At 42.0% G+C, this 144,179-nt stretch overlaps 1 protein-coding gene across 3 annotated transcripts; it reads right to left on the reverse strand.

The window, feature by feature from the left end:
* Positions 1-25,110: 25,110 nt before the first annotated feature.
* Positions 25,111-91,485, reverse strand: LHX2 (LIM homeobox 2). Of its 3 annotated transcripts, XR_011023183.1 has the most exons (6): positions 83,168-84,082; positions 81,275-81,477; positions 79,452-79,831; positions 38,265-38,470; positions 27,884-27,979; positions 27,604-27,687 (listed from the first exon to the last, which is right to left on the reverse strand). XR_011023183.1 is itself a non-coding variant. In XM_068248141.1 (5 exons), the coding sequence occupies exons 2-5, from the start codon at positions 81,472-81,474 to the stop codon at positions 27,400-27,402; spliced, it is 1,074 nt and encodes a 357-aa protein (XP_068104242.1). In that variant the 5' UTR covers positions 81,475-81,477; positions 91,409-91,485; the 3' UTR covers positions 25,111-27,399. The 3 variants fall into 3 exon arrangements, 2 of the variants coding, with proteins under 2 accessions (XP_068104242.1, XP_068104241.1); XM_068248141.1 differs by lacking the exons at positions 27,884-27,979; positions 83,168-84,082 and adding an exon at positions 91,409-91,485 and having other exon boundaries at positions 25,111-27,687; XM_068248140.1 differs by lacking the exon at positions 27,884-27,979 and having other exon boundaries at positions 25,111-27,687.
* Between the last annotated feature and the right edge of the window lie 52,694 nt (positions 91,486-144,179).

The following is a 144,179-nucleotide window of genomic DNA, read 5'->3' on the forward strand; positions in this document are numbered from 1 at the left end:
GCACCCCCCTCTCTCGTATGGTCGCCCTTTTCAGGCTGTCCTCTGAGGAGCTCACAATCTAATCGTACGATAGTCATGTCATAGTAATGTCCAACCAAATTATTATTGTGTATTTATATAGCACTGATATATTGTATAGAGTACAGAGTTTCATAGCGGTTAACTCCGTCCACATCCTGATGACTCCTTTTCCCCCCAATTCCCCCAAAATTTGCAGCCCCATGCCATCAACCATCCTATCAAAAAACTGGTTGTTGGGTGGGGGGGTCGTTGTCTGTAAAAAAATCATCTCCGGGTGTCAAATTCCCTAGATACGCCACTGGTGAGAGGGATATAGAGGCTGCCATATTTTTTCCTTTTAAACAATACTAGTTTCCTGGCTGTCCTGCTGATCCTGTCTCTAATAGTTTTAGCCATAGACCCTGAACAAGCATGCAGCAGATCAGGTGTTTTTGTCATTATTGTCAGATCTGACAAGTTGAGCTGCATGCTTGTTTCTGGTGTTATTCAGACACTATTGCAGCCAAATAGATCAGCAGGGCTGCCAGGCAACTGGTATTGCTTAAAAGTAAATAAATATGTCAGCCTCCATATTCTGCTCATTTGGATTGACCTTCAAGGTTTACCCTATGGCAAACCTCGGGTTACGAAAATACATACTTACCTAAGAATAGGGAAGCCTCTGGGTCCTATAGTCCCCTGTTGCAGAGAGTGGAGCCCCCAAAGAATTCTAACAAGGGTTTTTTCGGAATGAAGAATGGAGCTGCGCTATTCTTCCGGCACAAGCATAGCTATACTGTGCACAAGTGGCTCTACGCTACTGCACACCAGTGACTCTGTGCTACTGGGCAGACATGGCCATGCTTGTGCGGGTGCAGCACAGCCACACTCATGCCAGAAGAGGAGTGCAGGCTCAATGTTCCGGATGCTCCCAGTGGTGAGGACAGGCCAAGACTCCACAGTATCCAGAGGCTTCCCTCTTCTTTGGTGTGTTATCGGTTTGCCTCAGGAATGGATCTCTTTACAGCAAAACTGTACTGTATATAACTTGAGTAAAATTAATTCATTGTTTACAACATTAATTCAAAATGAATTGTTTTCCAATTGTAAAATCTTTTCTCACCCTGATTTTAATTCTAAAATGTATCAGTGATGCCAGCATCTTTACAGCTGGCAAGGTGAATCAGTGTGATTTTTTTCCCCCCTCTGTGTAGCGAGCTGGAACATCGCCTGGTCTAACAGAGTGCTCTGGGGCAAGAGGCTGCATGACATCATAGTCTAGGCTAAACATCACTAGGAGGGCATGATTACATACCAATATACTGTATATATATATATATATATATATATATATATATATATATATATATATTTATATATACATATATGTTATGGCCAGAACCCGAAGTGTGGCCACTTCGGGTTCTGGCCGGTCAATGTGCGAAGTGGCCGCTGCGCTGCGGCCAATGTTAGAAATGGAATGATTCCTGTTAAGATTAATGTATTTTCTGGCCGTCTAACATTGGCCGCAGCGCAGCGGCCACTTCGCACATTGACTGGCCAGAACCCGAAGTGGCCGGCCAGAACGCAAAGTGGCCACACTTCAGGTTCTGGCCGTAACATATACAGTATATGAAGCATTTCTAATGCTATAACCAAGATAATAAAGGTAAAAATGCATATTGTGAATAATCTATTACACTCTACTACACTTTATTTCACTCTGCTCTCTAATCATTACAATTCCTCTTTACGTATTGGGCAAGCTTATCTCACACAGTATAGGGTACCCTAGAGAGGTCCTGGACTTTTCCTCATACTGGAGTCCACATACCTGTGAAGGCCCTTTTTCACTAGCAATCGCGAAAGGAAAACACAAACGCAAGCATTTGCGATTTTTCATCAATTTTGTCACGCAATTGCGAATTTGCATTTATCTTTTAACATGAAGCACAGTCGCAGGTAAAATTGCTCCAAAAAGCGATTGCGATTTACAGAAAATCGAATGGCAATAGTGGAAAATACTTTTCACGATTCCTATGTTAAAGTAGCAACCCTAGTCATTTAAAAATCTATAGCGTTTTGCGATTTGAAGCAAATCACTCTCAGTGGAAAATGGCCCTTAGAGTGGTCTTGTATTAAACTTACATCTCAGCACCTGAATTAAACTGTGATTTTTTTTCCTAAATTTATCTGGAGCGCAACTGTAAACTGCAATATATCAAAGATTTTTTTTCAGTTCTGTTTCTGATGATCTGTTGATGTTGATGCCTCTACGAGGAAAATGATCTCAGTCTTGATTGTCCCATAAAATCATCACAAAAAGGTTAGCTGGCTCCTTGATTTATTGATCACATAACCTTCACAAACCCATTTGCAGGAAAGATCATATATTCATCAATAGGGAAATACATTAAGTGAAGGGTAATATAAATACCAGCAATCATGCAGGCAATTCTTCATACACGATGTCTGTGTGCTTCTAGCGAGAGAGAATTTAGATGTTTGCTGTAAATTCAGATGGGTTAAATATTTACAGTGTGGAAAGCTAGTATTTCTCTAATTGCTGTCTGCCAGTATTTAATTATTTCACAATTAAGCTTCGGGTACAAACATTGCTGTGGAGGTCACTTGTTAAAGGTGTCACATATTTTATGACAGACACTTTTTGTGTGTATTTTATTTCTGTAACCTGCGATGTACTTATTCTATAGAGATAAAGTTGAAGAGCAGCCTCTTGTGGCAGACTTTGGAACTATAACCTGAACACTTAGCCTTTTCCCTTTTGTATTCAAGTCCTCCTTATATTTTATTAATCACTGAAGTGTCTTAAAGCATCCTCTTTGTTGTAGCTATATTATTATTTTTTTTAACACAGAATACATCTGCTTGCTCTTTTGTGGATACCAAACGTAGACAGACTGTGTGTCTAGCAAGATGCTAAGAGGAAGATGATGTGAAGACTTATGATGTGAAATGCAGTTCTTTTCTTACAGGTAAAGCATTGCTGCCTGGCTGAGAACTAAAAGACCTTTAAAAAATAATGTAATGGTTTATCACATACCTCCTATTATCTGTGCCAAAAGGATAGACATGTTATCCTTTCTCACTGATATACACCAGACCGTGTTCATAATATTATGGGCCAGCATGGGATATATTGTTGCCAGTGTGCTAAAAGTCCAATTATAGGCCTACTTCTAAATATGCTATCTAATAACTTAAAGGACAACTGTAGTGATAAGAATATAGAGACTGCCATATTTATTTCTTTTTAAACAACACCAGTTGCCTGGCAGCTCTGCTGGTCTATTTGGCTGCAGTAGTGTCTGAATCACACCAGAAACAAGCATGAAGCTAATCCAGTCAGATTTGACAATAATGTCGGAAACACTTGATCTGCTGCATGCTTGCTCAGGGTCTATTGCTCAAAGTGTTACAGGCAGAGGATCAGTAGTATTGCCAGGCAACTGGCATTGCTTATAAGGAAATAAATATGGCAGCCTCCATATCCCTCTCACTTCAGTTGTTCTTTAAGGTGTGTACACATACCCCCCCAAAAAATGGTGATTAGCACCCGTCTGATGTTATGGAGGGTGGAGGAGGGATGATGGATGTTGGCTAAATTGATCCAATTATCCAATTCTCTTAGCATGTACACAGGCTAGATTCTCACCCAGCTGCCTTGGTCAAGAACCAGCTAGCATGTAGTCAAGGCGATGGCATGTAAGAGCATGTCCAAGCATTTTAGTAGCTTCCTGTTAAAGAAAGTGCCAAATTCTTGTGATATTTTTGAGATGGATGTGGCAGGAGTTTGGTAATGTGTTAATATCTGGTTCAAATGAAAGCTCAGAGTCCAGAGATACCCCCAGACAACGACCTTTAGAAGCTGAGGTAATTGGGGTGTTTTCTACATTCGTAGTAACTATGGGTGGGGTAGCAGAGTGAGAAGGTGGAAATATTACAATAATATATGAATCTAGAGACAGTGGATAGACAGTCAAGTACTTGAGATAATAGTGTAGAGAGCTCAGGAGTTAGGAAATAGATTTGGGTGTCATGAGAATAGAGGTGATACTGAATATCAAAAGAGCTTATTATTTGTCCCAGAGCATGAGTGTAAATGAAGAAGAGACGAGATGACCAAGGAGAGAGCAATGTGGTACATCAACAGAGAGCAGGAAAGGAGTTAGTATTGGAGCAGAAAACAGTGAAAGGACATCCAGACAAGTAGGAACAAATCCATGAATGAGCTAGGTCCTTAATTGCTGGCAGGGGTGCAGCTAGGGTTTTTGTGGCCCCAAGCGGCCTGCAGGAAGTGGCCCCATCCTGCGCCGCACGAAGCGCGCAGCGGCAAAAAATGGGCGTGGCTATTCTGTACGAAAGGGGGCGTGGCCATGACATGTGAGTTGAGCGGTTTGGGGTGTTGGCTTGGGGGGTGTTAGCGCGCTGCACCGAAAAATGGGTGTGGCCATGACATTGTATGGGTGGAGCGTAACCGGAACCCCAAAGCAGCAAATATAGCCAACTATGACCATTAAATAATAAATGCAGCAACAGTTACCCCAGACACCAGAAAATAAACGCAATTCGGCCCACATTTCAGCAGAAAACAAACGCAATTCGAGAGACATTTTAGCAGAAAACAAACGTCATTTGTCCCATATTTCAGCAGATAATAAACGCAGTTTGAGCCACGTTTCATCAGATAATAAACGCAATTTGGGCCACATTTCATCAGATAATAAACGCAGTTTGGGCCACATTTCATCAGAAAATAAACGCAGTTTGGGCCACATTTCATCAGATAATAAACGCAGTTTGGGCCACATTTCATCAGACAATAAACGCAGTTTGGGCCACATTTCATCAGACAATAAACGCAGTTTGGGCCACATTTCATCAGATAATAAACGCAGTTTGGGCCACATTTCATCAGACAATAAACGCAGTTTGGGCCACATTTCATCACATAATAAATGCAGTTTGAGCCACATTTCAGAAAAAAAAAAGAATTTACTCACCTGAAAGAAGTCTTCTCTTCCGGCCGGCTTCTGGCGCGCAACTAGCAGCTCCCCCAGAGATCTTGCTCCTCCTCCTCCTCCTGCAGTCTCGCGCTGACCCGCGCTGGCAGTCAGGCAGAACAGGGCTACGGGAAGATGGTGCCCGAAGCCCTGTACTGGAGACACAAATAGTCTCCAGAGCAGGGCTTCGGCAGCAGCCATCTTCCCGTAGCCCTGCTCTGTGAACTGGCTTGTGCAGCGTCAGTGCGGGGGCCTGCGGGCAACAGTGTGACGTCACGATGACGTCACGGAGCCTCCGAGGCCCCTAAAAACGTGAGGCCCCAAGCGGCCACTTGGTCTGCTTGGTGCCTGGCGGCGCCCCTGATTGCTGGTGATGAAATGCCTGGAGAAGCAGATAGCAGAAGATCAACTATGTCAAAAGCAGAGGTAAGGTCAAGGGGATTTAGTACAGAAAATTGGCCTTTGGAATTTTCAACCAGGAGAGGAGATCACTTGCAACTTTAGGGGGGGATGGTTTCTGTGAAATGGTTAGGGAAAGCCAGACTGGAGAGGAGGATCTAGCAAGAAGTTACTGGAGAGAAAGTGTGACAGTTCAGAATAGATGTACCATTCCGGCAGTTTAGAAGCAAAGGGAGAAGTGAGACTGGATTGTAGCTAGAGGGGGCTGTAGGGTAAAAAGTAGTGTTGATCGAACACCCAGATATTCGGGCTCGGCCGAACATGGTCCAGATGTTCGGGATATTTGGCCCGAACACAGAGCCTAATTGAAGTCAATGGGGACCCGATCATGCCTGCTTTGCAGGCCTGAAAAAAAACTTGCAAAATGAGGGAAACTTCTGCAAAATGGGTTGGAAATAGTGTGGGGGGGCATTTACACATACATCTTAGGCTCAGAATAAAAGTAGGGACTCATGTTTGCAGAGCAGTGCGCTAATTATACTTGACTGCCAATAAAACAAATAAAAGTACCAAACAAAAGGCATACGTGTATGGGGAAAAACTGCACACTGGCAACAATAAGCAAGAGTAAAATGCAATAAAGTGTTTTTTTTTATGGGCACAACTGTTCCCAGCTGGCACTGAAAGTACTGTTTTTTTTTTTCAACAATAAGCAACAGTAAAATTCAATAAACTGTGTTTTTTTATGGGCACAACTGTTCCCAGCTGGCACTGAAACTGGGACCAAATATGATGGGCACAGTGGCTGCTGGCAGTGCCTGCTGGCAGTGGTGAGGCAGGTGCACTGTGGCTGGCAACAAAAAAGATGGGCACTGTGGCTGCTGGCAGTGCCTGCTGGCAGTGGTGAGGAAGGTGCACTGTGGCTGGCCTGGCAACAAAAACAATGGGCACAGTGGCTGCTGGCAGTGCCTGCTGGCAGTGGTGAGGCAGGGGCACTGTGGCTGCTGCCAATGCCTGGCAGTGGTGAGGCAGGGGCTCTGTGGCTGCTGCTGGCAGTGGGTGAGGCTGGGACACTCTGGCTGCTGCTGGCAGTGGTGGTGAGGCTGGGACACTGTGGCTGGCCTGGCTGGCATTGCTGGCACCTAACCGCTAGCTCTGTCTCCTACCTACCCCAAGCTAAATCCCCATGTGAATGGCGGAGCCAGCGCACGTTCAGGTATTTATATACCCGAACCACGTGGCCCGTCCGGCCAATCACAGCTATGGTCACAGCCAGCTAGGCTGTGTGACCATAGCTGTTGAAAAAGCATTGTCGTCGCTTATTGGCTGCCTGCAAGGGCACCAATAAGCGAGGGGAGGAGACCGAACAGCGCGGCCGAGTACCATGCGGTGCTCGGCTGTGCTAGACCCGAACCCGAACACACCAATGTTCGGGAAATAACGAACAGTGCCGAGCACTGTTCGATCAACACTAGTAAAAACACTAGTAAAAAGAAGGTTTCTTGATTAGTGATGTTATGGCATGCAGATTGGGACAGACTCCGTCTGGCATTAGAGAAGTAAATCAGAGATGACAACAGAAACATACTGTACATCTATGGAACTGGATTTGTACTGGCCATGTCTGGGTAATGTACAGTAAGTGGAGAGGCAGGGTGTGTTGTAATGGTATAGAGTTTAGAGGTAATCCCAGGCAAACAGTAAAGTACCAAAGACGCTATATCTGTGTATTAGGGAGAGATGCATGATTATTGGTGCAATTGCGTTTCACTCCCGACAGTTCACATCACAATCTCAGCAAGTGGAAAAAAGAAGATTTTTGCAAGTTCAAACACAATTGCAATTGCGCTTGCAAGTGGAAAAGGGGCCAAAACCACTACGGAAAACAGCGGTCTCATGATCACACTGTACATCTTAAAGTGAAATTATATGCAGACTTTTAAACATTGATAGCTATTATTATTGCAATGTAATGTTCTTATTAACCTTAACCTTGAGGACCGCGTGCATTAGATTCTACGCCGCACTTGTGGCTGTTCTAGCCTGATGCAGCGTAAAATCTACGCCGGCCCGCCGTTTCCGCTCTTGACGCGATCGTGTGCACCTGGAGGGGGAGATTAAGCTGTCATATGAAAGCTGACACCTCCCCTGAGTGATCAGCAGCCATCGTGTATGGCTGCTGATCACGTGATCACTACGATCGCCAGCGGATCATAGTGATCACTTCGACAGCTTTGGCGGCAGGGGGGAAAGAAGAGGATCCACTCACCCCCCTGCCGTTCCCGTGACGATCGGCACTCCCCACCGCTCTTGCCGGGATCTCTGCTCGTTGTGACGTAAGTCCCTGGCTGCGGCTTCATGACGTCATCAAGCCGCGACCAGGGACTTAGTGTCAGAACGAGTGGGGATGTCGGAGAGAATGGTGGTGTCCGCAGCGGCTCATCGCTGGAGCCTGGAAGGTGAGTGATGGCTGCTGCTGAAAGGGGGGACACTTGGCCACACAGGGGTGGCACACACCAGCAACCCTTACAGGATACGGCTGCCTGACCCCCAAAATGCGCCCCCCCCCTCCAATGCAAAAGTGCCTGGGCCTTAAGGGGGGTTAGGCGGCTGGTCCTGAAAGGGTTAAGTTAAATTCATGTTAGTACAGAAACCAAGGCAAGTATTACATTTTCAGCTGTTTCTGTGTGTACACGTTGTTTTAGGGAGGGCAGAGCACACGTACAAGGTGTTAAAGATGAACTGTAGTTAAAATAATATAATGAATAAAATTATTTATTTACAATATTAATTTATAAATTGCAAGTCAATTAGGCCCATTTCAAAAACTGGCGCTAGAAGCGGCAACAGCCGCAGCTCCACTGCTGTGCACTCAGTGCCTAACACGGAGGCAGCCCAGGGAAGCAGATTCCAGGGATTTTATTACAACAACAAATGACATTTGTAAAGCCCTTTTCTCCCGTAGGACTCAAAGCGCATAAGCATGGCTCAGACCAATAATTGGTTCATTGGTAAGTCATGGAACAGAGGAAGAATTCTATAACTCTGGAAATGCCAGGCTAGACAGGTGGCTTTTCAGTCTTGATTAGAATAACTCCAGGGATGGGGCTGCCTTTACTGGGTATGGTAGGGAGTTCCAAAGAGTAGGGGCAGCATGACAGAAAGCTCTGTCTCCAAAGGTTTTTAGGTGCACTCTGGGAGTGACCAAGTTTATAGAACCTGCTGATCTGAGGTTGTGAGAGGTGTGGTGAAGCTTCAGCAAGTCCTTCATGTATCCAGGGCCCAGATTGTCTAGGGATTTGAAAGTCAGCAGTCCAATCCTGAGGAGTATTCTCCATTCTACTGGTAGCCAGTGCAGTGAGCGAAGGATCGGTGTAATGTGACAGTGGCGAGGCTGGTTTGTTAGCAATCTGGCAGCAGCATTCTGCACTAATTGTAGGTGGAGCAGGTCCTTTTGGGGGAGGCCTGCATAAAGGGTATTGCAGTAGCCCAGCCGTGATGTGATGAAGGCGTGAACTAGGGTGTTAGTTAGGATTTAGGGCTCGTTTCCACTGTTGCGACGCGATTTCGCCGGCATTCCGACGCTTGTAAAAACGCATGCGGATGCGTTTCCGCATGCGTTTTTACCCGCGATTTTGCGTGCGATTTCGCATGGCAGGGTGCCATGCGAAATTAACCATGACACTGCCAGGGCAAAATAACATTGAAAAAGGTGCGAAATCGCGGGTAAAAACGCATGTAACAAACGCATGCGTTTTTACTATTAAATACATTAGCGGCGATTCGCACGGATTCCCGACGCAGGCGAATTCGGTGGGTCCCGTCGTGCAGATTTGGCCCGCCGCCAAATCGCTCCCGCACGCCGCACATGTGGAAACAGCCCCGGCCACTTCAGTGTAACAAGCGAATCCGCATCTCGTCGCCGCATGCGGATTCGCTATGGTGGAAACGAGCCCTGTGTCAGTTTGCCCATTATAAAAGCTTTTCTCCCCCTGATTTACATTCTGACATTTAAACAGGTGGTGACATCTTTAGTCCTCACAACTGCGGGTGTGCAGAAAGTTTGATTCAGGGAATTCTGTAGCCAGTGAAAATAATGCCTGGTTTCTTGATATGATCTGCGTGGAGACTTTTGTATAACTAAACAACCTAGGCTAAGAAGCACTGGGAGGGCAGGGCTACATACCTATATACAGCAATATATAGATATAGGAAGTCATTCTGATGCTGAAACCTGGAGAATTACTGTCAAAGATGGTATCGTATCGTGAATAATTTACTGCATTCTGCTATATGTCACTACAGTGCCTCTGTTTTCAGGTTTCAATTACAGGTTTGCCATTAGTCTTTACAATATGTATAGCCCAAGTGAAAGCATTTTCTCCCTTTCATAGCACAATAGTTGGTATAGCATATCAGGTAGCCAAATGTGGATATAGTGGATCAGGAAGACAAAGTGCAAGAAACATTTCCCAGCAACAGAATTCTCTCTCCCCGGGTCTTCTTTAACCATTTAAGTACCAGCGGTCTCTGCCCCTTTAAGGACTAGAGACCGCTGGTACAATACCGACGGAATCCCGAGAAATCGCCGCGCATACCCGCTGCAACTGCCATCACCGCCGCACGCCGGGATCCTCCTGACATAGACTCTGCCGTCTCTATGACAGCAAAGTCATGTGAGCCGGTCAGAAGCCGCTTTCATTGGCTTCTGACTGTCTATCAATATAAGCCAATGAAAGTGGCTTACATTGATAGACACAGCTAGGAGCCAATGAAATCTGCTCCTGACCAGCTCACATGGCTCTGCTGTCATAGAGACAGGCAGAGACAGTGAGCTGCATCGAGAGACGTCGGGTTTGAGCGGTGCGATCGGCGGGGAGCGACGGAAATGGCAGATGCGCGCTGCGGGCAGTGATTGAAATCTACGCCCTGCCAGCCAGGAGCCCACCAATACAGGGCATAGATTTCAATCGCCGTGGTCCTAAAGTAGTTAAATATGGGTACGGACTTATTTTCTTGCTTCAATAAATAGTCCATTTCCCACTGTAAAGTGCAACTACAGTTTACATTTTGCCACTTTACATTTTTGCCACTTTAACAGATTAGCCACACTATTGTAGGTTCTAGATATTTAGGTCGAAAAAAAAACAAAGTCTTGTAAAAGTAATACCTTTTAATGGCTAACTGATAAAGTTAAATGATTGCAAGCATTGTGGGATTTAGTCCCCTTCTTTGGGCATATTTCCAGATGTTAGCTGAAGTAAAACACTGATGCAGGTAAATAGTAAACACGAAGATGACAGTTGTGTTGGTACTGTTTAGCAGTTAGATGTCAGGTGATCACAGCAGGCTGGAGCCAGTGAGCTCATTAAGTGCCTGAAAGGGCTAACAGGTTTAGTTTCACTTTCTTCTGGGTGCCTTACTAGTGTGAAGCACAGTGAGCTCTCAAGTCTGCAAGAGACTGCTCTTTCATCTCAGACTGCAGGAGATATGACTGGTTTGTGTTAGGGAGCTTCTGTCTGCAAGTTACACTGATTGTAACTGTATTTATCTAACAACAAAGCTTTCTGATTCATCTGGATATTATATCATGCAATATGGAAAATTCCAAAACATGTGAATGTGACCAGAGAGAACTGGGAATTTTTTACACAAATTACATTTTTGGGGCAAAGGCAGGTAGGATAACTATACAGGTAATGAGGAGTTGGGAGACAGATTTTTAATTGTATGTTGTGCCAGAATGTAGTTCTGCTTTAAAAACTGCTCTGTGAGTTGTTCAAACAGAAATATTCATGAGGAAATCTTACCTATGATATTTATACAGAGCAACTTATGCCTTTCAGAATGCTGTGGTGTAGACACTGTGCATATTGCTGCAAATGAGAGATTTAGGTGATCATGAACTCCACATTTAATATGTCTTGCTCTAGCCTGGAGCAATTAATGGCCTTCTATCTGTGACACAGCATACAAGAAAGCAAAAAAGGTAATGATGCTCATGGTATTTATTTTACACAATTACTTCTTAAAATATAGCTCAATCCAAGGAAATCATCTTATTTTTAGGCTGCATGCTCCATTTAAACAGAACGCTAGCAGGGACAGATCGGTGACTAGAATACTAAGTCGCATCTATACCCCATTCGCGTAACTCAAAATAACACATCTGCTTGTTTTGTTTCTGCTTCTAATCCTCTCTGGGACTGTTTGTCGTCTGTTGGGGAATGGCAGCGACTGTTTGGTATCTCGGGGCTACAGCAAAGCAAAGAGCCACAAAAATAACAACCAGGAATATTTGTGAACTAACCTGAAAAGAAAAAATGAAAACCGAAAGCCCCTTTATAAGTGTCACCTCTCTGCTTGCTTTGATTATTATTTTTTTTTAGATATCAGAAACTGAAGCAAGCCTCTGATAAGAGCATCAAGGCTGAATACACGCAGCAGATGTGTGTAATTACCCGCTTGCACTGGTGAAAGCCACACGCTAACGTCAGAGCTTTGAAAATACTTACCTCAGAATTTGGTAGTGTTTTTTTACCCCTTTTTTTTTTATCTCTCCTCATATTTTTATTTTTACCAGAGGCAACAAAGGGATCATGGCATTTTGATGAGTATCACTACTTTTGCTAAGGAAAAAAAATAACATTCTTTTATCAAATCATCTTTATATAGTTTAAAGCCCTGGTCCAGACTGTAGTTTTTTTTTAATTATATTTAATAATCATATTTAAAATCTGCTCTGCACAAAGCTTTGTGCATTGCAAATAAACCAACCTATTTTATTATTCCTCAAGTGCTTTCTATTAAAGTAGTGATGAGCTGAAATTTTGTATTTGCGTAATTAATTGTCATTCATAATTTTTTGAAAATGTGTAATTCATTCCAATGTAATTTGTAATTTTGTGTTGTAATTTTGCGTTACTCGTAATGTTTGTGTTTTACATGAAAATTTGTCATGACAATAATCAGAATTACAAAAATGACCACAATTATGAAAATGTTGACGCGAGAATAATCGTATATAGTCAAACACGATATTGGATCACGAGGTCAGGAGGCAATGTAATCAGCTCCTGACTGGCTCATACAAACTGCAGGGCGAGTGGCCTTTAGCATCGGGAGAGCGGGGCAATCGGCGGTAGCGGCGGTAGCATTGAAATCTATGCCCTGGCAGGGATAACAGGTCCCAAACAGGGCATAGATTTCAACCAACATCGTTCGGAAGAAGTTAAAGTGAACCTCCGGACTAAAAATCTACTCAGCAGAACTGAAAAGGCTTGGTGTTTCTTTAACAGTTTCACAGCATCAGAACTTTTTTTTCTTACCAAAGCATCATTTGTAGCTGAATTTTTAACTAAGCTCCACCCATCAAAGAAAAAAAAGCCCGGACTTTTTTCCCCTGATGCTGTGCAGAGCATGATGGGATTTCCTATGTTGTTGTTCACGTTCCCTAGCAACTGGGAGAGGTGCTCAGGACACAGAACAGTTGGAACTGTGTCTCATGCTCCCTGTCACCTTTCAACCAAAAAGATGGATGCCATCATGAAATCAAACATTTGTCTGTTCTTTTAAAACAGTGTGGGTAAGAGATTATATTACCTATCTATTTTAATTAACATAACTAATGTAACTTAATGACAGTATGTTTGTTTAGGCTGGAGTTCCTCCTTAAGGTAATGGTGACTATTTATATACATGATAAAAACCATCATCCCGGTCAAGGCAGGTACTTTTGTCTTTTATCCCCCTATTTTTACTTTTCTTCTTATATCTTTTGCACCGTGGGTTGTACATTCATCCATATTTTTAAGGAAACGCATACAGAGAAGACATATATCTTTAAATTACCAGAAAGACCCCAAAACCTTGTGTGGCCATAGAAAAGGGATCTATACATACCCTAATATGTAAACATATCAAAGTGTGTTTGAAGTATATACATTTTATGGCAATATATTTTGCTGTGATAGCAGAACTATGCACATAGTAGAGACTGCGGCTCCACACTAAACTCAGCTTGTTATCTGAAACAGTTAAATGTCAATTTCTTATCAGCCTAATCCATCTTGACAGGTTTTAAGTCAACAGAAATGGCCATAAAAAAATAAGCAACTATTTACTTAGGACCTGGACACTAAATAGTCACTTTTGTGCATTTAGCCTTCTGTCTTATATGATTTTTTTTCTTGGGCAAAGTGTAATTCACATGTGTAATTCAAATGTGAAAGAAGAGATGGAGACAATGTAATTTAGGGGAACATAGCGACAGTATGTTTCTTTTAAATCATTTCAGACAATTGCAGAGCTTCGCCAGAAAGATAACACTAGCTTAGGGAGTTAAATAAGTGGCTGAGAAGTTGGTGCAGAAAGGATGAGTTTAGGTTCTTGGAAAACTGGGCAAACTTCTCAGTTGGCTTCAGATTCTACAGTAGGCAAGAATGGAAGATCCCCAGCACCATGTCAGTAGTATATAGCTCTTTTATTGAGCTATATACTACTCTCTAGTGATGCTCATCCGAGCTCGGATATCCGAGATACTCGGATATCCTAGCTCTTTTTTCACTATCCGAGCTCGAATACCGAACTCGAATAGTATTAGTTATCCGGGCTGTGCTATCCGAGCGCACTCGGATAGCAATCAGCTATCCGGAGATATCCTAGCTATCCGAGCTCGGATAGCATCACGTCACCTCGAGTCCTCACAAGCGAATCAGAGGGCTCCCAGCTCTCTGACTGCAGCCAATCACAGAGGTCGGAGCCTGGCCAAGCCCCCCTCTATAAATAGCGGACGCCATGTTGCCTCACTCGTCCTGCTTGCGACTTACTGATTGACTGTACTGAGAGATTGCTCCAGTGCTTTTTGTCTGTGCAAGTGCATTTATTGTTCAATACACCTAGCGTTTTTACACTCCAACACTTGATATTCACCTGTATTGCTTTGTATTGTAGATAGATTGTATAGAGATGTCGCGAACCTTCGATTTTCGGTTCGCGAACCCGATTCGCGAACCTTCGTGGAAGGTTCGGTTCGCGGAAAAGTTCGCGAACCGCAAAAGACTTTAATGGGGATTCGAACTTTGAAAAATAGAAAAAATTATGCTGGCCACAAAAGTAATGGAAAAGATGTTTCAAGGTGTCTAACACCTGAGATCTTTCAGTGACTACAAGAGGGGGGGAAAAAAATTCAAAAATACCTTATAGTTTTTGAGAAAATCAATTTTAAAGTAACTCCTTCTGACCGTGGGAAAATTAAGCGCCCGCCGACTTTAGCAGTTAATAGCAAAGCCGCTTTAAAAGCTAGAAACCCCAAACTTGCAGAAAATGTCTCTCGCTACATGATAGCCTCCGGCGATCGGAGATCAGGAGATCCCATTCAAAGAACGGGATCTCCTGGAGGGCTTCCCCCATCGCCATGGCAACGGGCGGGATGACGTCACCGACGTCATCGACGTCGTGACGTTCAGGGGACTCCGATCCATCCCACAGCGCTGCCTGGCACTGAGTCTGGGGGGGCGACTGTGGCGCGACGGATAGCGGCGGATCGGCGGGTAGCGGCGGCGATCGGATTGCACATGCAGCTAGCAAAGTGCTAGCTGTGTGTAGCAAAAAAAATTATGCAAATCGGCCCAGGGGGGCCTGAGCGGTGCATTCCGGCAGCATAGCCCGTGCTCAGCACGGGCTTACCGCCAGGGAGGTTAAATATTGTTTCCTGCTATCTTTTTAACATATCCTGCAAATTTGGTGTTGCTAGGATGTAAGGAGCCTTTGCTATTAACTGCTAAAGTCGGCGGGTGATGATAACCAACCAGAATTATAGGGGTGCAAAAGTGCTGAATTCTGCCATAGGCTTCCATTAGGCTCCCTATTTCACTTTCAAAAATCTCAAATATTTTCAAACGGCAATTGCTCAGCAGTGGCAAATTTTCTAGCATTGTAGGAACTGTTAGGGGGATCATAACTGGTGAGTTTTGGGCCCCTAGGCCGAAGAGGTCATAGCTTAGGGTCACAAAAACCTGTTTATTTGGGCAATTTCAATGGTGGCAATTCTGACGTACATAAATCGCAGCCATGGCCGTTAGCAACGTCTGAATCTCACGAAATGTCTCATGCAGGTAGAAGACATATTGTTAGACTTGGACTCCAAAGATGGGTTCCCTACATCTCTGCAAACCAGAGTTACAGGGGTCCAAAATTGGTAAAATCCCCCATAGGCTTTCATTGGGCCTCCTATTTACAGTTTCCAAAATCTCACACCATTTCAAAAGGCAATGGCTCAGTAGTGGCAAATTTTCTACCATTGTACGGACCCTTAGGGGGATTATGACTGGTGAGTTTCGGGCCCCTAGGCCGAAGAGGTCATAGCCTAGGGTCACAAAAACCTGTTTATTTGGGCAATTTCAATGGTGGCAATTCTGACGTACATAAATCGCAGCCATGGCCGTTAGCAACGTCTGAATCTCACGAAATGTCTCATGCAGGTAGAAGACATATTGTTAGACTTGGACTCCAAAGATGGGTTCCATACATCTCTGCAAACCAGAGTTACAGGGGTGCAAAAGTAGTAAAATACCCTATAGGCTTTCATTGGCTCCCTATTTCACTTTCCAAAATCTCACATCTTTTCAAAGGGCAATTGGTCAGCAGTGGCAAATTTTCTAGCATTGTAGGAACTGTTAGGGGGATCATAACTGGTGAGTTTCGGGCCCCTAGGCCGAAGAGGTCATAGCCTAGGGTCACAAAAACCTGTTTATTTGGGCAATTTCAATGGTGGCAGTTCCTGACGTACATAAATCGCAGCCATGGCCGTTAGCAACATCTGAATCTCACGAAATGTCTCATGCAGGTAGAAGACATATTCTGCTCTCTGTAATCTAGTCACACCTGTTCTATTGTTTAGCTAGATTCTTCTATTGTTTAGTTAGTACTGTAGTACTGCAGTCAGTGCTAGTAGATGTAAGAGTAGTAGTACTACTGGGTTAGCTTTCTACAGAACTGCTGTGCTCTGAGCAGTGCCAGTGTGACAGTTAGTGTGCACTAGTGTCTTCTCCTCTGCTGTCTGACTGGCACTTGGCACGTGCCACATCCGGCATGCTCCTGGCACACGTTACACCTGCTGCTGCTGCTGCATTGCCCTGCTCCTGCTGCCTGTGCAGCTCCCACCGCCAGGGTGCCACAGGCCACTGAAACCACCTATATTTAACCCAAAACACAATTGCTGCGTAATTTTTTGGGGGTGTCTGGAGTGAAAACTGTCATGTCCCAGTTGTGCGGTTGGACTTTGGACACAATGTGGGCTGCACGACTGCTGTCTGGAACCTAGGCCTGATGTTAATTTACAACTATTTTTTTTTTGGGGGGGGGGGGATTTTAAGTCCCCACATCATCAATGAGTGTTCCCCTTTACAAATAATGATGCTTCATGCCTCATATACCCTAAAAACTTTTTTTAAAGCAATTTAAAGGCCACTTCCGGTTTTTCTATCCGGATATCCGAATTTGCCCAGATAGCCCGGATACTGTGGTCGGATATCTGATTTGCATTCGGATCGGAAAATTTTGAACTCAGATATCTGACCCGGATCGGATATCTGGGTATCCGGATCCGAATCGGATCCGGATTTTGAAAAGGGGTATCCGAGCATCACTGCTACTCTCTTTTTATTTTTAATAATAATAATCTGAACATTTTTTAAGTGTTTTTCTCCTGTTAGACGCAAAGTGCTCAAGAGCTGCAGCCACTAAGGGCCCTTTCACACTTAAAGCGGATCCGAGATGAAAAACTAACTATAACAAGTAACTTGTCTATATATCTTATCTAAAGTTTAGATAGTTTACACAGCATATCTAGCTGCAAACAGCTTTAATAGAATAAGAATATTTCTTCCTGTGATACAATGACAACAGCCATGTTGTTTGTAAACATTACACAGAAGCAGGCTTATCTGCATCTTGAGCAAAAAAACCTAAGCCCCCCTCCTCCTCCTCCTCCCTCCTCCTCTCTGCTTCTGAAATCTCTGGCTAGTAATACCTCCCCCTCCTCCTGCCCAGACTGAGCTCCCATGAGCCCTTGCTACTGTCTGAAAGTGCCTTGGCTCTCTGAAAACCTGTGGGAGTGGTTTATTTAGTTTATAGGGAATTAGAGCATTAAAACAAAAAAGTATTTGGCTTGAGGAATGCCCTATAAACAATAGGAAAGGAACACAATTATGCAATGAGTAAAAGTTCATCTCGGATCCACTTTAATCAGTTGCTCTAAATTATAGCTGAAAGAAAACTGATTTTCAAAGTAATGCCCATGTTTTCCTGTGGCACCTTTTACACTTAACGCGTTTTAACTGAAATCTTCTTCCCAAATGCACTGCTATGGAAAAAACACGCACTAATGCACACTAACGCATACTAACGCACACTAACTGATTAAGTGTAAACGGGGCCTTTAAGGGCGCACTCAAGGGGCCACCCTGCAGTGGTAGGAAGTCTTGCCTGAGGACTTCTTACTGAATAGGTACTGACCCTAGCCAGGATTTGAGCCTTGATCTCCCATGTCAAAGACAGTGCCCTTAACCAGTAAACTCTCCAGCCACTGTGTTTTAATACAATAAAATAGCTATATACTACTGATGTGGTGCTTGGGATCTTTTATTTTTGCATGCTTTTGACTCTGTGGGGCTTCGGAGTCATTTCCACTCTAGCACACATCTGTCCCTATGTGGGTGCTTGTCCACCTGATTTTAAGACCCTATGGTAGGAACAGTCAGCACCTTAATGGGGAGGGTGCAGCTCTGCTGGGAGAGAATGGTTAGAAGGTTGGAGGAGATTTTAAACTAGGACCTGAGTGGAGGAGGGAGGGTTTAGAAAGTATGTGGGAACTAGCCAGAGTAGATAGACAATGGAAATTTGGGATTATAGAGGTTGGAGAAGGGGGTATGGGGAGCTCAAAGAGTAAGGAGGTGACTAAACATAAGCAGGTGGTTGAACCTTCTACTTCTCCAGGAAGAGCTACTACAAAAAAAACTCCCTACCCACTGGCCTTTAACTGCTTAAATTAAAAAAAAAGATGCTCTAAGACTTTTGACCAATAGTGTATGCATGTGTGTCTATAGATACAGCATCAGTTGCCATAAACTGATGTATAAAACATGACAAAAATGACTGGAGGGTAGACAGATCCGGAACTCCAAAGACCAAAAAAAAACTTAAGGGGATGAAACCAGGAGCCAATAGTGTATTATGTTATAAGGAATGAAAGGAAAGCAAAGAAAGGAACACTACTCACACTTCTAGTTGCAGTGTCAATGCTTGTAGAGGAAAACCCACCAACGCTCAGGCAGGTGAGGGTGCTCACTGGCTTGTGAGGGTCCTCATTGATAGCGCTCCTGGTGATTATGTAGGACCCCTAAACAGGGGAACTAAACAAAAAAGAACAACCCCTTAAAATAGGTGTAAAACAGTAGTGCTGGTGGCTGGGGGGGTCCAATAATAAAGTCAATTAGACAGAGTAATTAAAGGGAGTCTGAAGTTAAAACAAACAAACAAACAAAAAACAGATACCTAAGGAGAAGGCAGGCTCTTGGTCCTATAGAGCATTTTCCTTCCTCCTGTGGTCCCCGCGTCCTGTCACTGGCTAGCCTGTTAGCAGTCTCCCACCGATTATTATTATTATTATTATTATTTAGTATTTATATAGCGCCGACATATTACGCAGCGCTGTACAGCGTATATATATATTGTCTTGTCACTAACTGTCCCTCAAAGGAGCTCACAATCTAATCCCTACCATTGCCATATGTCTATATTATGTAGTGTAAGTACTGTAGTCTAGGGCCAATTTTTTAGGGGGAGACAATTAACTTATCCGTATGTTTTTGGAATGTGGGAGGAAACCGGAGTGCCCGGAGGAAACCCACGCAGACACGGAGAGAACATACAAACTCTTTGCAGATAGTGCCCTGGCTGGGATTCGAACCAGGGACCCAGCGCTGCAAGGCGAGAGAGCTAACCACTACGCCACCGTGCTGCCCATAATGGGTGGGATACTGCTCTCTCTTCCTCTACGAGAGGCGTCAGCAGTCTTCAGGAGCCCAAGTGCTCCCAAAGACGGGCCCCTCCATACCGAGCATGCCGAAGCCTCTTGCAGCGGAAAAGAGAGCAGTCTCTGACCCATGAGTTGGAGACTGCTAACCGGGGTGCCAGCGGTGGAACGTGGGGACTGTAGGAGGAACAGGAAGGCTCTATAGGACCCAGAGCCTTCCCTCACCTTAGTTGAGTATCTGGGGATTTTTTTTAACGTCAGACTCACTTTATATGAGGAGAGGTAGTAATAAACGTACCTCTCCTGTAGATAAAATAGTCAATACAGCTCAGTGTATCCTCATAAGATTTATTGCCCAGAATTAGGTTTTAGACAGGTCAGACAGATTAGGTCTGTAAAAACCACAATAGTGCCCTGGGCTGCAGTGAAAAGACTTGACAGCCTACAAATGTGCCCGAGTTTCTGTTACTGCAGTCCAGAGCACTATTATTGTGTTTTTTACAGACCTGAGGAAGCGGGTTATACCCACAAAACGAGTTGTATTGGCTATTTAATACAGAGTAGAGGTAAGTTTATAACTACCTCTCTTCATTTATTTAATGACACCGCCTTATTGATTTTATTATTGGGCACCTCCACCTGCCAGTATAACAAAAATGAGCATCTGTCACAATGAAGGCTGAGAGCTGGAACATCTGTCAAGCATTTTTTTTATTGCTGTCTGTGTCACTATTAGAGATAACTCCTCCCTAGTTTAAGCAGTGCCACTAGTTGCTGGGAATGAGTGAATATCTACAACTCAAGACAACTCAAGAAACCTGATTGGTAGTGTATGAGAGAAAATAGATCTCTGTCACATTTTGTTATGTTCCTGTTGGAAATATTGCCTCACTTCCTCTAATCCTGACATCCAACCTCTTCAACTATGAGCCAGAGGGGGCAGGGTCCTCTTCTCCTTCTGCGTAACAGCTTCCTGCACACAGCTACGTAATTACGGTATGTGTGGAGATTTTCCATCTGTACCTCTTATTATTGTACAGCATTGAATGAGGCTGGTTTCACACCAGGACGTTGCGTTTTAGGGGACGTTATGGTCGCATAACGTGCCCCTAACGCAACGCCTGGTGCTCCCTGCTTTGGACGTCAGAGTGAGCCGCATTGTGCAGCTCACTCTGGCGTCCGTGATGCCGTGATGCGTACTCTTGTGTGCATGTGGCATCACGTGGTCCCGCCGGCCAATCGCTGCACAGAGCGGCCGCTCCAGGAAGTAAACACTGCACGTCACTGAGTGCAGTGAACATTAATTAGCCATGTGCCTGGCCGCTCTCCGCTCCTCCCCAACGTTACTGAGCATGTGCAAGCAGTCTAACGCGGCTCTGCCGCTTAGAAAGTACTGCATGCAGTACGTTGTCTGGTGGCACAGCGTTACTATGTAACGCAACGTGGGCACTGTGAACAGCCCATTGATTTTTCATTGCTGTGCGGTGGGGTGCGTTACAGGCTGCTCTAACGTGCGCCTGTAACGTCCCACTGTGAAACCAGCCTAACACTGTATGTTGGCGCTTTATAAATATAAAATTCCAGTCAACAGGAAATATGTGGAAATCTCTTCACTGGGATGAAATGACAGTTATGAAATTTGTGCAGAATGTCTAATGCTCCTCCAAGCTATCCAGAGATAAAATTAATATGTTAATTCAATAATCAATGTACGCGTATGCAAGTAGCAATATAGTAGAAAAATGCATATTTAAATAGGCATATTTTTCTGAAACAGACAGTCCACGCTGGTCAATTGTGCTAAGTATTGCCTTAGAACTCCTCTTTTTTCATCATGTCAATTATCTTGTACTATATAACCCCTGCATAGAGAATTTTAAATTCCAGGCAGCATGGTGGGATAGTGGGCAGCACTCTTGCCTTGCTGCACTGGGTCCCAGGGGCGTAACAATAGACCCTGCAAGGGATGCAGCCACAGGAGGCCCTGTGGGACGAGAATTTCTTTTCCCTGTCCTGAGAGATTGACAAATAAGGGCAAGGAGAGAAAAACTTTCTGCTCTCTGCACAATCGTTCTAATGACTGCATCTGATAAGGAATCATACAAAGTTTTGTAGACAAAGATTTGTAGACAGTCCCTATTCACTGTGCAGAGGGATGGGGCCCCAACCAAAGTTTTGCAGGGGAGCCCAGTGATTTCTAGTTACGCCCCTGCTGGGTCTCCAGTTTGAATCCCAGCCAGGGCTGTATCTGCATGGAGTTTATATTACTGGGTTTCCTCCGGGCACCCCAGTTTCCTCTCACATCCCAAAACATACAGATACATTAACTGGCTTCCTTCAAATTTGGCCTTGATGGGCCTATGACTTTGGAAGGGATTAGATTGTGAGCTCCTCTGAGGGACAGTTAGTGACAAAAATATATGTACTATGTAAAGCACTGCGGAGGATGTTGGTGCTATATTAATAATGATTACCTGTTGTTTGTGCTTGTTTCAGGACCAAATAAACTAAAAATAAATAATGAAAAATAAAAATTGCACGCTGCAGGACAAAACTTATTAGCGACACGTAAGGAGATGAATACATTTCTTTAGTTGTCATACACTGGGCTCCATTAATTAGGCATTGTAATTTAACCACTCATTAAAAGTATAACAATTTTATCATCATTTACAACATTTTTAAGAAAATCATAACTGTTAGGATTTTACAATGGCGCTAACACCTTCTAGGGGAAGTGTGAACATTCCAGAAGATGTGCTACCTATAATTTCTCAATTACTGAGAACATTTAACATTGTGAGTTTTTACTGGATTGATTAGCCCATAAGAAATAATTTACCTGCACGATGTGTATGTAATTTAAAGGGAAAAAAAAGTTTTGGACTAAAACTTGTTTGGCAAGAAAATACATTTATGTGATGTTTATCATCAATATTTCTGAACGCAGTGGAAAGAGAGTCAGGAAAAACAGGGCTGTTTTGGAACTTTACAATCTCATTTCCTTGGGGAATGGTCACATTTTCTACTACCTCAATCCTTGTTTCTATACCACTGCATTAACCCTATAGTCACCAGAATGCTTGTTTGAAAGGCCCAAGAATGTTATTGATGCATTCTTTTCAAATGAATGTTTATGAATCACAGGCAAATCAAGTGATATTATTAAGAGAAAAACAGAAATGATTCCAGATGGATAGCGTACTGGTAAGGCTGATGTAGGATTTAAGCTTTTAACCAGGGCTCCAATCCCAGCTCAAGCAAGTACTTAAAACAGTAAGGAGTCTTAGGGCAAGGCTCCCTAATAATCCTGGTCACCTGTGTAGCGCACCCTAAGTGGCTGCAGCCCTGAAGCGCTTTGAGTCCACCAGGAGGAAAGAGGGATAATAATGTTCTGTATCTTGTCATTTGCTCACAACTTTGTCCATTGTGATCCTAGATGAAAAAAAAAGTTTTTTTCCTGGGTAAATAAAAACAAAAGCTGAATTGTTAAAATAGTTTTCTCTAGTTAAAAGAATGGACTGTTAAAATAGTTTTCCCTACTCGCTAATCATCGACAGAGGAAAATCCATAATTGCACAGTCTTGGAGGCAATGCTCTTGTCACATAGTATTAAAACATTGGTAGATGTTACAAAAGTTGTCATACCAAAATGGAATAAAAGCCCATGAAGACTGATAACCCCATGACAAGTGGGCAGAAAACATGCAGGCCCTGCCTTGCTGATTTCATCAGTGTTCAACACTGGGAGTTTTGCCCAAAAATAGGGTACCACTCCCAAAGCAGCCATGCTTACATGCACCAGGCTCCTAAAGTAAATCTGAGGTGAGAGTGATATGGTGGCTGTCATATTTATTTCCTTTTAAACAATACCAGTGGCCTGGCAGCCCTGCAGTAGTAACTGAAGTACACCAGAAACAAGCATGCAACTAATTTTGTCAGTTCTGACAGTATTTTTTAGAAACACCTGATCTACTGCATAGTTGTTCAGGATCTATGGCTCAAAGTATTAGAAGCAGAGGATCAGCAAGATAGCCATGCAACTGGTATCGCTTAAAAGGAAATAAATATGGCAGCCTCCATATAACTCTCACCTGGGGCTCACTTCAAAATCTGCCCCTCCTGTGCACAAAAAGGAGAAACAATAAGGAATGTGGCCAACTAGAACTTTAAAAAGTACGGAATTAGTTTAGAGAATCCCCATAGAATTAAATCCCAGTTAGGTTTATTATTTTCCCTGTCAATTTTGCAATATTATTATGTTATTCCGAATTTTTTACTGCATCCGATTCAGTATTTGTATAGTTAAAAAGCTACAGCCCGTTTTTTCAGCTTTTGGTAAAATAATTACAATGGCTATTTACTAATTAGTAGACGTACTGTAAGTAAAATAGGGCCAAAACATGAAAAGTTCACTCATGGAAGAAAAAAGAAGTCATGGCCAATAAGAATGTCTATCAAAAACAATAAGCCCAATGAAACTAATGTAAAGAAAACAGGGGATATTATATACAGCAAAAAAGGATATTATTTGCTGTGGGCAACAACTTCATATCTTTCATTGCTTTAATTTGAAATTAATTAACCAGAAGAGAGTTTGTAATAGATTATTATAAACTCAACAAAATAAATAATTATTTCCCCTTATTATGTTATGTATAGGATGATACAGATTGAGAGTACTACATTATCTGCTTTCCATTGGGGTGAAACCAAGGCTGCAACACATAACAAACATACTGGGAAGTGCTGAGAGATCCCCAAACTTCACTCCTATGTTTGCAAACTGATACCTTTGAATGCTATTGGTCTGATAAAGCTCCAGTTTCTATATGGAAATGTGTGATATCACATTGAGTCTCATGATGATGCTAGGCCCAGGTTGGCACAATCAACAGGAGATCTCATACAGTGTAGTCATGTTTCAGCGACTGTCCATAGTGCCAAGCTAATGATGGCTTCCATCCCAGACCAGCCTATACTGGCAATCTGACACAGCGGAAATGCCAACATAAGATAGAATCTTGAGCCAGCATGATAATGTGCATTAGCATGAGCAAATGTGGCATGAATCTATGGCACTCATGCTACGAAGAGAACATTTCACTCTACCAGTTTTCACTTCAAATACCCAGTTAAGTTCCACAGAAATAAAAAAATAAACTATGGTAAATGTGGTGATGTAAAGTGAAAACTGCTAAAATGAACATTTTTCTTTTTGTAACATAAGGTCCTATGACTGCCCATAGCGGATTATGAAAGAAATGCTTTGCAGCTAACCTGACAGATTTTTCTTCTGAGAAAAACGTGCTGACATTGTATGATAAACTGCCCAGCCACCAGAAACATGGAGAGGTGAACTAGCATATCCTTATTGTTGTCAAAACGAAGGCTACAAATTATTATTCATTGCCAGAAATTACTAGGTAGACAGACTGATCATCTTTACATATCTGGAAGCCTATACTTTATATGTTGTAATTATTCTCAATGCAATGCATCCCTAAGTGTTTTCTGTTTTGTCTTGTCGTGACAGAAATGGCATGTTTGCTTTAAGCTTAAAGAATACCAGGAAATCCATATATGGGCGTCAACAAAATATGCATGTAGACATTATCATTCAATTCATGTACAACAATTACTTATGTCACGGCCAAAATTTATTCTTCATATCAAGAACACTAACGTTTCTGTATTAAACAAGAACAAAAAGGAAAACGTTCATTCTATCTTTAAAATTAAGCATTGTTGAGGTAAATGTATCCATCCAAAAGATGCAACAACATCTCAGAACTGTTCTGACCTTATCCAACATTACAAACAGGTAAAAAAAAATGTCACAATATGCTAAACCAGCTGTACTCGTATACTGGATTCTCCCGATGTTGATCTAGATCTCCCACAAGGGCAGGTGATTAATGATGGGGATAATATTTCAACATAAACAAGAGAGCCAGATCAGAGTACCGCTAAGAAATGGAATGGGCCCAACACAAAATAAAATAAGCAGCTTTTGTTTATTAGTATAATCATTTTCCTGCTTTATACTTTTTTAGAGACCAAACAAAACTTTACAAAAAAAAAAAATTACACACAGGCCATACATTTATACAAGGTTGGTTGCTTTTGATTGGTTTTACCAATGTTATTAATAAACACTTGCTAAGTATGAGTTTAGTTATAAAGGGCGTCATTTCTAAATACTTCTGATGACTCGCAGAGTCAGAATTGCCCAATTTGCCCTGAAACATATTCCAAAGTGTCTCAGGCATTTTGTGGCACTGAGCAAAATATGTCAAAAACTAAGGGTGCTAAAATGTGCCTTTCTGAATTTCCTCATCTGTATAAAGGGGAGCTTTATTATATACAGTTATTGTTTGTATTTGTTATTATGCAAATTGTGTGGTCATGGAGATTGTGGCTGGTGCAAAGTGGTAAAATACGTTTTTGAAATGGCCCTTAAAAATCGAGTGTAGTTTTTGTGTTCCAATGTAATTCTCATAATTGCATGGACATTTATCTTCACTATTCCTGTGGTATATTCTGTATATTTAGGTTAATTTAATCAGTGTGGGATTCCTCTAGCTCAACATATCACGGCCTCCTATGTGCTCTCATTAAAAAACAGGGTTTACAAGAATGACTTGTTTACATTTTTTTAGAACTAGTTCAAATAAATTAGGAATAAGTCTGAACTAACCAATGGGTCCAGCTCTGGTTTGCCAAGACTGTGCAGCCTATGAGTTAATTATGAACCTGCTTAAGCTCATGGGTATTTTCTGTAAACTTGTTATGGTGTTCATCTCAAATTCTCATGTTTGAAAGCCTATAGAGCCTAATACTGATTCCTGGCAGTTGATGTTATTGAGTTTAATGACTGTAGAAAGTCTTGTTTTACACCAGATGTAAACAAAGTTTTCACAGTGAACAGTTTAAGTTTATGATATTCAGAGCAAATTAAGAAGAGTTCTAGCCATAAGTAATCCTTGTTACTTTCACTGGGCCTTTAGTATTGAAATATAAACATTGAAAAGGTAATCTGCCAATGTACATCATATTTAATACTTCTATCCAACTAGCCAATTTCCTTATTTTGGAATATAAAACATTTGCTGAACCATAAGTAGACAAGGTCAGATCAGTCTCAACATCCTACAACCTAAACAATGGACATACTGCAGCTCCACCCAATCTGTTCATATTTAGACAAAATCACACCTGCTTCTGGTAAGCACAACCACTTGTGAGTTAGAATCTTGGTATTGCCTGCCAAAATATGTACAGCTGGGATGAAGACATGGCTTAGGACATCAATGGCTAGCATTGTCCATCATTGTAGAAAGAGGCTATGTATCACACACGATAATTTGAAGAGCCCTATGGGTAATATCTTTCTTCTAGGTTAAGGATAAGCCTGATAAACCTTTCTGGATGCAATTACCAGTGCAAATGTTGTGACTGACAGAAACCACAATATTATCTATTAATGCTTACATTTTACATTATTCGCTCCAAACAAAATGTAGCCAAAAATTCCTAAAACAAAGAACCTTTTAGGACTATTTGAAAAGTAACAAACTCGTAACAATTTTGTTCTGGTCATAAATATACAGAGAGAAAATGTATGTTGATAAGACAGTATATATAAGGCACGTAACAGTCTTTGAGAATACAGAAGATTCAGCCAACTTAAATTAATGGTTCTTTCCCTTATTTAGTCCACAGAACTGTACAGTTACACAAATGATGTGTTGCAGATACATCTTTCAAGCAATCCTTCCGTTTTTCGAGACACCAACACAATTTATCTCTCCTCTGAGAACGTTCCCCAAAAAATGTATTTTCTTCATTGAACAAAGTTTTTATTAAAATACACTTGGAAATTGACTAAAAATAATTTCTTTTTTGTCTTTTTTTTTGTAAAGGAACTTTTGGGAGCTATCAGAAGAGATTTGTGAGTGTTGTTTGTGGAGGGCTTCGAGATTCGTGTACGTCCAAGCTGCCAGGCACCGAAGTCAGTACAGAGGTCACAGTTGGCATGGTTGGGTTAGTCAAGTCTGTTAGCGTAGTTGGGGTAGTGGAGGGGCTCATAGAGGCATTAGAAATTTCAGAAGCTGGTCCTGACGGAGTCCCAGCTTGAAGTGTGGAATCTGATGTTTTGTCTACTCCATTGTTTTCTTGTCTCAGAAGGTTCCGTCTGAATTTGGCTCGTGCATTTTGGAACCATACCTGAAACAAGTGAACAAGAAATATGATTACTCAGTGCTGAACCATTTTTATAATACAGTCCTTCTAAAGAGTACCTTTTTTTAGTATTATGCACTTGAATAGAATAACTTAAAAACGAAGCGTATACTTAAACACCTTATATTGTTGAGTATATCCAGACAAATCAAGTAAGCATTCAAATATATTTTTATTTTACCTTTTTCCCTTTCATTTTCTGTCCTGTGAGAGCTGTACTGGGATCATCAAGGGTCTATTCCTGCCAGTTCAAATTTCTATCGCCTGACAAAGTTGTCTGTAGATACACACAGACAGTAAGTTATTTGAAAGAAGGCATCCCCAGATCCCTCTAGATGTGCATGCCACTGAGGCTAGCCCACCACTGGCTAGTTGGTGGAGTTCAGATGGGAACATGCACAGCTAACATCATGCCAAGGATACCTTCTTTCATAGCATTCATTTTTACTTTATTGGTAACTTGACATAAACAAACCATTATGCCAGGCCAGGAATCCTAACAGATTCCCCACTATCTCATTTAAAACCATTTGGGGAATAACCAAAACCCATCACCATTTGGGGAATAACCAAAAACCAACAGATGAAGAAGGAGATGAAGGATAAAGCATGAAGAACCTGCACTCCAAGACAGAATGATCTCAAAGTAGCGGACAGTGGGTTAAGTTCAAATACTTGGCTGGGTAGCAATGCAATCCTTGCTTACCAGTCACGTCAGGGAAAGCAGCTGTGGTAGGGTAGCGCAATTACATCTGGAAAGAGTACATGTGCATCTGACTGCCAGTCAGAAGTTACATGCAGTGTCCATCAACTGCCCACTAACTGCACCACTGGCAAAAAGTGCCATCAGTGTTTGACACAAAGGCCACCACTGAGCTGAATAATTATGTATATTACCGGCAGATCAACAGTTAAAAGTGATGTTATCACATTGTAATTGTTCAGTTTATCCATTAATACCTAATGCTCTTGCAAGGAATTTTAAGGGCTCCTATATTAGCTTATGACATGTGAGTGATGTTTTTTTTTATAATACCAATTGAAATGAGAAACTTAAAAAATCTCTATTTAATTTATTTATGTAACTACTTCAGTGTTACATGGTATCACATTATGTTACATTGCTCAATTGGCATGATGCAAATTCTTCCAAAATTATGCAATTTTTATGCACATATATGCAGTTTGAAAATGGACCAATCAATTTAAACCCAAGTTTAAATTGATTAGTCCATTTGCATACAAATTTGCATCAACTCAGAAGAATTTGCATATCTGTGATCATCTCTACTGCTGAATAGATGCAAATATATGTCTAACCATCCCATAGTACTGAAAGTAAAGATAATGCATCCTCATGCCATTGCTGTAGTACTCATCAGAGCATCTTGAGTAGTATTAAGAAATAGTTCTCTTTCTACTGAAGCTCATTACAAACCCTATAAGACATACTTGACGTAAGTTAAAGGCTTGTTTGATAGAGAGATGAAATGAGTCTTTCTCGCTCTGCTATTTTATCCTAACATTTGTTTGCTATATATTTTACTGCAAAATGCATCTCCTACTAGGTGTGCAGCATATCCATATTGTACCAGAATGACTTTTGTTCCTATTATGTAAACTGTATGTCTAGATTGTTTGTATCACTTTAATTTGGCAATGCCCTGAAAGACGTTAGAGGTAAATAGCAAGATTGATAGCAAGATAGATAAACAATTAGATAGATAGATGCATTTGTAAGACACAATGTTTTGGTTTGCATGTAAACATCAAAGACAGAAAAAAACCTGCTACAGTTTGTAGAGTATAAGCTGATTTAAACTCGCTGCATGTTTAGAGCATTTTCACATTATTCTTCCTTGTTCTCACCAGCCTGTTTTGCTCTAACAGATGTATAGCAAGTGTACAGACACTTTCAGTGTGCTGCTTAGTGGAGCAAAGTCACATGATTCAGGCACAGAGTCTGAGGAGGGTGTATTAGGCAAAAGCTTACTCTTTTTTTCTTTTAAATTAGCCAGTAAATGGCATCATTGTGGTTTAAAATGTTCTGCCTTTACCGATGGCTAACACGGCACAATACTCTACAGCTGTGATTGTTCAGGCGCATAACTGTGAAACTGCATCTCCAGTTACCAGAGCCAACAATAGGTCATGTTGTAAATGCAAAAGAAGAAGACACTGTCATACTGACTCAAGGCTCTAGCAGTAGATTACATGTGCTGATTGAAACATGTTGGAAGCAATACATTACATTCCACACTTGAAATGTAGAAATGTCAACACTGTGTACACATGGAATATACAAATATTATGTAGGGTCTTGCAATTCATCAGCAACTAAAGGGATGCAGGCTGGCTAAAACTATATAAGTGTATACTGCTTTTTTTTTTTAAAAAAAAAAATTAAAAGCAAAATTAGCCCAAAACGAATAGTTTAGATTGGTGTGTGTGTGAATTCCAAAAGGTATCATTTAATATTTCTAGACAAGGATGGTGTTCCATAGAAATAAATTGGGTAACTTCATAGGGTCCCAATCTCCTAACGTGCCCCCACATCATGGATTGTGGCGTTCTAAATGGTAAGGGGCTCCTGATAAATTTTGCCCAGTGCAAGATTTTACCTAAAACCGTTCCTGTTCCTAGAAATATGCTTACAGGCCTCATGGCATCCCCCCCCCAAAAAAAAGGCAGGGCCAGGCCGAGGCATAGGCTGGAGAGGCTCCAGCCTCAGGGCGCAGTGTAGGAGGGGGCGCAAAATTCATTCAGCTGTCATTCCTAATTGTGTTTGAAGCAGAAATAAATAATAAAAGGGGATACATGGCAGCTACTGCAAGCCAGATAACTAGATATTAAGGTGTTGGGGAGGTTGTGGGCCCTTTGGCGCCTCTTAGTCTAATAGCAATGAGTGTGTGACAGCTGGGGTGGGAGGGATGGAGGGGCGAACTTTGGTGTCTCAGCCTTGGGTGCTGGAGGACCTTGTCCCGGCTCTAGGTACACTAACTATGTTCTGCTAAATTGGCAGAAACTAGCAGCTAGGAAAATGAAAACAGTTTAAGATAAAAGTGGGAGCTTTTGGGCTAAATATAGGCTAAAGGACCACCATTCCCAAAAATGTGTATGCATGTTTAAAATGTACATCTCTTCCAGAGTAAAATGCTCTATATTTTTTGACAAATTTAACCTACTTCATCTCCTCATAGGGAATTCTCAGTGTTTCCTTTATTTTCAAAAGCACTTACCATATTTTTCAGGATATAAGAAGCACTTCCCCCCCCCCCTCCCCCAAATGGGAGAAAAAGTCACTGCATCCTATATTCCAAATACAGGGGTTTTATCGCGTCATCAGAAGAATAGGGCACTAGGGAAACAGTGAGAGCTAGGAGAGGTGTTTGATCGATGTGGGCTCCGATGGATTAGGTAAGCCATGCTGCCACTTCTTTCATATATTCAGGGAGAGCGGAGAAGGGCAAGGGGTGGAGGGAGAGGAGGAGATAAGGGGGCACAGGAGGATACATGAAATACAAGGGGCACACAATAATTGGGGGAAAACATCCAAAAGATGCTTCTGGACCACAGACGCACCATTTTTAGTATATTATTTTCACTGGTATTTACTCTCTAAACCTAGGTGCATCTTATAGTTCGGAGTGTCATATATACCGTAAAATATAGTACTGAATTGCTCCGTCCAGCCTCCAAAATAGTGTGAATAGCAAGTAGTGACACCAGCATTTTTCTGTAGGTCCATTTCATGAAGTGCTTTTGTAAAGAATAAAGGAAATACCGAGGATATCCCATGCGGAGATAGACTAATCCAAAATCTGTCAGATATGACAGATTTTTACTACCTTCTATAAGTGACAGTAACATAGGAAAAAAAGTAATTTATAGTGCACTTTACACTGGGAAATATGTACATCATTTATGTATGTGTACACAAGTATTTTTCAAATTTTACAACGTTTTAATGATAGTGGTCCTTTAAGAGGAAAGCTTAGCATTGGCATAGGTAGAGTATCAAGAGAAGGACAAGTCAAGTGTGGGAACAGGAATAGAAGTATTGAGTTTGCATAAGTAATACTGGTGAAAACTCATATGGTGACACCCATAAACCAAAACACATCTACCCATATGCCTTATGGGTATATAAGATATCACTTTGAAGTGGCAACATTTCTTTATTATTGTATTACATGAAATGGAACAGGAAGTTATGCCACCATTCCGCACAGAAATAAAACTGTGCTCACCTTTCAGAGACCTCAGACAGACAAAGGCAAGAGCCAAGGGGGTGGGGCCAAATAAAACAACACAAATCAAGATTAATTACTTCCGTACCAGCAGTCTCTGCCCCCTTAAGGACCAGAGACTGCTGGCACGGTAAATCGGTACTTACCAACGAATTGCCGCAATCATCCACTGTCACGCCATTCTGTCCCCGCTGCAGGTCCCTCTCTCTGCCGTCCCTGGCTCCTGATGCTGTCAATCAATGTAAGACAATGGGATTGGCTTACTGTGATGACAGGGTCAGTAGCCAATGAAATCGGCTCCTGACCGGCTCACAGGGCTTTGCTGTCATATAGACAGCAGAGCGAGTGATCTGCTGCGGGGAGACAGCAGCGTGAACGGCAGGAGCGGCGGATCTGTGTGACAACGAGTTTTGAAATCTATGTCCTGTCAGATCCGCACAGTCATTTGCAGGACGTAAATTTCAACTGCGTTGCTCCAGAACCGGTTAACACTGGCACTGCGACTGGGGTTAATGTTTGTGTATCTCCCTACTAGCGATGGTCAGTGAGATGCTTATATTTAAATCTTGCAAGCAAAATTTAAGCTAATTTGACGCAGTTTGGAACTGGGACAGCCAAATATAATAGGAAGTTAATTTAATTGATGCATATATACAATTTGTTTTTCATTTGCGTGCAAGCTTGAATTATTAACATCTCAAACACTATATCTAGTCACTGCAGTCCAACAAGTTCAAAAGAAGCCATACTATCATTCTTGCTAACAAAATCTGTCCATAACTGAAAGGGAACCTGAAGTGAGAGGGATATAGAAGCAGCCATATTTATTTCCTTTTAAACAATACTAGTTTCCTGGCAGTCTTGCTGATCTGTCTGGTCAGTAGTGTCTAAATCGGAGTTCCCCAACCCTGTCCTCAAGGCCCACCAACAGTACATGTTTTGCAGAAAACCACACACAATCACAGGTGGGGTAATTAGTGTCTCAACAGAGCTGATTAACTACCTCTGTGGATTTCCACAAAACATGCACTGTTGGTGGGCCTTGAGGACAGGGTTGGGGAACACTGGAAATCACACACCTGAAACAAGTATGCAGCAAGCAAATCTTTTCAGATTTTTGTCATAAATACTGATGATCACAATGCACTCATTATCATGACATTTCTCATAATTTTAGTGATTGTGATCATAAGAAAATTTTAATTGTGAAAAATTACAAAATAATTCCCGCTATTTCGACTACATAAACATTTTGTAACCATAATTATGATTATTTTGTGACAAAAATGTTCATAATTGCAATTCATTTTTGCATAAAACACGAAAAATTAGATTTTGTGTTACTCACAAATTTGTAATTTTGGGTAATTTTCTTAATTACACTAAACTATGAGTAACATGAAATTCAACAAGAAATTACAATTGAACATGGAATTTCAACACTAAATTATGAATTACTTTGAAATTAATAATTTTTCAAAAATTACGAAGTACAATTTTGTGTCGTAATTGCAAATTACACTGCAAAATTACCCAAATGCGAAATTTCAGCTCATTACTTGTCAGGAACATCAAATCTGCATGCTTGTTCAGGGCCTATGTCTAAAGTTATTAGAGGATCAGCAGGACAGCCAGGCAACTGGTATTGTTTAAAAGGAAATAAACATGGTTGCCTCCATATCCCTCTTAGTTCAAGTTCCCTTTAATCATACATTCCAGCTGAGCCTTGGGCTCCCTTGATGAATGGATGAATTGTGAATTAATCGGTTTACAGATTTAAATAAAATTACGTAACATTCATGATATCCCACAATAGATCTGCACTGAATGCTAACAATTGTGTTTCTGCATTGTGTCCTGATTTGACATGGCTCTCACATGAGCCAACACAGGACAAAGCTGCAATGCTGGAGTATGCTACAAAAGGAGCCCACAACGTAAATGACAGCAGAATGACAGCTTACCCTGCTTCTCAGTTTCTGTACGTTTCTTAATTGAAATTTGCTAAGCAGGTAAACCAAATAATCAACCTTCTATTTAGTATTAATTACCTAACTTGCCGTACCATGTTTACTCTTGAAATTACAGCTGTGCCCAAAACGAGATGTTCAAATGTTCCCTATTATCAAAGTATACCTATAATATTAGCTTTATGTCTGCAGACTACAGCCATGCTTATGGAATTCTGTTCTATGGCCCTCTGGGTACAAAAGTACAGAATTTGATACACACAGCAGAGTCTTTACTTTGTCTGTGGCAGGATCAGAATATGAAAACATTTCAAACTCTACAGGAGCATTAAAGTGTGCCCGTAGGGGGAAAAAGTGTCCCAAAGGACTACTCACCTCAATAGAGGGAAGCCTTTGGATCCTCCATAGCCTTATCCTGTCCTCCTCCGCTGGGTCGTTCCACTGTTGTCCCCTCCACAAAACCAGTGTCCGTGGTACCGTGCTACTTCGCATGCATGAGCTGCTGACAAGCCCTTACTGACGATCTCACGCAGGCGCAGTAGCACATACCCAATCAGGCTTAATTGGAAAAAGCTGAGCCCAATTGGGTCTGTACTACTGCGCATGTGCAAACCATCTGCTCCTGCGCAGTATCATGGACCCGATGAGGCTCAGCTTTTCCACCTGTGTCTGAGGGGGGAGGGGTCTGTGCTACTGTTCAGGCACAGTGCTGCTGAGTACTCGAGAGTTTTGGGGGTCACAGCGCTGAAATGGCCTGACGGAGGAAGACGGGGAAGCCTCTATTTGCTTCTGTTTACTTTTCAGGAAATAGACTGAATTTGACAAGCTCATTTGTATAGAGATAAACTCCAGTTTTTAACACTTGCTGTACTGGAAAACAGAAAGGGACTTCAGCCAATTTGGTAGTGGGGCTAGTACTACACATACCTATGCTTATCTCAACATGTCACATGTCAATTCAGGTGTGTAATAACTAATAAAACAGCCATTTTTGTAGTGTGTCCACGCAAACAGGGTGCCAAGGAAATTTGGGTGCCCGAAAACCCGATAGTAGAATATTGGTAAATTTACCATTACGCTACTACTTCAGTGCAAATGATGGTAGTAAAATATTGGTGAAAGAAACAGATATATTACTACTGCTAAATACAACCCTATTTTCACCCTAAACCTTCCCACTACCAATGTCTAAACTTAGCCACCCCCCAATGACCTTAACCACCCCTTCCCCCACAGCTAACTTTAACCACCTCCCCCACAGCTAGCCTTGATCACCACACAAACACACACACACACACACGGCTAACCTTACCCCCACGGCTAACCTTTTTTTTTTCATCTTATGCCTCCTGTGTGCAGCAGCCAGTCTTCCACTTTATACGTGGTCACTTCTTTCATATATAGCCCCTATGTTAAACAGTCCCTTCTTCCAGGTTCAGCTACTCCCCTTTTCTATATGCAGTCTTATCTTCCTTCTAGAAAAGCTGACTGCTTCTTGAATGTCCAACCCCCACTCCTTGAGCAACAGCTCCCTATCAGACTGTAGAAGAGGAAGACAAAGGTGGGTGATCTCTGAGTGTAGGTAGTACAGGGTTAATACCCTAAATGGAAAGGTCTCACCTCATTGATGTGGCTGAAAAAAAACAATACTCAGGGTGGCCAGTAATTGAGCAGTCCCCTTTTTTGGCTCCATCCGCAGACACTGCACCCCTACCTACACACACTGCCAGAGGATTGTCTCATACCACCCAGAGCAGCACATTTACCTACTGCAGATAGCAATGTTCAAGAGAGCCCCATTCCATCTTTGCTCCTGCACACTTCTATACTCCCTCAACTCATGTAGCCCCATAATGATGATGCACTTGAGCCAAGATCAAAGCAAAAACTGCACCAACAGCATTTAGCCCAGGCAGTCCAAAGTGCTTTTACTTATTACAGGTTGTTGGCTCTTTAGCCTTCAGCATTGAGGGGGTCACATAGTTACATAGTAACAGGTCAGGTACAGAAGGACTGTTCCTTTTTGAAACAGATCAGAATGATGCTTAACAATTGTGTTTCTGCATTGTGTCCTGATTTGACATGGCTCTCACATGAGCCAACACAGGACAAAGCTGCAATGCTGGAGTATGCTACAAAAGGAGCCCACAACGTAAATGACAGCAGAATGACAGCTTACCCTGCTTCTCAGTTTCTGTACGTTTCTTAATTGAAATTTGCTAAGCAGGTAAACCAAATAATCAACCTTCTATTTAGTATTAATTACCTAACTTGCCGTACCATGTTTACTCTTGAAATTACAGCTGTGCCCAAAACGAGATGTTCAAATGTTCCCTATTATCAAAGTATACCTATAATATTAGCTTTATGTCTGCAGACTACAGCCATGCTTATGGAATTCTGTTCTATGGCCCTCTGGGTACAAAAGTACAGAATTTGATACACACAGCAGAGTCTTTACTTTGTCTGTGGCAGGATCAGAATATGAAAACATTTCAAACTCTACAGGAGCATTAAAGTGTGCCCGTAGGGGGAAAAAGTGTCCCAAAGGACTACTCACCTCAATAGAGGGAAGCCTTTGGATCCTCCATAGCCTTATCCTGTCCTCCTCCGCTGGGTCGTTCCACTGTTGTCCCCTCCACAAAACCAGTGTCCGTGGTACCGTGCTACTTCGCATGCATGAGCTGCTGACAAGCCCTTACTGACGATCTCACGCAGGCGCAGTAGCACATACCCAATCAGGCTTAATTGGAAAAAGCTGAGCCCAATTGGGTCTGTACTACTGCGCATGTGCAAGCCATCTGCTCCTGCGCAGTATCATGGACCCGATGAGGCTCAGCTTTTCCACCTGTGTCTGAGGGGGGGAGGGGTCTGTGCTACTGTTCAGGCACAGTGCTGCTTAGTACTCGAGAGTTTTGGGGATCACAGCGCTGAAATGGCCTGACGGAGGAAGACGGGGAAGCCTCTATTTGCTTCTGTTTACTTTTCAGGAAATAGACTGAATTTGACAAGCTCATTTGTATAGAGATAAACTCCAGTTTTTAACACTTGCTGTACTGGAAAACAGAAAGGGACTTCAGCCAATTTGGTAGTAGGGCTAGTACTACACATACCTATGCTTATCTCAACATGTCACATGTCAATTCAGGTGTGTAATAACTAATAAAACAGCCATTTTTGTAGTGTGTCCACGCAAACAGGGTGCCAAGGAAATTTGGGTGCCCGAAAACCCGATAGTAGAATATTGGTAAATTTACCATTACTCTACTACTTCAGTGCAAATGACGGTAGTAAAATATTGGTGAAAGAAACAGATATATTACTACTGCTAAATACAACCCTATTTTCACCCTAAACCTTCCCACTACCAATGTCTAAACTTAGCCACCCCCCAATGACCTTAACCACCCCTTCCCCCACAGCTAACTTTAACCACCTCCCCCACAGCTAGCCTTGATCACCACACAAACACACACACACGGCTAACCTTACCCCCACGGCTAACCTTTTTTTTTTCATCTTATGCCTCCTGTGTGCAGCAGCCAGTCTTCCACTTTATATGTGGTCACTTCTTTCATATATAGCCTCTATGTTCAACAGTCCCTTCTTCCAGGTTCAGCTACTCCCCTTTTCTATATGCAGTCTTATCTTCCTTCTAGAAAAGCTGACTGCTTCTTGAATGTCCAACCCCCACTCCTTGAGCAACAGCTCCCTATCAGACTGTAGAAGAGGAAGACAAAGGTGGGTGATCTCTGAGTGTAGGTAGTACAGGGTTAATACCCTAAATGGAAAGGTCTCACCTCATTGATGTGGCTGAAAAAAAACAATACTCAGGGTGGCCAGTAATTGAGCAGTCCCCTTTTTTGGCTCCATCCGCAGACACTGCACCCCTACCTACACACACTGCCAGAGGATTGTCTCATACCACCCAGAGCAGCACATTTACCTACTGCAAATAGCGGTGTTCAAGAGAGCCCCATTCCATCTTTGCTCCTGCACACTTCTATACTCCCTCAACCCATGTACCCCCATAATGATGATGCACTTGAGCCAAGATCAAAGCAAAAACTGCACCAACAGCATTTAGCCCAGGCAGTCCAAAGTGCTTTTACTTATTACAGGTTGTTGGCTCTTTAGCCTTCAGCATTGAGGGGGTCACATAGTTACATAGTAACAGGTCAGGTACAGAAGGACTGTTCCTTTTTGAAACAGATCAGAATGATGCTTAACAACAGCCTAAAGTATTTTGCCATTTATGTGAATATATAATAATGTTAACATGTATCAAAATTCAATTTTCTTGAAGAATGTGGCAATTCTACAGATCTTGTTCATCATTTACCTGTAAAACTCTTTTGGTTAAACCTGTCTTCTGAGCTAGTTGCTTTAAGTCCTTGGCATCAGGGTTGTGATTAATTGCAAAGTAGGATTTCATTGTCCGCAACTGATGGTGTTTGAAAGAGGTCCTCATGCGTTTGGTTTTCTGGTTGGGAGTGTACTGTTGGTCTCTGTCCATGTGGTCGCCATCGTTTTCATTGCAGCTTAGAGCTAGTAGAGGCAGCAAAAGAAAAAAAAATACTGATTACAACACGTAACCCAATCCATCGCACATAACAGATTTTGCATTAACAATGAACTAGAGTTCTAGATAGTCAGCCACTTTTACGATAGCTTTGCCATATGCAGGAAGAAATTAATGTATTTTGGTTGGCCAATTATCTTCATATGCTTCAGTTAGCCCACCTGTGACACACATGGAGGAAATATCATGTGACCAATAGTAATCGACTTAACTGCTCCAATACTGCATGTCTAGGGAGTCTAGGGAGTACCGCAAACCACAGCTCTGGAAAATCAGGACAAATTAATTCTGTGATGTGATGCTTGAAATGCAACTTCTGTAGGTAAAAGTTCACACTGCAAAGTTGTTTTTTCATGAAAGTTATCATTTAACGCTATTAGTGCCCTGTTTTAATAGCTAACTAAAACATATCTGTATTTTGATGCATTTTTTTCTTTTTACTGATCTCCATTTCGTTTTATAGAATCAGCAACTTTCAGAACAAAACCACTGCATGCAGCAGTTTGAGTATCTCTAAAGATAAACTTGTTGAGAAATGTGATCTAATATATCGCCATTAGACAAGCCATTTTGTAATTTCCTATTACTAAAAATTACCTTTACTTTTCAGTCTGCAGCCAGAAGTGATTTTTACAGACTTAGCAGATGACTCAGAACCTGCCTAATACTGATTGTGGTACACTTTATACTGAACAGAACCCTTTAACCCCAATTTTTAACCACTCTGACCATTTTATCCAGAGATGGGGTGAAATGGGGCCCTAGGCATGAAACAACTTTGGGCCCACCTTTCATGGCCATTTGTCTTTTTTTTTTTTATGTAAGATTTGGTGGTGCCTAACAAAATTGCAATAAGATCACATAGTGTTTGCTTTTCGATGATATTGTCCTTTGTGATGCAACGCAATGGGTCAATGTGAAACTTAGTAGCCTCACAGTTTAAGACCAATATATTGGTGGAAGCCAATACATCAATCTGTATGTTTTTGGGATGAGAAAACCAAAATATGTTTGATTAAAACCCATGCAAACAGGAGAAGAACATGCAAACACCATGCAGACAGAGATGGATTAAGGTGATATGAGGTCCTAGGCAAATCATAACTTTGACCACCACTTTGATGGTACCGTTTTTTGTTTTTTCAAAATTTTCATTAGATCTGATGAAGACTAGCATCAGCCAGGCCCCTAGACTCTCTCCAGGCCCCTGACTGAATAACATTGTTGATGATTCAGCTCTACTAGTGTCCTAGCCCAGGTTTGAACCGAGGACCTTAGCGCTGCGTGGGACACTGCTATCCACTACATTAACATGCCATCCATAGGGGCTTGCGCCTTTGAATAGGGAACTCAGTTAGCAGCCAGCTCCTATCTTCCTATGCAGGCACACACTCTTTGGGCACCTTTGTGGATATACTGATACTGATCACAGAACCGACAGTTACAACTATTTTGTTTTGCTGATTCAATTCAAGAAGGTGCCGCCTATCAATAAATTGTGAATGAAAGTCAAGTATAAGAAGTATTCAGCATCTGCATGTGTTCAATGTAGTTTTATTTAGCAATGCAACATTTATTTTTTATCTGTCATAATTTAATGACAGTAATGATATAGATATGAATGATTTTATAATTTGCATTTTTGTGTCTATGCTATGTGCAGTTTTCTTGCCAGAAAATAAAGAGTTTTCTTTTTAATGCTATACATTATGTTTCATGTTAAAGAAAAATATGCACCCTGTCAGTAATTTTTTAAACTGTGACAGAAAATCTAATTACTAGCAATCTATTCAAGATTATAACAATCATCCAGACAGTCACTATTTTTAGAGAGGCTTTAAGAGCTACACTGAAATAATATACAAAGCAAGACTACTGTATATGTATTTTTTCCTATCTAATGTTCCAAGTACTAGTAGTGGCTTGATAGTGTACTGGTTAGGGGCACCGCCTTTGACATGGACAACCAGGGTTCGAATCCAGGCTAGGGTCAGTACCTATTCAGAAAGGAGTTCAAGGCAAGACTCCCTAACACTGCAGGGTGGCCTCTTGAGTGCATCCCAGTTCATCCAGCTTTTCTTTTCTAAAATTGTCAGGAAGTTCCAGTTTCATTCATGTGCAACCATGGCAACAAAACACTTTGGTGCACCCATCACAGTTTGAAATTCCTGTACTAATTTGGCTACACAGTGTGGAAATTTGTGAGCCTGCTTTTACATGCATGTGATTTATCAAGTGATTGCAGGAGGCTGACACTTCCTTCTTAAACCTGGTACACACATCCAATTTTGATTGGCCAATGACTGACCAATTTTACCAGTTCCATGTAGTGTGAGGGCTAACATAATAACATAATAATATAAGAAAGTGGTAAAATTGGTCAGTTACTGGCCAATCAAAATGGGATGTGTGTACCTGGCTCAAGATTTTTGTGGCTTGTTTGCAGCTCTTATTTAAAAAAAATGGGTACTCTTCCGTTAGCCGGGTGCAACCGCTAGGTGGCGCTAATTACTATTCCCCCTCCAGGCCGACATGGATAGTATGGAAAGATAGCGATCGCTGAGGTGGCGTTAAATACTATACCCCCTCGAGACCGCCATGGATAGTAGGGAAAGATGTAACTCTGCTGCCAGCAATCGCTGGAGTTACTGTACATCTTTCCCTACAATCCATGGCGGCCTGGAGGGGGAATAGTAATTAACGCCTCCTAGCGGTTGTGCCCGGCTAACGGAAAGTACCAAAAATGTGACGGAAGCAATCTGACCAATCACAGGCAAATTTAGTAGCATTGCTGAGTGACTAAAATCCTCCATGTACCCCTAAGCTAACTACACCAACAGGAATGGGATGATTTACTACAGCAGTGTAAGGTAGAACCTAAAAAAAAACGCTTCATACATGCCATAATGATTATGTAAACACAGGTTCACTTCAATACACTATACTTTTCTAAATCACCCTATTCATAATTGTCATAGTTATAAAATGCCACGTAGATATTAACTGGATTACACTATATTTTTATATTACAAACACACATACACGAGCTGATGAGCTACAGGTGTGTTGCCTAACATGAATAACAAAGATTATCTCCTTGTAAATGCACCTGTCAAGAGCTGAAAGGGCAGAAAGGGCAGAAAGGGCTATGTATACAGTGGGGCATTGCAGTGCGTTGTGTCAGACAATATAATCGCATTGCTAATTTGATACAATTATTTTTTAATGGTACGTTTACATTGGCGTGTTAGCTGTGCAATGGATCTGTTGACATAACACAATGCATGCAGAGCAGTACTGCATAACATGTGCATTAACAGTTGCAGTGAAGTTTACTTTGTATGTACTGTTCTGTATGCTTCACTGTTTGTCTAGCACCGCACTTGTACTTCAATGCGACTTTTCTCCTCCATTGCATTGTGATCCTGCTTTTGCAAGAAGTCCAACACAACTCCCCACTGTGAATATAGCCTAAATGTTAGCTCTCAAAGGCAATGTGTTAGAAGCAGGAAACCTTGGCCAACTTAAAACTCTGAGTGACGGTGACAAGGACCAAATTGTGATGGTACGGATTGTGTAGTGTTTCTGGTATGCAGTGGTTATTGTATTATTATATTAAAAAGGTGCCAACATATTATGCAGCACTGAATAATAGATAACTAGGGGTGACAGACAAGCTGCAACATACAAGATACAGGCTAAAAGATGCAAGGTCATTTGATAGAGTGAGAGGACTTAGATATTAAATCATTTAAGGCTACTTGCACACCAAGACGTTGCGTTAGGTGCTACGTTAAGGTCGCATAACGTGCACCTAACACAACGTATGGTGCTGCAAGAGCCGACGGTAGAGTGAGCCGCGTTAGGCGGCTCGATTCCTATAATGTCTCCCAGAGTGGCGCTGATTGGCCAGCGGGTCCACGTGATGTGGAGCGAGACACTCCGCATCACGTGGTCCCGCCGGCCAATCAGCGCCCGCCAGTGCAGTGAATATTAAGTAGCCATGTGCGCGGCTACTGTAGCTGGCTCTCCCCGTCTCCTCTCCGCCCCCCACTGCGCATGTGCAAACAGTCTAACGCGGCTATAGCCGCTCCAACGCCGTAGCATGCTGCACTTTGCGGAGAACGTGCAGCGTTACATGTAACGCAACGTGGGCTGTGTGAACAGCCCACTTGTGTTACATTGCTGTGCGTTGAGGGAGCGTTACAGGCGCACTAACGTGCGCCTGTAACGTCTTGGTGTGTAAGCAGCCTAAGTCCAAGTCAGTCTGTGAGAAGTGTGCCCATCAACAAGGGTGCATGATGAAGTTGGATACACTGGGAGGGATCCTGTCAGAGGCTTATCAAAAAATATATATATACATATATATATATAGCCCATCAGGTCCATACTGTATATATATATATATATATATATATACACAGATAGATAGATAGATAGATAGATAGATAGATAGATAGATAGATAGATAGATGATAGATAGATTGATAGACACACACACTCCCATCTATAGAATTGGTAGTTGTGTCAAACTTTTTATATTTAATTTAGTGTGTATTAATTTAATATTTAATTTAGTGTGTATTCTTCAGAAGCACTGTATCTTTAACAACGCTTAATGTTTCCATATACGGTAGAAGAAAACACCTGGTTTTGACCCTCTGGCACACAATGAGTAAATGTATGCTGCTATGTCTATGGCCTACAAACAAACAGGCTTTCAGTTCAGAAATACATGGACAGACATGCTTCAGTATTTCTTGTATAATTGCAAATTGCTCACTCTGTATCTAGGACGCTGGACTTGTAAGATCTCTACATCATTACCATTTCTAGGAGGAAAGCAGCTCATTGTTTTTTGCATTATGCAAGGGAAAATGGGGCAAAGTCATTACTGCAAAGGTAACACCAACAGAGACTGGGAACACTGCATACTTAAGAAGCACGCTTTCACGTTTGTAAGAAGATCCTATAGTGTGATATGTAAATGCTGCTGGCATTGCTCTCCAGCATAATGTAGAATAATGTACTAACACTCTAAGCCTGTGCCAGGAGCATTTAATGATAGCGAGGACCAATAAACCAGATTCGGCAAGCTGTGTAGAAAAGACTATGCGTAAAAGGCTTGTACAGAATAAAGAGACAATTTGTTACAAGTATTATTATATGGCGTAATCCCTCTCTATATAGTCAGCACAATGGCTTTGTGGCTAATAGGCTAATATTATTACCCTGCACCACTGGAGTACTGGATTACATCTAGATTGGGGAATTGACTATATGGAGGTTTCATGTTTTTCTTAAATTTGTCTAGATTCTTACACACAAGAAAGAAATCTGGATTCAACACACATTTACAGTCAGAAAAATACTCCTGTTATTAAAGAGGAACTCCAATTAAAATAATGTAAGAAACAGAGTGCTTAATTTTTACAATAATTATGTATAAATGATTTAGTCCGCACTTGCCCATTGTAAAATCTTTCCTCTCCCTGATTTACATTCTGACATTTATCACATGGTGACATTTTTACTGCTGGTAGGTGATGTCACTGGAAGTAGCTGCTGCTTGCTTTTTTAGCAGTTGGAAACAGCTGTTATTTCCCACAATGGAGCCCCACAGTGTGATATGGTCCTGACATGACACACTGAGAGGGGCTTCACCACAAAATCAGCATACAGCCATACAGAGCCCCCTGGTGATCCGTTTGAGAAAAGGAATAGATTTCTCATGGCAAAGAGGTATCAACTACTGATTGGGATGAAGTTCAATTCTTGCTTACGGTTTCTCTTTAAAATGGCAAACAAATTTAGGTCAGCACACATTCAGTTGCAGCACACACTCACTGCAGTTTTTCGTTTTATTGCAGTCAGCACAAGCTTAACAAATGTTTCGGGGCCACGGAGGGTCCCTTCTTCAGAAAAGTGCAGACATGCATAATGTATGTTTGCACTTTACTGAACAAGGGGACCCCCTGTGCCCCCAAACCAATTGTCAAGCTTGTGCTGGCTTACGCAAAAAAACACTGGGTTGGGTTCAGCACCTAACACTCAGGCAATGTGTGTCACTCCTGAATCTTTTTGTGCCCGTGGGGCAGAGCGTTGCCAAATATAATGTGGTATGTTGGGTAAGTGTGATCTCCAGGAACCGGGAGGAGAGATAGAACACCAGGAGCACCAATATAGTGTAGTATTGTAACCAATGAAAGATGTTTATTAAAGTAACATTATTTACAAAACCGGGGTGTGTGAAAAGCAGTATTAGGTGTGTGTAGAAAATTGTCTCCACGCAGATGTGTTGCATCTTCCCTTGGATATGTAGTAGGTCGCTCTCCAAAAAATGATAAAATAGCAAAACCTCTGGATATAAGGAGGATATGACAGGGGGGTCCCCTAAAAGAGAGGCAAACTGAAATGGTGTTTCATAATTTATGACAGCAGTTAATAAAGCCCACCAAGTCTGCTGTGTTCTGTTTCCAGCCAGTGGTTACATTTGACCTGAGGAAGCGGGGGAACGTTAGCAAAAACGAGTCATCTTTTAGTGCCCAAGAAAAACATATTGTTTACGTGTAGTCCTTTCTTAAAGTAAATAGTCACATACTCACCTATGGACAGGGAAGGCACTGGATCCTATAGAGCCTTCCCTGTCCTCGCTCAGTCCCCTAGTTCTAGCGCTTTCACCCCCGTTACAGCTATTTGACGAACTGATCAAATACACCTCCCTGAGCCCTCAAAAGAGTTCAGAAGCACTTGTGTCTCCAAGTGCTTCTGAAGATGGGTGGCTCTGTACTATGCATAGGCAAGAATGCACTCTAAGGATCCAGAGCCTTCTCTTTCCATAGGTGAGTATCTGACTTTTTTTATTCACTTCACATTTGCTTCAAGGTAATCCTATCCTATTTCTTTTCTTAACCGTTTTTAGCTCCTTTTTACTTTTTGGAGGCACCGCCTCACTTGCATTAATCAATTTAGGCATTTTTTACTCAACTGGAAAAGTAAAGGGCGAGGGACGAATTAATTCAAGCTTGCATGCAGCAAGTTAGAATAATGCAATCCATTACAACACAGAAGTGTGAACAGCTCCATAGACACTCAGAATTACTCTGCAGTGTATCGGAGGTAGTGTGAAAGGGTCCGGTTTGGACTGAGGTGGGAAAGATGGAGAAAAATATTCACAAGTTCTAAATTTTAAGTTTCACATATTGCTAAAAGTGAAGATGATATTTATCTTTTAGAACATACCTCTATGAAAATAACTATTTAAGAACATCATAAGATCCATGTGCCATGCGCCACACAATCTAGAAGTCAAATTTTGAAATAGAAAATAGTTTATTTTGTCTAGCTTAATCAATGCTACTGCTAGTTATTCTTGGTTATTTAATATATTGATTTCCTTCCTTGTTTTGGCTCATAAGTAAAAAAAGGGAACACTAGTGAAGATAGCAATGACAGATTTCTCTGTGATTTAAAGCCAACTGTGTTATTTATATCTACCCATATTAACTTAAAGAGGAACTCCAGTGAAAATAATGTAGTAAAAAAAGTGCTTCATTTTTACCATAATTATGTATAAATGATTTAGTCAGTGTTTGCTCATTGTAAAAATTTTCCTCTCCCAGATTAACATTCTGACATTTATTACATGGTGACATTGTTACTGTGGGCAGGTTATTTAGCTGTTTCTAGCTGCTCTGTCTGTTACAGACAGCTAATAACAGCTATTTCCTGTCTCTGAACATTGTTACATTGTGGCAGTTTGCCAGCAGTACCGCGGTATTCAGAGCCTCTTGTGGGAGGGGTTTCAGCACAAAATCAGTCACACAGCGCCCCCTGATGGTCTGTTTGTGAAAATCATTGTATTTCTTATGTAAAATGGGGTATCAGCTACTGATTGAGATAAAGTTCAATTCTTGGTTGGAGTTTCTCTTTAAAGCTGATCCGAGATGAAAAACTAACTATAACAAGTAACTTGTCTATATATCTTATCTAAAGTTTAGATGGTTTACACAGCAAATCTAGCTGCAAACAGTTTAAATAGATTATGATTATTTATTCCTGTGATACAATGACAGCAGCCATGTTGTTTGTAAACATTACACAGAGGCAGGCTTATCTGTATCTTGAGCCATCAGCCTAATCCCCTCTCCTCCTCCCTCCTCCCCTCTGCCTCTGAAATCAATGGCTAGTAACACTTCCCCATCCTCCAGCCGAGACTGAGCTCCCATGAGACCTTGCTACTGCCAAGGCTCTGTGAAAACCTGTGGACGTGGCTTTTTTAGTTTATAGTGAATTAGAGTATTAAAACAAAAACAAAAAAGTATTTGGCTTGAGGAATGCCCTATAAACAATAGGAAAGGAACACAATTATGCAATGTGTAAAAGTTCACCTCGGATCCACTTTAAAGTTTTTTTATTTTTTTACTTCCCTATAGGATCGGTCAATTTTTTAGACTTTGGAGACTGACTGTATGTAGTACGGTAATTACTGAACCCAGGTTTTCTACTCAAATGAGCCTATCAATGTATTTTACAATGAAAGATATAAAGCCTACCTACACTAATATACTGTATAAAATATCCTACCTAATAAAAGCTGTGCTTACTATGTGTCAATCTAGCACCCGTTCTCAGGGCTGGATCTTCTATGAAGCCAACTGAATCATGCAATTCAGGCGGCAAACTGTAGGAGATGGCAGGCAGCACTGTGCAGTGGTACTGCCATCTTTCTCTCTCTCTGCTGCTCCTGCTTGATTCACATGGAGTTGTGAGTGTGTGCTGCCCCGCCTCCTCTCCATGTGCTGTTATGCCGCTCTGGTGAACACTACAAGAGTTTTTCTAAGTGCTTTGTGATTTTAAAGAGGAACTCCAGTGAAAATAATGTAGTAAAAAAAGTGCTTCATTTTTACCATAATTATGTATAAATGATTTAGTCAGTGTTTGCTCATTGTAAAATCTTTCCTCTCCCCGATTTACATTCTAAAATTTATTACATGGTGACATTTTTACTGTGGGCAGGTTATGTAGCTGCTGCTAGCTGTTTTGGCTGTTAGAGACAGCTGTAAACAGCTATTTCCTGTCTGTCAAAAGTACCGCGGTCTCAGAGCTTCTTGTGGGAGGGGTTTCAGCACAAAATCAGTCATACAGCGCCCCCTTATGGTCTGTTTGTGAAAAGCATTATATTTCTCATGTAAAAGGGGGTATCAGCTACTGATTGGGATAAAGTTCAATTCTAGGTTACAGTTTCTCTTTAAAAACTCTTGCTAATGTTATCCTATGTGTATGTTAACATTGGAGCGATGTGATTTCGTAACAAAAAAACAAAGCATTGCATTAGTAAGATCTTTGTGTACTGTGCCTGTGTGTGCTGTGCTTGTGTGTGCAGTAGTTAACCACTTGAGGACCAGATTTATACCCCCCCCCCCCCCCCCCTAGTGACCAGGCCATTTTTTTTTTACAATTCAGCACTTCACAACTTTAATGGTTTATTGCTCAGTCATACAACTTAGCACCCAAATTAATTTTACCCCCCTTTCCTCTCACAAAAGAGCTTTCTTTTGGTGGTCTCTGATTTCTGCTGAAGATGAAGATGTGAAGATGAAGGATGGCCTCCCTACTTGCTTGGCAAATGCCATTTAGGAACTGCTTTTGAAAAATAGAGAATTACACATGAGAATCACTCATGAGGAGATGCACTAGTCCAAAACCTGTCAGATCTGTAAGATTTAGACAACTATTGTATAACAGCAATGTAGGAAAGAATACATTTGTAGTGCATTTTACTCTGGAGCAAATATACTTTTTATACACATGCATTATAAATTTTAGAATTTTTCATGATAGTAGTCCTTTAAACTTTTTTTTTTTTACTCTTTCAAACTTAAAAGAACCCTTAGGTGTTGCTGTGGCCATGAACAGATGGTATTTCTAGTTACAGAGTAATATTTATCTGTCAATGTCTTTTTATAGCTTTATATCACTGAAGAATATACCAGATTTAGTTCACTTTGCACCTCTGCTACTAAATAAGAAGGTGAGACAAGGAAACATGGTTGCTTTGTGGGTGGAAGGGTAGAACATGTTGTATCACTGCTCTTATCTTGCGTATCTTTTTCTTTACAGTGTTTGACGTTTCCTTAGGCTATACTGAATTATCCTACATTTTTAACAACAAGTGATAGTTATAGTGTGTTGGTAGATTGCAACTTAAAATATAACCCTTATATATGTCAGTATAATTATATATGTCAGTAATTTGTCTTTCTCTCCAAAGAAAAAAAAATCCCAAGAAAAAAGAACTTTAAAATGCTGCCAATAGTAATCAGATGCAATACAAGTGGTCATTTCCCAGGTATACTCTAAGTACCAGTAATGAAACCTATTGTACGGTGAAAGTCCATAACAAACTACTTTCGTTTTTTTTTCTAGTCTGTAGATGCTATGATGTTCTCACATTTTACACTTCTTAGGCCTGAACTGAAAGCCGGTCATCTTCATTGCTCCCTGACCAGGGCCGGCCTTAGGTTTCACAGCGCCCTGAGCGTAACCAGACTTTGGTGCCCCCCCCCATTCATCCTCTTCACGTGTGAGCGCAGCACACACATACACTAATGGGGGGGGGGGGGCTTAGTAGTGCGTAGGTAGATAGGTAGGTGCCCCCAGTACAGGTTAGATAGGTAGGTACCTGCAATATAGGTTAGATAGGTTACATAGGTAGCTGCCCCAGTATAGATTAGATAGGTAGATGCTCCCAGTATAGATTAGTTAGGTAGCTGCCCCCAGTATAGATTAGTTAGGCAGCTGCCCCCAGTATAGGTTAGATAGGTAGGTGCCCCCAGTATAGGTTAGATAGGTAGCTGCCCCCTAGTATAGGTTAGATTAGGTAGGTGCCCCCCAGGATAGGTTAGATAGGTAGCAGTCCCCCCAGTATAGGTTAGATAGGTAGCTGCCCCCCAGTATAGGTTAGATTAGGTAGGTGCCCCCCAGGATAGGTTAGATAGGTAGCTGCCCCCCAGTATAGGTTAGATAGGTAGCTGCCCCCCAGTATAGGTTAGATAGGTAGCTGCCCCCCAGGTAGGTGCCCGCCCCCCCTCATAGTGGAGGGGGGAGCCGCAGCGCGAGGAGGGCAGCCCGACCTCTCCCTCCCTTCCTCTCCCAGGGCTGCCCTCCGTGCTCCCCCCTCAGACTGCAGCAGAGATAACTCACCTCCCTGGTTCCGATCGCCGGCGCCTCTCACTTGCAGTTGCCGCTGGTCTACTCTCTTCTACATAGTTACTGATGCACACTAAACTTCCTGTTAAGCAGGAAGTTTAGTGTGCATCAGTAACTATGTAGAAGAGAGTAGACCAGCGGCAACTGCAAGTGAGAGGCGCCGGCGATCGGAACCAGGGAGGTGAGTTATCTCTGCTGCAGTCTGAATCGGAGGGGGGAGCACGGAGGGCAGCCCGGAAAGGATGGGAGGGAGAGGTCGGGCTGCCCTCCCCGCGCTGCGGCTCCCCCCTCCATCACGTCGCACGGACATGTTTGCCCCCATCACCCCCAGCAGCGGCACCAGGGGGCAGAGCGGGAGCATCCAAATGAAAACATTCGGCCAGGGGACAGGAGCGCCCCCTGGAAGCCGGCGCCCTGAGCGATCGCACCGGTCGCTCAGGTCAAAGGCCGGCCCTGTCCCTGACACCCAAGCACCATCATGTGTGCAAACATATTACTATCCTCCAGACACTTGAACTGCAGGTTGTAATACTGACAGGAAAACTCAATGGAGCCAGAATTGACTTCTTGTAGAAAAATAAGAGCAATTGGAAAATGCTTCCTAAGCCAGTAATGGAAATGCACATATTTCTGTCTTCCAATACACTATAGTAACTCAAGAGCCTAAAGTAACAGAGTATAAAATCAGTGATGACCTTTACATAAAACTGCATTTCAAAATAATAAGTAGTTCTAGAGGTACAGATTACTAAAGTCAAATGGGAACTCCAAGGGAACCGAGTCACAGTCTCCTTTTGTAAAATACACCAACCATCACAGTAAAGTAGCAGCGTAAAAGCTTGGAGGACGATTGGCAAGATGCCAAACTAAAAACTGTTAGAGGAGATGTTGAGATTTAAGTATTAGATCAGCCAAGTACATTTATAGAACTGCTGATGTTTCATTTTGTATCGTTTGCATCATAAACTAAGTGGGCCTGGCCCAATTCACTTTTTATCCTAAGTTTTCTCATAGGTGATGTTTTCACATCTTATCAATAAAATGCCCTTCAAGCCACGGCAAGCAAGGAGATACTCAGAATTATTAAGGTAATACTTTCTCCACCTACTTTTTTGGTACTTTTACAATTGCGGAATACTGTACTTCAAAGTTGTTAAAAGATGATGAAAATTTCCTCCTAGGAGAAAACTCAGGAGAAAAAAGTGAATTGGATCGGGCTCTGTGTATGATGTCCAAATTCCTGAAAAGTGCTTGTTATATTGTACATGTTAAGTTTTATTGAACAAGTTTCTGAAACAAACATTTCTCTACAAACATTCATCAGTAGCTAATTCCAATAGGATAAGAAAAGTACCCAGAAAACCCAGTTTGCCCAGTTTGGGCTTAAAAGTTGCCAATTAGAAAACTCAATATCTATCAATCTGTCTCTCTCTCCTCAACCCTCTCTAATCTAAATATAAATTATTGCATCTTGTGCCCCTAGGTCACTTATGTGATCAGTAGTGTAACAAATGCATGGATGTTGTTTTGCCTGAAAAGGAATTGTGAATGTTGCCAGTAGCTGAATCCAAAAAAAATTGTTCCTTGTGTGTTAAAAAAAAAATCAGCTAACACCTCTAGTGGGATTTGCTGCTCCACAAATCTCAAACAACACATTTGCTGGTGGGAAGGGTGGTGGGGAATATTGCTAAGGAATAAATCACCATGAGTTTGAAGGTATGCCATTTAATAGGCTGCCAGACAATTTAGAAGCTGGCTATTGTCCATGGAATTCTACATGTAACTCTTTAAGGACCAAACTATAGGATGGCATTGCATGATAGGTCTAGACAGCATCAGAAATAAAAAGTAGCTTGATTAAACATGCCACCCATATCTTCTTTTCAGTAGTTATGCTTCAGCTCATCTCATTGCTTTTTTGAACTTAGACATTTGGGTATTTTTTTTCTTTCTGGTGTAACACAAATTATTTAAATATTTCTGATAAACCCATTTCCTGCTTAAGCGTGTGAGTATTAGCATTATTATTATTTTAGTTGCTTAAGCCAGCGCAGAATAGAGAGCCTAAGAAAAATGATCTGGAAACCAATATATATATATGCGGTTTACAAGCTGGTTTCAATTTTCAGCAGCTCTTTGGTCTGGCTTTGAAAAAAAATCAATTGCTTTTGAATATAAATCTAGCATTAGCCGCAGCCAAAACTAACTGACTTGTCTCCAAAGGACAGCAAAACTTGTTATTGTAATAGTGACACATGAAATCTGTTGATTGCCTGCAAAGTACTCTGGCACAGGCATGCGCCAAATCATTTCAGTTTGCAGAGTAGGGAAGGGGCGTTCATTCTTGAAACTATGCTGTGGATTAAACTCCAGCGAATCTGCTTGTTTAACTAATGATTTTGTTATGTAGAATGTCGAAAGAACCACTATTAATAATCACCACATTCACTCTTGAGTGAAACGTTAATTGCTGCATTTAATTGAATTCTAAACCCACATAGCATCCTCAAATTTCTTGCCATTGTATTTAACATTTTGTTTTCATTCTAAAGACTTGATTTTTTTAAGATCATAACCACATTGCACTTGGAGCCCAGTATTCCCACAGGGTGCAAAAGTGATGCCAATCCCATATTACGTTCACTAGAAGTAGGCTAGGCGCACTTGTGCATACATGTGAAATGCAAGTGCATATTTAAGCCCAAGCAGACACAACATTGCCAGATTCATTGATGTCAAGAATCCATTCTCCCTTGGTCAGAGCATCAGGTGTATTATGCCTCTAGCCCAAGCATGGGCAAACTCGGCCCTCCAGCTGTTACGGAACTACAAGTCCCACAATGCATTTGCCTGTATGAGTCACGACTGTGGCTGTCAGACTCCTGCAATGCATTGTGGGGCTTGTAGTTCCTTAACAGCTGGAGGGCCAAGTTTGCCCATGCCTGCTCTAGCCTCATAAGTACATACAAGCAGGATTTTTAAGGCTAGGTTCACAGTAGGATATTGCGCTGTGATACAATGTTAAAATCATAATGCAACATTACTACCCAAAGCAACAAAAAAGTGGTAATGCAGATTAACACTGTGTTACCATCACATTAAGTAAGGACAGTAAAGCATACAGGCAATGAAAATTATTCTTTCCTGTACCTGGTAACGTGTGCGTTTAGAGGTAATGCACTGCAGCAGTTAATTACCATAATGCAACACGTTACAATGCGACACTAACGTTGCACTGTGAGCATCGCATAGTCTTATTGTAGTGCGGTAAGCTGCATTATAAGACTTAATAACGCAGCACCGCAACGTTCTACTGTGAGCCTAGCCTCAAACATAGAATCATTTTTACAATGTGTTAAACACATTTTAACAATTATTTTATGATTATGACACATATATTAAACTAACAAATGTATCCTTCCAAAATGAAAAAAAAACATTATTCAATATTCCATTTTAATTAACTTTAGGAGTAAATAAGCAGTGCTCTTTTCAAATGTTGTATTGGGGGGAATTAAGAAAAACAAAAAAATACGCACAAGATTGGGTGTGTAAAGTGAAAAATAGTGAATCCTCACTGCTCTCCACTGCACTTCTCCATTACAAAGTCACTCACTGCTAGGGTATAATTTTACATGTGCAATGAAAATCTATATCTCTTAGATTATAAGTTCATTCAAGTAGAGTTCTCAATTCCTGTTTGTTACACCTTTCTTCCTATCTAAAGAGAGTGACTTTTTAACCTAAGTAGGGTCGGGTCTTAGCCCCCACCTGCCCGTACAGTGGTTGTCTTAAAGGGATACTGTAGGGGGGGTCAGGGGAAAATGAGTTGAAGTTACCCGGGGCTTCTAATGGTTCCCCGCAGACATCCTGTGCCCGCGCAGCCACTCACCGATGCTCCAGCCCCGCCTCCAGTTCACTTCTGGAATTTCAGACTTTAAAGTCTGAAAACCACTGCGCCTGCGTTGCCATGTCTTTGCTTCCCCTGATGTCACCAGGAGCGCACGGCGCAGGCACAGACCATACTGGGCCTGCGCAGTACGCTCCTGGTGACATCAGCAGGAGCGAGGATACGGCAACGCAGGCGCAGTGGTTTTCAGACTTTAAAGTCTGAAATTCCAGAAGTGAACCAGAGGCAGGCCGGAGCATTGGGGAGTGGCTGCGCGGGCACAAGATGTCTGCGGGGGACCATTAGAAGCCCCGGGTAACTTCAACTCATTTTCCCCCAACCCCCCTACAGTGTCCTTTTAAGGTGGCCATACATCAGGCAACTTGGTGGCCGATCGAGCATCCAATTCGATGATTGTAATCGAATTGGAAGAAAATCTGTGCCGCCAAGTGCATGCCTGACTGACAAAGCGACCAATTTCGGGGCAAAATTGGTCACATGGTCAATTGCATTAGATGTCGGGCTGAAGTTGGTTGGACAGGTGTGCGGCTTTACGGCAGTGATTTCAGGAATGAGCGACGAGACAATGGAACCCCCGCCGATGCCGCCGCAATGGATAAATGTGCACTCGTGTGTGCATTTATACGTTACCTGCCCTGTTGCAGCCTCCGCGCGGTGTCAGTAACTTCCAGGTGGCTCTCCGTGCATGGCACTGGCGCATAGCATCTGATGTCAGACGCTATGCGCCAACGCCAGACACTATGCAACAGTAGCGTGTACGGAGAGCCACCCGGAGGTTGCGGACACCGAACCGAGGCTGCTACAGGAAAGGTAATGTATAAATGCACACACGGGGGGGTATTTATACATTGGGGGGTGCGGACTCAACCGATTCCCTGAATATTTCAAGCTGAAATCTGATGGGAGTTGGCCTGTAGTATATGGGCAGAATCGACAAAAAGACAAATTTATCTCTAATCAGATTCGATTACAGATACATTTGTCTCTTTGTCAAATCTGCCCACAATCATTAGGTCAATCGGCACCTTTAGCGGTAACCCATCTTTGTGAGTATCATTTCACAAAAAAGGGTTTCACACGACGACTACAACATACTTCACTATTGTGGGAACTCGATTTCCCCTTTTGTCTTTTTACATGATTGTATACTTGCTTTGACTAGTGTTTTGGTTAAGCTGGGCCATTTTATCATTTAACGTGTAGTTGTGGCATATTTTAAGGCTTCACAAATAAATTACAAAATTAAAGTTAAAATGTTATGTTATTATAAATGCGATGTTAATGAATATGGCTCCAGACACTCTTCTAAAGTAATGCATTATGGGAGTTTCATTTCTGCGGAAAAGCAATTACACATAACAAGCCTGCTGTTTTAAAGGGAACCAGAGAGGAACGGGGGGTGGAAAAAGAAAAAGATTTTATACATACCTGGGGCTTCTTCCAGCCCCATAAGCCTGAATCGCTCCCACGCCGCCGTCCTCAGCTTCCTGGATCCGCCGGTACCGGGCCCGTCACTTCCGGCGGACGCGGCCAATTGTCCGCATCACAGGGGCTCCCTCCATACATGTACGCATGCGGCTGCGCAGTTAGCGGCCACATGCGTATCAGTATGGGGAGAGAACCCGGTGATGCGGAGAATTGGCCGCGTCCGCCGGCCGACTTGCCGACTCGCGGCAATGACGGGACCCGGTGGCGGCGGTTCCAGGCAGAGAAGGACTGCGGCGTGGGAGCGATCCGTGCGTATGGGGCTGGAGGAAGCCCCAGGTATGTATATTGCATCCTCTCTGGTTCCCTTTAACAAACCAATCATACTAAGTTCTGTGCTGGGTTTTTAGGTTACTTGTAATTCACTACCTTTTGCTTCTGTTTCTCTATGACTTTGCTGAGCAGAATAATAACAGCAAAAATATTATATAAGAAGATCGCTCTCAGCAACTTAGAATGTTCTAAATGTATTTGTTTTTTGCACAAACAATATTGAAAGCTGCCACTTAAAATACACTGATGTGTAATGTAGCTCTTTTTATTATTTTGATTAGAAAGTCAAAGACTTAACACATATTTAATGCAGCCTTTGATTAGATTAAATATATCTCTCGGGCCTACAAGCAGTTGCTTGTGCACAAGTCCCAGACAGTTATCTAAACAGATTCCCATATTACCAAATGTACTTTTGCACATGCAAGAAGTTTTGAATCAGGATGATACCATTTACTGGTTTACTTTTAAGTTAGCCAATAAATGGTTCAAACATTCTTAGTTTTAGTGATGGATAACACGGCACAATACTCTACTGCTGCTACTACACATGCACATGAAATCTCTCTCCCAAGTTTTATCTATATCACTGCCAAGCTTTTTATATGAATCTGTAGAAAATCTTGACATGGTGATAAGGATCTACAAACTTGCAAGTGCCCTTCTTTTTTCAAAAACCCTACTTCATTGAATTAAAATAAAATAAAATAAAAAACATTATTTTGAAGCATTTTAGCACTTTTAACAATATACAGTATTACCAGATCTAGTTACCTAATTTCTTGACTACCCATTGTTAATGATTTCCAGATACATTCCCAGATTTGCCAGTGTTTTTCAGCACTACCTGACTAAACACACATTTCTTCTGATTGGTAAAGCAAATAACATTTTTTAAATTTCCTGGATGTTTAATATGTTTATATAATAAGCACACATTAAATGTAAAAGATAAACCCAATGCTAAGCATTTATCATTTTTCATAAAATTAGAGTGAAGAGATTACAGCTAATCTGTAATGGTCCTTAAAAAAATATGTTAAGATGTACTAAAAAAAAAAAAAGTTCCATTAAAAGAAAAACTGTAGAGGAAAATACTAGCTATAGACATTTATGTGAATAAAATAATGTATATAGTATTAAAAAAAAATCAGCATACAATTTACTTTTAAGGCTGCTTACACACTAAGACGTTGCAGGCGCACGTTAGTGCAGCCTGTAACGCTCCCCCAACGCACAGCAATGTAACACAAGTGGGCTGTTCACACAGCCCACGTTGCGTTACATGTAACGCTGCACGTTACATGTTACAAGTTACAAGTGCAGCATGCTACGGCGTTACAGCGGCTTAAGACGCGTTAGACTGTTTGCACATGCTCAGTCAGGTTGGGGAGGAGCGGAGAGCGGCCAGGCACATGGCTAATTAATATTCACTGCACGTCGTGACGTGCAGTGTTTACTTCCTGGTGCGGCCGCTCTGTGTGGCGATTGGCCGGCGGGACCACGTGATGCCGCATGCCTCCAAGAGTACGCATCACGGCATCATGGACGCCAGAGTGAGCTGCACAACGCGGCTCACTCTGACGTCCACATCGAAGAGCACCAGGCCTTGCGTTAGGTGCACGTTATGCGACCTTAACGTAGCACCTAACGCAACGTCTTGGTGTGCAAGTAGCCTGAAAGTCTTATTTCCCTTCTTGAAAAATATTTGGAAACTGAGATGGGTGTGGCACTAGAAGGGTAGGAGATACATTCTTGGACCAGAGAATATCTGACAAGGGCAAAGGTAATGTATTTTTTCTAAATTCACCTACGCACAGGCCCATGCAAATGTTCATTTCTGCAATGCAAAAATTGTGTTTTGGTTAAAATTGTACACCAACAACCCATGAAGAGAAAGCTTGAGTTTAGAAAATAAGGCCCTCTACATCATGATCATTTTTACCTATGATAAGCCAATGTGATTGCTAGCAAGAAAGTGTTTTAGCTAATGTTTGAATCGAACACTAAAATAAAAGTATTTCATAATTGTGCAAAAGCTGCAAAAAAATAAAGTATTAAAATATGTCTCAGATTAATTTCAGTATTGTAAGCAACAGGGGCCTCCACTCTCTTGTTTGGAGCACACTGGTATTACACCCTCTTGCCACAAGAGGCCATTAGAGGAAGGGTCACTGGGGGACACTGTAGCACCAGAATCCAGCACTGATTCAATGCAAATCTAGCTGCAACTTATCTAGAAAGTGATTATACTATTTTGTGGGTGACCTGCTAACCTATAACTCATGGTTTCGGTTCTGCAATCATCTGTGATGTCAATTTAGACCAAAAAAAAGGTCGCTTAAAATAAGAAGTGGTCAATAGTGCTTCCAATTCGGGCACAGTGTGTGGTAGACCTTCAGTTTCTCTACTATGGTAAATCTGTTGCACTGTGCTTTTGTTGTGCAATCAACCGAAAGATTTTGTCAATCTCCTCTCCCCCCCCACTGTTTGCCATATGGAGTTTCTGTTTTGCTGAATGAGTGCAGCATTTCCCAAAAACCAAACAGCAATCTCTAGCAGCTTGAAGGAGGCCCATCCAAGCACAACTGCTGGTGGCCGTTGGCTTCAATGGTTCAGGATGTTAATTTACCTCCAAGAGGGTGCACTGTACATTATTGGTAGTAGTAGCAGCAGTATTAGTAACAGTAGCAGAGGTAGTAGTTGTTGTGTTTCTGTATTATTATTATTATTAATATTATTATTTTACTTGTTGAATCTGCTGCCCAAACAGAGGAAGGTGTAAAGTGAATTTCTAGATTATAGAGACTGATATCAATTCTAATATTATTATATTATCTTCCCGTGACAACTCTGCACACCAGAAATCCCACTGAAAGTGGAAGATTCTGCTCTGTAGGCATTCTATGTTCTGTGAGGCTGCACAAGAGTGCAGGCAAGTGCAAAGCTTGGTACACACCTTCAATTTTCATTGGCCAATGATTGGCCAGTTTTACCCCCCTCCATGTAGTATGAGGGTCATGAAGCTGGAAAAATTGGTCAGTGATTGGCCAATCAAAATTTAAAGTATGAACCAGGCTGACGTCACAGGGAGGTCCTCAGCAGTGGCATTATGTTTATTCTAAAACCTGGTACACATTTTTAATTTTGATTGGCCAATCACTGACCAAGTTTACTACCTCTATGTAGTATGGGGAGTTACCTAAGCAATCTGTTCAAAATATTCAAAATCTGTTGGCCCTCATAATGCATGGAGGTGGAAAAATTGGCCAATCAGAATTGAAGGTGTGTACCAAGCTTAGTCCAATACGAAAAGAGAATGGAAGTGCTAAGGTGACACCAGAAGCTGTAACAGTGAATGGAATGGTGGCTCGTCCTTCCTACTTATGAAGTGAACTGGGATTTATAAATCGCAAGAGCAGCTGAACATATTAACAAATATTTGAGACAGTAATTACCGTGTATTTATTTAAACTGTACATTTAGTTGTTTGGCTCAAGTTCTGCTTCAATTTCCACAGAACAATTTAATGTGGTGCTGGCCATGGTTATAATCCTGGCAAAACACTAAAGTCTTAGCACCAGCTTACAAATGTTTAATTTGTTTAACAGGAATTGGATTTACTAACCAGATCAAGTTAAGCAAAGTAAAGTTAAATAAAAGGAACGAAAGAAAGTAGCATAGCACAAAGTTACATTGGCAACAATATTTAAAGTCTTATTGGTTAAATTATCATTCTGGACCACTGTCTGGTGGACTGACTCAACAGATGTTTGCTGTGGTCCAGACCAATAATCATACATCTTGGTACATCAAATATCTATGACCATATAAACAACTGCAGTGTAAACTGTACACTCTTCATCCCCACTGTTGTTGTTTTTATCGCATTAAAATATGAATACAAATAAATTGTGAAAATAATTATGAGCTTAAAGCCATATAACTTTATTATTAAGTGGCTCAAAATATTACGTTGCTTTCATTTTTTAGAAGCACCATCATATTATCAGTGGCCTAGCTAAGCCGCTAAGTGTCCCAGTGCAAGTTTTACACTTGACCCCCCAGCACTCTATACATAACAATTGATATGGCGCACCAAAACCTGCCAATGGCAACTACCGTGTCAGAGGTACAAGAAGAGGATGGGGAACAGTTTGTTAATGATTACCTCTATTCAAAGCATCTATAGAAGTGATTATTACCAGCACAGGACTAATAGAGAGCTAACACTGTGTTTGAGGGAGGGCCCTACGGGGCCCCTCTTGCCCAAGGGCTCTGGTGCGATTGCAACCTCTGCATCCCCTATTGCTACACCACTGCATATTATGCAGTGCTGTGAATTTTCAATAATGCTAATAATGGAGTGATTTGTGAGATCCTGGAAAGCATTATTTCCTTGCTTATTGTTTTATTGCTGAAATTAAAAGATTCTGCAAGGTTCAGGGAAAATGTCTATTTGATAACCCACAAATTGATTTGTTGTTTAACAAGGTACATGATATTTAAGTGGGTATGAATATTTCAATGCATGATCATCATAAGCAGGAAACTGGACTAGTTGTTACTGTTAAGTTGGTTATCGTCCTTTCCTTTTATAATTAAAATAGGTAAAAAACCTCCTGCTGAATTCCTGAGCATGTGATTATGCTTAATAGATTTTACCTAACAAGATGCATGCTGGGAGATTCGCATCAGCAGAGGCAATAGGCAGCTATACCCAGTCACAGTTTCTGAGTCATTTTGAAACAGAAGACGCTGGGCATAAATAAATCTGTATTGAACAAGCAGAACACTTAAGAGTAACTCTCACTCTACACACATTATTAGGACAATAAGAGTGCATATGTACAACCTTTATATACTGAAGTTGCAGATATGTGATGGAGCCACACCATGACACTTTCTTTTCCAATGCACCCCGTACCAGATGTGTTACTCTGGGTTGGCACTACTAGGCTGTTGTACTTCTGTACAAGCTCTGCACCAATGCAGGGGGCAGGAAGTGTTTATATAGAGAAGGGCCAAAATTTCCAATACAAGGATCGCACACACGTCGGTAGGTAGGCTGGTGCTGGACCCCCAGGCAATGTGCAAGTAATTTTCATGAAGGAGTCCGCACACAAACCGTAGAAGCAATAAACGTGAAGTATTTATTCTCCCATCACATACATGTGCAGACACGGTCTGACCTGCTTAGGTCGACGCACGTTTTGGGGCCACGCAGCGTCCCCTTTGTCAAGAAAGATAGCAGATAACACATACACCTGCAACAGAGCACCAGGTTCCCATTCGCAGATCCTGGAGAATTATCATCGAGCTGCTCCGCCAATCAGTTGCATCTTGATGTGATGTCCTCAAGACTGGTGCTGATCCAGCAATGCCAGTGCCAAAATTTCCAATACAAGGATCGCACACATGTCGGTAGGTAGGCTGGTGCTGGACCCCCAGGCAATGTGCAAGTAATTTTCATGAAGGAGTCCGCACACAAACCGTAGAAGCAATAAACGTGAAGTATTTATTCTCCCATCACATACATGTGCAGACACGGTCTGACCTGCTTAGGTCGACGCACGTTTCGGCTTGTCGACCTAAGCAGGTCAGACCGGGGTGTCGACCTAAGCAGGTGTATGTCTTGTCTGCTATCTGTCTTGACAAAGGGGACGCTGCGTGGCCCCGAAACGTGCGTCGACCTAAGCAGGTCAGACCGTGTCTGCACATGTATGTGATGGGAGAATAAATACTTCACGTTTATTGCTTCTACGGTTTGTGTGCGGACTCCTTCATGAAAATTATATAGAGAAGGGGAGGGGCAGTGCCATGATAATGGTGAAGGGGGAGCAAGAGAGCGGCTGGGAAAGAACATGCTCTAAAGTAGGGGCGTAACTACAATTCATGCCCCCCGAGCGACATTTTGATGGCCCCACCCCCCAATGTTCAAACCCCTTCCCTTGCCTTTCCTCTGTGCCCTTCATGGACTTGGGGCCCATCTCACAAGGGTCATAAAACAAGTGTGGCCATTGTGATCATCACATCCATAATGTAGCCACAAAAACACATGATCTGAAGTATAGTCCTCTATATCAGAGGAAGGGAAGTTTAGTAATTTGGGCCCCCCACAGCTCTCGGCCCCCCTGCAATCACAGGTGCTGATCCTCTCTAGTTACACCCCTGCTCTAAAGTTGCATCAACACTAAAAACGAGGAGACTGGAAAATGATTATGTTGTCATGTGATTATGTTGTCCCAGAGTGCACCTCAAAAAATCTGGAGATAGAGCCTTCTGTCATGCTGCCCCTACTCTTTGGAACTCCCTGCCACACCCAGTAAAGACAGCACCATCCCTGGAGCTATTCAAATCCAGACTGAAAAGCCACCTGTTTAGCCTGGCATTTCCAAACTTATAAAATTCTTCCTCCGTACCACGATGGTCAGAGCCATGCTTATGCGCTTTGAGTCCCATGGGAGAAAAGCGCTTTACAAATGTTATTTGTTGTTGTTGTTGTTGTATGACCTTTTTATATAAACACTGCCCCGTGTGTTAGACCTATACTTACAAATACAACAATGTGTGAATAGGTCCACTGTAACAAAGCCGGGACACTGGATGTGGAATGTTAAGATAGATAGAAAGTGCGAAGGTAAAAAGTTGAACTCTTTGTCTAAAAAGTTGGTAATCCAAAATGATAAGCAGGTCGATTTATCAAAGTGCACTGCTCTAGCAGCGCGAGTTAAAAAACAACATGCGCGCTATGCACGGTTGTGCTGCATATCGTGTGTTTCTAAGTTACACAAGCTGTTTACATTGTTACGCCTGCTCCTTTAACTGCTGTGTGCTGTGAAGTAGCGCCACCACAAAACTTCACTAGCGCGGCCACTACTTCAGCGCACTTTGATGAATCGTCCTGAATGAGCGTATATGTACACTTTAAAGGATAATCAAGTGAAAACTGATTTCAAATCAAAAAGCAATTTGCGTTACATAGTCAAATAATATAATAAACATGTTGCACTAGTTCTCAATTACTCCGCGTCCTACAGAGAGATTTGTACCTAGCGACAGCACTATATAGTGGAGTAGCAATAGGGGGGGGGGGGGGCAGAGGTTGTCACTGCATCAGGGCCCTTGGGCCATAGGGGCCCCGATGGGCCCTCCCTCAACCACAGTATTATCTCTTTATTGGTCCTTTTCTGATAATATTCACTTCTATAGATGCTTTGAATAGTAGTGATTATTAACACACTGTTCCCTATCCACTTTTTGCACCTCTGACACTGTGGTTGTCCTTGATTGGGTTTGGTGCATCGCACTGGGGCCCACAGCTTCATAGCTACACCAGTGCTTCAGGATAATATCTCTATAAGGTAGCAAACTAAATTATTTTAAAGGACAACTGAAGTGAGAGGGATATGGAGGCTTGCAAATACTTCTAGCCATATATCCTGAATAAACATACAGATCAGATGTTTGACTCGTGTTTGACTCGATTTGCTGCATGCTTGTTTCAGGTGGGTGATTCAGACACTACTGATGCATGAAAGATCAGCAATATGCCAGGCAACTGGTGTTGTTTAAAAAGGAAATAAATATGGCAGCCTCCATATCCCTCTCACCTCAGTTGTTGTCTTTTAAATACCCTTTAAAGTAAATCATCCAAGATCAGTGAAGTGAAGGGACACAAAAAAAATGGAGTTTTGCGTCACATGCCTGTGACACAGCTCCCGGTAATAGTGGAGAGTAGACATGTTATCTGCAATTTCTTTTGCCATAAAAAGGTATGTAAATCTATTTATTTTGCCCAACAAGAAATTAACTAAAATTTCACAAGACTTTGGGGACTGTTTGGTGGTTTGTAAATTATGTTTAGATTTAAATTGGTTGATCATGTTCCTCCAAGCTAAAGAAAATAAAGCTCAGACTGTGCAGTGGGGAGATTAATAAGGTTTACGGTGATTTAGAGTCCAGGCTTTTGGTTCCACCAAGGAGTTAAGATTCTTTACTTCTTATCTGGATATTTTGTTGGGAATGACTCTACTGAGAGAATAAGCCCACTTGTATTACAATGAACAGTATTGCGCAGCAGACTTCACGTCTTTCTCTTCTGAGAGATTTACCAATCTTGTGTAGGTATTCAAAAGACTAAGCCCCTTTTTGAGAAACAAACTAGAATTTCTGTGAATAAGTTGATGTGTTTACTGAATATAACAAAGTACCGTAAGCATCATTTTTATTAGGTAAACAGCACAACACTTAGCAGTGAATTCAGAAAAAATGTGAGGTATTTCAAAATACCTTCTCCTACAGCAGCCTTCAAATAGCTCTATATTCCTAAAGGTTGTTTCCTATTTTATTTCTAGCAGGAGCCCAAATTTCTTTGCCGCAGATCATGGCTTTTATAATGGGCACCGATAGCGGCGCCCTTTTTTTCGCAAGTGTTCCAACACCCCCCGCCCCCCCTTTTTCCTGTTTCCTGTTTTCCTAGACCACAAAAATATGTATTGATAATCAAATGTTTATCAGCTTATACTTTTGTTGCCTACCAACCTGTGTCTACTTTGGAGGTAAGTTGGTCTTTATAGGGAACCTGAAGCGAGTACAATTATTTAAAATAAACACAACACATGACGTAGCTGCAAATGAATATTACATACTAACCTGATTGTCAGTTCCTCTCAGAAGCTCACCATTTTCTTCTTACAGTGATTCCTTACAGTACTGACAATATTTTGTCAGTCTGAAATATACCAGTTGCTGTCAGTTATATATCAGCAGCTGTCAGTTACAACTGAAGGGGCAAGGTAATGTCCATGTTTCCCTATGGCTCAAGTGGGTGATATTACAGTTTAACAGTGTGTTGACCAAGAAGCTGTTATGGGGTAGTGGCCATTTTTAAAATGGAGGACAGAGAATTCCATTGATCACAGTGGACAAATGGGACGCAGGAAAGGAGAAAGAGATAGAGAAGTAGACTACACAGGAGGTAAGCATGACCTGTGTATGGTCATTTTGTCTTTTTATTTTCAGTTCAGATTCTCTTTAAGCTCCATTTTAAACAGTTCTTTATTATGTTTTGGGTGTTATTCAATTAGCCATTACTTATCAATATACATCTTTAGAGGTCCAAAGTATTTTCTAATCTTCTATAGAATGCTTTCTGTTAGGGTACAACCTTAGTTGTGGTATCGCTCCTACCTAAGTATGGAGAGGCTCAACCTCTCCACTTTATTGGCTGCCTTAGTAGCAACTCACACTTGTATGTATAATTCTATATGTCAGTAATTTTATCTAATTCTACATTCTTCTTATTACCCTCTATTGGCTCTCAGTTGTTCTTCTACCATAAATGCATTAGTAATATGGAGTCATTTAAAAGTGTTCATTTTGAGTTTAAAGTACCGGTACATATTAAAGTACCAGTGCATATTGCTGCAGTATTTTATTAAAGAGAAGACTGAATATGCAAAAGTCTAGAGTAGCACTAGTCTCATGCATAGCTAAACAGCGTTTAAAACTATTTCCTGATTAAAGTAAATTGGCCTCTGACAGACTGATGCCTCCCTTCCTCAGGTAAAGAAATTATAAGAAACTGCTTGTGTTGTAGCTGATAAGGGTTTCAAATAACGGGATAAAGTAATTGTGCATTCCAGGGTGAAAAGCCTGTGAATTTCCCTGTTCTCTGCATAGTGCTGACATTACCAGTAAGATGACAGCTGCTATGAAGACAAAAAAAAGGCTAGCAAAAAAACAGCTATGGGAAAGAAGAAAAAGTTGAAACAATGCATGTCTGCCAACAACAAACAATGCATGTCAGAAGAGCAGTTACATCTCAAACTCTGAAGTTTAGCAGATCTGTCTAAACATTATACAGCTTGACATGTGTTACTGCAGTGTACTTTTTCTTTGTACTGAAATTGCCTTTATCATTATGTTTATGTAAACAGACTCAGGTCTGAGTCATGAATTATGCCCGCCCCTTCCTGCCTCACTAAGCTGCTCCCATTGGCCAACTTTACCATCTCTACCATCTCTAGCCATGTGATATTGCTGACTGGTTTAGTGGGCATCTATTCCTGTTTATTTTCAAATCAGTTATGTAAAATGAAACTTGGAAGCAGGACAAATGTTTTAAGAGAGTCAACAGGGTTCCTCACAGACACCAAGAAAGACAAATGTAGAACACATACTTCCTGTGCCCACATTCCCCCATGGGAGACTGAAACCACAAATGCTATAGACCACAAATAAAAGAAAAAAAAACAGATAATAGACAAGTTCTTACTATATTTTAAAAGTAAGTTTCCTATGATACAGCAATTCTGCAGACGAGTATGTTTCCCACAGGTCTGGAGGAGGGCCAACATGATAACATCACCAATCTTTATTTAGCTGCACGAGCCTACACAAAGCATGTCCAAGACCCAGTACTTTAACATTAATGAACATTAGTATTAGCATTCCATTCTGCAGTTGGTTAGGTAAAAAAGCTTTATGAACTTGAAAGTTAACATAATCTTTACAAAACAAATTAGACCTAAATTTGTAAGGTAAATTAATATTCTCACAAATTACACATATTAATATTAGCTGATGCCCACATTAATATTTAATAATGATTACAGCAGCACCAAAAATAAATTCATTCTTGGCATAGCAATGCTGAATAATCCATGGCAGACTCCAAACACTGAGCAGTGTTTAGAGAAATAACTCTATTTTATGCACCGATCAGTGTATTTTACATTCATTCATGACAAGTATTTGGAAAGCATGTCATTGATTTAATCAAGGGCAAGATTAGTAAATCTCTGAATGGATGATGGTGATAATGTGATTGTATTTCATGACTGCTTCCTGCATAGGCTTATGATGGGTAAACACGAGTCTATTCCCCATGCATGTATGTTCTCCCCATGTATGTGTGGGTTTCCTCCAATCACTCCAGTTTCCTCATGCATCCCAAAAATAAAAGTTAATTGGCTTCCCGCTAAAATAATAAGCTGTAGCCTATGATGGACGTATGACTATGGCCATGGTAGGGATTGGATTGTGAGCTCATCTGAGGGACAGTTAGTGACAAGACTCTGTAAAGCACTTTGGAAGATGTTGGTGCTATATAATAACAATATAATACTTATTGTAAGGAGTATAAAACTAGAAAAAGTGCACATATCTATTATAAAGTAAGATCACCATTGCAGAGCAGACAGACAAGAACATACTACCTTAGCCAAGCAATCAGAAGAGGCAAAAGAGAATTTTTTTTAATTACAACCCTGTCACCTTAGCATCCAGCTACATAAAAACGACATGGCGTCTGGTTGTACTTAACGCTTCTCCATGCCTTAACGCTGCACAGAATTACTCACCAAGATAGAATGATTGTATTGCAATGCAGCATTAATCCCAACACTGGCAAACTCTGCCAAGATCTTTCACTTTATCTAGTTAGTGAATTGCTGACAGGCCAAGAGAGTTTTCTTAAAGAAATGACAGATTCTCTGTAAACCAAACAAAGTAGAACAGGTCTTTTTGGTGCAATTGCTTCAGTACCAATCACTTGATGCAAGTTTACTGATGACTTGCAATACCTAAGAAACTTTCTACAGTTCATATTGTTTGTGTGTGGGTAAGTTCAAGGTTAACATTAAGCTAAATATAGTGGTTAAGGTTAGAGGCATAGTGACAATGTCATTGACACGCCTACGGAAATACACTCATGGCTTCAAAACCCCCTAGGTACTCTATTAGAACGTATGGCCCTCTTACGTTTTCATGGTTCATGCCTTCAAGTATTCATTTTCTCCTCCTAAAATGTGCTAGTGACACTGGATTGTGAGCTCCTCCTGGGATACTGGGACCAATATGAATGTTTCAAAATGATATGTAAGCCCTCTGAGAAAACTTTCTATGCTATGTTAATAACAAAATAAATATTCATCACTTTCTTCACACCAGTAATGTTTATTTCTTACGTGTGTGAAATTTCACCTGAAATATAGGTTTCTACCTATGCATAGGCAGCTGTTTGTCTGTAAAGTTTGTTTAGTTTATGAAAGAAAGCTGTGCTTGGTTTGGCTTTATTGAACAAAAAGAGAGAGGGAGAAATTTAACACGTGTAAAACAAATCAAACTAAAACACAGGAGAGTATGAAATATAAGTAGTTTTCAAGAGGGGACTTCCTAGAGCTTTCTATATAGTCAAAGTTCATGGCTCTGCAATACTGAAATTACAAAAAAGGATGTTGATACACTTGAATGCAGTCAGTTAGTCTACGAATGTGAATGAAAGTAATTGTGTGCATGTTGTGTTTGGATAAGTGGTAATAAGTGTATAAAAGATGCTCATATTAAATGGACAACGAAGGTATCGATGAGTAATTTTTTATGTGTAGCTTGGACATTACCCAATACGTTATGTGATCTGGAAAATAACCTGAAAAAACTTTTAGGGATTTAAAGCCCCACACATGGAGGGGTTGATTCAAAAAATATTTCTCGTGAATTATCTCTCCGTGGCCCCTATTCACTTTTTCTCCTTGGTGATACTTTCACACCTTATCAATAAAATATCCTTTAAGCAACCAACAAACAAGAAAATACTTAGAATAATTTTGACAGTGTTTCTCACATACTGTCTGGTACTTTTTGATTGCTGAGTGCAGAAAAGTTCTTTTTAAACAGAAGATGAAAAATTATCTCCTAGGAGAAAACTTAGTAGAAAAAAAATAAATTGAATAAGGCCACTTATCCATTTTTCACGTTATCTATATACATTCACCACACAAGCAGTAAAGTTAAAGCAAAAAAATAAAGCAATGAAAGTATTACCAAAGTTAACTTTTAAGCATGAGCTACTTATGTTTGAGCATTTTTTCACTAGAAAAGTAATGAGAAATTATTTTATAGATAAGGTGAAAATAAGTACAGAGTAATAATTCACCAGCTAGGTTTTGTGACTCAACCCCAAACAGTCTCAGCTATGCAAATACTGGGAATCCCTGCAAGTGCATTTGGGCTAGCAACTGATCCCTTTAACCAGTCCTGTACTCAATTTGTATAGGGGTTACTCACTGTATAAAGCTATAGATTTGGAGTCTACCAGGAATTTACCATTTATTACCATAAAATGCAAGTAACTATTTTTCTTTGACTTTATTTGCAAACTGTTGTGAAGTACAAAGATGGAATATTTAGAATTGATTTAAAATAACACCCTTTATTAGAATGACTAATAATGTAATATAATACTTTATGCATTTGGACTATTATTCGTTTAGGGATGTGATATACGTGTATCCAGATTAAATTCTACTCATACAGAAACTGCAATCATTTTAATAATTTGGTTAGTGTACATCTGGCTATTTTTCTTTCTTTTATAAAAAGATGTGCAATCGTACAGCTGCAAAATTTAAATTTTTTGTAGACTTTGGAGGACAGTATATGCTCTTAATATATTTGGTGGATAGAAGCTAAGTTTACTTACATAATACCCATCTTGCGTTTAACCACAGATCCTGTGTAATTCACGTCATCAATAATTCAATTGCTGAACTGTAACACTGATCTTATAACATAGCTGCAGTTGGACCCAGAATAAGCATAGGCATATGCCATTTTCAGTATTGTCAGACTATTCAATTTACATTGAACTCCTTTCAAAGCAGAGAGTGACTTATTAAACCAGGACACTAGATTAATAGGACACTAGGTGATGTGTAATCAGCAAAAGCATTTTTTGTAACAGATTAGCTTTAAGTTTCCTGAAATGTTGATATCATAGATCTGATTGTGCCCTGATGAAAATATATAGACAGCAACTTTTTTTCAGATCCTGAAGTTGCATAACACTCTGGCTAGTTATGCTCTGACAAAATAACATTTTGCAAAAACAAAATCCACATATCATGGGAAGATGAGCAGGTAGGAAAGACATGTTGTCCCTTCTGAGGGTAAAAAGAAAAAAAAAGGAAGTTTACAGAGTGAAATTTGCAGAGTCACTCAATTGACATGCCAAGCCATTAAACCTTCGTCAAACGTGGCAGAGTTAATTACAAGTCATAGTGTAAGAATGACAGCTTGGCAGCAATGATACTGCATTATGTCTGCCACTGTGGGAACAGATATAATTAACTCATTAAATAGCCTCTGATAAGGTCATGCATAATGTATTGGAGTATTTGTGTACAATATTAATGCTATGTGAGCAGCAGAGACTCTTAACTTCTATGTAGTGACCTTGAGTCTACTACAGTGAAAACATTATTACAGGATTACTGTATTTTTGATCCTATCAATCATGAATAAGAGGCATTTTCTACCTGGAACAGCTCATCATGAGCAATCCCCATGGTTATGCTTTAGCACTGCTCAAACTCTCACAAGAAAATCAAGTGATCAGATTGTCTGTGAGCAAAATAGGAGACTAAACAGCTTTTATCTTTAATCTGAACAGGTTATCCAAAATATTACCAAGTGTTTAGTTGTTTAAAACAATGAAAAAGTTACAGAAACAGTTCTGTGTTGTAATATAATTTTTCATTACCCTAATTTGTTTGTCTGAAGTAGCTTGTAAAATGAATCTACACTATATGATAATATGGCTGCAGCATGATTCACCAAGAAAACAAAAAATATCAAACCATACAAACAAAAATTGAATTCCTTTTTCAACAATAATAGGAGGGTCCATTTAAATCACTGTTTATGCCCCATTGGCTTCCTGTGTACTCAGAGCTAATGCTGCACAGCACAGGTACAGTTTAGATCAAATATGTCTGTCTCTATGGAATATAAAATAAACAGCTATAAAAAATAAAATTGTGTTAAAAAGGATATGCATATATCCACTCTATACCTAACGGTGTATCTAAAAAGTATGTGTAATATATGTTACAACTTGCATTATATTTTATTATTTTAAATTCAGGCAATGTTGGGAAGTATTGTTTTGCATGAAGTTGTATAGTTCTCAACAGAACTCTCTTTTTAGTTTGCAAGTTTTCTGTGTGATTTTTTTAGGTTTTTGTTTTTACAGTAATGTGTGTTATAAACAAAAACTTCTATCTCAAAACTAACGATTCAAATACTTAAAGATGCCTTACCAAAATGTAAAAGGTGGGGAACTTTACAAACACTGGGATTTTGAAGAAAGTAGTTTACAAGCTAAATGTGTGTTAAAAATGATTCAACCATTAAATTACATTGTCCCTCTGAAATAAAAATGACAGGATTTAAATATAAAAGGTTTTTAGCGTAAGGGGAAGTTGTGCTTTATTTGTATTTATTTATTTTTTATTATATAATTCATTCATCCCTGCACTTTTTTAACCATCCATTTAGATATCAGCGTATCAAGAAAAAAATAAAGTTATTAATTAGATCCCTCCCTACATCTGTTTTACAAATTAAATAAATAAATATATTATATTTTCAGCCATCAGAGATTTAATGAGATGTGTTAATCTTCCAGACCATCTTCTGCTACACATATTTAAAGGGAAATCAACTAAACAAAAAAGATACATCCTAGTCTAAATGTACTTAATCAAATTCAAACAAATTTGAAAAAGAAAAAAAAAAGAAATCCCCTCTGAACTTTATTGGGTAATTAAAGTGAATACTAGCTTGAAGTCAAAATTATTCATTCACTAAATCAGCCTCCGTAATAGAAGTTTTCATTGTCTGAGATTAACCTTGCACCCTATGAAGAAATATGAACAGAGTATAAAGAAATAATGTAAAATGTTTTTTTTTTCCCTTATATTAAACTTTGAAACCAATTTAAACACCAAGTTTGGATAAGTGTAAATTCCCCCTCATTGGTTGGATTGAGAAACAAAGGAGGTGGCTTCATTGAAGAGATCACTTCAAGTATCCAATCAGGTTTAGAGGGGTTTTTTTTTTATAAACTCCTGTACCCCAGACTGGATGTTTAAAGAATTCATAGCAAAACTTCACTGCTCTGTACTGCTCATCTCCTTCAGTAAGTCAATTTAAAAGGATGATGGCCAGTAAAGAGTATTGGCATAAAAAGCTGAATATTTTTGAGTAGTTTCACTTCCTTGTGACTCATTGAACAGCTATTTTTGAAATCACCATCAGTGTATCTGTGGGGAAATAATGCTTACAAATATAGCAGTTTACTCATTTACAAATGTAGCAGTTTACTAATTTAAAAAAAAATGTTTTTTCTATGTTCAATGTGCACAGATTAATGCCCAATATTGCGCACATTACACTCAGTTATAAAATATAATAGTATCTTAGTAGTCCATTCATTATTTGAGTTGTCCATTCACAGTTAAGGGCAAAATTGCAGACTGAAACACCAAATGGCTTTTTTATGTATTGCTAAGTTCACACTATGAACATTGCATAATGCCCGTACTACACCGTGAGCATATCACCATGCACGCTTTGCACATTAATACATGCACATATTTTTTATTATTAAGAATAGTCATATAACGTGCAAATGATTGCGCATATTGTTCAGAAAAGCGCTGTAGAAAATCATTTGGATAAGGCGGTCTGTTACAATACAAGGATGTGAATATGTTCATATAACGGTATAGACAGGATGTTCACATATAGCAATGCAGCGCAAAGCAACTCGCATAGTGTGAGCCCAACCTAAGAGTGCCTACATAAGAGGCTACAACAGCTGATTGCTTTTTTGCCACTAATTATGCCCTATAGTGTAAAGTTAAAGAGATTTATTTTTCTCCCATTCTGCTCTGCTGCACAATGATCTCACTTCATAGCTTTGCAGTACGACCTTCAATACCATGGCAGTAAGCTACATACAATATAAGCCACCAATGCTACTCCTGGCAAGGACGCAAATAGAAGGAGCTGTCAAGTTCTGCTGCAGCCTAGAGATGGTCAATAAGATGGTAATAAATTCAGATTGCATGCAAATCTATTGCAAACTGTATGCAACTTGGGAGTGTGCCAAACACATGCACTTCCTGCCAGTTGTAACTGGCCTAAGTCCAAAATACATACAATTTACATTATATTTGCATGTAAGTGGACATATTTAGCATCTCAGTCACCATTTTGGGTGCCTTTATTTTTTTATGCGCTATATTATTTTTCGGAAAGTGTAAGGAGCTGAACACTTGGAAGTTTAGTGTGAGAATTGGATTAATGTTAGGGTTGTTTAATAGTAGGGTGAGCATAAAGCATTAGAGTTAGGTGTACAGGAAGGATAAAGGTTAGTGTTAAGCATACTTTGTGGGTAAAGTTAGACATACAGTAGATATAAGGGTTAGAGTTAGGTATACAGTAGGGGTAAAGTTTAAAGTTAGGTTTACAGCAAGATTAAAGCTTAGGTTAAGCTTATTGTTAGGCTATTATGAGGTTACTCTTAAGAGAAAATATTGCAGGTGACAATTATTATTATTTATATTTATAGGCACTGATATCTTCTGCAGCACTTAACTGAGAGTATAAATCATTATTATTTATATTGATAGGCACTGATATCTTATGCATCACTTTACAGAGAGTATAATAATGTCCCTGCACCAAAAATATTTCAGTCTATATCTGGCTGACCACCAATAACGTTTCAATATGGCTGAACCTAGAACACAACTCTATCCACTGTATTAGTTGCACTGGAACCAGGTATACTAACCAGCGTAAGTCAGTGCAGTGCAGACACTTAGACAGTGATGAGATTATGAGTAATGTGAGATGGGTAACGTACTCATTATGATGCTCCCTGGATCTCAGATTTCCACATCAGTACGAATTCTTCTTGTGAGGCCTTTGCCAGTTATAAAACATACTCTCACAGAAATCACACAGCTATTTAAGAAATACTGTTTTTGCCAGTAAAACTAACTGAGTAGACAAATATTGTGGGCCCCGATTCCTCCTGATGAGTCACATAGCAGTAGATGATCTATTGAGGCTATAGCCCACTCTTTTGCACCTACAGATGTGTGTACACAGCTTTACTTAAAAAAAAAAAAAAAGCTCTGAAGGCCAGTTAACCCTAATCTGTACATTCCACTTTCTAGTGAATGGCAAGCATTGCACTTCTCCCTTCTATTTCCTGAATAGGGGTAGCAATGCTTAGGAGAACTCATGGAGAAGCATGTGATCAGTTTGATCAGGTGATGGATTTGTAAGGTTCTGATTTGCTGTGATGACTTCCTGGTTTAACACACGATCATGACTAGAACCTTACAAATCTATCAGCTGATCAAACTGATCACATGCTTCTCTGTGAGTTCTTCTAAGCATTGCCATCCCCATTTCCAAGTTGTCCTTCTTTACAAACTTTCAACCCAAGTAATGGGCCAACAGAACAGCTCTGAATGTGAAAAAAGGGTGGGACCGCACCAGTCAAAATCCATATATATCAAAATGCAAGGTATTTGAGGTCCTTCTATAAATAAATTAACAATGCCTCTAAGGACATGTCTCATAACCTCATGCATGGGTTAAAATCCTCAGAACTAAGTTATTAAAATGACATTGCAATAAAAGAGCCTTTTTAAACACCTTATGAAAGGCAAAGAAATTGCCTGTTTCTCTCCTTTTTAATTCATGTATTAATGTATTGTCCTTATACATGCCTGGATGCTTAAAACTAACACACAGTAGTGCTAATTACTAAAGTCAGACAGAGAACAGGAGAATGTGAATGATCTAGCAAGCCTTGACAGAATGTCTTTAAAACACACTATCTACTATTAGATGGCAAAAACTCACAAACCTCAACTGGGTCACTCCAGAATGCACTGGGTATGGGTATTGCTGAAAGTAAAGTGAATATAAATAAGTGCTACTGCTTTCAAATGGACAAACCCCTCGTAAGATCCTATGTTTGGTAAATCCAAAACAGCGAAGATTTATTAAAAAAAGGGGTTGGCACTGCAAATGCATGCACAACTTCTGTTACACATTCAGTGAATTGCTTACTTTTCAAGAATCATTGCTATTTCTGATATGACCCATGTGAGAGCTGCAAATGTTTGCCACCTAATAGCAGACAATATTTAAAAATAAATCAGAGCAATCTTAATGAAGCACCTATCTCCTCCAATGCTGTACACTATTATCTAACCTTAGTAAATCCACCCCTTGAAAATATCAGTGTTCTTTTCTGTAACACATCCCTATTTAATAAAAAAAAAGACTAAACCAAATCCAAACGTAAGGAGCCTAACTATAGGAAGCTGACTATGGGAAATTTACCTTCACTGCAATTACTAGAATTTATATGATTACCTTTATACCAAATCTGTCTGTTACTAACATATTTTAAGAGTCTGCAGCAGGTCTGTGTTCTCACATACTGGAGAAGATTTGATGAAACAATATAGGCTGCCCTTTGCTACTCACGTTAGGAGCAAAAAACCATTTTCAATATTGTGAAACCTGTATCTTATTTTTTATTTAGTTGTCTGTTTTGTATAGAGTTAACATATTTTAATGGGAATTCAAAGTTAGTTTTCAGGCTCCAGCTGCTTGTTCATTAGTATTATTTCCACCCAAATTTTCCGTGTCTGTGTTGTTTATACACCTCACGCATCGGGTCGCAATGTATTTGGAAATTGCGCGAGATAAGAACATTAGCAAATCGACCCCCGTGGACACTGAAATGAGTTTTTAGTAAGTGCAGGCTCTTTTAATGACCTCTAGGTGGAGCAAGAGAGCCGCAATTCTAATCTGGCTATGCTTACAAGCCTTTTTTTAACAATTGTCACTTCAAGTTGCTTTTGAACAGAAGCACAAACATTTCCTTAACCATTTGTAATTACAAAAAAAAGTGAAACGGGTTTATTTTATGCAAATATTTATTTTAGATGCGTGCTTATGTGTTATCTCTTTGTAGCCTTAAAACACGGCTAAACAGTTATCCAGGAATTTGCAGCATATCAATAAAAAAACAAATCAAATCGCTTAACGACTCAAATGCAATTTTAAAGCACACATATTAATAATTGGTGATTTATCAACTATATGATTATTATCTATTTTATAAGAACTAAACATGTTTGGGCTACTCATCTAGAATCACAGAATTCAGCTTAATCGTTATGATCTTTTTTAGGTGTGTAATGTGTCCCTATGCTATAGTATAATTATAGAGTATAAGATTTCCGATCTGAACAATCCTCGTGTGATCATGGATTATCAGTGGGAATACAGAGATAAATACAGATAGCACGCAAAACTGACACGGTTTTCCTTTGCCAAACGATAACCTATATCCAGATTACTGTGCCATTTATATGTAATATAACAAAGAAGATAGATAAATAGACAGCGGTGAGGAGATTATGAATTGGTTTTGTTTTTCTTCTTCATGTTTTTTTTTTTTTGTTTTGTTTTTTTTGCTGATGTTTTTACTTACAATTACTGTACAATTCCTATAAGCACCAAAACTATGGAAATGTATATTGGCAAACAAATATCTATTTCACCTTCGATAAAGTGCTCAAGTGAATTAAAATGATATGTAAGACAAAAAAAGTACATTTCGTTTAAAAAATTCAGTACAGAGCCAAAGTTATGAAGCAGAAGTAAGTACAGAGAATGAGCATTTGGCAGTGTTAAAATATATTCTATGAAATCGTTTTACTACTTGGATATTTTTAGGCTTAGCTTATCAGGGTCAAATGACCAATAAACTAAGAGGAATTTATCAAATTATATCATTTGATTTTTCTTCTCTTGATTGTTCCCAGCGAATAACCACTTGCAGAATCAGCGTTTAAAGAAGAAGAAAAAAAACTCTATTTTTGGTAAATTGTCCCCAAAAAATAGGGACAGTGAGTACTTAGAAACCTCATTTCCTATCACATTAAATCCACTATTGTCTTCAAGAAAATGGGCCGCTCACAATAGTCAGTGAGAGCTAAACCTCGTACAATGCAGAGGACGTTCACAATAAACTTTCACCGTGTGTTCACTATACTTTCTTGTTCCTGAGAATTAAGTCCTTATATAGGTATTCAGCTTAAGTCATTCTGCAGACTGGATCCCAGAGGACAGAAATCTGCCTATTCTTGAACTATAATTCCTATGTCAATACAGACAATCATAGCCCCCCTCTTCTAATTCAGCCGTAAGTTAAACAAACATCATAGCATTATAGGCTTCCGTACCGATCATCTGCTAGTCACACGTTAATGCGTTACACGTCACAGTATCGGAAGTGGTTGGTATAATAATTTACACTTTGATATTCTGCCATCTCCAGCTGGGAGGAAATCCGGTATTTTCTTTCACATGCGCACTGCTAAAAAATATCACTATCCCCCCTCTATACACACCCCTGAAATGAGTGTTGTGGGGGTGGTACAAAGAGAATGAGTTATTATTCTAGTAGGGGGATTCATTAAAAGGAGGCATGGACTGGGGATCAGTGATTTGAAGCTGTGTCCAATCACGTGCATGGGATTTAAAATGTAAAATCACCTCATGACTGGTCAGAAGTAAACACAGGTTAGTTGTTATTTACTGTTCACCGCCTTTAGTAAATAATTCACATATATTATGATCGGGTCACGTGTGAAGAGCCCGAATTTTTTTATAAAGCCCTAGATAAGGGTAAGTTGATCATAACTTGAGCAAAGGCGGAGTTATGGCCCAAAGCAACCAATCGGGCTTCATCTTTCCCTCACTGGAAAGGGGGAGCTTAGAGGGAGAGCATGAGGAGGTGTATTCTGTAAATACTCCATAAGTGTCTGAGTATCTGAGTACCACACTGACCCAACTAACACACCTAGAAATATATATATATATATATATATATATATATATATATGGAGAAACCAGGATTACATAGGCATTATTAATTAAAAAAAGAGAGGGAGATGAAAAAAAGAGAGAGAGAAAGGATGGTGGAAAAAAAAAAGTCTTTTTGAAGTCCCAGTTCCCTCCTGAGCTATTTTCTGCCTGTCAGGATCCATCCACATCCAAACTGCCCCAGCTAAAGCTGCCAGACCCTGAACAGTTTCTTGGGCACAATGGGAACTATTTACCCCGCTAACAATGAACAGAGAACTAAACAGGATTAGCAGGGAGAGTGCTGTGTTTCCTAAATGGTTAATTGTTAACCCCTTTGGTGCCAAGTCGACCGGAAACAGGGTTCTTGATCACTCCCCACAGAAGGGTTTCCCCCCTAGAGATTTGACTTCCTGGAAAACAAATTCTGTGTGCATCACAAGTCTGGAAGACATACTTTTAAGTCTCTGAATAATAATGTACAAAGGTAGACTTCAGCTAAACCTGAAAATGAGAGAGAGAGGTGGAGAGAGAGATGGAGAGAGAGAGTGCGTGTGTGTATTACATGTGTGTATACATACACACTCCCTCTTTCTCTCTCCCTCTCTCCTGCTATCACTCTTATAGTTGATCATCAATAATTAGTAGTGTTTATGACAGCGACATTGCTACTACTACTACTAATTACTGATGATCAACTATAAGAGTGGTAGCAGAGATAGAGAGGGAGAGAGAAAGAGAGACAGAGTGTGTGTGTCAGTCTTTCTAACACACACACACACACACACACACACACACACACACACACACACACACACACACACACACACACACACACACACACACACACACACACACACACACACACACACACACACACACACACACACACACACACACACACACACACACACACACACACACACACACGTCATCCCTTATAAGTGCTCTGAGCCTAGGTGATAGGTTTAAAGTGGACGCTAGAACTGTGGTTTAAAGTGATAGGTTTAAAGTGGACGCTAGAACTGTGTACACGTGTGTAATGTGGTTATAACGTATACATGCTGATCATATGCATTTCACTGGTGTTGGATTGTCTTGGAAGACAATACATTATCTAAAATAACTTCCCCGACCGACCGCTATAATTATGTTTTCCTTCTGTACCTCTGGGGAAATGTTCTGCTTATTTTAAAAGATGGTATTTATATTAAACCTTAGTTGTTGCTAAAAGTTCCTATTGTGAATGAAGTATATGCCATTTCTATAAATGGTAATTAAAAGGCTACTACTCAATAGCAATGTCGCGGTCATAAACACTACTAATTACTGATGATCAACTATAAGAGTGGTAGCAGAGATAGAGAGGGAGAGAGAAAGAGAGACGGAGTGTGTGTGTCAGTCTTTCTCTCACACACACACACACACACACACACACACACACACACACACACACACACACACACACACACACACACACACACACACACACACACACACACACACACACACACACACACACACACACACACACACACACACACACACACACACACACACACACACACACACACACACACACACACACACACACACACACACACACACACACACGTCATCCCTTATAAGTGCTCAGAGCCTAGGTGATAGGTTTAAAGTGGACGCTAGAACTGTGTTATTGTTGGTCAATATTATTAAAACAAATAATTCAGGAAAGCCGCAGTCACAGCCTAGTTTTGGTTATTTATGGAAGGCTTCTGTGCAGACTGAAACCTGATGCAAGACTGCAGGGCTTCCTACAAAAGCCCCCTGCAAATCACATGCTGGAGCTGTCACCTTCAGCACCTGTCTAACTCCTCCTCTGCCAGGCACACTTCTGCACACCTAGAAGTGTGTGTGTGTGTGGGGGGGGGGGGGGTAGAGAGAAATAAGAAGGGGAAACCGTTATAGGAGGCAGAATTCATTAACCTCTCCTGATGATGCTGGGTGTTGTAGTTCCTCAGAGCCTTCTGAGCAGAAGGATGCTGAACTGTCCCGCAGGAATACTGAACCCTTGCAGCTAAGCAGACGCTTTCCCTAATCACCCCCCTCTCTCATCTTCTACCTGATTACAATTCATTGTATTTTCTACCTGAAGTGAAAAAAACGCTGAGATTCGTGTTCCTGCAATTACCAGCTTGACAGCACTTGATGCAAATAATTATACCCAGCTAGGCTATTATTATCAGTTGAGATTTAATAAATGGAAGCTGTTTTGTGTAATCAAGAGGAAAACATTGCATTGGAAATGAAGGAGTTCGCTGTTTGCTTACCTGCATTGTAGGCTGCCAGGTCTGCACCAGGCCCCGGGCTCTTCCTCTTCCTGGGCCGTCCTTTCTGCACAGTCCCCACACCGTTGTAATAAGGCAGCCCTAAAGAGGTAGCCCCAGACCCCAGTCCGGAACCTTTCCCTGATGTCACATCCGAGTGGTTGAAATGGACTTGGTACTCTCCCTGGATCAGAGTCTCAAAGTGGAGCCTGCAGTAGACCAAGTTGTCCTTCATGCCAAAATGGTCCCCAGTGGTCAACATTTTGTTGCAAGTGTTGCAGGTGAAACAGTTCAGGTGGTACACCAAGTCCCTCGCCCTCATCACCATCTCAGATGCTGAGATCCCCAGGTGGCATCTTGCACATCTCTGGACTGAAAACCTCCTGTGTATGTAGAATCACAGCAAGATTACCATTAGCCAACTAACTAAAAGCACACAACTAGTTTGAAGCATTTTATACTCTAAGAACTGCCAAGATAAATGTACTCCTTAACAGGACAATTACAGACATCTCTTTCTACTTTGTTGGGTAGAACTTCTCTTTTCAACCTGCCTAATATTATTTGGTAAGTAACTTGCTCCATATTACATGGTCCCACATAGGCAAGCCGGTACTTGGGATATTGCCCAGGCTGGAACCCCATGTCCTAAGCTGCAGAGTCTACTAGCCCAAAAGGGCAACTATCTTTACTTCTGGCCGAGACATGAGACTTCTAAGGTTAAAATTAGCACTGATTTTTCTGGCCAACTTGAACTGTAACACTAGCCTTGTAGATTATGTATGAACTAAGAGGTGTATAGCCACACCGTGCTTTCCGCACACCTAAAACACTTCTACAAAACTGTATGCTTGAACTACGTGGTTTTTAACGTTACTGTTCTACGATTCACAAAAAGTTTGTGTATACCAGCCAACGTTTAACTGCTTTTTTTGTGCAGCCAATGCTAGCAATGGAGGTCTTTGACAACAACAAGGTGGCCATAGGCTGTCTAAACGTGACCAACCCAAGTGATGTTGTCCTGGCCCTGGAGCACAACAGAAAATCAGTATATCAAGGTCATCACGAAATACATGAAATACTATTAATACACTCAATTCAAATAAAACAAAAAGTCTTTCATATTTGTAATTTTCATGTATTATATATATATATATATATATATATATATATATATATATATATATATATATATATATATATATATATATATATATTACCACAAGAACATCCCAATTAACCCATTCGTTGTCTATTATTAAACTAGAGCATATTAATCAGCCATTTCCCGGGGAACTCGAGTTGCGAAGTGATGAAGTCGACTCTTAAAGCAAAATTTGCTACGAACTTTATATGGAAATCAGAAATCTCCTTTTTATTGGCCAGTAGTAGAAATATTGTTTTAGCGAGTTTACGGTCGGTAACGTTCCTACCTCTGCTGGCTTATAGACTCTAATATTAATATGCTAGAAAGTGATTTGTAATCACAACCTGGTGTGATCTGGCCTTTTATATGCTCGATAGTTGTTGCTTTTTAATATTGCGAGAGAAAATGTTCCCATTATAAAAAGTAAAATGAAAATAACGGTTGGGAATGTGGGCTGCAAATCTGCCCATTTATACACTTATTCTGAGCCAGTACCAATTCATTTACAATCTAAAACATCCCCAATGTAACCTCACACTACACACCCTTCCAGATCTGTAGTGAAGCTTTTACCATCATGCTAATATGATCAGCCCGGCTACTACCCTTGTGTGTATTGTTTCCTAGTGCTGTGAGTGTTGTGTGTGGCAGTGCCTGGTGACAGTGGGCAGGGGGGTACCTGTAATAGTCTTCTTTACAGTAGATGCTGCCATCTTTGCTGAAGCAGGTGAGCTCTGACTCCAGGTTTAATTTACATTCACAGCACTTCAGGCAGCGCATGTGCCACTGTTTGTCCACTGCCAGGAGGTAGTACCGATCCGAAATCTTCCCTCCGCAGCCGGCACACAGGGCTGCCCTGTCACTGCTGATCGAGGGCATCGTCTGGCAAAAGGGGGCACAAAAATAGTCAGCAATCAGCATACACAAATATTGCCCCAATACCCCAAATTGCAGTCATGGTTGAAAAACACGCAATAAAGGCAATACAATCAATGTATAATGTTACTATTGTAACAAATGCTACTACTATAGATGAACAGTAGACGTACCAATTAAGCACATCAAAACAGAGACATATTAAAAACTTAACGATATAAAGGGGTTAACAGAGGCGCCATAGTTGTATGGTGAAGGGGTATTGAAATAGGTTTGAGTGCAAGAAAATGTTATGTATATATATATATATATATATATATATATATATATATATATATATATATATATATATATATATATTACACCGGTCCAAAATAAAGTTCAATGGCAATATACTGTAGCCTGATGGATGCATAGATATCTAAGTGTACCTTATAACGATTCTACAGTCACTAATGCACAGCGTATCTCTTAAGCCCTTGTGCCTATCGTTACTCAATAATGGCCTAAATTATTTTAATTCACAGGATGCATATAAAATATACAATTTGGAGTTTCTCGCGCTGGCTTACCTATTCTCACACATAAATGACTATTATTTACAGTGTGCTGTGTATTGTAGGCAAGCAGAGCAAGATAAATATCTAATAGTTAGAATATAATGGTGTACCAGCCTTCAATGGAGACGAAAATACCCCTGAAAATGTGCAAGTAAAGAAAATCGTTTAAAGAGGATAAACTGAAAATCGGCCAATCGGTAGACAGAAATGTCAAACCCACATGCCCCATGGAGAGCGGACTTGGTCCGAGAGGTGTGAATGCCAGTTTTGCAGTGTCTGTGCTGTACAATTAGTATTAGGGGCAGATGGTTATTGTGAAATCACGTGACATGCACTCCTGACACCCTATCCTCACACACCTTTTAAAGTTTAATTTTGATACATTGGGGAGAATATAGTTTCAGGTTTAGAGTTAGTGTTGAATAAGCCAATACGGTATATTTCAGTGGAAAAAGTAGCTTTTAATAGTACTCGTAATTATAAATTAAATTAAACGAAATCTAGCTTGAAATCCTGTGTGTGATTCAATGATTAATCGACTGATGGGTGAATAGATGGATAGATAGATAGATAGATAGATAGATAGATAGATAGATAGATAGATAGACTACATTCAAGCACACTCGCATAATATATAGATGTTTGATTTTATTTTACACACAGTGTAATGTTTGTCCTGACGACTCTAACTGGTGCCTATATCATTCATTATTAGGCGTCTGAGACTCGCATGAATAATTATACCTCGTGTAAAATTAATGTTTGCTAGCAAGTATTAATGATTTTGTTTGGAATGAACTTCTGACTGCAAGAAGTGCATGAAGAGAGTGGTACCCGCTGCAGCTAGCTCTGAGGACAGGTCACATATAACGAGAAAGACAGCCATGCATTATTTTGTAGGCTTCTTTTGCAAAGATGTAATAAATTATGTTTATATTTTACATTGCTGGCACCGTTAGGGGGCTGTGGAGCATTCTGCTTATGTGTGGGGTGTCAGTCTTACTTGACATGGTATTATAATATAATCATTGTGTTCTGTTCGCCAGACACTGACAGTAGTTATTATACACTGGTCACCCCCACACCCAGCCATTGACATTCCCTACCCGGGATTTGCACCCGGGGCCTCAGCCTACCGTCTCCGTCTCCCCTCTGTCTATGGCCGAGCTGATGGCCGAGGCGTCACTCTTGGATCTTCTGTCCATCTCATCGATGACCCCGTGCATCTCCCCCCCTGACAAGCTGTGGAAAAGCATCTCTGGAGTGTGGAAGGAACACGCGTGGGAATCTTTGCAGAAGCTGTGATAGCTGGAGCCTATTTCCATAAACTGGACTCCTAAGCCATGCATTGATTGTCTACCCAGCGCAAGAGGCTGCTCCTAGGGATTGTCCTTATGTCTGCAGGATGAAACCAAAAGCCACCAGGTGACAAAAATCAAAACAAGTCAGAGTCCCGAGCTGTCCTTCCTGGGGGATGTCATGTGACGGTGTCAGGAGCTGAGGGCAAGATTACAACTTGAAGGACATTGCTGGGGAAGATCCTCAGGTGGTTTGGGAGGCTGCTGCAGATCTCAGGTTAGTTTGCAAGCAGGATTGTCCTCTGGAGAAGCACAATGAGAATTGGAGAAGCAGCAAAGACAGAAGAGAGAGACAGCACTGCAAGGGAAGCAGTTTAGGCATCTAGGGCCTTTCCATAGTGTCAATGCAGGCAGGACAGGATCCAGTCATATATGCAACATCACAGATGATTTCACCCCAGCCACAAACCAAAGTTGCTCTTGAAACGTGCAGGGTTCCTCAGTCGCCGGTGTTAGAAAAAAAATGCAGAACTCAAAACTGAAAACGAAATTCAGATTTCTCTCACACACCATTTGGAGCTGCTGCATAAACTTGGGGATGGTTGGTCCTGCTGATCATCTGTGGACCGTTGTTGTGTTAAGTTTTTGCTCCTGCAGGCAGGGCTGTGTGTGAGTAATGGGGGAGGAGGGTCTTCTGCATGGACTTGGTGTAATCCCTTAAAGTGAGAAGCTCTCTTCTTTATTCCAGCTCTGCAGTCCTCTGTGCAGTGAGTACTGCACCTTTTCTACAGGGCCTCTGACGTCAGGCCAAGGCTTCTCATGATTGGTCACAGCCTGCCACTGACTGCTTATTATAGAACGGTGTGTATTGGATGGAAGGGGGGGGTGCAGCAGTTCTTTACACTAGAAGGTCTTACTACTCTCCCTTTCAAAATGCCACCGTGTACCCCAATGTCACAGGAGACAGGGGCAGGCCATCTTCTGGGACTTGTCCTCTCTCCTGGCCACACATTCATAAATCATCCATTCTGGGGTAGCTTCTTAAACTGCATTGGCTTCAGTGTTTCCTGCACACAACTTTATACAGAGGACAGCAATACCGGAGGTCTCCTTAAAGCACCTGTGTGTGTTTGCTCTTCCTTGCTTTTGATGGAGAAAGGAGAACCATTTCTACGAATTCTCCCAGCTAACCGTATGTGCAATAACCAGGTAGCTTAGCAAAACTAGTCAGTGATGCCTCCGTCCCAAATACCTCATTCAACATCACTGATGATGATCGGTATGGCTGAAACCCGATCTCTGATGCAAAATCAACAAGAACCGAGTGCAACGTCCGAAGAAGGTAGCAGAGGGGCGATCTGTCATAACGTTAACTCTTTTGGTAGCATACTATGTCCATTTACCTCCTGACTGTCATTCAGTGAGACAGTAAAATAAAATCCAGATGCCTAAATAACACAGCACAAGCCAGAGCAGCAACTCCCCCCCCCCCACCCCCCCCCCCCCTTCTTATAAACATCCCATTCACCTGCAATGTGGTCCTGCAATATTTATATGCATGAGTTAGATTCAATCATAGGACAACAATGTATCATCTCCCAGCCGGTAACACATCTACTGTATGTCAATGGGGGTTTGTTGTGTATTCTATGAGAAAATATTTGTTAACAAGAAAGATGCATTAAGATAGAATTCTGTGTAGGAATAATTCCAGCAGTCCGCTCCATGCAGCACCTATACAAGTAACGGTAGTTATTTCACCAAAGTTGCATGGTGGGGCCTATAACGATATCTTACTGCATTGCAAAGTGATTTAAAAGTATGTGTTGACATCCACACGTTCGCGCAATGATATAAGTGTCATTTTAACAGGTTTCAGCGCTGTTTACAGAAGGTGACAATGTATCAGTTTCCGATTGTATCCTGTGCTTGTCTGTTATAAATATTGTTTGGTTGTTGAGGGGGGGGGGGGGGCACTCAAAATTTAAAACTATTTCAGTAAATAAAGTTTACTTTGAAAGCGATCTAGCTGCCATCAACCCTTTCACTATCGAATAATTACAAGAGTGTGTGTGTGTGCGTGTGAGGGAGGTAGGTAAGTAGGTGTGTGTATGTGTGGGAGGGGGGGTGGGTTGGTGTGTGTGTGTGTGGGGGGGGGGGGGGGTTGGTGTGTGTGTGTGTGTGTGTGTGTGTGTCCCCAACATGTTTATAATTTTATGGCAATGCTAGCGTATTATCCTGTAGAGATTTCCTTATAAACACAAGAGGACCTTTCAGAATTTATAAGTAGCCGGCCTAATCTGGCGCCTGTGGGATCTGCTGAGACCAACCCAGGGCAAAGCAGCCCCCTGTACAAGAGCAGCAAAGGCTATTTGTTCTGACGGCTTTATGATTTGGTCTAAAGGAAATAGGTGTTTTAACCCCTTTTCATCCGGATAGGATAGGCAAGCCTTCGTGGAACCATCTGATATTTGCATAATATTGTTCACATAATAGGAATTATATTCATGTAACGGGAGGGGAAATGGGCGTCCTGATGAGACCAGCAGTTTATGTGAACAAGAAAATAAATGCAATTTTATGAAATGCACACAAAGGGAAAACATAATATGAAAATAAAATCCAGTTCGAATGACTCCAAATCTAAAGAGCTAAAAGGACACGTCACAGGCACAACCCTACTGGAGAGATGGGAAACACCCTCATACACACACTGTGTGTGTGTGTGTGTGTGTGTGTGTGTGTGTGTGTGTGTGTGTGTGTGTGTGTGTGTGTGTGTGTTTTGTGTGTGTGTGTGTGTGTGTGTTTGTGTGTGTGTGTGTGTGTGTTGTGTGTGTGGTGTGTGTGTGTGTGTGTGTGTGTGTGTGTGTGTGTGTGTGTGTGTGTGTGTGTGTGTGTGTGTGTGTGTGTGTGTGTGTGTGTGTGTGTGTGTGTGTGTGTGTGTGTGTGTGTGTGTGTGTGTGTGTGTGTGTGTGTGTGTGTGTGTGTGTGTGTGTGTTAGAAAGACTGTCATGTCCCTAGAGTTATATCAGACATTTGATAGTAAAATAAAATATGCAGTCATATAGGGTTCTTAGTATCTTAGTAGGCCCTGAACTGTGTAGAAGTTAAAAAGTTAACAGACTCCAACTAGGGTGGGTGCAATATATATATATGTATATATGTATACATATATATATATATATATATATATATATATATATATATATATATAGTGTCATTGCTATATACATATATTTATACATTTATATATAGAGATAGAGGTGAAGGAGGCTGCCCAAAGACGTGGTCCCGCAACCTCTTATTTTGCAAGTAGATGACAGGTGAGGAAATCCTAAACGCTGAGGCTCCCCAGTCCCCAGCCAGTCCCCAGCCAACGCCTCTGTGTAGTAACGCTGCAATCAGCTCTTGTATACCATCTGCCAGCTACTAGGAGCCCGCAGCTCCCACCAGCTCCCAGCCCAGCTAGTGTGACTAACGCCCAACAAAGCGAGCCTGCAGAAAGCAAGGCACAAGGCTGAGTGTAATTGCCAGACCTGATGCTGGACCCCCAGCACAGGCTCATCCTCCCCCTGTACACGGGACAGGCTCCAGGGGTGGGATGTCCAAAGTGAGTGAAGAAGAGGAATCAGTGGGTAGAGAGGAGGAGGACGGTGTGATTGATCTGTCATATGTTTCCCAAGTCTCATACGGTCATTAAGACTTAATATATAGCAGAGCATACAATAAACCAGGAATTAAAACATGGTTGTAGCTTCAGGCACCCTGCACATTGTCTGCTGTGGTGTTATGTCTTCATAGATCAGTGACTGACACCAAGTAATTAATCATTTTACTCACATGGAAATGTGGCCTAATCCATTCATCCTGTGTGCCCGTGTATAACAAGCGGCACATCACTCTAATATCCAGGAGGCTGCGAGGAAGACAATGATGTATATACAGCAAGCACAGGTGCTCAGAGGATGTGGGGCACGGACCTAATGCTTTGTGTTCTGCCTAACTGGATTGTTTATGCTTTGTGTGTCGCCTCTCTTTCCAGACATTGATGTGCATACATGAGGCACATTGCTTTCTGACAGCAAGATCAGATCTACAGCCCCCCTGCTCTCTGGGGGATACCTGTGCCTGCCTAGCCGGGATTTCCATACAGCACACCCCAAGATAGGTATTCTGTACTGGGGAGTCAGTAGCCTTATTACCTGTCCATACAAAGTGTCAGTCTATCTATCTATCTATCTATCTATCTATCTATCTATCTATCTATCTATCTATCTATCTATCTATCTATCTATCTATCATCTTTCTCCAGTATACATATACTATCCACAAAGCGCATAGGCTATACTTCTTATGTCATTTGGCCTTTGAAGTATTTTTGTGAATAGACACAGAGACAAATGTTCTGATGAATCAAAAACAACGAACTGGATACAATTTACCCCCCAGACATCAAAAATGCTCATTTTCACTTTGGGCCATTATTTTATCAGCTGAATTTACTATATTTACTATATCTATAGCTGAATTACCGTACTATACTTGCAGTTCAGGCCATTATGACGAAACTGATCATGTTAATACTTGACTAACTTTTGATAACAGGATAACACGCACATGCGCACTGATGCTGTCTATCTACTACTGTATCTAACTAACTATCTCAATGCGCACACACACTAATCTATACTGATAAGTATCATTGGGATCTCTAAAATCACTTAAAACTGAATTAGTCTTAATACAGTAAATATTATTAGTATTTTAATTATTTAGTATTTCCATATCAAGTGTTAAACAAGAACAACATTGTATAAACTAACATAGACGTATAAGAAATATAGACATATATAGCAAAACAATGCATGTATTATATTATTATTATTATTATTATTATTCCTACAACTACAAAGAGCTGTAGCCTGAATTCCTAGACATATAACTTGAGAGCTGCTTGCGATGCCTGTGTTGTGGTAGCATCTGAGGGATTCTATGGCCAGTCACCCCGGCTGACACCAACCACACACATCCTCCATCAGTGGCTGGCCATGCCACATAGGTGCCCCATATACGTTAGTCAGTGCCCAATTGTGATGCAGCGATCCACAGCCTCTGAGCCACCCTCCCACTGTGTCAGGGGGTCCCTCGTCCTTCCCTGTCACAGAACATTCCCTGGTATGGGGAGCTCAGCCCTCTCTTGTAATTGATGGAGAGCAGTTTGAGGTTTTATAGCCGTACTTAGGGGGGAGGGGTCCGTCTGCTAGAAATCTGTCTACAGTGGATTTTTTTTAAGAGATGTGTTACTAAAAGCCTTAAAACATCCGCATTCTTTTTACAACAGTATCCAATTACTCCTAGGAAAAGCAAAGGCAGGAAAACAGCAAACATCCCAGGAAGATTTGGGTTAATTGCAAAAGCTCCCGCTTAACACATTTCTTTCCTACCAGTGGCAGAGCAGACCCCCCCCCCTCCCAACTCCCCCTTTGCTGTAGGTGTCCCACAAAATGATGAGGACAGGCAAACCACCAGAACAGGGGAGCAGAGATACTGCCAGAGCCTGCAGCTGACTTTCATCCTCTTCTGATTGCAAGCCCCAGTGACAATGGAAGCAACGGATGCATTCACATACATCACAGCGGCTGGGTTATTACTGTGTATCATTTCTCATGTAAAGCATTTATTTATTTATTTTAAGAGTAAAAAAAACTGAGGGATCCCGAGTGTAACCATCTGGGTGGAATGATCTAATCATCGCGGTTCACCCCACAGCATCATTCCTAATACAGACACTACAGCAAAATCTGCCACCAATATCATCACGAGATGCAAAGCAAACTTCTGTACACACTAATATGCGCTTTTCCACTCACATGGAGCAACTGGAGGCCCCTATTAATGCACTAGTAATCTGTTCCCGATGGGTCACCACTGGGTGGGAAGGAATGGAGAGGAAAGGAAAGGTAGAAGGAATGGGAAGAGGGAAGGGGAAAAGGAAATATTTAATCCCCTCCACCAGAAATCTGGAACTAGCATAACCCAGGTTTTGTGAATATATTGCAATAAATAGTCTCACCCTTGATTGCAAATGTCATTTGTATTTTTTAAGACACAAATGATTAACTGAGAGGGCAAGAGGGGAAGAAAGGAGGAGGAGGAGAGAGTTTTGTAAACTAATAAAGGGACTTTGGGGTATGATGGAAAGATGAAAGTTATTGGAAAGATGTAAAGATAGATAAATGCAGAGATGGGGAGGGAATGAGAGCATGAGGGCGAATTTCTGTGCATTATTTGATAGACAGAGGAAATATGAACATCAAAAGAACAGATAGATAGATAGATAGATAGATAGATAGATAGATAGATAGATAGATAGATAGATAGATAGATTAATGGCCACCTTTAGGCCTGGTACACACCTTCAATTTTGATTGGCCGAACACTGACTACTTTTACCACCTCCATGTAGCATGAGAGTTTACTGCACAATATGTTCATAGTATTCAAAATCTGTTGACCCTCATATTACATGGAGATGGTAAAACTGGCCAATCATTGGCCAATCAAAATTGAATATGTGTACCAGACTATAGATAAACGATAGATAGATAGATAGATAGATAGATAGATAGATAGATAGATAGATAGATAGATAGACATGTGTGGGTGAACATTGTTGCTGTAGCATTCACATTAAATTCATGTGGGTTGCAGTACACGGACGACCCTCTACTACACACATCAATCTCGGTCCATAGATTGGAGATACACCAGTGAATTGGTCGTTTGAAATCTGTCCCTCCAAGATCCAACAGATCACCAGATCACCAGAAGGCAGATCGCCTTCTGCTCTGCGATGTATTTCACCTACGAGATGTCAGCAGGAATATCACCAGCGTAGAGGCTTTGAGAAAGAGCATTCAGAGCGCTGTCCCAGGCAGCAAGCCTCAGGTGTAATGGCTGTCACAGTGCCACCCCCTAATCCAGGTCTGTTTGTATTGTGCCGCCATTAATTAGACAGGTATGAGTTTAATGACTGGGAATAGAGCTGCATTACACAGTGACTGCACAGCCTTCTGCCGGGGAGCAAAAATCAGCTTATCACCAGTCAGAAAAGCACAAAGAAAGACTGTTTATATATTATTATGCAAATGCAGAAACCTACACCTCGCTGGTGCTTGAATTTCAAATGCCACCATGCCTAGGTGCCCCCTAATCGTTAGAGTAACTGCAATCCGCCCCAATGAAAGCCAGAAATCTCCCCAGCATCTGCTGGATCACAAGCTGCCTTCTTCCTCTCTCTGAGGTGGGGGCTGGAGGGAGGGAGGGGGTACCATTTTCATATGATGATATTGTAATATGATCCGCAATGACAGAATGCATGACAGTTGTCCTACAATACATGGCAAGTCAGTCAAAGGACAGGAGCGACATTTGGATAATTAGCATCCATTGGGCAGTCAATCAGGCGAAGAGGACAAGCTGAGGAAAAAAAACCCACAGAGGACTTGAAAACAAAAGGTACCCAGCCAGCGCAGGATTAACTGCTCCAACCGATCTAAATGCTTTTGTATCCAATGCACTGACTCTCCTTGGGGTAGTCCCCTCAATACACTCCAAGGGATCCTACCGAGACAGCACCGGTGCTAAAGTCCCCTTTCTTCGCCTTCACGGACCCTCCAAAACACACACAGCACAAAAGCCTCCTATCTGCCGAAACTTGGCTTTTATTTAGGAGAATTCGCAGAAAACAGCCAAAGAGAAATTATTTTTTTCCACTTCCCTGCTGTTAAAGATTAATTTCATTACAAGCTCCTGCAATAAATTAACAGTAACCAGAATTGTACTCAACACCCCAATAATAGGCTCTCAGGGAGAAATTAATACAGCACAGACACTTTAAAGCTACACAAAGTAAGTAGATTGACTAAAATAAACCATTCCACCTATGGCAAGAGAGAAGAAAGGACTCTGCGACTGCAAGGGGTCCCTAAAGACAGCAGGAGGTGGGTGGCAGAGGGGGTGCTCAGGGACACCAGCACAGCCCCCCTACTCAGTGCTAATAGAGAAACAAGCTCTTACCTTGCTGGTCCAAAGAGTGTGCTGAGAGCAGACCTGGCGGATCTCGTGTGCTGTTCTCTGGGTGGGGTATATTCATGTATATGCATATGTACAGTAAAGCGGGGAGAAGGGAGTGTGTCTTTATAAATCAGCCCTGCGCTCCTCTGCATGGTACAGTCTGCACAACTAAGCAAATATCTCCACTCAGCTGTTCTATACGGTTTGGCAGAGAGTGAGAGATGAGTGAGACGTATAGAGAAGCTACCACCTTATGGGATGCTTATGGAGGCAGCAGCATCCCATGGGTAGTCATTTCTGTACTGTAAACACAATCACTGTGTCCAAAGCTTCCCCAGCATCATCCTACAGTACATGTGCCCCATTATTATACACGTCATCTGCGTGGCAGGAGCTGCTTCTTGCCAGTTGCTGCCTCTTTAACAGGAACATCTCAGCACAGATCGTAGGCAGTCTAACTGGCAGCAACGGCATCACGAAATCCAGAAAAAAACTGCTCAACGTTACCCTGCATGAGAAAACACACTGCAGTGAGATACGCAACACAAGAGATGCTCTATAATTAATCATTCATAAAAGTCTGGTAATAGATGCAGAGGCAAACTCTTCTGAGGATTCTGAACGTAGAATTTGCCCTAAGTTTATCCCAGTGTGTCACGTGTTCCTTTACTACTAGTTCAAATGTGAGTGATAAATACACGAAATGCAGCACAGCATCGCTTATAATCTGACTGCAAGAAACCAGGGGCAGCTTCTGCAGCACTAAGTTGTACTGATTCACTGACTATTGACAAAACTATGTCACCAGTGGCCAGAATTAGCCCCCAGTTTGCCAGTCAGACCTGCGATATGTGACAAGTGTCAGCATCTATTGACACACAGCTTACAAGAGAAAGTGACAGTATGTCCAGTATGCACTAATTGCATTGCTCTAGTTTTAAGTAGCGTTTATGATATTGAATAGGTAGATGTTCTGAACTATCAGTAAATAAAAACTAATTTTTGACAAACTTTTGGATAATTTAAACAAATCGATTTTGTTCAGGTAGTAAAGGGAAGAACAATTATTTAAACCGTGGTTCACAAATCTATCTATCTATCTATCTATCTATCTATCTATCTATCTATCTATCTATCTATCTATCTATCTATCTATCTATCTATCTAATTCTCTATCTTTATAGATATATCTTTAACTTACTTCCAAACACAGTACTCTGTACCAGGAAATAAGGTGTAATATACTAGGGTAGAACAACATAGACGTTTCATGTGATTGGAGAAGTGACTTCAGTGATTTCACCATACATTTCTTTAAACTCACATTTTTACACACGCCGCACATATATATATATATATAGTTCAATTTCACTATTGTTTGCGAGAGTTAATATCCAAAACGTCAAAACGTCTATTAAACAAATATAATAAGACAGTTACTATAAGGGGACATCGCCACGATTTTAAACTAGAGTCGTTTTCATCTTAAAAACAAAATAAATGCTTTTTTTGCTCCATACAATAAGCGACCATCACACTATAATAAATGGTTGTAATTGTGTCTCGTTCATTACTGGCGGTGGTTAGAATTTACATTCTCCCTAAAGCCCCCATCCTTTCCAACTGACCTAAAACTAATTTAATTCATTAGTTCAAGCATATGATTGCAGTAATCTAGGGCTATCGCTACCCACAGCTCTTTAGGCTTTTTAATGCAGTGCGTGTTAATGACAGTGCCTGGGTATGTTGTGTTTTTTTAATGTATTACTTATGCACACCTCTTAACTGTGATTTATCTGCTATAGAATAACGCATAATCTGTCACTTGTCGTCTTAATTCCTCATTCTGTGATATTGAAGCCCTGGCTGGTACATTGCACTTAATTGCACTGGCAATGAAAAGAGCCGGCATGTTAATCAAAATAAATTGAAGATAAACAATAAAATCATTAAATCTTTGCGGCACTAAGTGTAACTAATCAGTTTTGACTTGAGGAAAAGAACACAAATAATGAATCTGTCATTGCTGAGGGTCTCATTAAATACAGCCAGCATCAGGGTCCCCCAGCAAGGACCAGCGTCTGTGGATCGCCCTTCCCATGTGGTGCTAGCACACCCACAATGTGACCTGCGGTGCCCAGCCTGCTTGTCATTAGTGCACTGGCTCCATTGTCATTTGTGGGGGCTTCACTGCTGCCTCCCGACTTACTAGGGGTGAAGTGCAGTGACGTCGTGCAGTACTCACTTTAGGCATACAAACAGAGTGACAGCTCCCAAAGACAACTTCTTTGCACGTGATTGGATGTCGAGAGCCTAATGTCAACTTTTTGGACTCAAGTTTAGTTGAACTGTCAGCTTATTTGTCTGCTTCTGTGTTCTGAATGGGGAGAGCAGCTCTCATTTCCTGACTTTTTTTTTAACATTGGTGAAAGGGATAAATAATGAGATTTCACATTCAGGGAAGCAGATTGTAATTTTAAAAAACCCTCCCCACTAAAAAAAGTTTGTATTTAATCATTTGAAGTCTTGTTGTGGTTCGTTTTCCTCACTTTTGTCCCTTGTTAAGGTAAATTCTCCACAGTGGAACCTAGACAACAATAAAAACAGGTAGCAGTTCTTAAAAGGGGGGAGGAGGGCATGCACAGGATGCCCTAGAAATCTCTGCCTCCACTTTCCAAGGATGACAATTGGGGGTCTGTTTGCACCAGAGCCGGGACAAGGTCCTCCAGCACCCAAGGCTGAGACATCAAAGTGCGCCCCTCCATCCCTCCCACCCCAGCTGTCACACACTGATTGCTATTAGACTAAGAGGGCCACAGGGCCCACATCCTCCCCAACACCTTAATATACAGTTATCTGGCTTGCAGTCACTGCTATGTATCCCCTTTTCTTATTTCTTTCTCCTTCATACACAATTAGGAATGACAGCTGAATGAATTGTGCGCCCCCTCCTACACTGCACCCTGAGGCTGGAGCCTCTCCAGCCTATGCCTCGGCCCAGCCCTGGTTTGCACCAATGGTTTATTGGTCAATCAAAATTGTAGGTGTGTACCAGGCTTTATGCCTAGTACACACCATACAGTTTTCTGTTAGATTTTTCTGTTAGATTTTCTGTTAGATTATTTCCTGTAGAGATTGGTCATTATCTGTGGTGCATTGTCTTCTGGTTATCTCCTGATGAGTAGAACAATGCTTAATTGCGAGGCAGATAGATGGTAAAGGCCCATACACACGTCAGATTTTTCCGAACGACCCATCGTTCGGAAAAATCAGACGTGTGTATGGGCCTTAAGATAGATAATTTCCAACATGTTGGAAATTATCTATCTGGCAGGTAAATCTAACAGAAAATCTAACAGAAATTATATGGTGTGTACCTAGCATTAGGGTGTACACACACATCCAATTTTGATTGGTCAATCACTGACCAATTTTACCACCTCCATGCAGGCCCGGCCCGCTCATGAGGCGGGGTGAAACTTTTGCCTCAGGCGGCAAACTTCTAGGGGCGGCACCCGCCTGTCCGTGGGTGCGGGGGGGGGGGCAGCCACCGAGCCGGAGGGGTAGCGGGCAGGACGGGGGTATTGGGCCTCGCCTGGGTCCCCCGATCTGCGCTCCCCTCCAGCTGTAAATAGGAAGCAGCCAATGCCCGATAGTAAGAGGCACGGGCGGGGAGGACTCACCTTTTCCGCGTTCCAGCGTGCGCTCCACTGACGTCACTTCCTGCAACGCCGTCCACTTACAATACAGTGGGCAGCGTTGCAGGAAGTGACGTCAGTGCCTCTTACTATCGGGCATCGGCTGCTTCCTATTTACGCTTGGAGGGGAGCGCAGATCGGGGGACCCAGGCGAGGGAGGGGGGGGTCCGACCCCCTTCCCCACCACTAGGCCCAATACCCCCGTCCTGCCCACTACCCCTCGTGCTCGGCGGCCGCCCCCCCTCCCCCCTGCACCCACGGACGGGCGGGTGCCGCCCCTAGAAATATGCCGCCTGAGGCAAAAGTTTCACCCCGCCTCATGAGCGGGCCGGCCCTGCATGGAGGTGGTAAAATTGGTCAGTGATTTACCAATCAAAATTGGATGTGTATGTACACCCTAATGCTAGGTACACACCATATAATTTCTGTTAGATTTTCTGTTAGATTTAACTGCCAGATAGATAATTTCCAACATGTGGTCACTTGAGTTGCAGAATAATTCCTGCATGTCAACTTACTGTACATACAATCCTATCTGTTTTTTCACAGTGCTGTGTTGTGATTGAGCGTGTTATTTTAACTCGCTGCATGCAGGCTTTGTATTAAAGTCTCTGTCCAGTCTCCATTTCTGTTCACACTCATTGTAACGTGCGTGTTATGCAACTGACCGCTGCTAATCTAGCCTTAGTAAAATATCAGCAGTATTCTTCTAGAGGCTTCGTCCAGTGCCCAAATTTACCCTGCACCCTTTTCACATGTATATATTTACTGAGCTATGAATCAGTTATGCACTCAGCAAATCAGTTCTTAGTACCAGAAAGCGTACGTTAAAAAAGGGCGCTGGGAAAAAAGGGCGCAGGGTTTTAAACGATAATCCTGAATAACGTTTAAAAAAAAATTGTGCTATATTTCGTTTAAAAATAATGTTTTATAAAGTTATAAATCATTAAATAATGTGTATGAAATGGGCAATTTTAAAACGTTAATCTTCCTTGTTTAAAAAGTGAAATTTATAATAACGTTTTATAAAACATTAATAAGAATTTTACTAAAGCTATACCTAACCCTACTCTCACACAGAACCCTCCCTGTACCTATCCCTAACCCCTAGACCCCCCTGTTGGTGCCTAAACCTAAGACCCCCCTGGTGGTGCCTAAACCTAAGACCCCCCTGTTGGTGCCTAAACCTAAGACCCCCCTGTTGGTGCCTAAACCTAAGACCTCCCTGTTGGTGCCTAAACCTAAGACCCCCCTGGTGGTGCCTAAACCTAAGACCCCCCCTGGTGGTGCCTAAACCTAAGACCCCCTGGTGGTGCCTAAACCTAAGACGCCCCTGGTGGTGCCTAAACCTAAGACCCTCCTTGTGATGCCTAAACCTAAGACCACCCTGTGATAAGCATTAATAACGTATAAAAAAAATATGGTGCTGGTTTTCGTTTAAAAATGTTTTAAAAAACAAAAAAATTGTACGGTTTTTCGTTTAAAAGTACTGTTTTAAAAAAAATATTGTACTGTTTTTCGTTTAAAAATAATGTTTAAAAAATTATAAATCATGAAATAATGGGTAATCATGAGAAGCAGTTATAAAACATTAAAAGTCCGCTTTTAAGACGTTATTTTTCTCCGGCACCCTTTTTTCCTGTTGGGCGCCCATTAAACGATATTTATTATGGGAGTGAATGGCGGCGCCCTTTTTGTCCACCTGCCTCATGCGCCCAAATTTCCTGCTTCCACCAGAGAAGCCTGTACAGTGCTGGGTCCCTTGATCAAATTGTATGTTCTCCATGTATCTGTGTGGGAGTCTGGAAGAACATACTGGTGTCCCTCATGTTTGAGGGTCCAGGACAGTTAGTTACAAGACCATATACTCTGTAAAAGCACTGTGGAAGATGTAAGCACTATATATTTATACAGTGTATATTATATTTTCAGGGAAAAAAAAAAGTCCCTTAAAATTCATGCCAACTTTGTCAAGCAAGCTGATTATTTTGTTTCTGTCATTTATATGCAGCCATGAAAAAGAAAGTACACCTTTGAAACTAAAATAGCTATTCAACACTCTAAAGTACTAAAAAGTAGGTAAAAAAAACTACTGTGTAATCAGGAAGAAAAAAGAGAGGACATCCGGGCACCTTCCGTCTTCTATTTTATTGCCAAGTGATCACATCTAATCGGGTAACATACCACTGGTGCGTTCAACTGGTGGTAAGTTTGGTGGTGGTGAGTAGGAGGTGAGGGTGCCGGGCATCAGTTGGGGCTTGCGACGGCCGTTTCGCGTCCAGTAGACTGGAGCACAGCGTGACCAAGCGTCTAGCAAGACGCGAAACGGCCGTCGCAAGCCCCAACTGATGCCTGGCACCCCCACCTCCTACTCACCACCACCAAACTGACCACCAGTTGAACGCACCAGTGGTATGTTACCCGATTAGATGTGATCACTTGGCAATAAAATAGAAGATGGAAGGTGCCCGGATGTCCTCTCTTTTTTCTTCCTGATTACAATAGTAGCTGTTGCTTCTTCAAGTTGCTGATCCGATGTGCACACGTCTGAGCCTAAAAGCATCAGAGGGACACCGGTGGAAGGGTGAGAGAAACATTTTATTTGCCTGTCAATCTCTACATTTACACCTGCAGTTTGCATGATAGGGAGTGCCACTCCACAAACGCTGTATCTATAGGTGTGAAAAAAACTACTGTGAACATTAGTGTTTTCTTGCTTGCTGGTGGCTTAAAAGGTATTTTCTTTACAAGACGTGAAAACATCACTTAGGGATCGTCAAAAGAGAAAGTGAATTGGATCAGAATCCTGGGGGTACTTCTGATGGCTTCAGGGGGTACTCGGGCTCGATATACTTATCCAAGAATAACAAATGTAGAGTTTTAAAAAATGATACATCTAATTTAAACAACAAATTCATATTTTAGCAAATTAAAAGCAATAGTAAATGCTTGGAAATTGTTTTGAACCAATTATCATGTACTATGATTACCGTATTTTACGGAATATAAGACGCACTTTTTCTTCCCCAAATTTTGGGGAGAAAAGTGGGTGTGTCTTATATTCTAAAGATACAGAAAAATCAATGCAGAGTGCACAGGGAAGCTGAACCGCCGCTATACATTACCTGATCCTCCCCCTGGCTGTCAGCGATCCTCTTCAGCATCCTCCTTTCCTCCTGGGTCCCACAGCTCTTTAGTGGCAGCAGTAGGCAAGGACACCGGCCGCCCTCCCGCTGTGCAGAGCCACTGAGGGCCACTGGGCCATCTTCATAAACACCGACGGGGTCCGCTGGGTCATCTTCATAAACACTGCCAGGGTTCGCTGGGCCGCCGCCTCCATACACGCAGTTCTGAGCACTAGCTGCGCATGTGCGCCAGGGGTCATGCATGACGTCACCGCTGCCACTGAAGAGGAACACACTGCAGGACCCAGGATGAAAGGAGGATGCTGAAGAGGATAGCTGACAGCCAGGGGGAGGATCGCGGCTGCAGGGTCAGGTAATGTATGAAAGTGTATTGTAGTGTAGTGTAGTTAATTGGAGTGTAGTTTAGTGTAGTGTAGGTAATTGTAGTTTAGTGTAGTGTAGTGTATTGTAGTGTAACGGGTGGGGAAACAGGGCATAGTGTAGTGTAACTGGGCAGTGTAGTGTAGATAGAGTAGCTTAGAAACATTTTGGGGGGGATAAAGGTCCATAAGATGCCACTGCAGTATAGACACACATAGGTTTCGCTTTTTGTTTTTTTTCCTGATTTTTGCCCTCTAAGCCTAGGTGCGTCTTATATGCGGAGCGTCTTATATTCAGAAAAATACGGTAAGTTTTTATTTGTCAAGGGGTCCTTGTGATAATGATTACTATGCTAGGGGGTACTTGCTGAGTACAGGGTTTTAAAAGGGGTAGATACCAATAAAATTTTGAGAAACGCTACGCCAATAAAATTTGTCACATTTTCATTTGTACCATCTCTGGAGATAAGCCTCTTTTCAAACTTTTTTTTAACATATGTATATTTGTGTATTTGTATAACAGGTGCATCCTAGCCAACTGTTGTTGTAGGCCTCTGTTGGAAAGTTATGTTTTTTATTTTTCATAAACTATCTTTTTTGGAGAGCGACCACCACTTTTCGAAGATCCTGAAGGTTAAACATGGATGACTTTTTCCCCACATACACACATAGTGGTATGCTTAGTGGGGCAATTTTGTAAGAACCAGCTATTTATTTTTTTTCCTAAGCTCCCATTGTGCATGACATACAACACCATATTGAGCTCCCTGTGTTCCTGTGTTTTTTTTCCAAAGGATCCATGGGTTCACCAAGGTATTTTCACTCAAAGTTCACCTAGAAGTAGTCATTAGTTACAGTATGCAGACAAAATAGTCACAAAAGCTCAAAAACAAGTAAGAAAAGAAAATGACATATAAAAGACCATTAAAAATACACATCAAAAATAGAAATAAAAAAGGAGGAAATTAAAGACTTCAAGTTGGCTGGACTTGGCTTGTCTTTTTTGTGTCATGCACAGTACAAGAGAAGGTGAAACTGCGGAACATCATACAATCAGCAAAAATGGTGCAAAAAGAGGGTTAAAGCTGAATACTCAACTCCTAAGGCAGGAAGATGGATCTAAGTGACGTCCCACGATGATGAGCGTTCCTCTTCTTGCCGGCGGGTATACGCAATATTACGCAACGGGCCCAAACGAGAGTTCAAGCGATCACAGTACTTTGTGCGGGAGTCATCAGAGATTTGAAAGATCTGATCCGGTGTAGCAGTCATTGTCGCTGCGCATCGCCAAACGTCGTTCACATAATCATGCACCTGAACCCACCGCGTGAGATCACAGAAACTATCACTTGTCGTTCAAAAAATCCCTGGTATTCGGAAAAATTGTCTGAAAAATCGCGTAGTGGGTACCTGCCTTAACAAGATTATTATGAACCCTTCTTACCCAGACTATACCATTTTACAGCTCATTCCAGGGGTGAGGTACTAAACTGTCAAAATAAAAACTTTCAGGCACAAAAACAGTTTCTTCCCTTGGGCATTATCCTTCCTTAATTAGCAATTTCAGTCATAGGTTCCAAGAACAAACTTTAAAAAAGGACCTAAAAAGGGTTACCAGGTTTATTTTCATTTATTTCTGGAAACCTTATCAGTCTGCGGCACTAAGGTGCAGGGAGCTCTTCGGGCTACCAAGTGAGTGTTTTCATTTCAGCAGGGCCGGCGCTGCCATATAGGCAAAGGAGCAAATTGCCCTGGGGTCCCAACCCCCGCAGAGGCCCCTGCGCCACTGGCCCTGCTGCTGCTCTCAGTGGCACTGCTTCCCAAGGCCCTGCAAGTGTAATCACAGCACTATTCACCTATCTGTCACTGTGGGTCTAGTGGCTGCACATTCCGTGCACTCTGAGGCACGCTGTCTCCCTCCTTCTCTATTACCTGTCGCGTGTTAACACATAGCACGCGGGTCATAGAGAAGGAGGGAGACAGAGTGTCTCAGAGTGCATGGAATGTGAAGTTGGTGCCTGCCCACCCAACGTGACAGATAGGTAAATAGTACTGCGATTACACTGCAGTGTCACAGGGAGCAGTGGGGTAATGGTGGCGGGGCGGGAGAGTCAGCAGGGGGACCCATGCTCCAGTTTACTCAAGGGCCCCTTCAACCGTCCCTGCATTTCAGACAGCAGAAGATAGGCTCATTTTATACCAGTAAGCTTCTGTGCACACGTTACCTTGGTTGTATTTGTATTTTCCTGACTGGAAAGCTTTCTGAATGAACTGGATTTCATTATTATGCAACATGGTTGCTTACAGTACACTGACTATGATTGGGGGACATTTCACAACATGATACTACTTTGTGTTAAATTCAGGTAGGATAAGTATATAGGCAACAGGGATCATGGAGAAAGGTTTTTAATCTTATGTTGTGTATGGCTGCATTGCATTGAAATGAAACCCCTCCCTCAGTGTGATGTTAAGACCTAGGTCCTGACAGTTTCCTGTCTGTGAACCTTGTTGCACTGTGGGAAATACGAGCTGTTTCCATCTGCCAAGCAACCAGTATCTTCCTGTAATAGAACACGGAAAAGCCGCCGCGTGTACGGACAGCAAGGCAGCTGATTCCGCGTCCAGCGCGGCAGGTTGCACGCAGCAGTGTGCGTTTGGTGTGGCTGGGTCTGTTAGTTCACACAGATTGAGGAATACGCGCGCGCGCGCTGAGAGGCAGAACCTTTATGACAACCAAGGAGGGATCAGCTGAACAGGTTGGTCAGCTGACCTCAGAGCAAGTGACTATTGGTTGATCATTGATGGGTGGCGCCGGAGAGCGCCGCTCTATATATAGTTACTGCTGGTCAGTCTCAGGTTGTCTGCTGTTGCGAACACTTACGTGAAAGCACTCAGACCTTAGTCAGATCCTACAGTGTGTTAGAACCAGAAGGACCTGGGAATTCACACTGAGCCAGATTACTTCTGTGTATCTTTTTGTTATACTTCAGACTAGTTCCAGGGTGTCAAGACCACGGACCTCACACCCAAGATTAGGGACTCTGTGTTATCATTCTGTTATACTTCAGACTAGTTCCAGGGTGTTGAGACCACGGACCTCACACCCAAGATTAGGAACTCTGTGTTATCATTGTGTTATACTTCAGACTAGTTCCAGGGTGTTGAGACCACGGACCTCACACCCAAGATTAGGGACTCTGTATTATCTTGGTGTTATACTCCAGACTAGTTCCAGGGTGTCGAGACCACGGACCTCACACCCAAGACTAGGAATACTGTGTTCCATCATATTATACTCCAGACTAGTTCCAGGGTGTTGAGAGCACGGACCTCACACCCAAGACTAGGCATTGTTTTGATATCAGTTATGACCTATTGCATTTCTGACTATCCCTCTACTTTCTGATTCGGTACCTACGCATATCTGATTACCTGTTGCCAACCCTGCCTGCCTTTGGATACCGAATCAGCCTTCTGTCTCTGTACCTTGTCTGTCCGTGTGTTGCCGACCCGGCTTGCCCGATCTTGAGAGCTATCTCTCTCCATTAGAGATAGTCTCCAGACCTGCTAGTGACATCCACCTTCAGGTGTCACTCACTCACAGGTCCTTCCTACTTTCAGCCTGGGGCTCCACCTCTTTGGAGGTCTCAGGCTGCTGGAAGGTTTTTGCACTTCCCAGGGCGGTATCGCCCATACTGCCAAAGACCACCTGCTCCTCGGGTGGTCCAACTCAAAGTCATTACTGTTGTACCAAACACTCACACTATATAGGTGTCCAGAGGTTAGTTATACTTGGATTATCGGTGATTCTGCAGATCATCAATAATCGGGTATATATCTGTATTCTTGGTGATACTGCAGATCACCAATAATCAGATTCTCTCTGTGTGCTGACACCGATTGTTACACTTCCTCTCTGCTTATATGTGTATCTATTTAAAAAAAAAAAACAATCATTTAGCCTATCGCAATGTTAGGTGTGGTTGTAAATAATGGCAGTTGGTGCTGTCTAGTTCTTTCTTGTGTGCCAGTAGTAAAGATGGTGACGTGCAGGCTCATTGCGGACAAAACAACATGAACAAATTACATGGCGAATATCAATGTTTTTTTTTATCTCTTCAATTTTTTAACTTCTCACTTTGCAATGTATTTATTTTTTTCCCCCTTTTCGCTTAAGTTCCTCTTTAAGTAAATGTCTTGATTATTTAATTAATAGCATGGAGCTGTATAAAAACATAGATGTGAAAGAGTAGATTGTGTTCTTTAATAACTCAGTTAACTTGGTGCCAATTCTTTGCAATGCAGCTAGAGGCTTATTAGTACAGCACTGGAAAGTACCAACTCCACATAGTGATGCACTGATTAAGAAGGTCAAACAGTAGTAGCAAATGTTAAAATTAACCTATGCACTAAGTCATAAAATGGAGCCATTTAATGAAATATGTATGCCTTGGTTAACAGAATTTCCTGTAAGTTAAAATTGTGTTTTCAATATAACATAAGCTTCATAGTGCTGACTTTGGATAAGATATATTATCTTTAATCAGTTATATAACTTTTATAGTGTTTTAACTGAGAAAACAGCTTGCCTTGCTGTACTGTGAACCATATGAAACTGCACTAAAATCAAGTTTTGAATGCTATCCTGTAAGGGCCGGTTCACACTTGGCAGTTAGAATGCCACTTGCCCCGTGATCGCGTTCAGCTACGCGATCACGATTTGCTGGCAAAATTTCGCAATTCAGCACAATTTGCACTTGTGATTTCCGTTCAATAGAACAAGAATCACAGCGCAATCGCCCCCAAAATGCTGCATGCAGCGCGCCACTTGCCCCGCAATAGCATTTGACTACACGATAATGATTTGCGGGCAAAATTTCGTGATTCAGCGCATTTGCGCTTGTCATTTCCGTTCATTGATCTCCGTGCAAGCAGGCGGCGTGCACGAGCGGCGGGAGCACACGCACGAGCGAGCGGGAGCGTGGACAGCGGCGGTAGCGCGGGAGGTGCGGATATCTCCGTCCCTGGGGGTGAAAGAATGGAAAAAGGGACGGAGATATCCGCACCAGTGGGGATAAAGTGGTTAAACAATAAAAATATTGTTTGTTTGTTTTTTGGTATTTACTACACAGCTTAAAGAGACTCTGTACTGTAAGAAACCCCCTCTGGGGGATACTTACCTAGGGAGGGAGAAGCCTCAGGGTCCCAATGAGGCTTCCCCCTCACCTGTAGCTTTGGGGAATCCAGCGCTGGCTCCCCTGAAACCTCCCCCGACAAGTTTGACCAGCAGAGGTTTATTTACCTCTCCGCGATCCTGAGCAGGTGCAATAGTGGCTCTTTTTTCAGGCTAGACGGAAATAGTCGAGCCTGATCATATTCGCTCTACTGTGCAGGCGCAAAGGACTTGTGCCTGCGCAGTAGAACGAATCGATTGGAGTTGGCTATTTCCGCCTTAACCCAAAGGAAGAGCAGCTAGTGCGTCTGCGAAGGATTGCAGTAGGTAAAGATTTACCTCGCCGCGATTCGGGGGGTCTCGGCAGGGCAACGGAGGGATGGAGGAGGATGGGGGAAGCCTTGTTAGAATCCAGAGGCTTCCCCCTCCCGAGGTTAGTACACCCCGAGGGGGCCATTTTTTATTATACAGATTTTCTTTAAAAACGAAAAAATTAAGATTAAGGATTAATTAAGAATTATTATTTAATTGGTATGGGCTAGGGAGCTCTTAAGCTACATACTCACCTCGTAATGCAGGAAGATGGATCTAGCGATGTTTCCCTGATGATGAGCTCTCCCTGATCAATCTTCAGGTTGGCGGGTATGCACGACATCACGCGACATTACACGATGGGTGCAAATGAGGATTCAAGTGATCGCGGTACTTTGCATGGGAGTCGTCAGGGATCTTAAAGATTAGATCTGCCATGAAGGTCGTCAACACGGCACGACACGAATCGAAGTTCGTGTGATCGAGTGCCTGTACCCATGTCACGAGATCGAGAAAACCACTGCTTGCTGCTCAAAAAATCTCCGGTCATTGGGAAAGTCATCGGAAAATTCGCATAGTGGGTACGGGCCTTTACAGAATACCCAAGTTACACATTAGTAAGCACTCAAATGGGTCAATGAGTAGTGTTGGTGTTTGAATTTGGCACGAGTTCAGAACACAGAAATACTGACGAACATCACACTTCAGTACCATTACAGTACCGAAGACATGGACAGGGTCAGGGGGAGTTCACTACTTGTGCTTTATGGCGTGATTCACGTGACTGCGATGCCTGCTCCGCCCCACAACAGTAATTTAGTAGGGTATGTTTGATCCTATTTTTTTTAAGCACGTTGGAAAGAAAAGTAAAGGGAGTATATTTAATCAAGATGCTGCATGCTAAGTTTAACTGTTTACAGCTCCTTACTGTAATGTGCACCTCCACACAAGCATCTGCATCAGATACCAGGAACTGTAGTTAAGGTCCTGATTCAGATTCAGGCTGGGAGCACACATGTCTGTGTGGAACACTATTTGGTTTCTGTGTTCTTTCTGTGATTTTTGATTTGCGTTTTGGTACACATTTGTATTTTTTAAATAATCTGCCTTTTTAAAGAGAACCAGAGATGAAGCACCCTCATGTATTTTATTACATTTATCAGTGGGAACATGACAGTAAACACCTACCCTGCTTTTAGTTTTATTCTTCTCAGTCTAATCTATCTGTTATCAACTGTGATAAGAATCCACCGACTATTCAGTCGAGGTTTAACCTGGAATCATTATAGCTGAGTCACTGTAACGAATGGTGGAGCACAGAGAGGATCTGATTACCGGTGATCTGCAGTATCACTGGGAATACAGATGTATACCAGATTATAAGTGATCTGCAGTATCACCGATAATCCGATATACCAGCTAACCTCTGTACTAGAGTAGAGTGTAGTGTTCGGTGTAACAGTAACACTAAGAGGACTGAGCCTCAGTGCAGTGAGGAGTACTGCACGGCTTCCTTCCGAAGACCTGAACTCTCCAAGGCGGGAGGAGTCAGGCTGCGAGTAAGAAGGTAAGTCTGAGAGTGACACTCAGGAGAAAGTGTCACTAACAGGACGGGGAACCGCCTCCAATAGTGAGGTTGGTTCTCGAGGTCAGACAAGCCAGATCGTAACACACGGACAGATAAAGTACAAATTCAGAAGGCAGAGGCGGAGTCTAGGTACAGGCAGAGTTCGGCAACAGGGTATCAGAAGTATCGAGGTACAAGATCAAGAGGCAGAAGCAGAGTCTAAGGACGAGCCGGGGTTCGGCAACAGAGTATCAGAATAGCAAGGTACAAGATCAGAATACAAGAGGATGGTCAGGCAGGCAGAAGGTCATAACAGATAATCACAATCAAACTAGTACTTTAAGCTATCAACAGAATCTAGCTAAGTGTAGGATTACAGCTCCAGCTGGTCCCGGCACACTTAAGGATCTGACTACGGGTCTGAGTGCTCCCACGTATGTGTTCGCAACGCCAGACAAAGAGCAAGTGAACAGCCAGCAGTATATATACACAAGGACCTCTCCAGGACCTCCCTAATTGCTGGACCAATGAGAGTAGTGGAAAATGTCAGCTGACCCGCCTGGTCAGCTGACTCCCTTCTGGCTGTTATATAAGCTCTGCCTCTGTGCGCGTGCGTGTCACTCTGAATCTAGGTGGACTATCAGTCCCAGCCACACCAGTACTGTTTTGCAATGTATCCAGTGAACCGAGTGCGGGAGCCGCCTCCAATGCGGCTTCCGCCGTTACCAATGCGGATTCCGTCGCTCTGCCTATGCGGCATGCAGCGTTTTTTCCGCGTTGTGACGCCATGCTGGACGCGGAAACAGCCGCCTCACCTTGAGAGGCAGCGGCTTTTCCACGTTTCCTCACAGTACCCCCCCCCCCCCCCCCCGAGGATTGGACTCCGGACAACTCCTACCAGGTTTCTCGGGGTGTAAGGCATGAAACTCTTTCCTCAATTCATCCGCATGCATGCGAGTCCCCGGTACCCATTGTCTCTCCTCAATGCCATACCCCTTCCAGTGTACCAGATACTGTACCGAGTTCTGGACAATGCGTGAGTCCAAAATTTTCTCTATTTCGAACTCAGGTTGACAATCTACCAGGACAGGAGGAGGAGGAGTAGGGCCCATATGGACTGCAGGTTTGAGCAGGGATACGTGAAATGACCTTACCCCACGCATGCTGGCGGGAAGATCAACGGTATAGGTAGCGTTGTTAATCTTTTTCACTATCGGAAACGGACCGACAAACTTGGGGCCCAATTTGTCTGAGGGCTGTTTCAGGGTCAAATGACGTGTGGGTACCCACACCAAGTCTCCTGGCTGGAAGCTCCACTCCACCGAACGTCTTTTATCAGCTTAACTCTTCTGATTCAAAAATGCCTTTTGCAAACTATCTCTCACCGTGCTCCAAATGTTTTTAAAATACTTTTGCCAGGCCTCCAGAGCTGGAAACGGGGTGGAGGCCACTGGCAATGGTGAGAATTTGGGCAACCTTCCAGACACTACCTGGAACAGAGAAAATCCGGTGGAAGAGCTTCTCAAATTATTTTGCGCGAACTCCGCGAAAGGCAGAAATTTGACCCAGTCGTTCTGCGCCTCTGCAACGTAGCACCTTAAAAATTGCTCTAAAGACTTATTGGTTCTCTCCGTTTGACCATTGGTCTGTGGGTGGTAGCCCGATGAAAACGACCGCTTCATGCCCATTTGTTGGCAAAATGCCCTCCAAAATCTAGAAACGAACTGGACTCCCTGATCCGACACTATGTTTTCCGGAATGCCGTGTAGCCGGAAAACATGTGTGATAAACAAGTCGGCCAATTCCTGGGCCGAGGGGAGTCCTTTCAAGGGCACAAAATGGGCCATTTTACTGAAGCGGTCGACTACCACCCAAATGACCGACATACCCTCTGACCTGGGAAGCTCACCTACAAAATCCATGGACAAGTGAGTCCATGGTTCACTTGGGGTGGGCAAAGGCTGCAAGGTACCCACAGATGCCAGCCGGGAGGGTTTACTTTTTGCGCATACAGCACACTCCCTAACGAACTCCCTGCAGTCTGCTGCCAGAGAAGGCCACCAAGCACACCTGGATACCAGATCCTGAGTTCTGGCTGCCCCCAGGTGTCCCGCATTCTTGTGGGAATGAAACATCTGTAAAATGCGGAGACGAAAGGGTAAGGGCACAAACATAACCCCTTCTGGTTTCCCCTCAGGGACATCCTGCTGGAAGGGACTCAGGGTCTCTGTCCAGTCCTCCCAAGTCTCAGTTCCTGCTAGCACTAACCTCTGTGGGATAATGGATTCTGGGTCAGAGGGCTGGGCTGTCTCCAGCTCAAAACATCTGGACAGGGCATCTGCCTTGATGTTCTTGCTGCCCGGGGTGTACGTAATAATGAACCTGAACATCGAAAAGAACAATGACCATCGAGCCTGTCGGGGACTTAACCTCTTAGCCCCCTCGATGTACTCCAGGTTCTTGTGATCAGTGTACAGTGTAATGGTATGCTCTGCTCCTTCCAGCCAGTGACGGCCATTCTTCAAAGGCAAGTTTAATGGCCAGGAGCTCTCTGTTGCCGATATCGTAGTTTCTCTCCGCCGGGGAGAACCGACGAGAGAAATAAGCACAAGGATGTAATCTTCCCTGTAACCCTGACCGCTGAGACAGCACAGCCCCCACCCCGACCTCCGAGGCGTCCACCTCGACAATAAAGGGGTAAGAGGTGTCGACATGCCTCAGGATGGGTGCTGAACAAAACAAGGTTTTCAGGGTAGAGAACGCTTGTAGGGCTTCTGGGGTCCAGTGGTTAGTATCTGCCCCTTTTTTTGTGAGACTAGTGAGGGGTGAGATAACAGTGGAGTACCCCTTTATGAACCTCCGATAGTAGTTAGCAAAGCCTAAGAATCTCTGCAAAGACTTTAACCCCACGGGTTGGGGCCACTCTATCACAGCAGAGACCTTGGCAGGATCCATTGACAGACCCGAAGTGGAAATAATGTACCCCAAAAAAGAAACAGATGTCACCTCGAAAATACATTTTTCCAACTTTGCATAAAGCGAGTTCTGCCTCAGTTTGTCCAGTACAATTCGGACATGTGTTCTGTGCTCAGAGTGGTTGTTGGAAAAGATAAGTATATCGTCCAGGTATACTAACACGAACCTGCCCAACACCTCTCTGAATACCTCATTAATCAATTCCTGGAAGACGGCCGGGGCATTACACAACCTGAAGGGCATCACCAAGTACTCATAGTGCCCGTCGGGTGTGTTAAAGGCCGTCTTCCATTCATCGCCCTTTCTGATCCTCACCAGGTTGTATGCGCCCCGCAAGTCTAATTTTGAAAAGACTTTAGCGTTGGTAACTTGAGTGAAAAGGTCATCTATTAAGGGCAAGGGGTAACGGGCGACCGGGATGGTCGAATGAACCCCTTAGCTAAATTCTCACGAATATACTCTTGCATGGCCAGTTTCTCTGGCCCGGACAAATTGTAAAGATGACCCCTAGGGGGCATACAACCAGTTTGGCGATCAATGGGGCAATCAAATGGGCGATGCGGCGGTAATTTGTCAGCGGCCTTAGGACAGAACACATTGGCATACTCAGAATACTGTACTGGAACCCCTTCCAACCTGGTCTGGCCCAATGTCACCTTCCCCAAACACTGCTGGCGACAATGATCGGACCAGCTGGTTACCTGACCCGTAGCCCAGTCTATTTGTGGTGAATGGACTTGTAACCACGGCATGCCTAGGATGATAGTGGAGGTTGACATATGTAATACGAAAAACTGTAGTTGTTCCCCATGCAGTACCCCTATCGTGACCTTCACCTCCGGGGTCTGGGACAGGGAACGATTCCGTTGCAGAGGGGAATCGTCTACTGCCATGACACTGGAGTGAGAGGAATACCCAACTCCTGAGCAAATTCAAAGTTCATAAAATTAGCCGCTGAGCCAGAATCAATAAAAGCCTCAGTGGCTACAGACTTATTATCCCATGTAATCGTACAAGGGAGAAGCAATTTTTTCTCTTTAAGGGGTGAAAATTGTGTGCCTAGGGTGTCACCCCCCACTACTCCTAGGCAGACTCGTTTCCCGGCTTGTTAGGGCAGTTTCGCACTCTATGCCCCGCTTCTGCACAGTACAGGCACAGTTGTTCAGTCATTCTCCGCCTTCGTTCCACCTGGGTCAGTTTTGATCGACCAATCTGCATTGGCTCGGGTGGAGGCAAGGCCGGAGAGGGTGAGACAGGCGGAGATGGCGTTACTAGGGGTGCAGCGGAAGGTGCCGTGTAAGATGTCACCCTGACACGGTGACTGCCCCTAGTCTGTCTCTGATGGCGTAGCCTACGGTCGACTCGAATGGCCGATGAGATGGCCTCATCGACTGTTTTGGGCTCGGGTAAACTTAACATTAGGTCGGAGACCTCCTCCGACAACCCAGACAGGAAGTAATCCATCAGGGCATAGGTGTCAAATCTGGCGGTAACTGACCACCTACGAAATTCGGCCGCGTACTCTTCGACTGGACCCTTGCCTTGTCGTAAAAGCTTGAGCTTCCGCTCAGAGGTCGCAGCATGGTCTGGGTCGTCATAAATTACGGCCATGGCCTTAAAGAATTCCTCTACTGAGGTCAGAGCTGTGTCTCTAGGGGACAGGTTATATGCCCAGGTCTGAGAATCACCGGCCAGTAAAGTTTTGATGAACGTGACTTTCTGGGCCTCAGTACCAGAGGATCGGGGTCTTAATTCAAAATATGATAACACTCTACTCCTAAAATTGCAGAAGTCAGATCTGTGGCCAGAGAACCGTTCTAGAACGGGCATGCGTATGTCTGCGCTAGGAGGGGATCGCACTTCATCCACTGACGTCTGGAGGGTTTGGGCGGACCCTGTCAGAGCCTCAATCAATGCTTTGTGTTCACCCAGCACTCGATTGACATTATCCACTGAGGTGGCAAGTTCACCCAGAGGACCAGTGCGTGCGTCCATTTTGTCTTTGGTCTGGCGTTCTGTAACGAACGGTGGAGCACAGAGAGGATCTGATTACCGGTGATCTGCAGTATCACTGGGAATACAGATGTATACCAGATTATAAGTGATCTGCAGTATCACCGATAATCCGATATACCAGCTAACCTCTGTACTAGAGTAGAGTGTAGTGTTTGGTGTAACAGTAACACTAAGAGGACTGAGCCTCAGTGCAGTGAGGAGTACTGCACGGCTTCCTTCCGAAGACCTGAACTCTCCAAGGCGGGAGGAGTCAGGCTGCGAGTAAGAAGGTAAGTCTGAGAGTGACACTCAGGAGAAAGTGTCACTAACAGGACGGGGAACCGCCTCCAATAGTGAGGTTGGTTCTCGAGGTCAGACAAGCCAGATCGTAACACACGGACAGATAAAGTATAAATTCAGAAGGCAGAGACGGAGTCTAGGTACAGGCAGAGTTCGGCAACAGGGTATCAGAAATATCGAGGTACAAGATCAAGAGGCAGAAGCAGAGTCTAAGGACGAGCCGGGGTTCGGCAACAGAGTATCAGAATAGCAAGGTACAAGATCAGAATACAAGAGGATGGTCAGGCAAGCAGACGGTCATAACAGATAATCACAATCAAACTAGTACTTTAAGCTATCAACAGAATCTAGCTAAGTGTAGGATTACAGCTCCAGCTGGTCCCGGCACACTTAAGGATCTGACTACGGGTCTGAGTGCTCCCACGTATGTGTTCGCAACGTCAGACAAAGAGCAAGTGAACAGACAGCAGTATATATACACAAGGACCTCTCCAGGACCTCCCTAATTGCTGGACCAATGAGAGTAGTGGAAAATGTCAGCTGACCCGCCTGGTCAGCTGACTCCCTTCTGGCTGTTATATAAGCTCTGCCTCTGTGCGCGCGCGCGTGTCACTCTGAATCTAGGTGGACTATCAGTCCCAGCCACACCAGTACTGTTTTGCAATGTATCCAGTAAACCGAGTGCGGGAGCCGCCTCCAATGCGGCTTCCGCCGTTACCAATGCGGATTCCGCAGCTCTGCCTATGCGGCATGCGGCATTTTTTCCACGTTGTGACGCCATGCTGGACGCGGAAACAGCCGCCTCACCTTGAGAGGCAGCGGCTTTTCCGCGTTTCATCACAGTCACTCTTCTGTGGAGTCTTTTCAAGCCCAAGCCTTCCCCCTCCTGGCTCAGATTTCATACTCAGAGCTGTTGACATGGGAGGGGCTGCTGCTGCCGAGAAAGAAGCTCTGACACACACAAGTGTATCTGTGTGCAGTGTGCAGCCTGTCATTATCTACTGTATGCAGTTTCATTTCTTTGAGAGACACTTCCTACAGGCAGCCACACAGCATACCAGAATATTAAAGTTGAAAGCAGACAGATGAAAGCCTGCTGCAGCCCTGCTTGTCTATAGTCTATAGACAGCACATCCAGAACAGTTTATAACCTGGAAGCAGAAGAGATATGAGACGGTGGCCATATTGGATATTTCCTGGAGCAATAATGGATAAAAAACACTCAAAAAAGCACTCCAGAGTGACAAAATTATCAGGTAGAGCATTTATTCTTTACAAGCTATCAACTGATATGTTTATTTTGTGTGAATCGTTCATCTCTGGTTCCCTTTAAGGAGGATAAATATACTGTATATACTAGAGTATAAGTCTATACATTTAGATGTGATTCACTTCATAAAAGTATAGGGGTCGACTTATACACAAGTCACGAGCACACTGAGTAATTTGTGTACTAATAGTGACATTCCCATTTGCAGCATTTTACCCTGTGGTAAGTGATACTTTGAGGAAATGCCAAGAAAACACAGGTGTGAAAGTCCTGGCCACAACATTAGCATGGAAAGGGGCAGGGGGGGAAATACTGGGCTGCATAGAGGGGAGTGAATAATTGCAGCACTTGGGGGCCTGAAGGAGGTATTGGCTGCACTTAAGGGACAGGAGGGGTTATTGGCTGCAATACTTTATGCAGTGCAGTCATTAACACCTCCCGAGCCCAATGTGCAGCCATTATCATTACTGGTTGGACTTATAGTTGAGTCAATAAAAAATTCCAGCTTAAGAGGGTTGAATATTGGAGTCGACTTATTCACGAGGTCGACTTGTACTCGAGTATATACGGCAGGTCATATTTAATTTTGAAGGAAAAAAAATGCATACAAAATGCATGTATTTTTTTTAACCCATGGGAAAGCATTGCATGCTAACTGCATGCAATTTGCATACACTATGCCAGAGATGTTGTCCATTTTACAATGTTACATTGCAAATTGCAGGTAGCTGTGATTTGCAACCCATAGACTTTTATTATGTGCAATTTTGCATGTGTTTCCTGCTTCAGCCTCAGACACCAGATCATTGTGGTGAGAGATTGTTGATGCTAGCTCACCAGTAATCTGAACCTACTAATTTGCAGTCTAATTTTTTATTGTCATTGAAAATTATGGCTGACGTTGGAAAATAATTTAAAACTGATATAGAGAGATGTGATATTTAATTGAAAATAGTACAAAGGCAACACAGCAAATGCTGAAAGAGAGAAATATTGTATTTTTAAAATATATATATATGGTAATGTCAATAACACATTTTTCAAAAGTTAGGCATGTTTACTGGTGTGTTTCATCACCTTTTTTTAACACCACATCTGTAAGCATTCAGGAACTGAAGAGATTCTTGCCTGAGGGCTTAAACCCACTAGAGCGTTTTTTTGATCGTTTAGGGAGGTTTTCAGAATGCTAGCGATTTCCCTAAACGCTCAACTAATGCTAATGGTTGGGTCAAATTCCAAAGGAGCGATTGCGATTACCAAAATCACAAATGCAGGACATGCAGCATTTTTGAGCGCTAGCATTTCTGCAATGTAAAGTATATAAACGCTGACGTAATCGCTCGTCAAAACCTACATAGAGCGATTTGCTAGCATTTTTATATTACTGCACAATGTAACAAAATGAAAATTAATTGAAAGGACCAATCAGAATTAAAATCACTAATCGCAAATTGCTACACAATCGCTGGCAAAAAGCTTACACTTTTTCAAATCGCTACCAAAATCGCCAGAAAATGTTCATGAAATCACTTACATAATGCTCATTAAAACCGCTAGTGATTGCGATATTGATTTATAGTGGGTTCCAGACCTGATACAGGATTTCAGGTGCTCAATACTTTGAGGTCTCCTTTGTAGTATTTTTCACCTGCGCTAAATATTTTAAGTGGGCGATAGCTCTAGACTGCTGTTATGCCAGTTTAGCATCTAGGCCCATATGCAATTAACTTTTCCTCTCAGTTTTCTCCTAGGTGATATTTTCAAAATTGTCAATAAAATGCATTTGAAAATACCGGCAAGCAAGAAAAGACTCACAATAATTTTGATAGTACCTTTTCACTTCCTTTTTGGTATTTTTTTGTTGCAAAGTGCTGAAATTTTTTCAAAATACAAGATGAAAAATTATCTCCTAGGAAAAAACTCAGGAGAAGAATATGGACCCAAGACTCCAGAATCATGCTGTTGCAATATATTCTCACGTTAGTTAGCTAAAATACGTAAAGCCTATCCTGAAGAATACTGCATTATTGGTGATTCTGCAGATCACCATATAATCAGACATCTGAGTTGCTACACCCAACCGTCACAGAACAGCAGACCAGAAAAAGACATGGCGACACTGGGCGAACGGGTTGATGTATTGACCACTACTGTTAGTGAGCTCATTAAAACGGTTAATGCACAGCAGACTCAGATTGACCAACTAGCTGAGTCAGTTAACTGTTTAACCACCTCTATTGCACCAGTGTCACCCCCTCCTGTGATTGAACCTAGGGTGCCCCCACCTGAGAAGTTTTCAGGGCATCGCTCAAATTTCCGTAATTTTAAGTATAGATGTATTCATATTTTGAATTACGACCCATCTCTTCTGGTACAGAAGGTCAGAGGGTCACCTTCATTAAGACCTTGTTGTCTGGGGATTCGCAGTCCTGGGCTTATAGTCTTCCTACTGGGCATAAGGCCTTGGTTTCAGTGTCAGAATTCTTTAAGGCTATGGCCGTAATTTACGATGATTCTGATTTGACAGTGACTTCTGAAAGGAAGTTAAAGACCCTCAGACAGGGACACAATCCAGTTGAAGTTTATGCTGCTGAGTTCAGGAGATGGGCGATGTCAGCCAGGTGGGGGCAGTACGCACTTTTAGACTGTTTTTATCAGGATTATCTGATGCTGTGTCTGATCTCATGTTGGGTCATCCTGAGCCCAAGACCTTGGATGAGGCCATCTCCTTGGCCATCAAAATTGATAGGCGAGTTCGCTATCAAAAGCAAACTCGGGCTAAGGCCCCAGGAAGGTTCTCTTCTTGTACTTTCTCAGCTCCTACGCCTTCCTCTCCACCCGCTGACGAGCCAATGCAGATTGGACAGGCAAAGCTCTCAGAGGTTGGGAAAATAGAAGGCGTGCAGAGAAACTATGTTTGTATTGTGCCGACAAAGGGCATATGGTTTCTGCCTGTCCCAAGAAGGCGGAAAACTCTATCGCCTAGGAGTAGCTGGAGGTACTACCCTAGGCGATCCAGTTTTACCTCTAAATAATAAACGTGTGTTACTCCCGTGCTCTATCACTTGGGAGGGCCAGGTTCACACTGCCTTACAATTCTGCTCTGATACTGTCCTCTCTGTTGCCAACCCGATAGTACCTCACCAGCCCCTCTAAATCATTTAGTTAAAGTCTGTGTATTTATAGAACCTTACCAGCCCCTCTGGTAAGGTCTTTTAAAACTAATAAAGTTACGGTTGCACCAAGCACTACACTCTAGCACCCTTTTAGCTATACTAGTATTATTGGTGATTCTGCAGATCACCACATAATCAGGTATAGCGTCTGCATTATTGGTGATTGGTGGCGCCGGGTGCGGACGCCACGGCCACAGGGCTCCGGCCTTCTTTCTATCTCTTTCTTTAATTCCGCCCTACCGCACTCACTAGCAGCCTCCATCTGCCTGGGTGAGATGCGGGGGCCACAGGAGGGCACGGCAGGCTGCTATCAGCTGCCCGAGCTGCTCTGCCGCTCCGCTGCGAGGGACCGACCACAGGAGCACACCAGCTCGCAGGCACGCGGACCATCCGCTGGGACCTGTGTGAGAGGAGGGACGCGTGCTGTCACCACCGGCCCGGCCTCCGCATTCCAAGTGGGCTGTTGAGGGGGGCCACTGCATCGCCGTTGCCCGGAGACCAGGACGGTGTGAGGATCAGCTGTTCAGGGCCCACATGCTGTGCGCCAGGTTGGAGAGGCAGCAGCTCCTCTGATCCGCCGCCGCTGCTGCCTCCAGTTCTCCAGTTCTTCAGCGTCACCACCTGCGCCGATCTCTTCCACGGCATTGCAGCTCGTCATCCAGGACGTGTTGTTGGAGGCTGCCGCAGCAGAAAACCAGGACGTTGCACGGAGGAGTCCACTGCTGTCCCCCTGCCACCGCTCACAGCTGCCTGAAGCCGCCGCATGGAGACCCGGACGCCGCATAGAAGAAACCCTAAAGCTGTTCCCCCACCACTCACAGTCCAGCAGGCGCTACTAGAGGATCATACTAGTGGATACTACAGAGGAGGGTCACAGCTGATCCTCAGCTGCTGATCCTCAGCCTCTAACTGCACGTGGGACACGCCATGGCGGGCCTCATCCACCAAGGCCGGAGGATCCTTTTGTCCACAGTCCTGGCTCTGGGTGCTTCAGCTGCCAGGAGCACGGGGTCCCCTCTGCCTGCAACCACCATCCAAACAGATTTTTGGCCCATTCTCCATTGAGGGATCCCTGACACTGCCGCTGTCTCGGGAGATCCTTGCACAGCAATTGGACTGATTGTCGGACCCAGGGGTGGTTTTTATCTGCAGCCCCAAAAGGACTTTGCCTCTGTCTCTCTCTTCTTGCCTTCTTCTCTTTGTCTCTCTTAGCTATCCCTTCTCTCTTTCTCTCTCTCTTTCTCTATCCACTCTTTTCCTGGACACACTGTGGGGCATCTGGAGCTGCTGTGGAGCGAGCGAGCGCCATTGATAGTTGGCAGGCTGCTCCCCTCCCATAGCACTCCAGATTTCCCCACGCGTCCTCCACTACAGTTATGGGCAATATGTATATTTAGGCCTATGCTTACTTGTACTACTGTACCGATTGTATGTGTTGATTTGCATGCATGTGTTAGTACCATCTCCGACCCTGTATGAGCCAAAAATAATTCCAAGTACAACCCCCGTTGTACTTGGCGAAATAAATATGATTCCGATTCTGATTCTGCAGATCACCATATAATCAGACATCTGAGTTGCTACACCCAACCGTTACAAGTATCCATGATTTCCAAAAATAATTTTCATTATTAATCCAGCAGGCTACAGGAAAATTTCCTTCACCACCTAAGTCTATGTTAAATAAAGTGGTCCCAGAAAAGCTAGTGGTATTTTTGCATCATGTTTCTCTACGTTTTTTTTCTACACAGGGTAGAATTGTAATTTGCATTTCTGGATGTGTTAATGAATTGTGTTTGCAGGCAAAGCTTTTTAGAGCTGTCCTTGTGCCTTATTAGTGATTTCAAAAATGGAATGTATCGATATTTAATATGACGACGCCTGTTTGCCGAAAGATCATGGCCATCCAGTGCTGGCTTTTAAAACCTTTCTCTTGTATATATAGAGATTTCTCCAGGATCTCTGAACCTTTCAGTGATATTACATACTGTAGATTATGACATTTTCAACCTTGTATATGAGAGTTATATTTAGAAAAAAAGTTATGGTATAGGTAACAGCCTGCACAGCAGCGACACACATGATCCGTTCATTTTGGCTTCGGCTAATACGACAGCTTAGTGTTAAAGATAGCTGTGGTAGCCTTATTAGAATTGTGTACTTACTTTTGGCATGGTGCTTTGGCTATGTATATCAAAAATGTTGGACCAGGATAATAGTGCTAGGTGTTTATTTTGCCATGGCATTTTGGTTATGGAATAACCGAAACTTCAGCAACCGAAGGCAATAGAACATGAGTGTAGAACATGAGTGTAAAAAAATCAGCCTCTGATGAGTCACACGTTGACGAAACTAGTAAGGCGTGGCCTCTGGCGGAAGTCGCACTGGGAGACGTGATACAGGACATGGAGGGACTTTACTGAGACTGCTGAGGGTTTTATTATATGCGCGAATGATGCCAACTTTTGTGAGTGCATTGTCATGGTTTTAATTGTCTAATAAATGCAGTATTACGCTATGTTAGCCTTTGTTTTAGTTTTTAAGGAACTTTTATGTCAGCTGGATACATAGTTTTAAACTTATAAGTGCTTACTGCTGGTTGGCAAGGGATCAGTATCTCTATCTGGTGAGCGGATAACAGTTTTACATTTAATGCCAGTGGTGGGAACACAGATTTGGTCTCTTGTTGGATTGCAGTGCTGACACCACTGTGGCATATTAAGCTGGATTACGCTATGTCCGCACACTGTGTTTAAGTTACAGATACCCTCATTAGTGGAGAACTCCTCGATGCTGTATACATGCTGATTCTGCTGATCTGTGATTCAGTCAGCCACTGGATCTGGTGAGAATACCTGGTGGAATATTTATGTGGACTCATATTGTTGCCTTCTCTGATTGACTTTAAAAGACTGATATATTTGAACTGTTATGTTGAGCGCCTGCACAAAATTTTACATCATATTTCAGGGTGGCGAATCCCCTCCCATTCTGTTGCGATCCATATAGACCTTGATTGACAATCTGTTGTTTTTACTACATTATATTGATTTACGCACTGCACGTGATAGAGAAGCACCCATAACCACAGTTAGCACTAAATAGAACATGAGTATCAGTTAGGCTGGGTTTAGATTGAATCAGCTGCTGTCAGCTATAATGCAACAGATGGGAATTTTCCATCTTACCCTATGGGTCAGTTTACATCTACATTATAATGCATATATGTAAACTGACCCATAGGGAAACATGGAAAACTCCTTCTTATCAGTTGTCCCTTGACTTATTACTGACAGAAACGTATTCAGTGTAAACTACCCCCCCCCCCCCTTAGGGTTAGGTGTCAAGAGCAGAAGGCTTAAAGGGATACTGTAGGGGGGTCGGGGGAAAATGAGCTGAACTTACCTGGGGCTTCTAATGGTCCCCCGCAGACATCCTGTGTTGACGCAGCCACTCACCGATGCTCGGGCCCCGCCTCCAGTTCACTTCTGGAATTTCTGACTTTAAAGTCAGAAAACCACTGCGCCTGCACGCCAGTGTCCTCGCTGCCGCTGATGTCACCAGGAGTGTACTGCGCAGACACAGACCATACTGGGCCTGCGCTGTGCGCTCTTGATGACATCAGCGGGATCGAGAACACGACAACGCAGGCGCAGTGGTTTTCAGACTTTAAAGTCTGAAATTCCAGAAGTGAACCGGAGGCGGGGCCGGAGCATCGGTGAGTGGCTGCGCCAACACAGGATGTCTGCGGGGGACCGTTAGAAGCCCCGGGTAAGTTCAACTCATTTTCCCCTGACCCCCCTACAGTATCCCAGACACATCAGTTTTTCAATTGGATTCAGGAATTCGGTCTCTATGATCAAATGTGGTGAGAATCTATTGCATAACATTTGAGCAACAGTAACTTCAATCGATTGGGTCAAGGCAGGAGTGGCAGCAGATAGATGGCCCATATTGTTACACTGCAGCAAACAGTGCAATTCTGCTGTTTTTGGCATTTTGCCACATCTTGTGGCATTCTATTTAGACTGTAAGCTCTCAAGGGCAGGACTATCTCACCCTTTTGTGTTTTGGAGACCCATGTTTGTTTCTTACTTTGTACAGCGCCACATAATATTTTGGCGCTTTATAAATCAATAATAATAATATGGCCACTCTTTGGAGGTAGGGTAGAGGAAGGTTAGCTTTAGTTGCTAGGGTTAGGAGGTTGCAGAAAAAAATCAAAAGTGAGGGAATGTTCCAACAGAGCATTACCTTTTATTCACAATTCTTAAAAAAGATTAGCATTAACAAGATGTCTCAAGACAATTCACTTATCAATGTGGCGTAATGGCAAAGATGTCCTGCACTGTTTATACGGACGGTGCAATGTCCTGCGCTTACTGGCTTCTGATGGTCAGGATGCTGGATGCTGGTTCAAATGTGCCTCACTCTGTTGGCTTGCCAGAAGTCTCGCAACTTATTTCGCCATTACCTTACGCCTTTGTCAGCTGACCTTCAGGCATGTGCATGCCAAATTCAAACACTTCTTGGCTGTGAGAGCTGTCAAATCCCACTCTTTAAACCGTAGAGTCCTTTAATGGCACAATCTTGACACTGCCTACAATATGTCTATAGTATTGTGAACAAGCATTTTCAAAATTGTGAAATTTCAAGATCAGTTTGCAGCTTCAAGATTTTTTTTTACTCTGAGGAATATGCCTCTCAAAACACATCGGTACCCCTTTAAGATTTGTGTATTTTTTTGTTTTTCTGAAATAAATTTTAAACTTACCACAAGAGGACAGACTCAATCTTTGGTTCCTGCTTTTCTGGCCTTGAATGATCCTCATCTGACCAATGGCTGCAGATCTTTTCCAGCCTTGCAGTCTCACAGACCTATGTGAATGCCAATCTACTTGGAGTGCTGTTCCTGCTGATACCAGATGACTTCTGTGCCCAGGTGACTGTGGCAAAGAGCATAAATGCTGACACTGTTGTATGACAGCCAACAAAGTAGTTGAGGATTTCTGAATTTGTGTGTAACTCTCACCTATTGTACTTATGCTGGGAATACACAATGAGTTTTTTTGGGGGGGAGGGGGGCAGATTTACCTTCCGGTCTGATTCCCGATCATTTTTCTGATAGATTTTCTGATCGGACCTGTCGGAAATTTTCTAACGAACCATCTATCTGCCAAAAAAACTCATGGTGTATTCGCAGCATTACATACATAAGGAGCACCTTTCGGTTTCCACTTCTTCCTCTCCCTCTTCTCAACCCGTTTTATAGTTGTTTCTTTGCAGGCTGATTTGAAATGGACTCTGCATGCAAGAACCCCCCCCCCCCCCCCCCAAAAAAAGAATAAAAAATAAAAACACCACACAGCTAAAAGAAATCTGCATGGAGGAGTGGGGAAAAGTCAGTGTCAGAGATTTGTAGATAGGGGCAAAAACTGCCTACTCAAATTGTTTCTGTGAAGGTCTACGGAAATGTGTTTTTTTTTTTATCTTTTTTTGTTTGTTGTTTTGTTTTGTACAGGAATAAATTCAGTAGTTTTCTCATGCCTGCATGTCTAACTGCCACCAAGTATATGTAAACTGATTAAAGTTTAACTCTAGGCAAAATTATAAGCTACTTAATGTAAGAAACCAAACACCTTGTTTCAATAAAATTAGCAATGTTTTTATTACCTTTTAAAGCCAACTGTACTCTATTTTCATAAAGAATATAATATAGAATAGAACTCTCAAAAAACTCTCAAAAAAGTCAACTTTTTGATCATTTCTCCCAACTTCTTGGAAGGCAATGCAACCTGGAAATGTTTACGACCAGTCAGAGTGTAGGTGGTGTTCACCACTGATTTCCCACTCTCTGATCTTGACAATTACGATACAGCTTGCACAATGACAGAAAAAAGCTGCTAGGAATCATGTAAGGCCTAATTTAACAACAATTTTTTTTAGGCACCCCATAATAGGACAAACAGTATATTTTTACAAAAAAATTTAATCGGGCAAGAGTGTTAACCACATTCAGTAACCACTGAGCTGCTTAACATTTTATATCTAAGTCAAAATTCATGAAGCAATGTTTATTTTAAATCTATTAGTTCTTTAAAGTAAAATGCCACTTTTTGTCAGAAATCCCTTCAATTCAGCTCTAAAAAATGGTAGGATTATAATAGTTGTTGTAAACTTTATACATTGTTTTTTCTTTATTCTTTCTTTTCTATTGAACATTCTTTATCTGTCTATACCTTGATTTTGAACACACAAACACCGAACCTCTCCACTATAATCCGAATTGGCAGTGTCCCACCTGTGATTGAACTGGTGCAGGTGTAGAAAACAATCAACAAGAATTCCTGCTTCATGCACGTGATTATTTATGAAGGGAAAGGATAAACCTTGGCTTCCTTTCCTGAAATATAGTACAGATCCATTGCTAGCAAATACATCTAATTTGTGCTAATAGTCCATTTTGGAATTTTATTACTGGCTGTAAATTGAAATGCAAAAGTAATTGTTAGTAACATTAAAGGGAAACTTAAGTCAACTATAAAAAATGAGATTTACTCACCTGGGGCTTCCCTCAGCCCCCAGCAGCCGATCGGTGCCCTCGCAGCCCCGCTCTGACGCTCCAGGACCCGCCAGCGAACACTTCCGATTTAGCCGTCACCGGCCGACAGGCATGGGAACGCGAGTGATTCTTCGCGTTCCCAGCCTGTATATCGCCCCCTATGCTGCTATTGCGACCCCCTATGCTGCTAGTGCACTTACATTTTATAGAGGTGGGCAGGGGTGTAACTAGAGTGGAGAAGCACTTGCGATCGCAGAAAGGCCCAGAGCTGTGGGGGACCCCAAGTACTAACCTTCCCTTCCTCTGATACAGGGGAGTATACTTCAGATAAGGTATTCTTGTAGCTACACTTTTTATGGGTATGAAGATAATGATAGCCCCATTTGTTTTATGACCCTCGTGAGATGGGTCCCAAGGCTGTGAAGGGCACCAAGGGGAGGCAAGGGAAGGAGTATGAACATTGACAGGGCCCATCAAAGTTTTGCTGGGGAGCCCCATGAATTGTAGTTACGCAACTGGAGGGGGGAATTTCATGCTATAGGTAAAGATATATACATTTTCTTTAAATGAATGACTTTTTAAAAAAATAAAAATTATTTTTAAAAGTATTTTTTTCATCAATAAAATATGATTGAAACTTTTTTTTGCTTAGAACTCCACCTGCGGTTTTAACTGCAAAGCTTCGTACATTCAAAAGAGGCCCTGACATTTTTGGAATGAAAACATATTAGCAAATAAAGCCCCCATACAGTACTGTACACTGAAGTTTTGCAAGGTAAAATAGCTGTTTATGGACATTTTGGCAAACTACCATTCATCAGCCAGTGAGGTTTCATGCATGGTTTAGCTGCATGAACTGTCCAATGGAGAGCAGGGGGGGGGGGGGGAGGTAAGTAGGACCCCCCCCCCCCCCCCCCCAGCACCTGGGGACAAGGGGACTAGCCAAAACCTTCTAGCACAACAGAATGTTTGGTCCATATGCAATTCACTTTTTCTCCCCAGTCTTCTCCTAGGTGATATTTTCAAACTTGCCAATAAAATGCTTTTTAAACCACTAACTAGCAATAAAAAAATAAATACTCAAAATTATTTTGATAGTACTTTTTAACCAACTTTTTTGTACTTTTTGTAACTGAAAAGTTATTCTAAATTGAAGATGAAAAGTTATCTACTAAGAGAAAACTCAGGAGAAAAAGTGAATTGCATATGGGTCCCTTGGCCCATATGCAATTAACTTTTTCTCCTGGGTTTTCACCTAGGTGATATTTTTAAACTTGTCAATAAAATACATTTTAAGCCACCAGAAACCAAGAAAATACTCCAAATTATTTTGATAGTACTTTTTGCACCTACTTTTTGGTACTTTTTTAGTTGAAAGTGCTGGAAAGTTCTTTTAAATTAAAAATGAAAAATTATCTCCTAGGAGAAAACTCAGGTGAAAAATTGAATTGCATATGGGCCCTTGTGTCCAGTGTTCTGAGAAGTGCAGAAGAAGGGCACAGACATCAAACTGAGGGTTTATATGACCATAAAAAAGGATAACACTTTCAGATCCTAATTCAATTCAAGTTTTCTTCTAGGAGATACTTCTAGGAGATACTTTTTCATCTTCTGTTTAAAATAACCTTTCATCACTCTGCAATTGAAAAAGTGCCCAAAAATTATGTGAATGAGAAATGTCAATATTATTATTTTTTTGCTAGCTAGTGGCTTAAAACAAGTTATTGATTAGTTTTGAAAATATCACCTAGGAGAAAAAGCAAATTGAATAAAGGCCTCAGCATTAGAAACTTCTTTAATTACACAGTCCGGTGACCGTCTATTCTACTCACGAAATCTTACCAAGCGGATGTAAAATATTTTGATGATTGAGAGACATATATTTGTAATTTTAAATGCAATAAAAAAGAATCAAACAAACATGCTGTAAAACGCTATGCATCCCTTTAAATTTGAACTTGCCGATTTTAACAGCATTTTTTGTTACGTGCACAGAATAACAGTCTGATCCTCATTATTTTCGGAGACAGGGTCTATAAAAGATTGACGCATACAATTAAATATGTTCGTGGACAGTGCTATACTTCAGAGTGAAACTGATTAAAATCATACTAGCAACTGAAGATGACACAGACATAAAGAATTAAGGTATTAAAGTCTCTTTCCACAGTAGAACAGTAAGCTGTGTAAAAAACAAAACAAAAAGACACAAAAGATATTCCTTAGAAGGTGGCTGGACTGTAGATGCGTCAGCAAAAGTACAGCAATATTTGCCGTGCCAGAATAACCATCACAGGAACTTACACTAATTGGCTGCACTACACATTGTTATTAATAGGTGATCACCTAGTTGGAGAGCAATTACATACCGTGCAATCACACATCCTATCCTTAAGCAACCGAAACTGACTGTGCCAGCCAGGCAAAGCTACATTTGGCTGGGGAGTGTGGAGGGTGTATTTGCAAAGTATACCATGTGTCATCATTCATTTTCAGTTTCCTGTTTTCAGGGCCACCTACACACATTCTATTTTGAAAATAAATCAAGGATGATGACATAACAAAATATTAAAGGGAAATTACATTTTTATTCAGGAAAAGAAAAACTCAGCGTTTTCAGCATTGCTGTACTTGCTCTCTCCTCATTTGTTTAGTCAACTCTGACTCTTCGTGACCATATGTACTTTTGTAGTAATCCCAAAGCTTGCAAACCAACATCCAGCAGAGGTGATGGGTGAAGGACCAAGTAGCCAAAGCCTATACAAGCAGTGATGCTCGGATACCCCTGATCACGGATTCAAGTAAATCCGACCACGGCAGAATGGATATCCGGATACGCCATGATCATGATCCAGATTTGATGCCCAAATCCGAATTCGACTCAGATTTTAACTGTGATTACAAGCAGAATCCGTAATCACTGCCGTGATCATGGATTTGACTTTAACGTTAATATCAAAGCCCCCATACATGCTACAATCAACAAAATTGCATGGATTATAAAGATGAGAAGTGGTTACAATGAAAAAAAAATTTAAAAAGAACTTTTAGTTTTTGAGAAAATCGATTATAAAGTTTTAAATGATAAAAGTTTGTATGATTAAAAACCGCCAAAACCCGCCCGACTTGGTTAGCAGTTCATAGCAAAGCCCCCTTAAATGTTAGAAACACCAACTTTTCCAGATATGTTAAGAAGAACAGTGGGAACAGGAGGAAAAACATTTTTTTTAAAAAAGACCTTATCGTTTTTGATATAATCGATTTTAAATTTTCAAAGTAAAAAAGGATACATTTAAATGCGGTAAATACATTAACTGTCATTTACCGCATTTAAATGTATACTTTTTTCCTTTGAAAATTTAAAATCAATTTTCTCAAAAACTATAAGGTCTTTTTGAAAAATGTTTTTTCCCACTGTTCTACTTAACATATCCTGAAAATTTGACGTCTCTAGCATGTAAGTGGGCTTTGCTATTAACCTCTAAAGTCGGCAGGTTTTCAGGTAATAATCACGGCCCGTGATCACAGCTAAATCCGTGATCACGAGCCGGATTTGGACCACGATCACATGAGCATTCGGAACTGAATCTGTGATCGAGAGGTGATCACAAATTCGGAAAGCGACCTCGTGATCAGGAAAAAAAAGCTTGTGATGAGCAACATTATATACAAGTATCCAAAGAGGGTCCACGCACCACGTTAACAGAAACTTTTTATTGCTCCATCACCATGTACACACAATAGATTTTAAAATTGACAATAGTTTTGGGGGGAGGGGCACAGTGTCCCCTTCATCAAGGCACAGTTACGAACATATTACCAGTGTTACCAAGGTTGGTTGCAACACTGGTGATATGATCGTAACTGTGCCTTGTCAAAGAGGACCCTGTGTGGCCCCGAAACAATCATCAATTTTACGATCAATTGTGTGTATGTGGTGATGGAGCAATGAAAAGTTCCTGTTAAAGTGGTGTGTGGACCTTCTTTGGATACTCATATGTACTTTTGCAAGCCAGAGATGCCTATCAGTCACTGCTTCTTCCATCTGTTGGATAGGCATGTTCATAGCTTCACATTCTGTACGCTGTATTTCCAGCCTCTGCTGTTCTCTTCTCCTTTTGCCCTCAGTTTTTCTAAGCTTCAGGCAGGGATCACACTTGTCGGCTTGCAAGTGCATTTTTCTGTACAGAATAACTGATTTCAACTGAGAACTCATGTTAATCAATGAGATAGGTCACACTTGAATGCAGATTTCGCACGCAGAAAAAAACTGCCATCTTGCACAATCTGGCATTTTTCTCTATAAATTACATTAGCTGCTGTAAGGCAGGGGTCACACTTGTCTTTCAGTTTTCTACAATTTTCAGAAAACTGAAAGACAAGTGTGAGCCCTGCCTCAAGGAATTCTCCAAAGAATCCGGTCTTCTCATTATATGACCAAAGTATTTGAGCTTTAATAATATCAACCCTTCTAGTAAAAAAAAAAAAAAAAAAAAAACTATGGCCTTATTTATTTAAGTATTGGCTGGTTAAATTTTCTAGCAGCCCAGGGAACTCTTAGTAGTTTTCTCTACACCCCAAATTGCAAAGGATCTACTGGGGAGACCATAGCTTTAACTATTGTGATCTTTATTGGTAAAGTAGCATCTCTATCGTTTAGTATCTTTTCCATTTGCCATAGTTTTTCTCCCTAGTAACAAAAGTCTCTTAATCCCATGGCTGCTGTCTGCAGAGCTATGAAATCTTTTACTTCTGCTTTTTCCCCATTTATTTGTAGATGGTTCATTAAAGCAGATCACATGAGTTTAGTTTTCTTGATGTTAAGCAGTAGACCAGTGTTGGCACTTTCTTGCTTGACATTCATGATTAGGCTCTTCAATTCATCCTCGTTTTCAACCATCAGGGTAGGAAAACACTAGGCAGAAACACTAGCGTTGCGTAAAATGCTACTGTTAAGTACAATATTGCAACCCCTCTAAATTTCTGTAATTTCCTTCAAGGTCTCAAGTCCCAAATGACTCTCTTAGTTTGCTTCAAAACATCAGAATCAGTATTTACAACTAAACAGAGCCAAAGAAAAGGAAACTCCCTGTATCCCCCAAATCCCCACCAACCCCACCCCAAGCTGGATCTGCACATATTAGATTTCCAACCTGCCCAAGAGACCCCCAGTCTTCCTCTTTAAATACAATTCTGAATGTTCTTAGAGTTTCATTGGGTAGAGTAAGTATCTTCAATAAATTTCTTCCAAGTCTTAAATAACTTCTTTACTTCTTTATAGACTGGCTTTTCAATATAAAAAAAACTGCTTTGCAATATAAAACATAAATTTGAGCCACCCCCATTTAAAAATCATCTCTTGCAATGGAAAAAATACACATTGGCATGCCCATCTTTAAAAAAGTATTAGTAGTATTGAAATTAAAGAAATTGAAGAAAATGCACGTTTTTTGCTTTTTAATGATTTACACATGAATTTACATTGTTCCCCTGTTGCAAGAGATAACTTTTAAATCCAATTATTACACATTCTGTTCATGGATGTATCACAACAGACTTATTTTACCTTGATGAGTGGCTGCCTAGGCAAGAGTCTAATTGGAATACTGGATAAACTATGTTATTAGATGTGGGGAAGAGCCCTTTGTTCCTCAACGATGGGCGCTCTGAAGTGTTAAAGTCCAAGTTGCCTTATAGTTTTAGTAAGGGGGCATGAACATGAGGGGGGACATGTTTATAGGCTCATTGTCATGCTGGACTTCAGCCTGCTGTGCCAGACACATAGCTAGTACTGCATTGCCAAAGAGAGGTTTATTTTTAAAATATGAGAAACTTTAGGACAAATACCAAACAAAAAAGTCTATGTTCTGATGAACTAGCTATATAAAATCAGATAAAACTAAATGCAAAGATTTTTTCCATTGCACATATTTATGTTAACAATGAACTCTGCCTTTTCCCTTGATAGACTTTGCATCAGAATTTACAGTGCGCATACATTTCTAAATGCTCACTTCTTTCTAATCCTGTTTATTTACATGATTCTTCTGAATTTTTCTTCCAGCATTTTCAATTAAGCTCAAACATTCTCGCCACAAATAGAACAATTTCATTCAATTATTCAGAGGAACATTTTGTTACAATCAAGGATTTTTGTGGGTGCTGATTTACTCTACCACTGTTAAGTGAAAGCAATATTTTCTTACCATAGAATAAAGAGTCTGTTAAACCTAAAGCTATTACTGGAAAGGGAAAAATGAAAACCAAATAATAAAACCACATCACGCAGCCAAAATGTGTTTACATGTGCATGTGTGAGTGTGCAAATGTATAAGAGACAAAGTATCCCCTAAAATAAAGTACACTGGCAAGAACAGAAATTGAAACACTCAATTTTATTAAAATCCCCAGTACTTATTATTTCAAATGTTGCGTGTTTGTGGTCCCTTTACTGTAGATTCACATCCTGGATCTGGGAGAGACCCCCAAAAAACAAAACATAACTCCCCAAAGGCATTATGTAGTAAAATGTACACTATGCTTATGGCTGCTTAAACCTTATGCGGTGTAGTTTTAACTACATCACCTCTCACGCTCCTGATATGATCATGTGCACTCTCCACCACTAAGCTCAGTTGTCTAATGACAGCCAAGTTATTTATGCTGTTCAATAGCCATCACTGTGAGCCAATAACAGCGAGGAAGAATAAAAAGAAACGGTTCTGCTCCTTAAAATGAACCTCCGGACTAAAAATTTACTCAGCAGAACTGAAAAGGCTTGGTGTTTCTTTAACAGTTTCACAGCATCAGAACTTTGTTTTTCTTACTAAAGCATCATTTAGCTGCATTTTTAACTAAGCGCCACCCATTAAAAAAAAGCCCGGGCTTTTTTCCCCTGATGCTGTGCAGAGCATGATGGGATTTCCTATGTTGTTATTTACGTTGCCTAGCAACTGGGAGAGGTGCTCAGGACACAGGACAGTTGGAACTGTGTTTCATGCTCCCTGTCACCTCCTTTCAACCAAAAAGTTCTTTTAAAACAGTGTGGGTAAGATATTATATTACCTATCTATTTTAATTAACATAACCAATGTAACTTAATGACAGTATGTTTGTTTAGGCGGGAGTTCCTCTTTAAGGAGCCAGAGGTGTGTAGCCTGGAAGGAGCTAGATAACACATTTAGGGCCGGTTCACACGGCCGCTTGGCGGCGTCTACCGTCAAGTGTTCGGGACCCATCGGCTAAACTCTCCCATTCAAGTGAATAGGAGCGTTTAGCATTGCGCGGTTACCGTCGATTACCGTCGATTGCATAAACGCGGCGTTCTGATCCCGATTTAACGCATCGTTTCGGCCGTCCCTAGAAGCCGCATGCAACGTCCAGGGACGGCTAGCCGGCGCGGCTTCATGTCCCCCTGCGGGGAAGAGAAACGCCGATCGCGACGATCTCTGTACCGCCGCCACCGAACGGGACGTCACAGGACGACGCGACTTCCTGGCCGCCCCAACGCCGCCTGCCGTCCGTGTGAACCGGCCCTTAGCTGTCACTCCAAACCTCATAAACCTCTGCATAAATGAATTCTGCAATACCCCTATTTGTCATGTGCTCACCCTCTCCAGATATGTTCACTATCTACATAAAGTATCTCCTAAGATTCTGTTGCAAATGTTAAATTAAATGCATTTACAGTAATGCTTTGCAAGCTTTAAAAAACATTTTTTATAGAATTATTAAATGTACTTTTAATTTTTTCTTAGAAGGCTTGGTGCACATATGTGGGTAAAAAATCATTCCAAATAATTACATTCACTCTTTTCGACTACTTTTGTGCCAAAATTGGCGGCATGTATCGATTGGACATGATGGAGAATCTTGGGCTGACATGTTCGATAGGGTGCGCTGCAGTAACAGCTTACGATAATCACAAATGACAGATGCGTTGGAAACCCCAGTCCGCTATCCCCCTATTGTTTTATGTCCACCCGGTACCCATTCAGTTATACTTTTACCTGTCCCGCCATCTGCTCTGAGTCTCCGTGCCCTATTTCTGAATTCGGGCCCCACATGACTGCATATAGCACGTGGGGTGCGCATGTGACATCACACATGCGCCCTGATGTGCTATATAATGTCGGCAACCATGTGGGAGCACAAATGCAGATGTACAGCACAGACACTCGGGGGATGATGTGACAGGTAAAGTATAACTGCACAGGCACTGGGGGGGGCCATAAAGCATTAGGGTGGACTGTGGCTGTGTCACAAGGTGGATTCATGAAATATTTCATGCTGAAGTTGATCAGGAATTGGCCTGTGTTTTATGGCGGCCAACAGATCTCTCTCCGATCAGATTTGATCAGAAAGTGATCTATCTCTTGGTCGATCAGCCACCAAAATTGCTAGATGTATGGTCAGCTATAGCTGTGGTAATCTAAAAAAATAAATATGCTGTCTCTGTCATAAGACAAATTACAAAAAGGTAAATATAGTACAGATATTAAGTAAATCTATTTTAAGAACATTCAGACTGTGTTTCACGTAATTTACATGTTGTATTGTCAAACTAACAAAAATCCACTTTTTCATCACCTTACTATTTTATTTGTCACTTTTCTGAACAGAGGGGAAAAAAATAATCCTTTATGGTATGAAAGGAAAGTCCCATCTGTCCCCCAAAACAATATCTAGATTATCTAGGTAGAATCCAAAACAAAAGAGCAATTGTCAGACAATCTGCCACATCTCCAAAGCTTGAAAAATCGTCCTTAAGGGAATTAAGGACCTGAGACTAATACAGGTGGTTAAGGTAGTCCCACAACAGGAAATGTGCCATTCAAGACAAGAACCAAACCTAAACAAAGAGAATTATCTCAGGCAGACAAATGCAGATGGGCAAAGTGGTTTCTTATCCAGAATGATTTGCTAATAGTTATTTCTATACAGATATACTATATATTTTTAACAGGTAAACTTAATTTAAGTTTGAATATAGTTATACAGTATAACTCACAACAACCTAGCCATTTAGTGGTAGGGGGGTGGCTGTGTGTCTGGAAGGAGGGCAAAGAGATTCATCTCATATCTGTAAATGACACCGTATAAAATATATTACATTGTGTCAGCTTTAAAGGATACATATGAATTTTATTTTTTTAAAAACATCAGATTTACTTACCTGGGTCTTCCTACAGCCCCTGGAAGCCTAAGTTCCCCTCTCCCCAGCTCATAGTTACATAGTTATTTAGGTTGAAAATAGACATACGTCCATCGAGTTCAACCAGAGAACAAAGTACAACACCAGCCTGCTCCCTCACATATGCCTGTTGATCCAGAGGAAGGCGAAAAACCATTACAAGGCATGGTCCAACTAGCCCCAAAAGGGAAAAAATTCCTTTTCTACTCCAGATGGCAATCAGATAATATCCCTGGATCAACATCACTGGGCATTACCTAGTAATTGTAGCCATGGATGTCTTTCAACGCAAGGAAAGCATCTAAGCCCCCTTTAAATGCAGGTATAGAATTTGCCATAACTACTTTGTATGTCAAATCATTCCACTCTCGGGTCTCCCAGGGTCCCCTCCGCAGCAGCCTGGCCCAGTTGGCGGCCTCTGCGCATGCACGCGGCCACGCTGCTCATGCTCCCATAGTTGGAAGCATTCTATGCGGGCTCAGTACTTATGCGCTTGTGCAGAACATTCTCAGCTATGGGAGCGCGACGGCGAGCAGCGCAGCCAGGTCAGCGGCTACTACGGAGGGGACCCCAGGAGACTGCCTGAGAGCTGAGCTGGGCCTGGACAAATAGGCTTCAAGGGTTGAAGGAAGCCCCAAGTACGTAAATCTGATTTTTTTTTTTTTAATAAATTGCCCTATGTATCCTTTAAGACAGGTTTAGTCTTTCTATGCATAATTCTTTATCTGGCATCTTTATTCCATAATTTGTGGACTTCTCGTATTGCTGAGCTGCATAGCAGTTGAATGGACTGCAAATACTTCAGTTATACACATAATAGATAAAATTCCCAAATGGCACAGTGGCGTAGTGGTTAGTACTCTCGCCTTGCAGTGCTGGGCACAATCTGCACAAACTTTGAATGTTCTCACTATGGCCTTGATTCACAAAGCCGTGGTAACTGTTTAGCACTGAGCTCGCAAAGAGCCGTGATCGCGGACATTTGTTAGCACGGCTTTGTGAATCAAGGCCTATGTCTGTGTGGAGTTCCTCTAGGCACTCCGGTTTCCTCACACATCCCCCCAAAACACAGAAAAGCTAATTGGCTTCCTCCTTACATTTGCTTTAGACTATGATAGATTTAGGACTATGGCAATGATTATATTGCAAACCCTTCTGAGAGACACTAAGATGTGGAAAATGTCAGTGCTATATAAATACTAAATAATAGTAACATATTCCCATATAAAAATGAAAATCTTTATGCAAGTCATTGTTCGCTATATCTAGTGATGATTGGTTTGCATGGTTGTAGGCTAGTGAGATCCCCAAAGATCACAAAATGATTAGTCTTTACATATCAACTTTATAGGTTATAGATCTAGAGTAAATAGTTGTACCGTCAAATGAACGATGCAAAAGAGATGCTGGCACTACAGTGATATGTGCGGTGGGATGGCAGGTGGGGGGGCGGTATTTATACACCTGGTACACTCCAGCGTGCTGAAGCTGTAGCAAGCAGTCTGTAGGTACAAAGTGGAAAATGGAAGCTGGCAATGCTGATAACTGCTTTAATCAAACATGTGCTGATACATAGCATACAATACATCATATTGACTGTAAATTCAAAATCTCATGTACCAGGATGTGACAGCCTCCGTAGAAGCACACACAGGTTCTTCACTGCACTACCTCAGGTAACTGTTATCTTTAAAAGATTGATGAGAACTTATTTAACCCCTTTGGAGCAGCCCATAATTAAATCTCCGCCATGTTTGTTGATATTTGATTCTGACATGACAAAGACATAACTCCACTGACTTCCACCACAATCACTCACACATGCCACCGCTAAATGTCTAATGACAGCAGAGTTTCATGCACGATGGCTCCTCACCCTCTGATCCCTATGAGCCAATTAGAGTGATCACAGAGGGATAAAAAGGCTCTGGACCTTAAACGATATCCATGGCAAATAAGGGTGTAAGAACATCACCTCCATCCCTCTCTGTTCTCTCCTAAAAACCTGCAGAAGCAGCAGATTCCTCCTCACGCACTGATCTCTGCTCGACGCGTTTCGTGCTACTACACTTATCAAGAGCTCCTAATGCGTGCAGTAGCACGAAACGCATGAGGAGGAATCGCGGCACATAGAGCGGAGACTGGGTATCCAGCGAACACTAATCCGGAGTGGCGCACGGGGGAGAGCCCGGGAACAAAAACCCTATGCTCAAATTTTACTGGAATTTTTTTTGTGTTTTAACCATTTTATTAAACTTTTTATAACGGGTTCACACTATGGAGTATTGTATCTTCATTTGAGGTACTGTGGAACCTTTGATCTGACTGAGCCGTTCCTCTGTGGTGGGGGGACAGCAATTTAGTGTACACTCTGCAACACATCCTCTGTAGTGGGGGAAGTGGAACACCTCTCCTGTGCAGCTGTTCCAGGTGGATGAAGATTGCCCCACTAATAGGAGTTTCACTTGCTGGAGCTGATCGTACAGCCTGGGAGGGGGCTGCAACCCTCCAAAGTGTGACTGACTCCGGTGGTGAGAGTCAGTGGATCTGATAAGTGAGCCGTTTGACTATAAGCTGCTAGAAATTTAATTGTTGTGCTGAAGAAGATATAATTTGAAAAAAGTAAGCACCCAATGCCAGCCAATGAGTATAAGGGTCCATTGGAGCCCACACTCATTCACCAGTAGTGTAGATAGTTGTAAAACTCATTGGCTTCAATTCTGGTAGCTATGTGAGGTAAATGTTTTTTTGTAGGTAAAATACCTCATGAGGTATTTTCCTCTTTTTTTTTAGCAATTCTGTAAGATTTTTCTCCATTTCCGAAAATGAGGTAAAACATGAGGTAAAACATGAGGTAAATGCATAAAGTGAGGTAAAACATGAGGTATTTCAGTGGTAAGCATGCAGTAAATGAATAATAGTAGTCTTTAGTTGTCTTCCATAAGTTAGAATAGTCTTTGGAAGATTTTTTTTTTTGAGGGGGGAAGGTGTATTTGATTATGAAGCAACCTATGAAAAGTATATTTACAGGCATCCCTTGTAAAAAAAAAAAAATCTAGTAAATATTTGGAGTTTTATTTCTATTAATCTTTTCTATTACACAGCCTGAATATAGGATTGACACTAAAACAGCAATAGGTACTCCACTAAAAACTGAAAAATGCATACAAATTGACTTTACCTCCAGGCACAGGCAGGTCTTAAACTGATTGGTAAATTATGTGCTAACATGCCCACTTATTTCAATGAGAATAGCTATTTTCGGTAAATTACCTCATGAATTACCTCATAATTTACCTCATGACTAAAACATGACTAAAACCTACCAAAATTGCTAAATGTCATCATTACCTCGTGAGGTTAATAACCTCACTGTAACAATCGGTGTCAGCACACAGAGAGAATCTGATTATTGGTGATCTGCAGTATCACCAAGAATACAGATATATACCTGATTATTGATGACCTGCAGAATCACCAATAATACAAGTATAACTAACCTCTGGACACCTGATAAAGTGTAAGTGTTTAGAGATAACCAGAGAGCCAGTGACTCCCTGAACTGCTGGGAGTCAGACTCTACTGCAGTCAAAGGACTCCTATGAGATAGAGTCCCTGACTGGATTGCAGAGAGGTCCCTCTGAGGGACAGGGAGTCCCTGCAGCTACTGGACACCCCACTGGGGGGTGTCACAGGTAGAAGGGTCGGCCAGGCCGGGACGGCAACACACGAGCAGATAAGGTACAGAGACAGAAGGCTGATTCGGTAACCAGGGACAGGCAGGGTTGGCAACAGGTAAAAAGATATGCGTAGGTACCGAATCAGAGAGCAGGAGAAGGGTCAAGAGAGCAATAGGTCATAACAGATATCAAGCAGAGGCCTAGTCTAGAGTGTGAGGTCCGTCGTCTCAACACCCAGGAACTGGTCTAAAGAATAACACAGCAATGACACAGTATCCCTAATCTTGGGTGTGAGGTCCGTGGTCTCAACACCCTGGAACTGGTCTAAAGTATAACACAGTAATAACACAGTATCCCTAAGCTTGGGTGTGAGGTCCGTGGTCTCAACACCCTGGAACTGGTCTAAAGTATAACACAGTAATAACACAGTATCCCTAAGCTTGGGTGTGAGGTCCGTGGTCTAAACACCCTGGAACTGGTCTAAGGTATAACACAGTAATAACACAGTAATCTGGCTAAGTGTGAATTCCCAGGTCCACCTGGTTCTAACACACTATGAGATCTGACTATGGTCTGAGTGCTAACACATAAGCATTCGCAACGGCAGACAACCAGCAACTGACAGGCAAGATGTATATATAGCAGAGCGCTCCTCAGTGCCGCCCAGTCCTATTCAGCCAATCACCTACTGCGCTGGGATCAGCTGATCGTCCTGATCAGCTGATCCCTCTCCTACTGGCATAAAGGGCCTGCCTGTTAGCGCGCGCGCACGTAGCTCTCCATCTGTGTGCACTACTAGGCTCAGACAAACCAGACGCATGCTGCTGCGGAGAAATCGCCGGTCTGAATGCGGAACCAGCCGCCTCGCTGTCAGACCGCGCGGCGGTGTCTCCACAATCCATTACACTCACATGAGGTAATTTGTTTGATAACCTAACCAGAATTGAGGCAATTGACGCTAAAAATAACTTGCAATCTCGATTGCAGTGACACCTTTCCTGCAGTTGTCTTCCACTTTGCTAGATGAATTTGACCAGTTTGCTTGCTGCACTGATTACAGTCATTAATACTGATCAGCACAAGTGCAGTATGACATGATGGCTGGCGGTATCCATATAAATTCTCCCCTGTAAATATGAGCTATGAAAGCTCAGCAGTGTTTTTTGATGCATGCTGTTTTGTATGTTTCCAAGAAGCTGAATTGATGTTTTATACTGACAGTTCATGTTTTGAAGCTGCTAAACCTAGCTTAATTCTTGCAAGGGCTAAAAAAATCCTTCACCCACTTTCAAAATCTTGCATAACCACCTTACTGCCAAATACTGTTCCCTCCCCAAAACAAAACCTAGTATAACTCCACCCCCACTCTAATGCAAACACTATTTCCTCCTCCCCTGCATCAACCCACTGTGCTAAATATTATGCTTCATCCAAGCCATGCACCACACACATATACACACACAATGAATAAGATTGTGTCCATAAGAATTGCTGTCTCCCAAATTCTAGTATTGCCCCCCTGTTGCAAAACACTATTTTCCCCACTCTCCTACATGAGTGTGTTTGTGCAAGTTACCAACTTTTAAATAAAGAGCCAGAAGTTTTCCACAAAATTATGAGCTATTTTATGTCTGAAGTGAAACTATTGGTATCACCTGAGGAAGGAGCTGACAAGGAAATGTAGTGGTGAGAGAATAACATCCCACCTGCACATGGTGACCCAGCTGTTGGGTCTCAGGATTCTGTGACTCCCCCACTGTGGTGTGGTGGGGGGAGTCTTACTGCTGTTTTACAAGTGTGCAGCTGATTAAGGTGGACCCAAACTCTTCCATAGCACACAATACAAAGTCTTTACAGTCCTTTTCCACTAGGTAATGAGATTGCATGTGAAATCGTGCTGTGATGTGATCACGTTACCTCCCATTTCCAGTACCGCTTTTGTGCCACGATTTGTCGTGCAACCGTACCAAAAATCACGCAAGCCAGAGATTGCAACTGGGGTAAAAAAAATCCCACTAGTGGGAAAACAGCACCACAATTTACAAGTTGATCACTGCAATAGCTGAGTTCTTCTTTTTTTAGTCGATCACAGCTAGTGGAAAAGGGCCCTTATTCCACATGTGGTTGCTGAGAAAAATGCACTTCTCTATGTTCTGTGTTTGTTTAAGCAGATAAACCTCTAATCTATTTAGTTCTTATCAGCATCTGTATACAGACTGCTGGAGAGTTCTGCCAAAGCAGCTCTGTACAAAGTAAACACTGTAGCTTAACCCTTTCAGTGCCTTCTGCAAATGTGAACCCAAGTAAAACTTCAGTTTTTCATTGAGGATTTCCATAATTTGTAATGAAGTTTTATTTTCCATTAAGGTTATCATGCTGTGGCTAATCTTTAAGAGCTGAGAGGACTTTCTGAGTTTAGTTCCACATTAATGATTTAAGGATCACTCTGAGTGTGCCAAGTATATAAATAGTAATATATATATATTACTTCAGATTGTCCATGTTGGACAGGTTGGATTACGGCGCAGCACCTTTTTTAGATTTTATTCACCCTTCATTGTGATATAGACTTGTGTCAATTTGACTTGTGTCAATTAGATGTGAGCGCAGCATCATTTCACATAAGTTGCATTTTCCTGACTGAATTCCCTTTTGCAACTTACTGCAAATGATAAGCAACATACCATAAGGTACAAAAAAACATATTTTTATGACACAATGTTTGTTTAAGATACAAAAACAAGGGGTTTGGTAAAGGTGAAGCCAGGAGAGCTGTCCAAATTTTCTGTTAACCCAAAAATATGGAATAATGGCCCTGATATATTGAAACTTTTCTCTCGAGTTTTCATTTATACTTTCTCACTTTTTCTATAGGATAGCTTTTCAGGACCTAGCAACAGAAAGATGACTCAAAATAAGGTATACGAGGGAAACTCCAGGCAAAATGTGAAAGAAAAGGAAAGGTGTACCAGTAAAATTCTAAAGTTAAATGATAATATGGCTGTAACTTTACCTGTGTGTTATTTCTTATATTTTCTTGCAAAAGTTTCTGAGGAAAAAAATAATTCTTACTGCTCTTTGTGTATTGGGATGACAAAGGAAGTCAGTTGCTGCAATTCTAGTCCTTCATTTGTCAGGCAAAAGACAGCACAACTGCAAACTGACATAGGCCATTGGGTTTTAGCCGATTATTAGTCGATAACAGTCGCCATTAAAGATCATTGGAAGTATAGCTTTGTTCCCAACAGGTGGTTAGTGCAGGAAAGAGCATGAACCCTTCCCAGAAGCCCAGATGTAAGTATAGTTAACTGGGGCTTGAATCTTGAAAACTGTTTTAAGATACCCTTACTGTTTATTTTTCAAACACTTAAACTGAACATAATTGGAGTAGGATCAATATTGTGTATGGGATATGTTTTGGGAACCACAAATTAGTCTTTTGCTTACTGTATTTACAGGCAGCTTAATTTCAGTATTTTTTATGTCATATAAAAAAAACTCTCTTCCCCCTACACGCAACATACTCCCCCACTGCCAGTGACGTAACTGAAGAGCTTGGGGCCCCAGTGCAAGTTTTACATGGGGCCCAAGGCACTCTATTTTTTTTAACATCATTTTTACCCAAGCACTCTATTGATACGAAGCCCCAAAACCTACCAAGGAGAGTTTCAGTATCTGGAAGGTGTAATTAGAGTTACAAAGTAAGGAAACAGCTAGTCAAGGATTACTACTATGCAATGCATTGCATATTCAGAAATGTTCATAACCAGCATAGCACCAATGAAAAGCTAATAAGATTGAAGAAGGGGTGCCCCTAATAGGCCCCTCAGGCCCAGGGGCCCTGGGGTGGTCGCAACCTCCCACTGCCTAACTATTGTGGCCAACATAAGCCCCCCAATCTTCCATAAGATTAGACTGCATAATCCCCCACCACCAACACCCCACCCAATTAGTGCTGGTCGTAATGGAAAAATCTACGCTTACGGATCAGTACGCGTAATTTTCCGATATTACGCATTACGCAATTGCGGTTACGGCATAGGAAATTATCTACGGTTCATCACTGTAATTACGCGTTAACTTACGCAGTTACGCGTAAGGATACCGTAATGTAGGCGCTTACGCTACGATGTTACGCGTAGTGTCGTAATACCTATTAATGCATACTTTTTGACGCATACGGACGATGTGTACGCAATAGCCGTCAATGTGAGAGCTATTGCGTACACATCATTCGTATGTGTCAAAACGTATGCTTATATACTGAAGGGGGATTGGTTGCTTAGGATGTTGACTGATTGGCTACTCTTAGAAAAGGGGAGTTGTACGTTAGTAATTACGCGTAAAATTAGGCGTAAGTCATCGTAAAATTACGCATACCTAGCAATTATGGTAGACAGCGTAATTACGATACCAATTTACGGCTTACGCGTAAATAATTACGCGTAAGACCGTAAGTTACGCGTAGCACTTACACGTAATTTTGCATTGAATTACGATGCGTAATTACGCTCATGCGTAATTTCGGCCCAGCACTGCACCCAATACATACACATATATATTAAATACAGTCACCATAAGCCACCTCCATTCCCACCAGGTACTGCCGCCACTAGACTCCTCTCCCCCAAACATCCTCCTACAGAATGTAGCACAGCAGAGTGTATTACCTGCTCCAGAGCTGCGTTTATTTTCCTCTTCATTAAAGTCTGCTGTGTGCTTTTATAAACCTCCACACAGATCCAAATGTTTCTGCATCATGTGACACTCATGTTCATTCAGACCCATACAGAGGTGAGAAAAGAACCTATGTATTGGAGCGAGGGATCGCAGAAGTGGACAACCCTAGCAGATTCTGGGGTTCCCCTCCAGTAGTTACACCACTGGTAACCGCTGAGCACACAGGAGACGTGTGGAGTACAGTTAAATGAAATTCTGTTTAAGTTTTCCATGAACTCTTGAGAAAAAATAAATACTGTACATAAATATGGTGGCATTAGCAGCATAGATATCTGTATGGTTTCTAAGGTTTCAGCTATGAGGCTTGTTAGCAGCTCGTGTTTTCGATGACTAATTCATGTTTTTTCCTGTGTTATATTCCTAACCCTAACTGATCCCACTGCCTAATGCTTAAGCTTAATCAATCCGTCTGAACGAAAACACTCGTCATAACATAGTTATATTATATCAATAAATGAGCCTCATGAGCTTCGCTGTACCTTAATCCAGAAAAGGCGTACCCAATGCTTAACCTTGGCTATTTTGTTATTTCTACTGTTTATCACAAAACTTCGATTATGTTCCTGTCACAATTTATTTGATTCTGAAATAATGCTACAGTGTGTATATTTCACTATGAACTGAGAAAATAAAAACATTTTTAATGGTAAAAATCGATTTTATTGGCTCAGGGAACTCATATTGCAATTCACCAATTAGTGCTGCAGCAGACAGTGCCGGAGGTGAGCACAGGAGCAATGCCCAATTGTGTACAGCTGTGCTTCAGCTACACGACTTATATCTACATCCTGGTGGCTTAGATGAAGTCACAGGTACCGTATTTTTCGGACCATAAGATGCACTTTTTCTCCCCCCTAAACGAGTGGAAAAAGTCAGTGCGTCTTATGGTACGAATAGAACTTTTTTGGCCGGCCCCACTGTCTCTTCCGCACCTCCCACTAATCCCTGCCGAACATTAAAGCACAGTAAGAGCCTGAACATTGCAGAGTGAGGCTGTACAGAGTGTACAGCAGTTCTTTCTGCGTCTCTCCTCCTGAACATCCATTGCGGTTTTAAACTGTTGATCTACTGCTGGCAAATAGAGAAGACAAAGAGTCACGTGTAGCATAGTGCTGTATACCATTACGCTGGGCTTGCTACTCCGATCGCCCGCATCACTGTCTGCTGTCTAATGGAGAAAGGAGAGAGCAGCTGGGGGCCGATTCTAGCAGCGTGTAGCAATGTAGTGCTGGGCATACACACTTACCTGCTGCATACATGCTTAACCTGAAGTTTGCTTGCTCGGAGGATGCCCAGTCTGACGGCTGGTGGCATGTGGTGCTTAGCTGAGCTGGAGTTGAGAAGTCCATGGCTAAGGAGTCCTAGGGCTAAAGGAGCAGTGGATTGTACAACTTGGGGTTGGTGATCGTGGCTGTGGAGCTCATGGAGCAGAGAATCGCAGACCGCGTGGATGATTGGGCAGCGGCTGCCAGAGGAAACTACCAATTCTTGAAGGCGGGGCACCACGTGGTCAGGCCGGCTGGATGGAAGGTGTCATCAACCCAGGAGGATGCCTTTTAACAGTGTAGGGAAGCTGTAGGCTGCCGGTCCGTCACTGTGGGAAGCTGGAGCCAGGTCCTTGGACAAAGTGGGCTGTGTGTGCCTGGTGGCAGCAGAGGTGGTGCTGCCGCCAGATGGTCAGCATGTTTGGGGGGGGGTCTCAGCAGACAGGTGAGAAACTAAACAATGCTAAGATCTGAGATTTAGATTTGGCTTTGGATGGTTATCATTTGATAAAGCTTGCTGCTTGATTTTATTGCTGATCCTAACTGGGACGTTGTGCTGTAGAACTTGCATATCTACATGATTCTAATAGATACATGCATATCTAATGTTGCAGTGAACCAGTGACTATGTGACTTGAGCCATGTTTATCCATTGCCAGCAATTCTAATGATGTAGTGACTATTTGGTGTAATGATCTGCTCAGCAAGCTTTTTGACCACTGTTCAGGTCTGCATTCTGCAGGTCTCTGGAAAAGAGACCTTTTGTCAGTTTTGCAGCTTGCTGCTGCTGAGGGATTTGCATACGTTTGTCATGCAAATTGCCTAGCCACATCCTTTGTAGGCTGGCTCTATATATACCATGTGATTCCACAGTACGTCGCTGGTCATAAGGGTTTGTCCTGTGAAACACTCCTGGGGTGTCAGCCATGCTTATCGTTTGAAGATTAGCTTAGAGTAATTCCTGGGACTGCGCTAGGCATCCTTGCTAGAGCAGTCAGGATTGTATTATTTGTATTGCCTGTTCTGTCTGTCTGTCGTGCTTGGATCACACTAGCCTTTAGCAGTAGCGGCTGTGGATCCTTCTGATCTACTACTCTCTTGCTGTACTTGGATCGCACTTGCTCTGGCGGAAAGAGCAGTGGATCCAGCTCGCTTTGTTTCTATACTTGGATCACACTCGCTCTGGCAGAAAGAGCAGTGGATCCTGCTAAGCTCTCTTGCTATACTGGGATCGCACTTGCTCTGATGGAAAGAGCAGTTGATCATGCTAACTCTGTTGCATTACTTGGATCACACTTGCTCTGGTGGAAAGAGCAGTGGATCCAGCTCGCTCTGTTTCTATACTTGGATCGCACTTGCTCTGACGGAAAGAACAGTGGATCCTGCTAGCCCTATTGCCTTACTTGGATCGCACTTGGTCTGGTGGAAAGAGCAGTGGATCCAGCTCGCTCTGTTTCTATACTTGGATCGCACTTGCTCTGACGGAAAGAGCAGTGGATCCTGCTAGCCCTGTTGCCTTACTTGGGTCGCACTCGCTCTGGTGGAAAGAGCAGTGGATCGTATCTCTCACTTATTCCTGTTTTCGTGTATCTGTCTTGTCTGATACGAACGCTTGCTGGAGGCTCGGTGAGGTAACCGTTAAGCAAGTGCTCGCGTCCTATGTTTCATGTTTGTCTGTCGGTGGTTAGTTAGGCGTGCTTGCCTCTGTTGTGCTTAACACGCGGAGACTGCGCAGTAAACGTGTTCGCTGTTGCGAATGAGTGCGGTGTTCGCGTTTAGTTAGCGTTTGTTATTTTCCTTATCTTCTCATTGTATGATTACTGTGCCTTTGCTACTCTCATGCCCTATAATCAAAAAAACAATATCAGCGCAGCCAAGCAAATCTTAACATGTGGAACACTACATATATCGCAGCCAAAGTCCAACGTCTCAGCAAAACGTCTTCAATTAACATAAATAGTACACTTCAGCGCGAATTCACTTGTGTCCACCACCGAAAACACCATAAAAATAATACGCTTACCAGATTATCACAGACCTTAACTACAGGGTCTGCAATATGGCTTAATGAGGTCAGCAGCAGGTATCTTCGCAGCCGGGATCCTCTCCAGACAAGCCGAGCAATCTAATCCTCAATTGCAGTATTTCACCAAAAATGAGGCATGCAAAGAGACAAACGCACATCTAAGCGTATCTACAGCGATTTTAATATCTCATTTAAAAAAACATAAAAGTTTTTTAAAAATCACTCACATCTGGGCCCTTATGACAGGGACCCACAAGGAAAAACAGCACTTAAAACATAGGACGCCGTCCAGCCACACGTCCGCCTCGTCCGACCGGTTTCACTGTCAAAGTTTCATCAGGGACGAGTATTTCACCAAAAATGAGGCATGCAAAGAGACAAACGCACATCTAAGCGTATCTACAGCGATTTTAATATCTCATTTAAAAAAACATAAAAGTTTTTAAAAAATCACTCACATCTGGGCCCTTATGACAGGGACCCACGAGTCCCTGATGAAACTTTGACAGTGAAACCGGTCGGACGAGGCGGACGTGTGGCTGGACGGCGTCCTATGTTTTAAGTGCTGTTTTTCCTTGTGGGTCCCTGTCATAAGGGCCCAGATGTGAGTGATTTTTAAAAAACTTTTATGTTTTTTTTAATGAGATATTAAAATCGCTGTAGATACGCTTAGATGTGCGTTTGTCTCTTTGCATGCCTCATTTTTGGTGAAATACTGCAATTGAGGATTAGATTGCTCGGCTTGTCTGGAGAGGAGGCCGGCTGCGAAGATACCTGCTGCTGACCTCATTAAGCCATATTGCAGACCCTGTAGTTAAGGTCTGTGATAATCTGGTAAGCGTATTATTTTTATGGTGTTTTCGGTGGTGGACACAAGTGAATTCGCGCTGAAGTGTACTATTTATACTCTCATGCCCTGTCTTGCTTAAGCCTTGTGTCACCTCTGGCAATCGCCGCTCTCGCGATTGCGTTCCTACTTCGTTTCTGCTGTTGTGTGTGCACCGTCGCGGGTTGGCGACTAGATTGGGGCACATACATACATTCTGTCCCTGTGCTCATTCTCTTTCGCAATCGCTCCTCTTGCGATTGCGTTCTCACTTGGTTTCCTTTGTTGTGTGTCCACCTTCGCAGGTTGGCGGCTAGATTGGTGGACATACATACATTCCTCATCTGTGCTTATTCGGTCTTGTGTCGCTGTTAGCAATCGCCATCTCTGGCGATTGTCTTCTCACCTGGTCTTCATGGTTGTGTGTTCATCACGTAGGGTGGCGACTAGATTGGTGGACACACATACCCTCTGTTGCTTTGATCTTTCTCTTTCAGGGCTATCTTG

This window comes from Hyperolius riggenbachi, chromosome 8, assembly GCF_040937935.1.
Source record: "Hyperolius riggenbachi isolate aHypRig1 chromosome 8, aHypRig1.pri, whole genome shotgun sequence".
Taxonomy (NCBI): domain Eukaryota; kingdom Metazoa; phylum Chordata; class Amphibia; order Anura; family Hyperoliidae; genus Hyperolius; species Hyperolius riggenbachi.

Bases quoted from the DNA above. Each gene is read 5' to 3' on its own strand.
- LHX2 (XM_068248140.1), bottom strand. From the start codon at position 83,380: ATGCATGGCTTAGGAGTCCAGTTTATGGAAATAGGCTCCAGCTATCAC. The intron at 81,478-83,167 runs GTAGGCTGAGGC...CCCTTTTGCCAG, and splicing joins ACAGAGGGGAGACGGAGACG to ACGATGCCCTCGATCAGCAG. The intron at 79,832-81,274 runs GTACCCCCCTGC...CTACATACACAG, and splicing joins TGTAAAGAAGACTATTACAG to GAGGTTTTCAGTCCAGAGAT.